The 107,495-nt window shown below is 36.9% G+C and overlaps 1 protein-coding gene and 1 long non-coding RNA gene across 13 annotated transcripts; one reads left to right on the top strand and one right to left on the bottom strand.

Moving 5' to 3' along the window:
• Positions 1 to 15,211: 15,211 nt before the first annotated feature.
• LOC134375596 (uncharacterized) lies at positions 15,212 to 22,004 on the bottom strand. Its single transcript, XR_010023407.1, has 3 exons — positions 21,302 to 22,004; positions 20,920 to 21,041; positions 15,212 to 18,310 (listed from the first exon to the last, which is right to left on the bottom strand). It is a non-coding gene; the product is annotated as an uncharacterized LOC134375596 (long non-coding RNA).
• A 365-nt stretch (positions 22,005 to 22,369) lies between these two features.
• Positions 22,370 to 106,270, top strand: EMSY (EMSY transcriptional repressor, BRCA2 interacting). Of its 12 annotated transcripts, none has more exons than XM_063093995.1 (22): positions 22,370 to 22,463; positions 24,153 to 24,256; positions 29,525 to 29,624; positions 31,144 to 31,218; positions 32,599 to 32,640; positions 36,499 to 36,674; positions 38,404 to 38,556; positions 40,721 to 40,980; positions 49,350 to 49,626; positions 61,013 to 61,267; positions 70,974 to 71,123; positions 73,740 to 73,910; positions 79,898 to 80,034; positions 82,517 to 82,690; positions 84,334 to 84,532; positions 91,339 to 91,503; positions 93,265 to 93,420; positions 94,435 to 94,476; positions 96,630 to 96,781; positions 98,908 to 99,471; positions 100,441 to 100,941; positions 104,890 to 106,268. In XM_063093995.1, the coding sequence occupies exons 2-22, from the start codon at positions 24,187 to 24,189 to the stop codon at positions 105,082 to 105,084; spliced, it is 4,014 nt and encodes a 1,337-aa protein (XP_062950065.1). In that variant the 5' UTR covers positions 22,370 to 22,463; positions 24,153 to 24,186; the 3' UTR covers positions 105,085 to 106,268. The 12 variants fall into 12 exon arrangements, with proteins under 12 accessions (XP_062950065.1, XP_062950066.1, XP_062950064.1 ...); XM_063093996.1 differs by having other exon boundaries at positions 24,148 to 24,256; positions 38,407 to 38,556; XM_063093994.1 differs by having other exon boundaries at positions 24,148 to 24,256; positions 104,890 to 106,267.
• Positions 106,271 to 107,495: the final 1,225 nt, after the last annotated feature.

Raw genomic sequence — 107,495 nt, 5'->3', positions numbered from 1 at the left:
GGAGAGAGAAATAAAGGAGTAGGCATGGTCTCTGCCCTTGAAGAGCTAAACCCCTAGATGAGCAGGTAAATATGTCTGAGGGTAACAACTGGGGCCTAATGCAAATCCACCTCATCAGGGTTGAACCATGGGTTTCCTTCCTTCCTTCTGCAACCTTATCAAGGGGAAGGGTTTCCTGTGCCCTTGTCACTTCAGCAATCACAAGTATATTGGAGTCAACAGATCTGGGTTGGAGTCCCAGCCACACTTTGAGTTGATGTAATGTAGAGCAAATCACTTCATTTTTCTGAGCCTTGGTTTCCTCAGCTGTAAAAATGGAACAAGGCAAATGCTTCCCACCTAGCCTACTTCCTAGGCTAGAGTCCTCCTGAGACCCAACAGAGTTAATGGGTGTGGAAGTGTAAGAGTCTCTGCACATGTTTGTTGTTATTCATATTATTACCCCCTCTGGGGAGTACTGGCTGAAATCTCTGGAATATGGATCCACAGATAGCTTTAATTCTCTTCCTCTTCTTGCCTCTTTCAAAATGCACAGGAAAGAAACAGATGTAAAACCAATTGCTCATCTGCATATAATCTCAAAAACTTTCCCAGAGAGTCCATGACAAATAAAGGGGAAGAACTTAGCCATTATAATTTAGCGTCATTCCACACATTGATCGAGCACTTACCTTATACCAGATATTGGCCATGCTCTGTGGGGAATCAGAGTTGGATAAGACATGTTCCTTGGCCACCTTGAGAAGCTCCCCACTTCCCCCCACCTTCACTCATTTAGTGGGAGAAACAGACATGGACATAAATAACTATAATGTACTGCAGAAAAATACAATTGCCATAGGAAAGATACAAATCAAGTGCTTTGGGAGCCAGAGGAGGAAATGATTTATTCCCCAAAAGGAGATTGGGAAAAGGTTCATCAAGGAAGTGGTATTAAAGGATGGGCAGGGCTTAGCTCTGTCAGGAAGGACAAGAAGGGACACTCCAGACAGAGGGAACAGCACAAGCAAATGTATGGAATCTGGAAAGGAATGATGATTTAAAGGTCAGAATAAAATCAAGTAAGATATGGGGTATGAGCATGAACAACACAACAAAATGACCGTGCCCCAGTGTGAAACTCAGTCATGAATGTTGCTGTTCCACTCTTCTCTTTGCTGGCTGAGGTCACCTTGGCCTCTGTCCCTCAGTGAGAGAGAATTACATACTGGCTCTTCCTTCAGCAAGGCCAAATCCAAGCCCCAGCCAAGAGAGCCAACAACAAATGAACAGGAACAACCACCACCATCAGATGCAAAAGCTCCTGGGCTGAGAAGTGCTGGCTCACAGCCATACCTCCTCAGCCCAGGTAAGAGCTTCACGTTGGATGTAGCAATGACACCAAACCTGGAGCATGATGGCAGAGAACTGAAGCTCTTGGTGTGGGTCACGTACTACATTTTTCTCTTTCCATCCTTTGTCCAGAAGAAGCCAGTTTTTTCTTTATGAGTGTTGCTCTCAGAATGGCTTTGGAAGGCCTAGAGCTGCAGCTGGACTCAAGGCATGGCCATGGGCCACCCCAGGGGCTAATATTTTCTCTGTCTTTCCATCCTTCATTGTGAATTGGTTTTTATTGTGCAAGTAATACGGTGTTAGGAACGGAAACCCCAAAAATAAGAGAGAGGAAAGAGAGCACCCACTCACATGTTATCTGTTTCCATTTCTCCTTGCTCCTTCCTGCTATTGTCCGTGAGCATAATTTCTTTTGGCTACTTTTATCACTGATAACAACTACATATTCTATTTTTATTGCTCTGCATTGTACCATACACCTTTTGCTATTTTTCTACCTAAAGCCTGCCCCTGGTATCCACAGAGGCTTGATATTGTTCTCCTAAGACTGAAGAAAGATGCTAGGTGCTGTGTAAAAGGAATTGTTCACAGATACCATGATTGTCATTAACAATTGGCATCATGTGCAGAGCAAAAACACTGCCTGCTCTGCCATCACATGGGCTTGGGTTGGAATCTCAGCTCCTCAACTTTGAAGCTAGATGGCCCTGGGAAGATTGCTCCATCTCCTTGAGCACAGGTCCTCATCTATAAACTGGGGATGGCATTGGTACCACCCTCATGGTTTTGAAGTGAGAATTAAGTGAGATACCAAAAGGGAAATGCTAAATAAATGTTAACTCCTCTTCCCTCACCCTGGTGAGGGCTGACCTAAAAATCCTCTCTGCTTTTTCTTCGCTTGCTCACGTTTGACCATCTCCCTTCCCTGGGCCCACAGGCCTCCTGGGTGATCCCACTTAAATTCTGACAGGAATACCTGTCTGCATATTTATTATTCATCAGGTGAATGTGCCTCTTTTATCTAAGTATTCTCTTCTGATGGAAATTTCTATTGTTTTCCAATATTTCATTATTTACAATAAAAATGCAACAAATGTCTTAAGTATATACTGCTCACCCTATCCTTTAAAAAATATATTTCCTTAGGAACAATCCCCAGGAATAGGATCACTAGGACGGACCTTAGAAACTATTCTTTTTTTTAAGAGATTACCAATAAGGAGATCTCAACCCTTGACTTGGTGTTTTCAGCACCCCGCTCAACCAGTGAGCTAACCGGCCATCCCTATATAGGATCTGAACCCGTGGCCTTGGTGTTATCAGCACCACACTCTCCCGAGTGAGACACGGGCCAGCCCAGAAACACTTTAATAGCTTCTGACATCTATTTCCAAATTGTTTTTCAGAACTGCTGGCAGTTTGCGGGAGAGAACCACTTGGGCTACAATATAGGCCCTTGGGCTCTGGCCACAAGCTCCTGTTCCTGCCTTATTTTCCACTGTTTTCTCCCAACGTGCCTCCCGAACTCCCGTGCTACATGAGACAACTCACTGTTTCCCTCCAAAATGATGCTCCCATGCTTTTGTGCTTTTGTACTTCCAATTATTTTCCACCACCCTTGCCTAAGAACATCCTTCCCTTCAGACACCCTCTCACGTTAGAGTTCGACCTTTGTGGAACTGGGAACTTCTATATACTCTCTTCAAGACCCAGCTCAAATAACCCTCTCTCTGTGAACAAGTTTCAATTCTCCCAAGGAGGGTTAGTCACTCTTGCTATATGTGGTACCTGGTGGGACCCTTGGCATCCAAGCACTCACCAAGAGATGGTCACCCCCTAACCTCAGCTACATGCCCCAATCTGCAAGTTTCTCTCCTCTCCCCCTTCCTCCCTCTCTGCACCAGGCAATCACCAGGTTATACCAATTCATCTCCTAAATATTGTTGGATCCACTTAGCTCTGTCTTATTGCCATCACCATTGGTCATCACCTCTCATCAAGATTCCTGCAATGGTCTTATAAAAACAAAAGTAATATGTACATGGTTCAGAAGTCAAAATGTTCTCTAAGGCTTATAATAAAAAAGAGTAGATTCCTTCCCCACCCCTCTCCACCCCAAGCCCTGATCCTCAGAGACAACTAGCCACTTTCAACTCTTTCAGCTGTTTCCTTTGGTGTTTACTTCCATTTTTCAAATAAGACACCTACACTACTGTTTCTTGATTTTTTTTCCTTTTTTTGGGGGGGTGGTGGTGGTGGCAGCTGGCCAGTGTGGGGATCTGAACCATTAATTGCTTCTTGATTTTTAATTTCAGAGATTATCTGCTGACTTTGAATAGGAAAGATTTCTCTAATACCCCTTCCCTACCCCATCCTCCAATATAATTATATCACAATTTTTGGTTAAATCATTATGCAATATTTACGTATTATGATCAGAAGTACTATTAAAAATATTTGCCTTCTTAGATGCCAGAATCCCTTCTGGCACTGCTGTCCCTCCTGGTGAGATCTGAGCCTGTTGGGGGCAGGCGGAACACTCAGGGGCAGGGGTTGATGTGTGGTAGGTAAGTCAGGCTGGCTATCAACTGGCAGTCTGGTGGGCACCAGAACAGTCTCTGTGTGGTTCCCATGCAGGGCTCCCTGAGCTAGGTAGGTATAGCAAGCAAGGCAGAGGTAAGCCTTCTGGGGGAGCCAAAGGTAGTGCTCAAGAGGGACAGGGAGCTGTTGATTGGCAAAGGCATTGACTGATTTGAACAGATGCTGGCTTCTCAAGCAGGGTTCTGGAGTTCCTGATTGTCCCAAGTATTGTCTCTTTAGTTGCTGGATCCTGGGAAGTTCTAGGAAGCTATAAGATGGTGGGGTGGGGGTGAGTGTGGGGAGCAGTAGCAGCAGGATACTCAGGGTGCCTGGGGGAGCTACTAGTTACTAACCAGCATAAAAATATTTCAACACTTTAACAACTCATACAAGTAATTACAGTTGTTCTAAGCATACAATGGAAAAAGTGTAGGTTCTCTGGGAACACATAGCAGAAATACTTCACCCAGCTAGGGAGATAGGAACGATTTCAGACCTGAAAGATGGATGGAAACTGTTGGTTCAGACAATGTATATTTATTCAGTGCCTCTTACATGCCAGGCCCTGTACTAAATACTGAGAACACAACATTGAACAACACAGACAGGACCCCTGCCTTCCTGGAACTTACATTCTAGTGAGTGGAGACAGAACAGAAACACAAAAGATAATTTTCAACAGAAACAAGAACTATGAAATAAAGAGTGGCATATTTGGGAATGGCTGGAGTGGAAGGTTGGGGGCAAGGATGAGGCAGGTTGGCAAGGTCATGGAAGGTCTCTTTGAAGAGGTGACATCTGACTTGATATCTGAAGTATGAGACTAGCCAGCCATGTGAAGAGAGATGGAACAAGATATGCAAGATCTGTGGAGAAGAAAGATCAGAAAGTGTTAGAGCAGAATTGAAAGCAATTCAGTATGGCCAGAACATAAAGGGCAGGAGCATTGCTAGAGCTAAGGGAATGGATGTAAGATATAGGTTGGGAGTCTTGGCACCTTTCCCCCATTCTAATAATATTGTTATTGTTAAAAGTCCTACTCTGCAGTTATATGTTTGTTGTAAGATGCATTCTCATCCTCTTTGCCCTCTTTAGTATGGCAAGAAGTATAGAAACTTGCAAATTACCTTTTTTCAGATGCCCTTGCCAGTTGAAATGTGTTGGCAGGAGATTGAAAGGCCCATAAAGGGAAGAGGTCCTTGTTTTGTCCTTCTTTTTGGTGCTGACTCCAACAGCAGCAAGTGCAGCTCCTGGTTTCCTCCTTAGCTGCTGTCCCTACTCAGCAGTAGCACCCCTGTTAGACCAGTACCTACTGTGGGCCAGCTTCCCCAAGGGAGGCAGCACTTTCCTGATCTCTCTTTATCTCTTCTTACCTTTCTAAGCCCTTTCTTCCTTGGGCTACTCCCATGTGCCCACCATCTTTGTAAACACTTTCCTGCATTAAATCTCTTTCTGCTTGAAATAATCTAGAGCATCATTGGCCGATAGAATGTTCTGGGATGATATTAATATCCTAACTTTGTTGACCAATACAGTATCTAGCCATATGCAGCTATTGAGCTCTTGAAATGTGACTAGTGTCACTGAGGAACTGAATTGTCAATTTTGTTTAATAATTTAAATGTAAATATGTATGTGGTTAATGGCTACCACATTGGCCAGCACAGATCTAGAATGATTTGTTTTCCTGATGGGACATTCACCGATACAGTACTTGGTATGGAAAGTGGTCATGGGAAACTGAACTTCAAAGATGGGAATTTGGGATTGTAGTATGACCCGAGTGGGCCTGAATTCCATGATGACTTCATTGACAGTGGAAAGTAGGACACTGTGTCAGGGAAGAACTCCAACCCCACAGAAGACAGCAAGGAGTAACAGGACTCCAAATTGGCTTGCCACAACTCCATAGATGCTGAAAGTAGACAAGCCTCCGTCAATCACAAAAAGACAGTTTATTACTTAGCACAGCAAACAGCAGGGCCAACAGCATGGTAGAGCTGGTTTCCCTGCCCTCAAGTCCCATGGGGCAATACAATAGTCAAGATGGCAGCTACACGTACTCGTATAATGGGGCTGTGCTGTTGCTGAGGAACCCTGGGCCGAGGGCTTAGAACCTTTTATAGCAGCAGTCAATAAGCCAGTCTCCTTCCTCTGGGGAGTGAATAGTTGTACGGTAGTCACACTGTGGTCACCTTAACCAACCTAATTGCCTTTGTGATTAAGTAAAGAAATGACTCAGGGTCTGAGAATACTTAGTCTTTGCAATCTGGAACACTCAACAAGGATGGACAGGGACAGGAATCTTTTTTTTTTTTTTTGGTGGCTGGCCAATACGGGGATCTGAACCCTTGACATTGGTGTAAGCTCAGGGTTCTAAACTCTCAGTTTGGGGGATGTTCAGAGAACCACAGAGCTTCTGTTATGGCGCTAAAATAATTTCATTTACCTATTATAGCTGCAGGACTAATATAATTGAAAATCAGATCCAAACCTTGATCCTGTGGGTGCCCCAGATTTCTTACATGAAAGTTAGGGCATTGAATGGTAAGGAATGGGACCCTGAGATTTGGAATGGAGACATTTAGTTCAACTAAGACAAATATGAGAATCTGGAATGCTTAAATCCTGAGCTCCAGAAAATTAGAAAAGAAGCTTAAGGGCCTCTTTTCTGTCCAATTTCTTAGGGAAGCATGGGAGTGTGATCATGTTTTTTAAAAAAAAAATCAGTCTCTGCATATGGAACAGAGAGAGAGGGAGAGGGAGAGGGAGAGGGAGAGGGAGTGTGTGTGTGTGTGTGTGTGTGTGTGTGTGTGTGTGTGTGTGTGTGTGTGTTGTGAGAGAGGAAGAAAGAGAGAGAGTGAGAGCACACATGTCCATGAAGGTACCTGTATCCCTCCTAAGACTGTTCAGGACCCCTATGTTCAAAGACGGAATGTAAAAATTCAAAGCTCTTTCCAAGTTAAATGAATTTAGGTGTCCTAACTCCTCCAAATCATTTTGGCTCTATGTCCTGCCCTGCCTGTTATTATTGTACTGGAGGCAGGCAAGGTCCCTGTGGAAACACAAAGTTCCCAATCATAAATACATCAGCTAGATGTATTCACAGCCTCTTGCCAAGTCTGATTCCAATCCTCCTCTTGGGAGCTTACATTTCCCTCCCATTTGTCCCATATTTTTATTATTTGTTTATTGAAATGCTCCACTTGCTGGGATATTCTCCCAAGAAAGTATGTCATCGTGCTATCTTGTTGTGGTTGGGATTCAGGGAGTGAAGAAGAGTCTGGCAAATTAATACACAGAATCACATTATAGAACATTAAGTATGAACTGTTTCTAATGCTCATGCTTTTGAGCTTTTCAGGCTGAGGCCAACCCCAGGAATCTTTGTTAGAGACTTCAGCCTGCTGCCCAAGTACTCCAGAATAATTATATACAACTATAATAATTAGCTATCATTTACTAAGCACCAAAGACTTCAAATATATGTCATCTCACTTAATTTTATAACCATAAATACAGTTAGCTAACAATATACTTAAATAGCTAACAAATATTTAAAGCTTACCCATAAGCCAGATTCCATGCTGTAACAGACAGTGTTGCCTACCCAACAGCCATCCTACCCCTTCTCTACTAACAGAATTCTAATTTTATTTAGATATTCATCCCTCAGGAGAAGGGACTGTATCTCCAGCTTAACTGGCCAAGCCAGTCATGGTGATCCTACTCCCCTTTGTCAGTGACTGGACTAAAGGCAGGCTTGTTACCCAGCTCTGGCCAAAGCTGTGAGAGAGCATCAGTGAAGAGTTTCTGGGAAAGGTTTTTCACTCTTAGAAAGACACAAAAGAAAGAGATGACCCTCTTCTGCTGTTGCATATTGTAGTGTTTGGATGTGATGCCTGGAACTGTGGCAACCATCTTACAACTATAAGGGAAGCCAGCCTAGAAAAGCCTACATACTGAGGTTGGAAGAGCATAAAGATGGAAAGAAACTGGGTCCTTGATGAACTAACCAATTCTGAAACTTCTGTACTTCGAGATTTCTTGTTACATTAGATAATAAATTTTCCTTATTGTTTCAGCCATTTTGAATTTTTCTTTGTTACTTGGAGCTGATGACATCCTAGCTGATACACATGTATTTTCTCATTTAATTGTCACCAAAAATTGGTGAGGATAGTATTATTGTCCCTGTTTGACATATTAGAAAATGAAGGCTCAGAGAAGTTGGGTAATTTGTCCAAGGTCACAGAGACAGGAAATAGCAGAATAAATAGCATTTGAACCTAGTTCTGCTTGACTCCAGAGTCCTTAGCCACATCATACTAAGAAAGACAATGAAAATTGAACCTGGTCTGGCTGACTCCAAAGACTATGTTCTTTTTCTTCCATATTTCATTGCCTCCCAATTTCTGGGATGAAATTCCCAGAAACTTGAAACTATGATGTATGGTATTTAAAATATGATACCCCCACCCCCAGAGAATAAGAAGAGACAGCCAGTGGATGCAAGGCAGGATGGTTGCAAGTGACACACAAGTTGGCTTGGCCTCAGTCCCTCATTACCAGCAGACTGGGCTTTTCTTGCTACTGGGGCTTGAGAACATCTGATGAAAAGGACAGCCTGGCTCCAGTGAGATACAACTGGACTAACTCTGGTGCCTTTGAGCATGAAATGCCTCTCTTGTCCCTGGTATTTAGTTTAGTCCCACCTGGATGAGCCTAACCACTTTTCTAACTGCCCTACTAGGAAATTACTTGGCATCATCCCTTGGTAGGGATGTCAGGAAGAGATTTCTATCAACAAATGCAGAATTGGATAAAATGAGTTGAGAGCCATTCCTTTACTGAAGAGTCTAGAATGATATGAGAGGTACCAGATAGTTTTGTTTTTTTTTTTTTCAATTCTACTGAAAAAATATGGCAGGAAAGAGGAACACAATCAATTCAAATATTTTGGAGCATCTTGCAGTTACCAGGCCCTGTCCAGGAAATGGTGATACAAGACTGAACAATACAAGATGAACAATACGAGACTAAGCTCAGTCTAAGCTCCGTCTAGCAAAAAGGCTAGGGCATGTGGCCATGTACTTAAAATAAGTAGACTATATTCAGGATTTAACAAGTAAAACATAATGTGTGGCACATACCTCAAGCAAGAAGAGGTGATATGTGACTGGAGCCATTGAGGACATTGACAGGTGACATTGAGATGAGATTTGTACAATGGGTAGGCTTTGGACAGCTAGAAATGGGAAAGCAGGACGGAAAAGAAGAACCAAGGCAAGAAATCTCCATGTCTGCAGAGAATGTGTCATTCTCATTCTGGCTGGAGCATTTGTTACTTTATTATTTTTTTAACTGAAATATAATTGATTATACATATTTGTGGGGTACAGAGTTGAACAGCAATATCTATGTATAATATGTGATGATGAAATCAGGATAATTAGTATATTCATTATTACAAAACATAATCACTCTTTGTGACCATTTACCAATTTCTCGCCAACCCCCTTCCCACTTCGCACCTCTAGTAATCTCAGATGCTCTCTTCTTTGAAAGTTCAACGTATTACTGTAATTGTTGTATCTTCCTTTCTTTCTTTTTTTTAGCTTCCACTTACAAGTGAGGACATGTGGTATTTCTCTTTCTGTGCCTGGCTTATTTCACTTAACATAATTTTCTCAACATTTGTTATTTATAGTGGGAGACAAGCCTAGAAAAAGCATTTTAGGTCATCCTAGGAAAGGTCCAACATGCCAGGGCAGATAACTTGGTATGAATCTGGTGGGAAATGAGCCACGGAAGGCTTTAGATCAGAAACATGACATACTTAGCATTATACTTTAATGTATGTTAATTCCACATGTACAAACAGAATTCATGTGGGAAAAGATGAGGAGTAGGGAGATCAATATACAGACTTAGGAGATCCCTTCTCCCTGACCCCCTAGTGAAAGCATGGTTTCTAGTGGAGCCTTAGCAGAAAGACAGCTTCAGCATCTGGGAGGAAACTCGCAACTCACTCTGAGGTTTCCCACCCAGCTGGGGGCTCACACATGTCATAGTGTACACAGCAGAGGTGCTGACAGAACCAGAGGGCTGGGATCAGTTACACAGAGCTGAGCTGCAGAGAATCATCAATGAAGACAGGAAGCCCCTGAGGATCCCAAGGCAGCCTCCTCTCACCAGCTGCGCAGAGCTCAGAAGCAAGAGTTCAAGGTTCTGGGATGTCTGGAGGGCTTAGATACTTGGAATGGTAGTGTCATCCCAGGATGTGAGGATGGGGCTGCAGGGGGTGGAGTGGGATGTCTGAAATATCCAGTAACCCTCTTACTAAGAAGTTGGGCCAGTTCTGCATGATTTCCGGGAGCAGCTCAGTGTTTTGACCCCAGATCTGGGAGTCGGGGGCTGAACTGCATTTCCTCTGTACTGTTACTGGCTGCAGACAACGCCTGCCATAACCTGCCTTTGGGCCCTGGACAAGCCCTTTTCTGTGTCCTCTGGATTTCTTTCTATTCGATTCATCACCTATTTGAGGCTCTGAGAATCAGTGTTGGCCTCTCCTTGACAAGCTCCAGCCAGACACGTACATGTCTCCTGCACCTTCTTTAAGACCAGCACACTCGGCACATTCCTTCTTGATGGTCTGTGAGCAATGCAGAGTTTTATGAAAGTAAGGTGGCCCCATGAAGTCATCACTCTTTACATAGCAAACCCTGCAGGTAACATAAACAAGTGAAGGGAACTGGATTAAGAGAATGTTACAGTCTTCTGATGGATATACTTTGTTTCTGTATCTCTGCAGAGAAACATGCTGTTCCCCATTTCCTGAAATTCCTGGCTCTTGTGGCCTACTAAGCTCCATCTCCCTACTTTTCACAGAGACACTGGTACTAAGAAATATTTCTCCCCTTAAAAAAAACAAGAGTGCAAGTATGACAAAAGGGTGTGGTGGAGACTAGCAAGTTACAAAACATGTATGGCATCTAGGAAGGACGAACAATGCTCAGCTCATGTGGGAATGAATGGCAGCTTGGCCAGATCTGATTTTTTACAGAAGTTGGAGATTCAGAATTTTAAGTGAAATCTCCCAGTTTAAAAATGTTGGCAACACAAATTTTAAAAAAAATTTTGCGTGGGAAAACAAAGTATATCCCTGGGCTAAATCATCCTGATAATTTACAACCTCTGTCCCACAGGGTCAGGTCTAAGCTCCTTAGCTTGGAACTCAAGCCATTCCTGACCTGACATTTTCTCATTTCCTTCCACTTCCCAACTGTGCTTTCACACTCTTCCCACCACACCAACCCACTGGTGGCCTCCAAACCCTGACCCCTCCTGCCTTCACAGGTCTCTGTCTGCAATGCACGTACTCCCTTTCTCTGCCTGGGAATTTCCTGTGCAATTTCTCAAGGCACAGATCAAACTACATGTTCTTCTGACAGATACCCTTCTTTTTGTAATGTATTCTTTTCAAGCAGACCTTTGGCCACACTGTCTTGGATTTGCTGGTTTCCTTTTCTGTTGTTCCAGCCAGAGAAGTCCCCGAGGGCAGGGACTTTCATAGTCTCTGCCCTCAGAACCTAGGATAGGGGATGAGAAATAGGCCAAGAGAGTAAAACAGTTTAATCAGAGCAGAAAATGAAAATTCAAACAAGATAAGAGAGCCAGAGTCAGGAATTGAGATGATTGAAATAGGATGGGAAGGAGGATGCAGTGAATGGTATTAAGACACAAGCTGTGTATGAGGTAAGGGTGTCTGAAGCCTGTTTTTACAGGGTGCTGAGAGTGTGATAGGCAGAGAGATGGTTTCACTGCATTAATGTCTTAGTACTGGGTTCTGCTACCAGCTTTATGGTCTGATGAGCTTCTCTTCTTCACTTCAAGGACTCATTCTCTCAGCAAACATCTATTGGGCATCTACTCTGTGCCAGACACTGTTGGGCACCATAAATATAGAGAGGAATCAGATATGACCCTTGTGCTTGAGCTTATTATCTAGTGGAGGAAATGAACACATAAATAGATAACGACAAGAAAATGAAATAAATGCTGCAATGGAGAGTAGCGCAGTGGCTATGGTAGCACAGACGAAGGGCTCCTGATTCATTAAGGGCCAGAAATGGTAATTTACCTGAGGTCATACAGCTAGAGAGGAGCATAATCAGGATTAAAACACTGGCTCTGGTTGGCCAGTTATCTCAGTTGGTTGGAGTGCAGCCTTTAACACCAAGGTCACGAGTTTGGATCCTCCAGCCACTAAAAAAAATTAAATACAGGAAAAAAATAAAACCCCAGCTTGTTAGACTTAAAAGTCCAATATTTTTCCACTGTAGTAAATTGAGAGAAGACAGAAGTGACTTTATGGTTAAGGAGGAAATTTTTGTGTGTCAGCTTGGTTAAGGTGCAACTGTATGGTTCTAGGTTAAAGCTGGTTAAAACGATTGTTGCTTGAGACTTGGGAAGTGGAAGTGAATAAGCAGCCATTCTGAAGGTCATGGGAGTTCCTTACAGCAACAGCAGATGAAGAGGTGCCAGCAGGTTCCAGCTTCTCTTCACTCTCCTGCACTCCACATACAGGTCTCCACGACTACTGATCCTGCTGATCAATAGTATCTCCAAGCCCACCACCAGACATTTGGCTATGAACCCACAGATTTCTCCTGTAGATGTCTCCATCAGCTCTTCCTTTGCAGCCCCTCTACAGCAGCTGGGTGTGCTTGGCTTCTTCTGGGATTGACTGGTTGGTGATTCTACTTATTACCGCTTCCTCCCACTTTCAGAGCAGCACTTCCCCAGCTAATCACACAATTGTGTAAGTTCACATTCCTATAATAAATCACTTACTCCTTAACTCATAGTAGTTCTGCTTCCTTAGTTGAACACTGACTGAAACATTGTGTTTTTCCCAAGGAAGAAAATAACTGAATGAATAGATTAAGGTTAGAGGTCTAACTTCACCAGTATCTCCATAACTCCAGTGCCCTGCACTTACTAGTTCAGAAAATATTTGTTGAATTGGATTGAATTTTTAGCTTGCTCCCAGTTCTTCATTGGTATGATATCACTGCAAAGAACAGTTTCTGGGAAAGCTTTCTTTCCTTTTCTTTTTTGTTTTTTGGGTTTTCTTGCTTCTGTTTCTTTTCCTAAGATCAATTCAAAGGTATAGAGTCCTTCATGGTTCAAGCTCTGGAGTCTTGACCCAGGACAATATCTGTTATGTTGGCTATATATGTTCTTCATCTGCTGAGGTACAATAGATTTTCCTCTCACTTTAATTTTCCTCTCTCACCCTCACCTTCTGTCCCTTGCAAAAGCAGAGAAAAACCTCACTCTTGTACATTTTCTCCAAAGAAAGTATTTCACACTCTAATCAAATCAGCAAAAAAAGAGATATATTGAGTTACTCTTATGGGACTGTTCCTCTGACCTGGCTAGGCTGGAAGTGGGAGAAACAAAGACATCTGGAAGTTGAGGCTCTGCTTACTTGGGCTGGACAGACAGCAATCAACTGTGAACCACTTAATTCCAGGGGAATTTCCTTCTTGCTACTTAGACCATTCAGCACTTATTGGGAGAAGACATGCTCACTTTGCCTCCTGGAAGCCTGGATTAAATGTTATTTCAATTAGACAACCATTTATGGAATGTCTGTCTTAACCTAGGCCCTGTGCTAGCAGCTGAAGATACTGCCCTTAAGATACTACAGCCTATGGGGGAGAGAAACACAATGAGTTATAGCACAAGTCAGCCTATAGTAAGTGCTAGAAAAGAGGCATAAACAAGGAACTATGGAACAGAGGATGAGGCACTTATATCTGATAAAGGAGTGGTAGAGTGGGGCAAAGAAACCTAAGAGAGGTGTTAAAGAATGTGCAAGCATGGGGAGCTAACATTTATTAAGCGCTGAGCTGGGTTTCACAGAGGAAGGTGAATGAGGCTTACAGTTACTCATTGATAATCTATCCTGTGCCAATCACTGAGTTAGGTGCTTTAAATATTTTATCACATTAAATCTTCCCAAAAACCAATCTGGAGGAAATGGAAGCACAAAGAAGTGATGTAACTTGTTCAAGGACTTGAAAGCTGTAGAATTGGGATTCAAATCCAGTTCTGACTTCGAAGAACATTCCCTGCTCTCATTTGTGCTTAAGAGAGTTATTTTCAAAAAATAGTGTGATGGACTATAAAGAATGAGAAGGATTTTGACAGATTTAGAAAGGCAAGGAGGTGGAAGAAAGGATGGGATAAAGGCATTGTGGGCAGAGGAAGAAGGGAAGGGGTACAGCCACCGGGCAGGGTGTGAAGGTTTGAAGCCTGTTTGAGGAACCTTAGGCAGTCTGTTATGACTGGGGGAAGACATTGCCACATGCCCATATCACTATCTTCTTGGATTCAACATGCCATTCATTAATTTAACACTTCTGGGGATTCAGAACTCAAAAAGCCTCAGTCCTTGCTCTCAAGGAGTCTCCAATCTAATTATAATCTGGTAAGATAACTACTATCACCACTGATTGCCTTGCATGCTTCAGTGCAGGATGTATGTGTGTTGTGTGTGTATGTGTACATACTCATACAAGCACAATCAGTTCTCAACACATATACTCTCTGGGCTCTCCAGAAGTGTGTGTTCCTTTATTACCTCTGCCTTTAACAAGGCTCGGATTTGAATTGCTGACCTTGAAGTGATAAGTTTAAATCCCATAGCATCTCAACAAATGTCCTTTCAACCCAAGAGGGACCTGACCTGATCTTCCACTAGCTCACTTAGAAAATAACGGTCAGCTCCAGGGTTGCAAGGAAAAAATCTTAATTGGAACTGACAAGAAAGTGGAAATGTTCTACCATTTCTCTGCAGGCTCCACAAGTGCTCAACACTTCTTGAAAGAGAATACGGCTCCAAGCTTTCATTCAGCTGGCTGGAGCAGAGTTTTAAAAAATGCATTTCATCTCTGGCAAATCACAGCAGAACGTCATAAACAGCTGGAAACTCTCTGAGGTGAAGACAAGTTGAATATTATGTTTGGATTTATAGCCCCCTCTGCCATGACAGCTAATTTCTATTTCTGACAGGGTTATTATTTCCATCTTTATGAAATATATTGGCTCTCACCTTGGATGATTACTGATTACCATCAGCTTCTTACCTGAGGCAACTTAGCACTCGGGTGAACCTAAAAAAAAGTGCCCTTTTTACAAAAAAAATAAATAAAATAAAATAAACTAGTGAAAACTCAATGTGTGAGACTATGTCTTTATTTCTATTTTCATTTGCAATTCCCTTTGGCTTTTGAATGATCAAGCCATTCATCAGTGTCAAATCACTGTCCAGAGCACATTTTTTTGCCACTTCAGTTCCAAAATGGATTAAATGGCAGTAACTTGTGTTAAATCTGGTGCTCTCTCGTGAGATACTGTGGTAATCACAAACCCAGAAACTTTTAGGGCATAGACAAGACCTCAGTAGCCATACAGGGTCTAAGGCTTTTATCCAAAGGTAAACACCACAATCTTCTGAAACTTAATAGAGTTCCCCAAGTTATTCTGGCAAGCACTCCTGATAGAGGACCATTAAGAGTCTAACATCCCTCATTTTGCTTTTTGAGGTGGACATTCCATATGTCCTTTTATTTCTCCATGCCTTTGCTTCTCCTTTTTCCTCTGCCTTGATATTGTTGATATTCTCTCTTCACATCTCTGCCCAGTAAAATTCTGTTGACCTTCTGAGGCCCATCCCAGATGCTACTTCTGCTATGAAGCCTTCTGTGATGGAAAGAATCCTTCTTTTCTTCTTCTCTCCATAGCATTTTTTAAGTACCTTTATAAATGTCTTGTGTTATCACCTTCTCTTATGGTTTATAGAACTATCTGCATGTCTGTCTTCCCCTCTCAACTGTGAACTCCAAGAGGATAAAGGTTGTACCTTATTCATTTTTATATCTCCAGGCAGGGCCTGGCATGGGGCCTGGCAGTCATTCACTGAATGAATGAGGAAGCTGATACCCAAAGAAGTAAAGAGACTTTACATTGGTCTGCTTAATTTAGCCAGATCTGAGCTTCCTCTGCATTTATTCAATAAATTGCTTGTAAAGAAAAGATGTGCAAGAATGTGAAGGGGAAGAACCTAAATGCCACTATATTTTTAATACTTTTTGAAAACATCACTTCTCCAACAAAAGTGATAGCAGCTGGTTTAATCTGAATTAGTAATGGAAGAATGGATGTCAACTTGAACTTGAGGATGTGTTTTCATTAAAGCAGACAATCCCACAAAATTCCAAATCTTAATTGATTGGTTCAGTGTAAGGTATGTTAGCCTGAGAATCAGAAGACCTGCCCCCTGGTTCCTGTATGACTTTGTATAAGTTATTTTACCTCTCTGGGTTTGACTCTTCTTCTGTAAAATGAGGGGATTAAACTGGTTTATCTCTGAGGTTTCTTCTAGCTCTGAGGTTCTATGACCTTAGCCCAAATCATTAGTCAACTAATATAGCAGTTTCTTAATTTTGGCCTACTCCATACTTAGGAGAATGAAGAATTCTAATATGGTAAGTTTTAAAAAATACATTATTAAATAATAATACCATAAGTACTTAAAAGGAAACTTGGAAAACAGAGAAAAAAGAATCAACCATAGCTGTACCACCCTAATGTGTTAATGTTTGTACATATTTTCTTCCATTATTTTTGATATTCACATGTATATACTTTTTCCACTTACTAAGCATTTTCCTTGATGTTATTTGTAATTGTCATTTTAAATGACTACATATTGAGTAGGTGTGTGGGATATGTTAATATTTTCTATTGTGAGATAATTATGTTGTCTTCAAGTTTTTGATGGCACTGAAATTTAAATCTCTGTAAACATAACTTCACTCATATTTTGGATTATTCCCACACATGGGAATCCTAGATCAAAAGTATAGGGGAGGAAATATATCTTTTCCTTCTACCCTTCTAAGTTCTTGGCTGGTAACAAAAGACAGATTAACAAAAGCATTCACATTTATTTAATTTAAGTTTTACATGACATAGGAGCCTTCATAAGAAAATGAAGGCCCAAAGAAATGGTTAAACCTCAGCATTTTTATGCTAGGTTTGATGAAGGGTAGAAAAGCATGGAAAAATACGATAGGACAAAGGGGATATGAGCTAAGTGTAATAAACTGGGGGAAACTTAACAAGGCCTGTTTGTTCAGATTGCTCTTGGTGTCCCTCCATCTTGGAGATAAGGATGTTTCTTTCCTCTGGGTATAGGGATACCTCTCACAAGAGGGTCTTATGACCTGTTTTAGGGGAGAAGGGCAAGGGTAGGTCAGGGAGATCTTCTTGCATCTGCCATATTCTCTAATTCCTTCAGCTTAAAATATTCAATATGCCAAGGTGCCATATATTGGTAGGGTGTTCTAAATCCCATCGAAGGGTATGGACATTTTAATCACTATTATTACACATTACCATGGTTTATTTTAGTGAGCATCTGTGATTTTGCTCCTTTTATCATCCTCTGAAACCAAGCCCACCCTCACGCCCACTCCATATGCTCTGGGAATAACTGACTTTACCCACACTCTTTAATTGTTCTATATCTTGATTGTGATGGTGGTTACAAAATCTATGTATGTGTTAAAATTTATGGAACTGTACTCCAGAAACAGGTTTCTGTACTGTATTTTAATTAAAATTTTACTGTATGGTAATTTAACTATTCTATACCATAAAAAAGTATATTATGTTGTATGTAATATTTTAGAATTGTTTTCATTTATATTGCTAAGAGTCATCCATATTGTTGCATGTTGCTGTACTTCATTCATTTTAACTGTTGTTTTTCCATTGTGTGAATATATCACAATTTTTTCACCCATTCTTCCGCTGATGATCATTTGGGTTGTTTCTGATCATGTAAACAGTTTGTTGTCAATATTCTTGTTCATGTCTCCTATTGAAATATATGAATTTCTCTAAGATATTTAGATACGAATGAAATTGTTGGGTCATTCTTTCTCCTGAAGTTGAACATGTGAATCTTCAGCTTTAGGAGAAAATGCCATTCCATTTTGAGATATTAGACATAATATTTGAAGCTGTGAAAATGAAGATAAAAGTGTAAAAGAAAAAGTGGAGGAATGGAAACCAAGCTTTGAGAAGTTGCTGTAGCACTCTGCTATTCATCCAAGAGACTTTGCCCAAATTTCTCCCTAAAAAGAAGCCTTCCCTCCTCACACACCAGCCAGTCAGAGGCTTCTTCCTCTAGGTTCCCAAGGCACCTGTTTCATGCCACACTTTAGGTAACTATCTGACTGCATTGAGATAACTGTTCCTTCTACTAGGTACTGAGCTGCTTGAGGGCAGAGGCCCAGTATCTTTGTATTCCATGTGCCTAGGACACAAAAGAGAAATCAATAAATATTTCAGTAAATGAATGTTTTCTAATAAATCTACCTCCACTTTCCCAGTATAACAAACATAATTTATTGTTTCCTTAATAATGTAGAATATAGGGCTGGCCGTTTAGCTCAGTTGGTTAGAGCCTAGTGCTGATAATACCAAGGTAAACAGGGTTCATTCCCTATACCAGCTGCAAAAAAAAATGTAGAATATAAATACTGTTTCCATGGTAGTTGGGTTGTATCCTTACTTGGAATATAAGTTCTTCATGAGATAAGTGTTTTGTAAGTATTTTTCTCCCAGGCTGTAGCCAACCTTTTCATTCTTATAACAATGTCTTTCACAGATCATTGCCTTTACATCTTTGTAAAAAATCAATTGACCTGACACTTCCACTTATAGAAAGATGGAGTATATTTACTTTTCCCTATCCCTCCTGCTTGGTACAGCTAAAAACCCTGGATATTATATATAAAACATTATACATAAAACATACACAAAAAAATCCTGAAAGGTAGGGAGAAGGCAGACCAGTTAAGGACCTAGGACCCAAGGAATACATGGTGGTAAGTTCCCTGGGTTTTCTTTCTGTCTTATATATCCCAGGTTGGGTACTGGAGAAGCTGGCAACCCAGAAATTTTTTTTTGAAAAGCCCCATGAAAAGTTTGCTTTCTCTAGTCAAAGGACCAGGAAAGCAGCAGCCTCGCAAGACAGAAAACTTTCAGACAATAATGCTCTACTACAGCCAAATACCACTGAAAAACCACAGCCCTACCCCTGACCCCCACCAGCAAAGGCCAAGTGGAGAGCTTAGACTTCCACCCAACTCCTTCTTCCACCTCCTGGGTTCAAGTCAGAGAAGACAGAGTGGAGAGCTTGCACTTTCATTCTCAATGGGGAGTAACAAGGCCTCTCCTAATACTTCGCCCTTCCCCTCATCAGCAGATACCACATGCGGAACATGTAATTCCACCTGCACCTGGTGATGATGAGATACCAGACAAGGCCTAGTGGAGAGTCAGGACTTTCACCTCCAATCAGTGGTAATAAGGCCATCCTGTCCCCCCACCTAGCTAAACTGAAATGCATGCATTTCCCCAAATTCCAATGTTTATGCCTATGAGTTTGCCACTACTGTTTCTTTCTCTGCTTTGAACACCCTTTCCTCCTTTGTCTTTTGAACTTCTTTCTTTTAAGCCCCTGCCTAAATATTGTCTTCTTGGTGACCTTTCCTTACTAGCTTCCAGGAAGAGTTAATGGTTCCTTAATGCTTTTCTCACAACTTCATAATACCATCGACACCGTATTATATGGCAATTATCTGTCTATGTGTCTGTCTCCCCAACTAAATTATGAGTTTTGAAGGGCAGTGATCATGTTTATTCATGTTTCTCCAGACCCTGGCATAGGGCTTCAGCCACAGTGAGTACTCAATAATGAATAAACTTTATTATATCTAAGTTCTTTAATGTTTAACTAAAATCATTTTTAGAAGGACAGAAAAGACATATCTAACCTTTAGAATTACTCTAATGCTATACAACATAAATTTTTTTACAGTGATCACCCAGATCTACTTTTACCATAATGTTAGCATGGAGCTAGTATGCTGCTCCATGTAGTTTGCTTTTAGATTGACCATTTTCCCTTTTAATTCTTCATTTGTACACAGATCATTTTGGTTTTCAAATTTAATATTCATCCAAGAAAGACAGAATGATACAGTGGGAGAAGTATGGGCTTTGGAGCCAGACCTAAATTTAAATATTGGTTTGACTCTGTTGCAGTATTTTCCAAAAATGGCCAGTGTCCCTGCCAACCTGGGCTCAAATTGCAGATTCATGAATGAAAACAAGTATTGTTGTTCTGGGCCAGTTTTGCAGTAATGTTATTTAGCAATGATAACCAGATCAAACTTTGGTACTGGAACTGGGATGCTATGAGGGTGGTTCAAAAAGTTGGTGGAAAAATAGAATTTAAAGATAATATGAATCTTTTCCATGAACTTTTTCAAGTACTCTTGTACAGGATCTAGGCCCTACCCCAGACCTACACAATCAAAATTTGCACTTTACCAAGATCTGTAGGTGGTTCCTATTGAACATTAAGGTTTGAGAACCACTGGTCTAGACCATAGGCTCTGAGGCCAAACTGCTTAGGTTTAAATCCTGGCTTTACCATTTACTTATATGTGACTTTAGGCAAACTATTTAACCTCCTTCCTATGCCTCAGTTGCCTCATTTGTAATTAAGGATAATTATAGTTTCTACCACATAAAGTAGTTGTAAGGACTGAGTTATTACGTAAAATGCTTAGAACAGTACTTGGCATCTAGTAAGCACAAAGATTAGTTAAAATAATTCATCACTAATGTCACTTCTTATGATCAGGGTCAGTTTTATAAGACCCTTGTCTTTCCATTTCTACTCCATTACCTGTCATTTTGACATTCCTTGTAGAGGAAAGGACACTTGGAGGTCAGAAGACCTTGGGTTATAAAGCCCAGCTCTCTTCAATTCCTAGCTGTGTGTAAGTGGGTGAGTTCTTGAACATCTGTGTTTTTCTCATTCATGACATGGGGGACTTTAATTATACCTACCTCACTGAGATATTGCGAAGCTCAAATCAAAGAAGGTATATAAAATTACAAAATCTTCTATTAACATTTCATTTACCATCTTTCCAAGAGTTCTTAAGCAATTGGCCTCAAAACAGGACGCCCTGCAAGATCAGAGAGAGAGTGAAGGGAGGGCCACAAGATTAATCTGTCCCACTTCACCATTTTCTGAAGGTGCAGGCTTGGGTTTCAACAATAACAATAATTTTCTTAGACGTCGGAGAGTATTTTTAGCTAATGGGCAAGTAGTAGTAGGAAATTTAAACGCTGTTACTTATTTTCTCTTCCTAATTCTGCTTCATTCACGAACATGAACAGTCACACACATTTGCATAGTGGTTCACAATTTATAAAGAATTCTTACCTACATTGTGTATCACAACATCCCCATAGGGTAGTATTAACCCCATTTTTCAAGAAAGAAACTATGTTAATAGGAGAACGCACATTAAAAACTCCTTTTGACTCGAGCATTTCTACCGGATCCGATGTTGTCAAAAGCACAAAACTTAAAGAGGGAAGGCAACCACAAAACTTGATTGGATCTTCAACAGTACCAGGCACTGGCTTCGATTTTGTGGCCGCAAGTAACTATAAATTGGACCCCTTTTCTCAGGTAAAATCGAGGCGACAAGACCTTCTCCACAAAATTGTCGTGTGATTAAGAACAAAGTCTGAGGGTGAACCTACCACGTCGTAGGACCTCAAATAAATCCCTTTTCCTTCTTGCCTTTGACAGATATACCACGAGATATCAGTATCATTCTCACTTCACACGTGGAGGAACCCGAAGTCGAGAACGCTTGGGTTCCCCTTCTCTACTTGCGACTCTGTAACTCCAGATCGGGTACGGGAAACAGCGATGTCCCCTGCGTCAGTTCTCGTAGCGTGGATTATCTCTCTTCGAGCTGCCGTATGAGGTACTAAAGGCCGTTGATAACTGCCTCCATGATTCTGAGAAATCCGATTCTAATCCTCAATGGGGCTTCAGGGACAAAGCTGCCTTCCTACCTCCCTAACCTGGCTAAAGGTCGCCGCAAAGCCGCAGCTCCAGCTGCCGACGCCATCTTTGCTGCTACGTGTGACGCTACACGTAGCGGAGCGCGCAGCCGATTGGCTGGGAGACAGCACCGGAGGAGAGGCGCGCGAAGCCAGAGAGAGGGGGGTATGTAGTTTCTCCAAGGAAACTACAACCCCAGACTTCCTTGCGCGTGCTACGGCAAACCTGAAGCGAAAGAGGATGGACCGTGTCTTAGGACCACAACTCCCAGCACCCTCCGCGATGTCTGTTCCTTTCATAAAGCGGTGGAAAAGAGGGACAGGATAAATGGAGGCCTTTTGGTGTCCGTTCTCCGAAGGGCGGGAAGGGCGAACTACACCTCCCGGCTGGCTGCGCGCCGCTGCGCCTGCGCCCTCATACCTGTCGCCATCTTGCCCCTTCTGAGGCACTGCAAACAAACCCAATTCCTGGTGTCCCTTAGTCTTGGCGGAGGAGCCTTTTAGATGAGCCGCGAAAGGCCGGGCAGGTGGGTGACTCTCAGGCAGGGTCCTGGGAAGAGCTGGCAGGCCAACCAGGCTAGAGGAGCGCCGGGCCAAGCATTCGGAGCACGGCTTTGGGTACCCAGCGCCATCCTCCGTTGTTTCCTAACGGGATCGTGGGGCTCCCTGAGATGGACTGAGGGGGACTATGGCAGGCCTGGTGCTGGGACCCCGGGGTCCAGTTCTGGGAGCTTCCGGGTGAGTCCAGGTCGTCTGGCTGGCTGTCCGCGCACCTCCTCTCTCTCCGTTGTCCTCTCGGTGGAGGAGGGAACGAGGCGCGGATGCCGGCGGGGGCCCCTGACACCAGCTACGGGCCCCAAGGGGCTTGGGTCGTGGGCTTGACATTGGGATCGGCGCTGAGAGGCACGGGTGAGAAGCCTGGGCTGGCTGCTCTTGTAGTGGTGCTGCGAGAGTGCGTGTTTGGAGAGGGGGCGGGGCGGGCTTGCCTTCTGACACTTGAGTGGGGGAAGGATTATACGAGATCTCGGTTCCCCGAGCAGGCTCCAACTACTGCCCAGGTCCGATGCGATGCGGCCCCGCGGTGGTGTCTACCGGCGGGGACAAGTCAGGATGCCGTGACGTGGTGCTTGATTCGGGCGGTTGCCGGCCGCCTCTAAGATCCTGTCGGGAGGCGGGGACTGACTTGTGGAGGGAGCGGATTCCTTGACTCTGCCCCTTCTTCCTCTTCCCCACCCCTTTTCTTTATGTCATCCTGCCGTCTGGGGCGCGCAGTCCAGTTCTCCTTGGTTTTGAGTTGAGAGGACTATGGGAAGTAGGGGGAGGGGGCTCAACTCAGGGCGTAGAGTTGGAGTTAGCAGCCTCGGCTCCTAGAACTGGATATAGCAGTTTTTTCGGTTCGGTGTCTTACTGCTAGGCTAGGCAGTGAGCCCGTTCATTCATTCATTCATTCATTTTACTCACTCCCGTCAGCCGTTCATTTATCCATTTAACAAATATTTACAGCTGGTCTACCGTGTGCTAAGCAGGTATTGTGTAAGCCCCCAATCCTGTCTTTTGTCCTTTAGACGAGGGAATTCCCAGTACGAAGTTGGTTCCTGGTATCTAAACTTTTGGTAAATGGTTATCTAATGACTACAGGTTCTAAATTCATAGTTCATTGTTAAGACTTGAGAAAGTTCTTTGTTAAGTTCCATGAACCCAAATAATGTGCTAGGAGCTTTACATATTCTCATGTAACTCTTAAGTGTGGAATCCGACAGAAGTCAAGTAACTTGCCCAAGGTTACACAGGTTGTAGTGCCTGTTTACTAAATTACATGCCAGACACCACGAAAGAACGTTACATACAGTGTGCTTTAATACTCATAACAAACTGGGTGGTATTACCTCTGTTTTATAGATGTGTAAAACTTAGGCTCAGAGAGAACGATTTACCCAGGATCACACAACCAGTAAGATGAAAAGCTGGAACTAGAACGTAGAGGTGTCTCACTCTAAAGCCTTTGACTCTTTTCACTGTGGTAGGCTGGAATGGTAAGCTCTCAAATGGTTGTTTAATTCTTCATTTGTCAGAAGTTGGAAAGTGTGCTGATGAAAAAGGATTGTGAGGTATCTTACTGTTTTTACTTCTTATCCGGTGGATGGATAACTGGGTGAGTAGCCATTTGAATGTATTTTGGTAATTTGATATTTTGGTTTTTTGTTCTGGTAGGGAAGACAAGCTCTTTGGGGCTACTAAACAGAAGCAGCAATGCCTGTTGTGTGGCCAACCCTTTTGGATCTCAGCAGAGATGAATGCAAAAGGATTCTTCGAAAATTGGGTATGATTTTCATTTTTGATGTTTTATATCTCTCTATGATACTTTTCCCTTCTGTTTGTGTCATGGCTGTCTGCATGGATGTCATATTTCTTGCTACATTAGAAATTCTTTGGAAGTATAGTCCCCATCTTACTCATTGTTGTTTTTCCAGTGCCTAGCATAGTGCTTTGTATGTAGTAGGTACATGAATCACAACAATAATAGTATCTAAGAGTTACAGAGGGCTACTTGGCTATTCTGAGTCCCTTACATTCAACATCTCATTTAATTCTCACTCAAACCTAAAAGGTAAGGGTTTCTTCCCCCCCACTTCGGCCTCCATTTTACCAGATGAAGCTTAGAACCCAGGGTAATGCTGATAGTAAGTCATGGAGTCAGTATTTGAACTCAGGGAATATGCTTTCAGTCTCACTAGCATACTCTTAACCTTTATAAATTTATGGGTAAATTACATACTGTTTCTTAATTCTACGTTAATATAAGCTGTGCTCACTTTTCCAAATTATATTTTATTATCAATAATAAAACACACTTTACACTTATAATTTATTTTTTAGTGCTTTTTCCCTTTATTGTTGTTTTTCTCAACCAGCATTTAGGGAGAGAATTAAGCGCTTAATGCCAAGGCATCCATTGTATGTAGTGAATTAACTTCTCCTATGCATCTAGAATGGTATTAGGTATGTACCATCCTTGGGAAAATTGAGAAAGAGTTACTCAAATCATTTTCTGTGTTCTGTGATTCAAATGAGGATCCTTGGTTGAGAAATTCTTAGACTATAAGGAACATATTGTCTCATTTACCACTGCAGCCTCGGGCTAGCACAATAATTGAAGTAAATGAAAAAATAATTTGAAAAAGAACAATAAACGTATTGGCAGTGGATATGAATTATTTAAATAGCTATGATTTTGAAGGGGAAAGTGTGGGTCTTGAATTCATACATACCTCGGGTCTTGGTCCTATTACTAACGACCCCTGTGACGGAGAACAAGTTATTTAATCTCCTTAAATTTGTTGATACTTGTAAACGAATGGTAATAATATCTGCCTCATTAGCTTGTTATATGTATTAACAGTATATATAAAGGGCTTTACACAGTTCCTGAAGTGTGAGTATATAGTGTTTAAAGCAGATGCTTTCAGACATTTATTTATTTGCAGCTGAATTTCTAATTCCAAGGGAAACCTTTGCTGTGAAGTCCTGTATGTAAATCAGAATCATAGCTGCTCTGGCTCTGCCTGCTAATAACTCTTGCCTTTTTTATTTCCACTCAGACCTCTATGAGTATTTCAAACTGTTTCTTAGCATTGTATTTTACCAAGTCAAAAAGAGTTGGTTTTTTTTTGGGGGGGGGTGAGTTATGGCTGGGGTGTCAAACATTCCTTTATATATTTTTTTAACCGTGTATCCAGACTTTTAGCACTTATTTGAAGATAGTTTTCCACACACTTACATGCAGTTAATATAACTTGCTAGCTGCAGATTGTAAAGTTTGACTCGTATTTATTTCATAGCAAAAATAATTGCAGAGGAACAGATCACAAAGGCAGTAGATTGGATTGGATTTCTTGGTTTTGGGGACCTTTAAACAAGAGATTGTGTTTAAATATAAAAATGGTAACCTTTAAGTCTAAATTTATCTCTGATTTTAGTCAGAGCTGTGTGGGTAATGCTACTAGAGATTTTCTTCTATGTGAAAGAAAACAGCCACCCTACATGGTAATGTTATCTTCAATGAACTTTTCACTTTGGCAGGTGAGCCCTGACAGTGATTTACCAAAAGACTTCCTCCCCACAGGTTCGTTCATTATCATAACAATGAAACTTTGAATTGCCGGCAAGTATAGCTGTAGGCCCGAAGTTTAGGGAAAGTACTGTCTTTAAGAATTAACTTAAAATATTTTAAAAATTAGTTTTTTCCTTTTAAAAATAGTTATAAATCATTTTAATGTAAGTTGTTAAGCACTTAGATTTTACATAATTAAGTATAAAGAAATTGGCATGGAGAATTTCTTTATGGTATACCGAACGTACCAGTGATAAATGCTTCCTTCCTTCTGGCCTGCCTCTCCCTTGCTCTATTTTTATGACCATTCCTGAGCTGTAACTCTAACATGGGGCTTTATGGACAATAATATAATTGAATGTCTGAATAGTTTAAATGGAACGAGTTGAGGGCTTTATAAAAACATTTTGGCAAATCTTTTGTTTTCTAGTTTTTCCTATTTGTTTATTATTTCATTATACTCATGTGTTATTCAAATTAACACTGCCATAGAATGGAACCAAAAATACTATCAGAAATTCGACTGTGTTTGAGATATGTCAGGATCTGAGAATAACCATCAAAATGGACATCAACAAATGTGAAGGAGGTTGGGAAGCTAATAAGGGTTTTTTTTTTTTTTGCAACGAGTGAATTTCTGGAGAAAGAAAGTGCCTGGGATTGTATAGCTGTGATAACTGAGTCCCAGTTTTGTGCATGTGAGATTGCTACCTCTTAATTTCCTTCCTGGGCTTTGTGATTAGACTTGAAATGAGACTTGGAATATCAGAAATATTTGTCAAATTTCTTTAGTTAATTTTGTTTTCTTTGAAATAATGTCTTGATCACCATAAATTCCACAGGTCAAAGGTAAACTTCTTTTTCTTTTTGCTCAAACCACTTTCTCTCTTTGGCATCTCCATTTCTTTTCATGGCATTGCCATTCTCTTAAACATTTTGCAAATTGCAAAACATGACTCCTTCATTCTGCCATTACTTCCACAATCAATCAGTTATTTAGTCCTATCAAATAAAAAATTTTTAGAGTGGAATTAGACGCTTTTCTCATCTGGCCACAAACTAGTTTTCTTTTTCTTTTTCTTTTTTTTTTTAAAAGATGACCGGTAAGGGGATCCCAACCCTTGACTTGGTGTTGTCAGCACCATGCTCTTCTAAGTGAGCTAACCGGCCATCCTTATATAGGGTTCTGAACCCGTGGCCTTGGTGTTATCAGCACCAACTCTCCCAAGTGAGCCACAGGCAGGCCCTAGTTTTCCATTTTTATCTTTCTCTATTCTCATATGTGAACTAAAATCTTTATAATAGTGATTTGTTTATATTTCTTAGGTCCTTTGTTGGATTTTAACCATCTTGAAGATAGGGGCTTTGTTTTTTTCCAATAAATATTCTCCATGGTACCTTGTAGTAGTAATGTTCAATTAGTAGTTTGGTTTAAAATAGTTACTATCCAAGTATAGACATATTTTTACTACCCTTAGTATAAAACTCTCAAACATAGTCACACTGTTACTAGAATAATATGAACCATTATCTCCTCTTTTACTGTTTCTTCCTTTTACACATTTCCATTCTTGCCCTTGCCCTGCCTGAAACATAGTTCTCTGTCTGATTAAAGCTTATGTATGCTTCCAGACTAGAGGATGTGTTTCTCCTTTGTGCCTTTCCCACTGAATGTAAACTGTATCATAATTGTCTGATGACTTGTTTCACTGTAGCTCTATTCTAGAGTTAACTCCTTGTGGGCAGGACTTAGCACACTATAACGGTGTATATAATAGGACTCAATATTGATTTGTTAAATAAAATATTCCGTAAATGGGGGCATAAACTTTTAGTGAATTATTAGTTGGTTATCTCCAGTGCCTTTCTGAGCCCTATTCTGGGTCTGATAAAACCTGAAATACGTTTTTTGGAACTAACTATTTCCTTTACTACTCCAGAGTAGCAGAGCTTTATCCCTGAAGAGAGATCCCATGAAATGTCTACACAGTATCCAGTACAGATTGAACATGCAGGACGTTTATACTTAGGGTAATTCAGGTGGATCAAACATTTCTATTTAATGTAGTCAGCCCACTCTCCTATATAAAGCTTCCTTTTGACAGTTAGAACTGTGAATAATTTGTACTGAATGAGACTATTAGTTTATTATTGGTGTAGTACCCAGTCTGCCGGCATGCATATATTCATTATTTGGCTCACATTTATTGTTGTGTGTCAGGCATTGGCAAATAGAAAATACTTGTAGCAACTTGAGTATAAAGATAACTCTAGTTTGGACGTTTAGTCCCACCGTTCTGTTTTGCTCATATATACTGGTTTCATAGTGTTAATGGTTTAAAACAACAACTATTTTTATCATTTCTCGCCATCTTTTGGTTGCTGGCTTTGTCTGAGCTCTCTTGTGGCTGTATTGAGCTAGTAGCTTAGCTGGGGACTAGGCTCAGCTGAGATGGCTTGGCCTCTCTTTTCATGTGGCCTTTCATTCCAGGTTCCTTCACAACTTCATGATCTCAAAGTTCCGAGAGAGCAAGGACCCTTGTGCAAGTGCTGAGCAAGCGTCTATTTGCATCGTGTTTGCTGATGTTCTGTTGGCCAAAGCAAGCCACATGCCAAGACTACAGTTAGTGTGGGAGAGGACTATACAAAGAAAGTACACAAAGGCTACACTGGGAGGCATGCATGGTTCATTGGGGGCCCTTGAGGTTTTATATTTTAACCAGTTCTAGGGACTGACAGTTTCATTTCATAATGGTTTTCCTCTGTGGAAAGAGTGAAATGAAACTGTCTGATATTAGGATTCAGTATATAATGTCCTGGTTGCTGTAAGAACATTTCATGTCTCCTACTAGTCATTTTTAGTAGTTTTTATAGATGCAGAGGATCTTAGATCTACACAGTCCCTTCTAGATAAGGAAACAGGTTCAAAGATGAGAACGGACTTGCCCAAGATCACACACCTAGTAAGTGGCAGTGTTGGAGCCAGAATCTTCTGTTCCAGTATATTTTCAGTTGCATCGTACTTTTACATACACAGGAGGGAGTTGGAATACAGTTTGAATTCTCAGGCAGGCCTAAGGAATTATTTCAAGGGTTGATCAGTGAAGGTACCTTTTAATAATGCTAAAACTTTATTTTATCAGCCTTATTATATCACTTGGAGCTTGCTCCCAGTTGTTGATAATATCTGAGTTAAAATGTTCTTCAGTGATAATATATGACACAAAATATCTACTGTTAGGTTTTTCTACCTAAACATTTTACATACATAACTTCTGTGAGGCAATGAAAAACAAAATGATATAAAATTATGAAAGCCACATTTTAATCTGCTATGAGATAAAATTTTTGAAAAGAAAAATTAAAAACTCTTGATTTGATTGATTTTTAGGTTTCTTGGCCTGAATTTTCACTATACATAGCCATGGTTTAAAAATATTAAAGGTGTATCTTGATAAAGTAATTTTCTTCTTTTAGAATTGGAGGCATATGCTGGAGTTATCAGTGCACTTCGGGCACAGGGAGATCTCACCAAGGAAAAGAAAGATCTTCTTGGAGAACTCTCAAAAGTTCTTAGGTAAACTATCATAAAAGTTTGTGAGATGTAACTCTAGAAATTTCATTTTGAGGGGTTTCATTACTTTTCACTCTCGAATTAAGTTCTTTAGTTGAAGAACAGAGGTGTTCAAATTGTGTGCTTTATTACAGAAAATTGTGTAATTTATTTACCATTTATTGTGTAATCAATCAGAAAGGGTAGGGCAGGTTATTTTTGTTTTGGGCCACCTGGGAAGGGGAGGTACTTTTGACATAGGTGAAGGAAAGAAGAGCTGGCAGCAACTGGAATTCATTAGAGGGAAGAAGAGGATGCAAGGAAAATACCTTAATTTATGTAAGTGGGTGATTATGTAGTCATAGCCTTAAGCATCATCTGTCCCTTCAGCTTCCTGCTATAGTGACCCTTGAATTCAATAAACAGTTCTAGTGAAGGGGTTCCTTAAAGTTTCCTTGATCCATTCTAATATCTTGAGCTTTTTCAGAAAATGTCCTGTTTTAACTTTCTACATTTAAAACCATTTGTCCTATTCTTTTTTTAAGTGAAAATATGTAAAGAGCTCTTCCTATTATTTAATTAACATTAATATAGGGATGTTATTAAGCCAAATTCTCAGTCTTATTGTTTTCATGGTTAACAATTTATATTTTTTGTTTGTTGTTTTTATTTCCTCATAAATTCCACTTTCTGGCCCCTTAAATGTTTTGGTCCATGCTATAGATTTAGCCTTAGTAGTAAAGCATATAATTGGAAGAGTGGTATTCATTTTATTAAGTATTTATGAATGGAATGGGTGTAGTTTTTTTTGTTTTTGTTTTTAGTTGTTAGTATTATTAATTTTACATATGTTGAATCAGGAGTAATACAAGCACATTCTTACCATTGATAATACAACGTAGAAGGTACACAGCTGAAGTGTTGAGTAATAAAGAAGTGTTACGCTGGTGTCAGGTTTCATAGCATATAGCCACAGGAAACATTATCTTGCCACTCTCATTTCTTTATTATATTCACTGAACATAAAATTATAGACTCTTAAGCTTTAGAAGAAGAATTTCTTTTGAGTGCCAAAATCCTCTTCGCAGCAGTCATGATTAGGAGTTCATTCAGCATCTATTTGCAAATTTAGGTAACAGGAAGCACTGCTAATCTTGTCCATAGTCTGACATTTCTGAGATTTGGTAGTAATGCCTTATATCAGGCTGAATTTGTCTTCCTGTGATTTCTAATTTGCTACTAATTCTTTCTGCCTTTATACAGAATTAGTATGAATCCTTTTCTAAGACTTTAAAACATTTGAATATGTATACGAGGGTACTTCAAAAAGTTCATGCAGAGATTCATATTATCTTTTAGTTCTATTTTTCCACGAGCTTTTTGAAGTACGCTTGTATTAGGCTCCTGTCGATATCTTTTCAAAAAGCAATCTTGTCCCTCTCCCCCATCCCCATCAAACAAAATATTGACTTAAACATTAATAAAAGCATAGAAAAGAGCTGCCTGCTTGGCAGAGTTCTATAATGGCTATTTTTCTTCATAGCATCTCAACAGAACGCCACCGTGCTGAAGTTCGGAGAGCAGTAAACGATGAACGGTTAACAACAATTGCACATAAGTAAGCCATTAGTCATACCACCCCTCATTTTTTTATGACATAGTATGACGTAGTTTTGAAACAGTCTTCCCATTGTGTAGCAGATTCCTGAGTCTTTTATCTCAATAACAATATCTCTATTCTCAGGGATCCTGACCATAAGGGTAAAAGTGGTGTTAACTGTTTATTCAATTGATTATGGTTTTTGCATTTTGTCAGGCAAGCTTTAAGTATTCAGGTCAAGTCCTGTTAAAATGTAATCTCTGTATAACTGAAGACCTCCACAGTTTAACAGATGATTCACTTAACTGAAGCAAAATACAATAACAAGTAGTGTCCCTCCTAAAATTGACAGCCCCTTAGAGGTTCTTTGTAATGGCAGCTGATATGTGTATGGCTTTATAAATAGGCATTGTAACTTTTTTGATATCTGACTCTAATTATTTCATGTATTTTGAGATTCAGAAAAAAGACTGTAAAATATATATGATTATATCTTAAAGGTATATGAGATATAATATGAATATATCATATTATAAGAAATAAGGATATAACATATCTAAATTTACTTTGAAAAGCCAACAAAATAAAATGATAAAGAATTTTTATACAGTTCTTTTCAGATCATTATAACTATTTGACAGATGGGTGGAGGGAGATGGAGGATGAGGGCAGGGATCAAGAATTAGCTGAGTATGTATGGAGACAGTGCCTCCTAAAGAACAGAAAGGAACAGAAATTATCCTTTAAATGTTAGTACAAGACGATGGAAACATAACATGTTTTTTATTTTTATGTTTTAATGTGAAATAAAACTAAATGAAAAAATTTCGTGCATTTCTATAATGTGATAATTTGAATAGTGTATTTAAACCGATTGGCAGTATTTGAATTGACCCCAAAGATCTATTAGTTTCATGTTGTACTTCACTGTCCCTCATTTTACTTAACATATAAAATGGGGTGCTACCTTTTTAACAGCATACTTTGAAGATTTAACTGTTTATTTTGAAATTTTGAGATTCTTCAGTGGTAGGTATGCATTGTAGAAATTTTCCATTAGAGACATTTAGTGTTTAGTTGTCAGACTAACATGGTTGAAACATTCAAATATCAATGTATTCCTTCTTTAAGTTGCTCTAAATTTTTGAATGGGGATGTTCTAAAAATAATGATAACTGAGCCTAGATTCTAATTTGAGGATGGACAATAGGAAATTTATGTGCTAGATAGCAAAATAGTAAACAGTAGCTTGCATTCAGAGGCACTTAGAAACAAAAATTTGTACCTTAGAAGGACTGAAACAATATTGTGGGGCAACTAGTTGTACATTGATGCATCAGTTTCATACTTAAAGGATAACATTTATTTAGTCTCCTTTTCCTTTTTTCCCCTTTAAAGAATGAATTTATCCTTATATTTGGGTGAAAGACCAAGTTACAGGTATGCAAATAGGTTATTATTATTTCAGGCTTTTTCTTGTATTTATTTCCAAATTGAAGCTCTCAATTATTCAGGGGCACATTATTCCATTTATGAATTAACCAAGCCCCTTGCTTTTCCTTTTCTTCCCCTCCTCCCCCTCCTAATACTGCCCACCCACCCTTTAGCCATTTTGCTGCTTGGGAGTACCTCTAGTCAGAGGGTGGGAAGGGAGAGGAGGTGAAAATTTTAGTCATTTTACTGTTTGTTAGTTGTCCTGGAAAAGGTTTGGTGGAAGAATTTGCAAGTATTTGCCAAAATATTTTTGTATAATATATGGGTTTCTTTAATCTATTTGACCTCTCCCTTTCCCTCCTCTCTCCGTTAGCATGGATAATTGAGAGTTGGCTTTTATCTGCCTGTGTTTCTTTTTTTCTCTCCTTTCTGATTTCTTTAATACATGAATTTCATTTTTTGAAAAGTTTACTTCATTGTATAATTTTAAGCTTCTTAGGTCCTTCTGCACTCCTGTTTTAATATTTTTAATTATGGTTTTAGTTTGACCAGACGTTGTTTTTACTTGTTGAGCCCAAGCTTTAGTGAGTGGGGATTGATGAGGAAGGAATAGATTCCTCATTCTCTCCGTCTCCTCTGCCTTCTTCCTCTCAGAATTAGCAACAGAGCCTAGTTCCAAAGGTCATCTGTAGGAGGGCTTTATGCTCTGAGCCTGTAAAAACAACTAGAGGAATGCATCTGAATGGACTGCATTCCCTTTCTCCTCACCCTTCCCTCCCCCACTACAAATAGCAGTTTAGGCCAGAAGGAATGTGGTTGAAAGGTGATTGAGCACAAAGGATGGGGAAACAAAAGGAATAGGGTGTCTGGGATCAAAGAAAAGCTTGCTTGTGGCTTGAACTATTAACATGTGTTTATTGTTTGATACTAGGCCACTTATTCAGTTTGATACTCAAATTCACTTTTGAATTATGTCAGAATATTACAGAATTAAAGCCTTGGATGTCAAAGAGCTTCAGATTTTTTAGTGGAGCCACTCTTGCCCACACTGTCTCTACAGTTTGAAGAATTTCTCCTCTCTTAATCCTTTTCCCGTCAGTCAGATATTCACAGGATGCTGTGTGTGTTTCTGTGTGAGTATGAGGATTTGTTTACTGGTGCCCTGTACACCAAAGGATGTGAAAACCAAGGTAGTTGTGTTAGTATCATCTTAGATTTTCTCAGAAAAGGAACTGGAGAAACATTTTCATCCTCCCTTGCTATACTTAGTATAAATAGAGAGGCATTCTTTTTTTTTTTTTTTTTCATAAAAGATGACCGGTAAGGGGATCTTAACCCTTGACTTGGTGTTGTCAGCACCATGCTCTCTGAAGTGAGCTAACCAGCCATCCCTATATAGGGATCCGAACCCGTGGCCTTGGTGTTATCAGCATCACACTCTCCCAAGTGAGCCACAGGCTGGCCCTAATAGAGAGGCATTCTTACCTTGAAACTAAGGTATCCCAGTGAAGCCTTGCAGTAAGATGTTTAGTTTGTAAAATTCGGTTTAGATGACTTGTGTAAACTAATGCATATTTACACCCTTATACTCTGCAAATAGGAATTTTTGATCTGATTCTAACATATTTAATTTTTTACTCACTTAAAAGTAATTTGAGCATGTTTGCATGAGTGGAAATTTGGAAGATTTATAGATCTTTCTAAAAGTTGCAGTTGTTTCTTTTGCACTGCAAGTTTTGTCTTTTCAATAGCATATATTCATGTGCTTCACATTATTAATCTTCCATAATTTCTGCCACCATTTAAACAATGCACCAGGTAAGTGTAGACATCACTTTTTTGTGTAGTAAACTCTTACCAAGCAAGTTTATTAGTGGTATTCTAATAAAATGATAGCAAAATAGGAGTAAGCCAAGAAAGTGCTGAATAGCTTTTAGAATTTTTTTTTCTTTAATAATTAGCTATAGTCCCTTTCTGTCTTTCTTTCTTGTTTGTACCATTCTTTGTTTCAGAACTAGCATCCTCTTGGAGATTATATAGTAACAAATTTGTGAGAGTTATTGGGGTCTTAAGATCTCCTCTTTTCCTTATCTTAGGTACGACTGTGTTAAGCCATGAGGGAATTTACAGATTTTGCATAGTAACCTAATTGGATTCATCAGCTCCTTGAAATTCCTTTCTGAACAGAACTTAAACCCTTCTTAACTTGTAACTTATTCCATTCAGTGAAAGTTGGTAGTGTCTAATTATCTAAATTGATAATTTCAGTGCCCAATTGATGTAAATCAAAGGCAAAAGTTAGACATAAAATCCATTTGAAAAATTTTCTATTTTCTGTTTATGATGTGGCATGTAATTTCAGTAGCATGATATATCCTTGTTGAAGGAGATATGTATTAGTTGTGTGACCTTAGGCAAGTTATTTAACCTCTTTGTGACTCAGTTTCCCTATCTGTAATAATACTACCAACTTCATAGGATTGTTGAGAGAACTTTATGAATTAATACATGTAAAATGTTTAGAACAATGCCTGACATATAGTAAGTTCTCAATTGATGTTAACTATCATCATCATCATCATCATCATCATTATCATTATTCCAATGTCCACTAACAAGGGCTTTTGTGTACTCCATCTAAATCTAAAGAATCAGTGGATATACAGAGTCCTAAACTCTAGGTTGGGTTGTAGAATCTATGGTTTCAAAAAAAGTGTAGAAATATTTCTGATTTAGTGAAGAGATTGTTTCTGGGTGAATTTTAAAATTCGACACTAATTATTAGTCAGGGTCTTTCATGGAGCCATATCAAGAGAAGTGACACAGCTACCTTTTGATATTCCAACCTGTGGTTGGATTCCTGGGATAAAATTCACTTAAGAAATTTAGGATAGAGAAACTGCAAGTAGTGTCTGCTTAGAGATAGAGCTCAATTGCCTCAAATCTTTCTTAGAGTGAAGGGTGGTATAAATAAATAAAGTAGTGGCAGGTTTCTTCCAGTGTCCTCAGATCTAGTCTATTTTTTAACAGGAAGGATAATAATATAATACATTGTCAGTGACACATGCTGTTATATACAAGGGTACTTTAAAAAGTTTGTGGAAAAATAGAATTAAAAGGTAATATGAATCTTTCCATGAACTTTTTTTTTTTTTTTGACTGGTAAAGGGATTGCAACCCTCGGCACGGTGTGATCTGCACCATGCTCAGCCAGTGAGTGCACCGGCCATCCCTATATAGGATCCGAGCCCACGGCCTCAGTGCTACCAGCGCCGTACTCTCCCGAATGAGCCACAGGGCCGGCCCTTTCCATGAACTTTCTGAAGTACCTGCACGTACTTGTACAGCCCTCTTCTATTCTTCACTACTAGTCCCCCTTGTTTACTGCATCAGTTTCCTTTGTTTGAAAGCCTTAGAACCTCTGGCCATGCAGGCAGTTAGACAATTTTGCAAAGGTTCAGTGAATTCCATCCTCAATTATTAAGGAAAATCTGATTTTTAAAATTATGATTGCTTTTTACTTTATTGGTTTAATTACAAAATTAAGTTCTAAAAGTTAGTAGAAATACTAGTTTTCATTAGTGATACCAGATTTAAATTAATAAAACCAACATCAAAATGTATTTAGAAGGCATAGGAAAATTTTTTATAGTTTCACTTATATTCATTATAAGATTCAGATTATAGAATAAAATGTGTAAGAACCCAAGTGTGACATTCCTTGAATTGTGATTATTTATACCTTTGATCTTGCTTGCTTAAAATAAAACCTCTTCTGTTCACTTGACACTTTTTATAATTTAAAAAGTTTATTTGTTTTTAGTGATTGAGAACCCTTGTAGCAGCATTTTCTTTTTTGTTTAGTATGTCTGGACCTAATAGCTCTTCAGAATGGTCCATTGAAGGTCGTCGATTGGTACCATTGATGCCCCGGCTTGTTCCCCAAACTGCCTTCACTGTAACAGCTAATGCTGTTGCCAATGCAGCTATTCAGCATAATGCATCTCTTCCAGTGCCTGCAGAAACAGGAAGCAAGGAAGGTGAGTAGAAAATATTTCTGCGTTAGGGATCACTTTTCTCAGAATCTTCAAGAAAAGTTGTTTATTTTTTATCTACTGTTATTCCAGTGGTAAAAAGTTATGAAACATAGTGGACAATTCCGATTCTGAAACTAGAAACAGCGAAAATTAAATCTTCCTTTTTTTTTTTTGTTTGGCGGCTAGCCAGTATGGGGACACCAACCCTTGACCTTGGTGTTATTAACACCGTGCTCTAACCAACTGAGCTAACTTTGCCAGCCCCTAAATCTTACTTTTGTTGAAAGTGTGAATTATGTTAATCCCAAAATTGCAAAAAAGCCTTCCTGAAGTGAAGTTTTGTCATCACTGTATCTTATTAGAAGTGAATAGAAGGCCTAATGTGTAACATTAGAAAATGAATAAAATGACAGGAGTCATTTATCTGCTGGAAAAGATGCTGAACTGATAGCTTTAGAAAATGAAGCTCTGTTTTTGTCTTTTGGAATCAATGGAATATGCTATTTCTCTGTTCTAATCAATGTGCTGAATCCATTACCTGGCAGACAGAAAGACTTTATAATTGTTATTTAATCTAGTAATTGACACATGCTTTAAAAATTATTGAATCCTCCTGAGGCTACCAAGAGTAATATTAAATTTGAGAGAGCATTTTGGATTGACTCCAGAACTTAGTTTGGTGTTGCATGACAGTGACCCTGAAAACAATGCATTTATCAGATTACTGTAGGGAATTATCTTTTCTTGCTGAGCAGTGGGCTGTGGAGCAGAGTGAGACACTCTTGTTATGCATGCCAGGGTCTGTTTTAGGCTGAAGGAAGCTATATTTGGAGGGAGACAGTTATCAGTGTGCAACTTGGCCTCCATTGAGTTTCTGTTTTCTTTGTTGTTGGAGAGGGTCTTTCCTCCCTTCCCACTTTTACCTTTTCCATCTAACTCTCTGGTAGAGTGTAGACTGTAGAATTTCCAATAGTCAAATCTATGTTCTAGTCTTAGTTTGCCATTTCCTAGCTATGTAACCTCCAGCAAGTCTTAGCTTCTGTGAGCCTTAGGGTCTTCATCTTTAAAATGAAGATGTGGTATTGTGAGAATTAATAATAATGTATGGAAAGGATTTAGCACAGTACACGGTACCCAATAAATGGTACCTATGAGCTATTCTTTCTGTTGTTGAGCTGTGTTCCTTCACTGAATGATAAGGGGGAAATATGATGTCATTATTTTAGTTGAATTATTGTTGTACCACTTGGATGGCAGATGACTAGTGAGTTGGTTTATAAAAAAGAACCTTACCTTAGTTCTTCCCTAGTAGCCACGTTGGCAATTGCTGTGGTTAGGGAAAAATTATCCATTACTCCATCATTGGTGCTGTTATTAGTATTAAAAGGGAATACAAGTATGTACCTATTGTCCAACTCCTGCCATAAATAAAAAGTAATTTTCATTTATCTCACTATAGTTTTAAGCTTGATTTCTTTGTAACTGTATTCTTCGCTGTTGGCAGTGTCACCTATAGACAGGCTGTCAAATACTTGGGGAAAACGCATTTAAGTTATGATTTTTCAGGAGAGGTTATTAATACCTTTTTACCTGTGGACCTAATACCTAGTATTGGCCTCTAATTTCTGATCACATGAAAATGTTAAAGTTGGCCTGCAATAATAATAATTTCTCTGTATGCCTGGACAGTTTTTGTGAAAGTTAACAGCAAACTTTTTTATCGTTCCTTCAGTAGTGGTTTGCTATTCCTACACAAGTACCACGTCAACCCCAACCTCTACCCCTGTTCCAAGTGGCAGCATAGCAACGGTTAAGTCTCCAAGACCTGCCAGTCCTGCCTCCAATGTAGTTGTCTTGCCAAGTGGAAGTACTGTTTATGTCAAAAGTAAGTGATATTCTCAGTGTTATCAGGGCCATCTTAGCTAAATGCTGCAGTATAGGCTCTGATTAGATCTGTCTTCCTACATTAAATCATCAGTTCACTAGCTATTAGCAGTGGTTAGTTTTTGAAGTTTCCAAAGAAATTCTTTCTTTACATGTGACTAGGTATATATTGCTTTTTAATCAGTTCTAGGGTTTGAGAAATGACTTCTTTTTTATTCTCTGTGGGCAGTCTGCCTTTGAACAGTGCTGTCCTTCAAGCATTCACTTGTTTTGATTGCCATGGAATATAAATGTTGTGAATAGAAACTGAAAGAATGTGTTTATGTGATTTATTCAATGTTTACTCCTATAGTGATAATCTTGGCAGTATTTTCTTAAATTATTTTATGTAACATATTATCTAATTTTAGGTTCAGTGATGCATTCTAGAGTTTCTCTTTAATATTTCTAGTTCACTGATTTTGATGTTTTTTTATTTGCAGTTTTAACTCCTTGATTCTACTCTATAAAGCAGCCTGATGTTTTAAATTTCATGTATGTCAGTGTTGCTTTTTATTTTATTTTTAAATTTAATTTAATTTTTTATTTTATTTTTTGCTTTCCTTTCTATATCAACCGGAGAACATTAATATTTGATTTTCATTTTTCTCAAAATAGTTATAAACTTGATTTCTTTGTAACTTTTGGGGGTGGAGTTTGTTGTTTCAGACAGTGATGATTCTAGGTCATTGTCAGTCCTGTTTAAATTAGAGTCTAAAAATTGAAGGTGTAAAGAATTATATTTTATTACCAATTCCATGAGTCATGCTTTATAATTTTTTATGTTTGCTCTGTAGAGGTTTCTTATGTAGGTTGCTGTTTTATGTTTCTCACTTGATTTTTAAAAAGTCTACAAAAAAGCTGAGTGCATAAAGAAAAACCTAAGAATCTGGTACCGTTAATTATGTTTATTTTTTATTTCTGTGGATTTAGCTAATGTCATTTTTAAGAAATAAATGTAAAGACCTATTTTTGGATCATTTTTTTAAACACTGAAAGTGAATCACAAACATGAGGAAAACATTTCACATAACATGTAGTTTTAAGTAACAGGAAGTTTATTGCTTTATACTCAGAAGTCACGCAAATAACATTAGTTTGGGATATAATTATTTATTCACCTTACTTTGTATGTGCAAAGCACTAAACTGAGGAAACAAATCAATGAGACTTGGTCATTGCCCTAAGAGAACCCCTTAATAATGGGATGTGTGCAGACAAACAATCATGTTGCCATGTGGTAGTGGTGAAAAAGAGAATGTACAAAGTACTTTATAAGCTCAGAGGAGACATGGGTTAGCTTTGCTTAAGGGAAAGCTTCACTGAGGAGGTAGCTTGCAGGATGATGAAGAAGTCATTGGTGGTAGGTGGTATTCCCCAAGGAACAGTAGGATATAGAGATGGATAGAATGTGGTAAGGTGGGGGCCGGCCCGTGGCTCACTCGGGAGAGTGCGGTGCTGATAACACCAAGGCCCCGGGTTCGGATCCCATATAGGGATGGCCGGTTCGCTCACTGGCTGAGCGTGGTGCTGACGACACCAAGTCAAGGGCTAAGATCCCCTTACCGGTCATCTTTTTTTAAAAAAAAAAAAAAAAAAATGTGGTAAGGTGGCTTTGGGGAATGGTGAACAGTTCAGTATGCCAAGATTATAGGGGTGCACAGGGTGGGTGCAACAGGGTATTGTGTTCTTGGAAAGATATGGGGCCTTGAATGATACAGTAATGATTTTGTGCATCTTCCTGTAGGGAGATAAAAACTACTAAAAGATTTTAGGCAGTGTATTGGTGTGATTAGATGTGAAATTTTGTAACTGGTAGTAGGGTGCAAGGTAGAATAAAAGTGGAAAGACTAGAAGTATGGACATCTTTTAGGAGGTTGTTTCTAAAACACAAGTATAGGCATGAAATAAGGACTGACATGGAGCAGTGGTTATAAGTTTAAAGAAAGGAAGGAAGGCATTCAAAGACCACTCTGAGGAAGGGTTGATAGGACTTACTGACTAATTAGGCATAAGGCAAAGGGAGACCTCAAGGATGACTTGATGACACAAAAGGTTTTAAAAATAAAGTGTAAAATACAAGGTTAGTTTTATATAAACATAGCTATATTGTCATTGCCTTTCAGGTGTTAGCTGTTCAGATGAAGATGAAAAACCCAGAAAACGAAGGCGAACAAACTCTTCTAGCTCCTCACCTGTTGTCCTAAAGGAAGTTCCAAAGGCTGTTGTTCCAGTTTCAAAGACGATCACTGTGCCTGTGAGTGGTAGTCCCAAGATGAGCAACATCATGCAGAGCATTGCCAACTCCTTACCACCCCACATGTCTCCTGTGAAAATAACCTTCACCAAACCATCAACACAGACGACAAACACAACAACACAGAAGGTATGTGGTAGAGGGAGACTCTGCTTGCCAATTATTGTTTCCAGTATGACAGTATGATTTATATTTAACAAACATGCACTGAGTGCTTACTATGTGCTTGGCATTATGCTGGGAATGCTCACATCTCTTACTTTATTTAATTCTGCACATAAAGCTTTGATAATATTATTATGTCACTTTTTGTAGATAAAGCTCAGAGATGCTAAATGACTTGCCTAAAGTGACACAGCTAGCAGATCTCCTACTTCTAAGACTTGTGCTCTATTTTATCATTGTAATGCCATTTGGGAAAAAATTAAAATAGAATAAACTTTTTAACCTATATTTGTATAACTTTGTCTTTAGGAACTCAGTTTTTACTTTGCCAAAGTAACAAAGTTGTCAGAGTTAGGTATTTGATAGAAGAAAGGAAGGATATAATTAAGTGAACAATTATCTTCTTTTTTTATTCTTTGTATGCTATCATTAATTCATTCCTGAACTGTTCTCTAAGTATGTGTAAGTCATCAGTATTCTATCAATTTCTTGTTATTAGAACCCTCTGTCTTCCCACACTAATCTGGACCCTGATGGTTCTCTTGGTTTATTGCACACCTCTATTTCTGGGATTTCCCTTTACCACTATTCTGGTCTTCTTTGTTAGTTGGTTTACTCATTTTGCTATAGCATATCCTCCTCCAGTAGCTTCCTGGTATGTGGGTGGATGGAGAGTAAATTTTTTGAGACCTTGCATGGTGGACTGCAAATTTCTTTATTCCATCCTCCCACTTTCTTGGTAGTTTAGCTAGGTAAAGTGTTCTAGGTTGGAAGTCATTTTCCCTGTGAATTTTGAAGATACTGCTTCATTGGCTTCTGGCTTCCTGTATTGCTTTTAGGAAGCCGAATGCCACTCTATCCTGTTTTTCTGTTTGAAAACTCTTAGTAACTTCCAGGATTCTGAAATTTTGTGGTAATGTTTCCTGGGGTGGGTCTTTATTTTATCCATTAGATGTATACTCAGTGGATCCTTTCATTCCAGACACTCATGTCCTTCTGGGAAATTTCTTGAGTTATTTCTTTGATTTTTCTCTTTGTGGATCACGTATTATTCAGGATGTTGAACTGCCTGGATTGGTCCTTTAATTTTTTTCTTTTCTCGTTCCACATCTGTTTTCTGGTTTTTACCCCCTTCTATAGTGTAGTGGCTAAAAGCCTGGATTTGAATCCTAGTCTTTGCCACTTACTAGCTATGTGACTGTGGAAAAGTTAAACACTGTACCTAAATTTTCTCATCTGTAAAATAAGAAAAACAATATATCTATTTTATAGGATTTTGGGGTGGAAATAAATGAGATAATATATGGGACTATTAGAATAGAGCCTAGCACATAGTAAATGCTCTGTAAGTATTATTATTTTCCTTATTCTTTAACTTTATCCTTCACTACTGCTATGGAATTTTTCATTTTTGCTATCATACTTTAAATTTCTAGTAACTCTTTCTTGTACTCTGAAAGTTCCTTTTTTTTAAAAAAAAAATAGCATCCTACACTTTCATGAAATCATTATATATTCTTACCTGATGATAGTCATGATAATTTTTTGAAGTTTTCTTCTTTCATGTTCTCTCTGTTACCCGTAAGTTCCTTTTATCTCTTTGTTTTGATATCTTTCATTCCAGAGTTTCCTTGAGTGTTTGACTATCTGCTTATATTTGAAAATAGGCACTAAAAAGATGACAGAGAACTCTTTGTATGGGTGGGACATGTTGACTAGTGACTTTCATTGTAGATTGACCTAGCAGGGCTGTTTTGTTGAGGAACACCCACTACCCCTTCACCTTTACCAGTTGTCACTATCTTTAGAGCTTTTTCTTGGACTGGTCAGATTCCTCAGAGAAATATCTTCCAGTCTCTTGCCTTTAGTAGCATAAGCCTGGCTGCCAGTGTTTGGGAGTAAATGGAGAGAGAGGACTGGGTGGCTTGGCCATTGATTATATAGACTTTACTTAACCACTCTGTTTTCAGTATAGCACCTGCCTCCTTCAGCTGCACCTGGTGTCAGTCACATTCCCTTAGATTCAGTCTGTCTCTCAAGAGAGGAGATTCCTAGCCTTTAGTGTCAGGGAGATTTAGCTGGGGATCTAGATGCTTCTTAAGCAGATTTTTCAACTAATTTTTCTCTCCTTAGTCCCACCTTTACCCCCACTTCAGAAGTCTCTGGTGCTCTCAATTCCTGAGACTTTTAGGGGTTCACTAATGCAAGTTGTTATTTTGTTGTTGTTCTGTTTGCTGCCTTAGGTTTCCACTTTCATGAGTATGCTTGATCTGTTACTACTTGTCTGTTTTCAAGTTTCCAAAATGTTATAGTTGTTGTCTCCTATTTGTTTTGACCTTACAGGTTTATGTGTCTTTTCCCCTTTAAAAAAGTCCCCTCATACTGTTTTGGGAAGGAGTAGAAGTGAATTCTGCATTCAATGCATGGTTTTTCACCTTTGATTCTTTCATTTAAAGAACCTCCTTGAGTTTCCTGGAAAGATAATATTACATAATATATAAAAATTATCATTATTTTCTTAATAACTAGAAGTGATAATGAGCTGATCAATGTGATGTAATACTATTTTCAAGCCAAGGATAAGGGATTATGATGTAGTATTAAAATTAAGCAAGAATTTTTGTAATTAGAGTCCTGGGTTTGAACCCTACCTCTTCCAGTATGACCTGAGGTAAATTAGTCTTTTTAAATTTGTTTATTCATCTGTGAGATGAGAATAATGCCAATCTTATGAGGTTATTGTGAGGATTAAGTGAGTTTGGATATTTAAAGTGCAACATAAGGTATGTATTCAAAAAAATGTTAGCTTCCTTCCCTTGCAGATATTTTATGGAAAGCAGTGTTTTGTATATCTACGCTATTGATAATGAGCTGTTCCAAATAAGTGAATTCAAGAGTTCACTGAAGCTTATCCCTTAATATTTAGATATTAACTATTTTGATGACTCCTTTAATGCTATACTAAACATAATTTTTAAATTTTTATTTAATGACTCCAAGATGATCTTCCTGGAAGTCACTTTTCATGTGGTATTATAGTTATTGCTTTCAGGGCTGGCCTTATATTACATGGCATCAGCCTGCTATGCTCTGAATTTTAAGTGTATTTACTGTAATGCTTTTACTGCCTTTGCTTTCATTGCTGGATATTATTTTTTCAGTAATTCTTCTCTCTTTCCCCAATCTGCTCTTTTAATCTGGTATTTGAGAATAGCAAAACTATAGCTAAAAGAGCACCTACCTCCTGTCCATATTCCCTTATTCACCTACCTCCCTTCTATTCCCTTACTCTGTTTTATTTTTATTCATTATATTTATATTCGTTATATTCATATTTTATTCATTATGTTCATTATATTTAGTTGACATTATATGGCAAACTTGTTTATTTTCTATTTCTCTCATAGACTATAAGTTGCTGAGGACAGAGACATTGTCCTATTCATCATTATATTCCCTAGTGTTTAGAACAGTGCCTGACATATAGTAGCTTATTAATATTTGTTGAATGAATTAATGAATTAATAAATGAATGAATAATAAATGAATAAATAGATCTGGTTCCAATACTAGCTTTGCCACATCTCTTGAGCCTCGCTTCCTTTATAAAACAAAGATAGTAGTATTTTCTGGAGTTACTGGGAGAATTAAATGAGATGATTCATGGAAAATACTTAACATAGTACTTATCATGAGTGCTCAATAAATATCACCTAACATCATTAACATTCCAATCTTTTTTGGTGGATTATGTAACAATACTTGTAATAGATGAGGGGTTGCCTATAAATGAAGTCTGTGAATTTTTTTTTTCAATTCACAGACTTCATATCTTTATTTTTTTTCAATTGAGAATAGATAGTTGAGGTTGTCAAACTTGTGATGCTTAGTAGAGGGCATAATTATCTCTGAAGTTACATATGAGTCATGTAATAGATTTTAGGCTCAGAACCATAGATTTGTCTTATTATGTTTAAAAAATAAACATTTAAAACAAATAAAAAATAAGACTCATTCATTCCACAAATATTTATTGAGCATCTACTATGTTCCAGATGTAAAACTGTACTCTTTTATTTCATGCGTACTCAATGCCATAAATGTTATTATTTTGTGGACAAGCTGAGTATGGGTAGGACTAAAAAATATTTTTGGGGTGTTTTGTTTTTTGTTTTCCTTTTGCTGGGTAATTAGATTTTAAAAAAAATCTATCTAAGGCTGTTGCCATTACTGCATTCACCTTGGATCTCTCACAAATCCTGTGTAAGGCAACTTAGGAATTATTTTAGGTACAGTGACTTTTATATTAAGTATAATTATTTATAAATTTGTGGACTTTATTCAAATTTGAATAGGTCATATATTTTCAGGGTAGACAAATTCCCATCTATGTTAGTGCGGTGCCTTCATTTTAAATATAACATTGTTACAGCACTTATATAAACAAAGCAACAAAATATAGCTTTATGCTTTCATGTGCTTGATTGATATTTTTCATTTTGTCCTTAGGGTGCAAGTCCCAGCACTCTTAAGGAGTTTTTGTGAGTGCTAGAAGGTCAGTAATTTGAATTATGGCCTGAATAAACACTGTTTGGTTCACTTGGTTTCAAAACCCCTATATTTCCCTTGTTGTAATAAGTAACTTTAAAGTACAAGTAGATTTTCTCTAACGTGGATCTCCAATTTTGGATAACCCCTTTTCATAGCAGAAATCATCTTACAGACTAAAATCTCAAAATATGTTTTATCATCTGTATCTGTAACCCAAAACATGGTCTTAAAGACTATAGATTTATTTTGCTGAAGTTTTGTTGTCTTAATGTTAGAAGCCTACATGCATACTCTAGTTCTGAGGTTGCAAATATTTGACACAAGTGTGAATGCTTCCCCTTCCTTGCCCATGACAGACATTGTTAATTAACTGTGACATACTTTCCTGCCAAACCTTGGCGAATCCTCATTTGTGCTGCAGAGTCCTTATAAGCATTGTGCTCTAGGAAGCTACTATAGTAGAAGCTAAATACAGTAGCTTCCTGGAGCGCTGTTAGTTCAGAACTAGCAAAGTAAAACTTAATTGGCATTACTACTCTGATTAGTTTGCCTGTGGTAGTAGCTATGAATTCTTTGGATTCTCAAGGGAATGAGAATTTGGGGAAAAGTTAAAGAAAATGTTTTTAATGAAACAAAAATAAAGTACATTGAAATACATTTCCAGATTGATTTGATCTATAATGGCTTTACTGATATCCTTTTAACATTTTATTATTTAGTAGTAGTAATCTACTAATAAGTATCATTTGTTGACTGCCAAATATTGACCACCTGCTATGTGCCTAGCACTATGTTAGATGCTTCACATCATTATGTCATTTAATACTTTTAATGATTTTGCAGAATAGGTATTATCCCCATTTTATAGATGGAAATTGGAGTCCAGAGATTTTAATATGTCCAGGGAACTGCCATTTGTAAGTGGCAGAGGTAGGATCTAAGCACAGGTTTATTTGACTCTTAATCTTGTGGTCTTTTTACAAATTGGTCTATTTCTCAGTTTGTATGATGGTTGGTTGTTGTTTTTCTAATAATTCTGTATAGATGTTTGCTGATCAAGTCTATATATTATGCTGGTCAACTCAATATAGGTGTTTGCTGGTCAAGACATATTTTTCTTAACTCTTCAAATAACCAGCAAACTCCTCAAAGTAATGAACAGGTGCTTATATCTTGTAATTCTCTGTAACATCGAAAATATATAATAACAATGTTTTGATCGAAGCTTCTTTTGAGATGTAGGTACTGAGTACAGACATACTCAGTAAATTTTGACTGATTTAACTTCAGGCCTTCTTTAGAAGTGATAAAAAAATGAAAAACTTTCTTGCTTAAATGCTTTTGATTTTTTAAAACAGTTTTTCTGTCTTAGGAAGGCACATAAAAAAAAATAATTTCAGTGAAAGAGGAAGGAGATACTCTGCTCTGTTTTGGTTATCACTATACCACCATTATACTTACCCCAGAATAAAACTGATACTACAGATTTAAATGATTTTTGTGTTCTCAACTGTAAAATGGGGATAATAATAGTATAGTCATAAGATTGTTGGGAGATTTAAGTAAGCCAATACATATTAGCTCTAGGAGCTGTTATCGATTCTCTTCTTTTCTTAACCTTGTCATTTCCATTCATCAAGTCCTATTCTCTTTACCTCTCAAAATAATCTGAATCTGATCGCTTCTCTTTATTTTCACTAACACTCCAGTCCAAGCAGCCTCTATCATTTCTCGCCTAGTCTACTGCAACAGCTTCTTAACTGGTTTCATTGCTTTCGCTCTTGTCTCTCACTGCATAACAGCTAGAGTGATCTTTTAAGATATAAATCAAATTTTCTTGTTTCCTTACTTAAAATCCTCCAATGGCTTCCCAATATACTTAGTATAAAATCTAAATTCTTTACTTTGGCTTACAAATTTGATCTGACCTCTGCTTACTTTTCCAATCTCTCCTTTCTCTATATGCTTTTGCTATACTGGCTTTCTTGCTGTTTTTAAATACATCAAGCTAATTCTGACCTTAGGTCATTTACTTCATACTGTTCTCTCTGTCTGAAATGTTTTGTCCCTAAATCATCTACAGTTTTTTTTAGCTCTACTAGCTAAATTTTGGTGTCTCTTTCCTGCCTCTCTTTTCATACATTCTCTGTGTCAACCTATGAGCAAATCCTGTTGGTTTTACTTTTAAACTATATTCAGAATCTGTTCACTTTTTACTGCTTTCACCAGACACGTTGGTCCCCCTCATCTCTGCTTGGTTTTTTACAGGAGTTTCCTAATTTGTCTCCCTATTTCTACCTTCCCTGCCTTACTTTACTTTTCACCTAGCAGATAGAATAATGCTTTTTTTAAAAAAAGAGACTTCATTTTTCAGAACTGTTTTATATTTACAGAAAAATTGAGAAGATAGTAGAGTCCTCTTATACCCTGTACCCAATTTCCTCTATTCTTAACATTTTACATTAGTATGATACATCTTTTATAATTAATGAACAATATAAATGCATTGATATTAACCGAAGTCCATGATTTATTCAGATTTCCTGGGTTTTTACCTCTTGTCTTTTTCTGGTCCAGGATCTCATTCAGGATACCACATTATATTTACTGTGCTTGTCATGTCTCCTTAGGCTCCTCCTGACTGGAAGTTTCTCTGACTTTCCTTGTTTTTGATTACCTTGACACTTTTTTTTTTTTGGTCCCTGGCCAGAACAGGGATCAAACACTGGACCTTGGTGTTATCAGCACCACGCTCCACCAACTGAGCTAGTCAGCCAGCCCCCTGCCCTGACACTTTTGAGGAGTACTAGTCAAGTATATTTTAGATGCCCTACTATTCATGTTTTTCTCATGATTAGACTAAGGTTTTGGGTTTTGGGGAGGAAGAACAAAGAGAGAATGTGCCATTTTCATCACATAATATCAGTGGCATACCTGCCTCCTTAGTGCAGTAGGTAGCACATCAGTCTCATATAAGGGACACATGTTATCAACATTAGTGTACATGATCTAGTTTTCTGTCACTTCTCTGCAGTTGTCTCCTACTACTCTCTACCTTATACATTCAAATCCCTTTCATTAGGTCCTTGAAATTTCTTGCTTCTGCCTGAATGTCCTTGTATTTGTTACTCCCTGTGCCATCTAGGTAGCAATATGGTTCACACCCCTACTTCCTTCTGAATTCTGTACAAATGTTACCTTACAGAGAGATCTTCATTGAATACTTAATAAAAAATCATCCAGCACTCTCATCATCCTTTATTCCCTTATCCTGCTTTATTGTCTCTTCCATTTGTCTGTACCTGAGTTTTATTTACTTTTTTATTTGTTTATTGTTTCTCTTTCCTTACTAGAATGTAAGCTCCATGAAAGTATGAATTTTGTCTGTTTCATTTGTTCTTCTATTCTCCAGCATCTAGAACTATGCCTGGCACATAGTAGATGCTCAATAAATATTTATAAGTGAAAGAATGTTCAAATTACTTTCTGGAAATATTGTGCCAATTTATACTCCCTAAGCAGTATATTGAAATGTTTACTTTGCTGAATCTTGCACAGCATTGAATATGTCTTTTAAAATTCTTGATTGGTAAAAATTGTTGCTTTTAAATACATTTTGATGATTACTATAAAGAAAAGCTCTCATATATTTTAGTTGTATATTCCTGTCTGTTGAATTGTTTTTTCATGTTTTATAAGCTATTTTGAATTGTATTTAACTGAGTCTAGATACATTAATAGTATAGTAGGTACATGAAAATAACTTATTTTCCCTTCCTTAGGTTATTATAGTGACCACATCACCAAGTTCAACCTTCGTGCCCAACATTCTCTCCAAATCCCATAACTATGCAGCAGTTACTAAGCTTGTACCAACGTCAGTCATTGCTTCCACAACCCAGAAGCCGCCAGTGGTTATAACTGCTTCACAAGCCTCTCTGGTCAGTAGTAGCAGCAGTGGCAGCAGCAGTTCTACACCATCACCTATTCCTAATACAGTTGCAGTAACAGCTGTGGTATCCTCTACACCATCTGTGGTCATGTCCACAGTAGCACAAGGTGAGTGATGATTTACCATTTAATTCTGTCCCTGTTGGTGTATGGGAATTTTGAAGAAAACTCTGGGTGTGTTCTTTGCTTTGGGTATGAAGGTCCCTACTGTTAGGTCAGAAATTACCACTCCCCTCCCCCAGTTTGAGAATGTCAAGATAGTGGGTTATTCAGTTTTTTATATTAATATGTTTACTCCAAAGTTTTTTTTCAAAAATGTGGAGTGCCTAATCACCTAGGCAATTAACATTCATAAAATGTAGGTTTAATCTTGTCACGGCAAATTCAAAGGACTATACAAATGTCTTTAATATAATGAAAATTTTTTATGAGAAACTTGAAATTATATTACTATATGTTTTTCAGAGGAAACATCAAATACACAACCAAAGTAAGTGAATAAGTCGTAGAGGAAAAGGATGGTTTCAGGGACATGCCACTTGTCTTTTCTTCAGTCTCCTAAATTTTTCTATATGGATAGGTGATGGAAGTATTAAGTGAGAGAGGAACTGAGAGCTGAACTCAAGGACAATTGTTCCTTCATAGCAGAGGAAAGATAATGTAGAAACCTCAGTTTCACTTTAGCTTAAATCAGTTTAGTTTTCCTCTATATCTTTATGTTCCTCCCATATGAAAGGCAAATAGCACACTGTCAGAAATTTTCTTTTTACAGTGTTGGTATGTCTTAAGACAGGGATCAGAGGGAAACGTTTTTTATACAGAATTCATACTCAACATTTACAGTCTATCACAGGGAGCATAGAAGCAATATAGTAGGGACCTTGGTATTTTTATTGAATTTTACTTGAGTATATAGCTTAAGATATACTGGGGCTTGGAAATATCCTAGTTTATGAACTAGTAGTGAATGTAAGCACTCAAATAAAAAAACACAGTGTCATGACTGCCTTAGTAATATATAGTGTGTTCTATATAACTGTGTTAGCAAGGAAGAAGTTACATAGTTAACAGTTGTAGTTGGTATTCTTTCACTCTACAGCCCTATGGTAGGATGTGAGAGCATCCGTCATTATTTTCTGGATCTGATACCTATTTAATGTCCCAATCAATGACAGGAAATATCAGGCTTCAAATTTTCTTTTATGTGTTACTGTGAGTAATTTTTAAAAACCATTCCAACCTATTTGTACAGCAATAAACTATAATATAGTATTATTAAATATAGAAATAATTTTAATGTAGAAAGTCTTTTAAAATGCTAGTTACATATTCTAAATTCACCATTTCAAAATTTGAAGGTGAGAGAGAGAAAGGCCACCTGATTTCCCATCTGACTGACCCCTATATGAAAATTAATGTAAATGATCATCTATTGATAGTTGTTTTTCACTTCTAGTACTGACCAAACAGTTTGGGTAAAGTTTTATTGTATTAGAAAGATTACTGTTCTTCCAAGGAAGATGCTATTAATTGAAATGAGAGGTAATTCTCTTGGTTACTAATGAAATATCTTCAAGCAAAAAGAATATTCAGTGTTTCTGATTTTCTCCAGGTATCCTCTGATTCTCTTGGGAACTTATGACTTCTCACATTTTCTTTTTTGCTTCTTAACATGCTACATTTCTTTGAGCCTTATGTAGTTACAGGGGAGCTGGACATGACTTCTCAGAGATTTCTCATAAAGTCACTGCAAGCTGACAGAGCATGAGGCATATGAAAGTCAACTATCTGAATGTAGATACTCAAGGAAACTATGTGATTATTTTGTTTCTGTCTGAGATATTTAATTTAGATATTGTATTATTCTGTTTCTGTTGCTTATGACAAAATACTTGGAACTGGGTAATTTGTAAGAAAACAAAATTTATTGCTTACAGTTTTGCAGACTGGGAAATCCAAAGTCCAGGGAACACATCTGGTGAGGGTCTTTGTTGGTGACTTTACAGCAACACAGGAGTCTTACATGGCGGAATGGTGGAGCAGAGAGATAGAAACTCTCATGTGCTGTCCTTTTAAAGCCCCCAGAACCACACCCATGACTACTATTATTATAATCCATTCATTAGGGCACAATCCTCAGAATCTAATCACCTCCCCAAAGGCCCCACCTTTCACTTACCATAATAGGACTTCCCACCCTCCTAACAGTCACAGTGGGGATCAAGCTTCTAATACATAGAATATTATAAAATAAGGACACAATTCAATCCTTATTAGATATTATTAGTGCTAAGAAATTAAGGCATTTTATTTTTTAAAAGGTGGATGTTAGCAGAAGTAGTAATACACAAACTGCACTTGTGATTCTGACTACAAGGCTTCTGTAGCAACTCCTGTGTGAGTAACTGAGGGACAAGGGCATTCAGTGTCTGCTTCTACTGTGGACTAGTGATAGACCGTTTTAGAGCTATATATCTCTGATTATTCTTGTAGGGGCAGCTGGTGGTAGAGGGGAAAGGGTTTAAGTCACACTGACCTGGTGGGAGACTCCATGTTTAAAGTGTAGACATGGTTATAAAAGTAGGGAGTTGCAGGGGATTGTGGATGATTGGCTCATGCTGTAGGAAGGGAAAGGAACTCCTTAATACTTGGAACATGGGAATTCTTAAAATTATATCAATTAGATAATTATAACTGATTATAATGCCATTATCACAGGAGGAATTATAATGCCCTCTCTCTTGTTCTTTACCCTTCTGCCATGGAATGACACAGCAAGAAGGCCCTCCCCAGATGTGATGTCTCAATCTTGGACTTCCCAACCTCCGGAGGCAAATAAATTTCTGTTCATTATAAATTTTTTAAAAAAATTAATAAGAAAAAATGTATTATACTTGAGATGTGATGCATAATTTACAAATAAATGTCAGGCCTACAAAAAAACATTATACCAGTTAGAATGGTTATTCTGAGTTGATCATCTGGAGGAAAGGATAATATATATATATTTTTTTATTATGGAAAATTTCAAACATGCAAAAGTAGAGAGAATAGTAAAATGAATCCCCGTGTGCCCATCACCTACCTTCAAGGATAATCAACACATGGTCAGTTTTGTTTCATCTGTATTTTGTATTTCCCTCCACATACCCCTGACCTGGAATTTTTTGAAGCAAATCCCAGCAATCATATAATTTCACCTATAAATACTTCAGTATGTATCTTTTAAAAAAAGATCACAACTCACAATATCACTATCACACCTAAATTTTTAAAAACAATTTCTTGATATAATAAACTATCCAGTTAGAATCTAAATTTCCTTGATTGTGTCATACTTTTTTTTTTAAAAAAAAGATGACTGGTAAGGGAATCTTAACCCTTGATTTGGTGTTGTCAGCACTATGCTCTGCCAAGTGAGCTAACCAGCCATCCCTATTTAGGGACCCAAAACCGTGGCCTTGGTGTTATCAGCAGCACACTCTCCCAAGTGAGCCACGGGCCGCCCCCCCCCTTTTTTTTAAGAAAATTAGGATACAAACGAGGTGCACACATTGAATTGATTGATATGGTTATGTCTTTCTTGACTTACAGGTCTCTTTTCTCTTTTTTGTCCCTTGCAGTTTATTTGTTGAAGAAATAAGTCATTTTTCCTGAGAGTTTCCCATAGTATAGATTTTGTTGATTTTATCCCTGTGGTGTGGTTTAACAAGTTCTCTTGTTCTGTTTACTTCCATAAAACTGGTAGTTATATTTAGAAACTTGATCAGATTCAAGTCTGATTGTTTTTGGAGACAGAGAAATGAACATTTTCTAAGTGGTATTGTGTACTTCCTGTTGCATGACTTTAGGAGGCATATGATGTCTGTTTTTTTTCTCTTTAATGATATTAACATTGACCAGTGGATACAAGTGTTATCCTTTTTTTTCCTTTTTTTTGGGCTGCTGGCTCATACAGGGATCTAACTCTAGGCCTTGGTGTTTGTTATCAACATCACACTCTAACCAATTGATCTAACTGGCTAGCCCACCAAATGGTTTTAATAGCTATTGATAATGTTTGCCTAGATCTATTATTTTATTGATTGTTGCAACATGGATTTTATCTTTATTTTCTTCGTATATGAGCTGGAATTCTTAAAGAAGAACCTTACCTTATTACCACTGCTTACCCTGAGATACAAATTCTTATAGGAAAAGCAGGATAAATGCCTGATTATTTCCTTTATTTATGTTTTTACATGAGTTGTTTCAGTGGCAAACAAGATTTTTACTCTCCATATCATTAAGATTTTTGATGTCTATCAATCCATTGCAGATATTCTCTTCATGCTGAAATTGTCCCATCCTTTTTAGTGGAAGCCTCTTCAAGTTGGCTCCTAAAGTCTCTTGACACAACTATGTTAGTCTTTAATGGTTTCCTTGTTTTGTGGTATGATGAGATGTTTCAAGTTCATCTTGTACATTTCCTGCCCCAGATTTGGAATTAGAAATTGGTTTCTTAGTGGAAAATGGTCTTTAGACGTCATAATCTGGGCACTGTGGAAGTGGTCATTGCTACTGGGTTGGTCATTGTTCCAATGTCTTTTTTTTTTTTTTGGAGGCTGGCTGGTACAATGATCTGAATCCTTGACATTGGTGTTAACACCGTGCTCTAACCAACTGAGCTAACTACCAGCCCTTGTTTCTACGTCTTTGTGTTGGACAGAGCTAGTAGAGTCCTTTATATTTTAAAGGAGGAAATACATCATCAGTTTATACTGCTATTACCAATTCCAATTTAGAATTATGAGTTTTTACTTTTTCTATTTCTATATTTGTATCTTCTTTCTTCTCTTATACTGAAAATCCTGGTTTCTAATGATTAATAAAATTGCATATTTGATTTATCCTATACTGTATAATAGTTTTAGAATAACAAAACTAATATGATTAACAATATAATTATTAAACAATTTAAGATTTTGTTATGATTCTTGGGTTTTTTAGGGTATTCTCACTAAAAATATACAGTAAAATTACAGATGGTCCCCAACTTAGTATGGTACAACTTATGATTTTTTGACTTTACGATGAGTTTATTGGGGTATTAAATGCATTTTTGACTTAAGTGGGTTTATTGGGAAGTAACCTCATCATAAGTTGAGGAGCGTCTGTATTTTTAAAGTCACTTGAACTAATTCTTTTCTCTGTAGTTGAGCATTAATTCTGTATTCAATTAGGTTAATTTGTTTCATTTCATTTCATTTTTTAGGAATTGCCATTGTAACATTTTTTGCTTAGTTTTATTTATAATTATGTAAAATAATTATGTAGTTCCAGAGTGAAATCCACAAAACAAGGTATGTTCTGGGACGTCTACCTTTTATCTATAACCTCTATTGACTTCCCTGATAGGTAGTCTTTTTTTCTTTCAATTAGTTTTTTATTTATCCTTCCATTTTTTAATATATAAGCAAAAATGTGTATATTATATTTTTCCTTTTTCTTAGATAAGAAGCAGCACATACTGTTGTGCACTTTAATATTTGGAAGTGATAGTTTTTAATTTGGTGGTTATAAGTCTGGTTCTGGTAACAGAGAAAAAGGTGAGAGTTGAATGCTCTGTGTGTGTATAAAAGGAAGTAGTTTCTTTTAGGTGACTGCTTTGTATTTGATTCTTCCCCCTTTTTCCCTCCAGATTGCATATTTATCAGATTAGAAGCTGTAATTAGCTTTTTAAAATCTCTCAAATCCATCTTCAAGTTTTCCATTAACCAAAGAATGGGCTATTGTTAATTATTTAGCTTGATTTTCACTTTTTATTCTGCCTGTTTGACAGATAAATCCTGTTGCCACTGTCTTTTCTCTTACTTTGGTAAGATGAATTTTCTTTCATCCCATTTTCTCCCTCATATTCTTTTGTGGACTTCATGCGTTATTTACCTAATACTGTGACAATCTTCTGCTGACCTTTTATTTTTCCTCCCTGACCCAAATTCAAACTAAATAAAATGTTGCTTGCAATTGCAAAGTACCGCTAATACTCTTGCTCTCTTCACTTAATTTTCTTTCGGCTGGTCCTGAATGCAGTTTGATTTTCATTCTTGTTTCATGAAATCTTGTCCTTGTGAAATCCCCCAATTCAAATATGGTCCCCATTTAGCATCTAATAGCATTTGAAAGCTTTTTAAAACCTGGAAGTATTAGTGAATTAAACCGCTTTAGAGAACAGTAGAGAACAGAAGCCCACCAGTAATCCCCATCACTGTACCACAATAGCACTTTACGTTTTATGTGCGAGTATTATTGGATTTTTATCCATGTGAATAATATTTTGTATATATTTGGAATAAAAAGTCCATATTCCATTTGGTAGCATTCTTTCTTATAACATTGCCTCATTAGCATTCTTTGATTTTTCTATAATTATCCTAATGATTTTTAGTGCTGTTTAATATTTCTATTACTGTTGGATAATTTATTAAATTATGCTCTTATTGTTGGATATTTAGTGTGTTTCCAGGTTATGATATTCTAGATTTAACTGTAGTGAACATTTTTGTGATACAATTGAGACTTCTATTTTCTTAAAACCAACACTCAGGAGCAGTATTGCCAAATGAAAGAGATGGAATTTTTTTGTAGAGTTTGCTACGTGCTATATTTTATCTCCCTGAATTATACCATCTTGGAATATTTCAGTAGTATCTGGCCACTATTAAGTCCTTATTCTTTTTGTTTAAAAAAAATGGGGTGGAGGGAATTATTTCTAGGATTAAAAAAAATTGAATGGCATACTTTTTAATGAATATATTGTTTTATACCTAATTTTTTTTCTTTAGTATCTATGGGAGTAAGACAAAACATGAGTAAAGTTCTTACATTTATGTATCATCTTTACCCTTCACATAAATGGTTTTGCTTTTTTATGTTTTTTTTTCGGCTTCATTCTTTCTCTAGGGCCCATGTTAAAAACTCTTGAGTATTTCATATTTATTCAAAATGACCAATGTAGCCTGAACCATAATTCCTCCAAACATGGACTAATATGTTTGCTTTAGGAATAGTCACAACAGACTGTATTCTTTTGGGCATTCAGATGTTTAATAAATTAATTGTTACAGAGCCCCTGAATTGTTACTATCCAAATTTACTTGCAAAATGTGGTAAGTGATTGAATGAATGACTTCACATAAATCTGCATTGACTGAGTGATTGGTTTTTCACAATAAGAAAATTTATTGCTGCACAAATCCAGAAGTCCGGAAGAAGGGAGGCAGTAGCTCATTGGAGCCATGAAGGAGTTTCTTCTCACCTTCTTTCTGTTTTCGTTGGTGTATGAGCTTTTTTCTCAGGTAACTCCCATTATGGGCAAGATGAGTGCATTTCAGGTGTCACATTCAGCTGTGAAAATGTCCAGAGAAAGGAGAGACATCCCCCTTCTGTGGGTCTCTCTTAGGAAAGAGAAAAACCTTTCCCAGAAGCCTCCCAGGAGAAGATTCCTCTCATGTTGGCCACAGCTTTGTTATATATCCTAGCCTAAAGTAGTCCCTGGCAAAAGTAATGGGGCCACCATGACTGGTTTAGATCAATTAAGAGTTGTCCTCTAGGACTGGCTTGAGGCCAGCCTCCCCAGAAGTGCATGCCAATTCCCAGGGAAGTCGAATCTTGGGGAGAGAAAACAGGGTTCTAATAGAAAGGAGGAAGAGCAGAGGGGAAATGAAATTAGGTAGGCAACCAAGAGTGTGTGCTGCATTAGATTATTCAATAAATGGTTTTAGAACAATTGACTTTTCATTTGGTCACGTGCATGTCCATGAGATTAAATTGGTTGATAGAATTGTTCAAATCCTCTTTGTTTTTACTTTTTTGATTTTCGGGCTTTTTTTTTCTTTTCTTTTTTTTTTTTTTTGTGGTCTGCTTGTGTCAGTTACTGAGAGAGAATAGCTGTAATTGTGGCTTTTACATTTCTCCCTTTAATGCTGTCAGTTTTTGTCTCATGTATTTCGAACTCTATTATTAGGTCCATAACACATTTAGAATTTTTGTATCTTCTTGATGAATTGACTCCCTCCTCATTATGAACTGTCCCTCTTTATCTGTGGTAACCCCTGGATGTTGCCATTGATTTTCTATGTTTGCCTATTTTGATGTTAATGTAGCTATTCCAACTTTCTTATGATTAGTGTTTGCTCAAAATGTATTTTTTTCATTCTTTCATTTTTATCCAGTCAGTGTAATTATCAATTTGATTGAATTTGCCTACCATCTTAACGATTGTTTTTATTTGTCTCATATGTTCTTTGTTCCTTTTGCTCTCTTTTCCATTCTTATTTTGGATTTATTTTGGGTTTTTTTTAATGATTCCTTTTTATCTTTTTATTGGCTTATTAGCTGCACTTTTTAAAAAATAGTTGCTCTAGAGTAAACCTTCACATTATTGACATTTTGGACCAGATAAGTCTTTGTTATGGGTGCCAACCTGTGCATTGTAGGATGTTTAGCAGCAACTCTGGCCTCTACCCACTAGATGCCAGTAGTATACCCTCTGTCATGACAATCAAAATGTCTCCAGAGATTGTCAGATATCCTTGGGCATTTGGGAGGGAGATGGCAAAATTGCCCTTGGTTGAGAACTCTGCTTTAGAGTTTACAATATGTATTTTTAATTTATAGCAGTCCACCTTCAAATAATATACCACTTGTATTGTGTTAAAATTTTTAAATTGTACATTTCCGTTTTCTCTCATCCATACTTGTGCTCTGGTTGTCATACATTTTAATTCTGTATATTTTATAAACCTCACATTCCATTGGTAATATTTTTGCTTCAAACAGGTGATTTTTTTTTGAAGAAATTATGAAAGAGGGGAAAAAAGAATCTTTTATATTTACCAAGCTCATCTTATACTTTTCCTGCTCCAGCTTTGGGATCAGCCATTTCTTCAAGGATCCCTGGTTCCTTTTAGTGGGAAGTGATACTTAGAAGCTAAGATCTGGATGGATGCTAGATATGCTCATTGCTAGGGAATGTGTGTGTGTGTGTATGTAAACAAATATTTACATCTAATATTTTGAAAACTGTGAGTTCATACTGATATATCAGTTTCATTCAAATACTACATGTTAATTCTAGTTTTCTCCCTTCCCTTCTTTGGCAGTGAAAAACCTAGCTTTCATTAATATTCTTAATTATTTTATCAGTCTCCTGGTATATAACCAATAATCTCTTGTTGTTGCTGCTGTTGCCCCCTCCACCTCTCCTCACCTCACTCAGGCTTTGACATTCTGCATACTCCTACCTTACCCCACCTGAGTTCTGACACCCTTCCCCTCAGCCAGCTCTTTGCATGGATGCCTATCTCACCCTGGTCAGCTCTGACACCTGTGCCAGGTGGCCTTCCCACCCAGAAGCTCTCACCCTGTTTGGACTCTGATATCCACCCTAACCATCCCTTTCTGTGGACACCCTGCCCAAGCTTTCAGACTTTCATGGTAGTTCACACTCATGGAAATCCTCTTCATCCTACCTGGGTTCTATCTTTACATGCTGAGCTGCCCCAGTGTGCATGCCCTCCTCATCCTACTTTGCCTCTCACTCCCCTGCTAGGCCAGGCACCACAGTGCACTCTGACACTCCATGCTAGGCCACTCTTCTGTTTAGCAGCCTAGCTGTCCATCTTGCTTTGTGCCACCTGATGGCTTTAGTACTAAGTTGTTTGGGAAGCTTAAGGGCAAAGGAACAGGAAGAGGACATTTTACTTGTTGAAACAAAAGAAACATTTATTGGTTTGTAATGATTTGTGTGATCATTTGATTGTCTTCTCTAAACTTTAACTGCCTGAAGGTAGGGACTGTTTCAGGGATACAAAATAGATTCCTCAGGATCTAGTGTAAAGTATGCGCTCAATAAGTTTTTATTGAATGAATAAATATCCAGACAGTTTAAATACTTTAATCAGGTCCCACAGCTATTATATGTTGAAGGCACAATTTAAATATAATTCTCTGATTTTAAAGTCTGCCTGAATGCTTTTACATCAGACACTTTTTCTATACAAAAGTATATGGAGATCATAGTTTAGTTAGGGAATTATTCATGTGCACAATTAACCTCAAGATTATACATTATAAGTGCAATATAATGATTAAAGCTTTTAATAGTTTAAAAATAATATCTTTCACTTGTATTGCACCTTTTACTCATTGAGTCATAAAATGTTGGTGCTGAAAGGGGCTACAGAGATAGTCTAGTTCAGCACAGCTATCGCTCTCTACTGCACTAGTATTCAGGGAAGGGTGGGTGGGGAACTGTGTAAGTAATGTGAGTAAGCCTTTTGTCTCCTCTCAAAGTGTTCTTTAATCTGTGGTTTTACTTGATCCATGCAGCAACTCTTAGAGACTTGTAGGGCAAGAAAAAATTCAACAAGTGACGAAGCTGAGGTCTGGAGAGTCAGAGTGACTTCTCAAGGTTTATCCTGCTCCATCTTCATCATTCTCTAAAGACATTTTACATAAAAATGTGATATTATATTAAAATTTTTTGGAATGCAATGTATTTGTCATGTGGTGGAGGAAGGTATGAAAATACAGCCTAAGGACTTGAGAATTAGGCAATTAAGTTAGTTTCTTTTCATTGTTTCAGTAGTGCTTAAAAAGTTAAGTGAATTACATTTCATGTTCTCTCTGTTAGGAATATTAATTCATTGACAGACAATAAATCCTGTTGAGTAGCTGATGAATTATAAGAAAATTACAGATGAAAAATCTGGGAGAGGGAAGAATTTCTCAAACTCATGTCTTTAGTGGTACTTTACTAGTACTTCTTAGCTATGAGTGCTTGCAGATATTAGTATCGCACTGAAAAGAACCTTCTATTATCAGAATTTTTTTGCTGTGGGTATATTGAGAATGCTCACTTGTAACTTTTCACATGATTATTTAGTGGCCCAATTAGAGTTCTTAAGAAATAACTTTAATTTATAGATTATTGAAAATGAGATGTAGAAAAGCTACTTTGCCTTGATAAATAATTCAAAAGATGAATGTTCATGTGAGTGATTTTATCTGATGTCATGTTTAAATTGGCTGATTAGAACCTGGAAAGTTGTATTTGAAAAATGTATTACTTATAAATTAGATTCAAAAAGTAATTATTTAGCTTTGTTCTTATTTATATTGAGAACCTAGTTTTTCTAACTGAAAGTCTATTGAGAGACCTAGGGTTGTGAACATCCTGTCTGATATTTTGTTTCTTTCATTCTAACTCTTTACCAAGAGAAAATCAGTTCATTTTTTGAGTCTGAGAGCAAAGATGCTTCTCTTGCCGAGTTTGAGGACTAGATATCAAATATGTAAAGCACCACACATTTTATCTGACATTTGCTAGGTGCACAGTAAATAACAATTTTTATTGATTTACCTAGTCTTTAAACTATTATCTACTATAATAGCCAAAATTAACTTTAATTTTGCTTTTCTATTAAATTCTCTGTTCCTTACTCTTCTACAGGTGTATCTACATCAGCAATCAAAATGGCATCAACCAGACTTCCTTCCCCCAAGAGCTTAGTAGGTGCCCCAACTCAGATTCTTGCACAGTTCCCTAAACAGCATCAACAGTCTCCTAAGCAGCAGTTACATCAAGTGCAACAACAGACACAGCAACAAGTGGCCCACCCTTCTCCAGTATCTCATCAGCAACAACTTCAGCAGTCTCCTTTGCCACCTGGTATCAAACCTACCATCCAAATCAAACAGGAGTCAGGTAACTGGAAATTATTTACAAGATGTAATTCTTTCCCAATCACCAGTTCTCTGAGTCTTCAAGTCCATGAACATGGTATGTCTCTCCATTTATTTAGGTCTTCTATGACTTCTTTCATCACTGCTTTACAATTTTCATCATACAGATCCTGTACATATTTTGTTAGATTTATACCTAAATATTTTATTTTCTTGGAGTGATTATAAATGGTATTGTGATTTTATTTTTAATTTCTACGTATGTTATTAGTATATAAAAGTAGTATTGATCTTGTATCCTTTGAACTTGCTGAACTAACTTAATATTAATTCTAGGAGTATTTATGTAGACTCCTTGGGATTTTCTTTGTACACAATTGTGTCATCTGTAAATAGGGACAGTTTTATTTCTTCCTTACTAATCGGTTTGCCTTTTATTCTTTTTTTTGTCTTATTCCACTGGCTAGAATTTCCAATACTATGTTGAATGAGTAGGAATATGGAGAGCAGACATCTTTGCCTTGTTTCTGATCTTAAGGAGAAAGCATTTAGTCTTTCTCCATTACGTATGATGCCAGCTGTTGGTTTTTTGTAGATGCTTTTTATTAGATTGAGGAAGTTTCCTCCCATTCCCAGTTTTCTGGGAGTTTTTATTGTGAATGGGAGTTGGATCCTGTCAAATGCTTTTTCTGTTCAATTGATATAATCATGTTTTTTCTTGTTTAGTCTATTGATACGCTGGATTATAGCTACTGATTTTTCTGTTGAACCAGCCTTGCATATCTGAAATAAATCACACTGGTTCATAGTGTGTAGTTCTTTTCATACATTGTGGAATTCAATTTATGTCTCCGTTCATGAGAGATATTGATCTGTACTTTTCTTATTTTGTACCATCTTTGTCTTGTTTTGGTATCAGGGTAATATTTGCCTCATAAAAATAGTTTGGAAGTGCTCTTTCCTTTTCTGTTTTCTGGAACAGACTGTGTAAGATTGATGTTAATTCTTATTTATTTATTTATTGCTGGCTGGCTGGCTGTGGCTGGTACAGGGCTCAAACTCTGGACCTTAGTATTATCAGCACCATGTTCTAACCTACTGAGCTAACCAGCCTGTCTAATTCTTTTTTAAATGTTTAGTAGAATTCTCGTATAAAGTCATCTGGGCCTGGAGATTTCTGTTGGGAGCTTTTAAATTATGAATATAATTTCTTTAATAGTTATAGGACTATTCAGATTATCTGTTTCATCTTGTTTATGTTTTGATATTTTGTGGTTTTTAAGGAATTGGCCCATTTCTTCTAAGTTGTCAAATTTATGAGTGTAAATTTGTTTGCAGTAGTTCCTTATTATCTATTTAATGATTATAGGATCTATATTAATGTCTCATGTTTTATTTCTCTTATTAGTGGTTTGTGTCTTCTCTCTTTTTCTTTGTCAGATTTGCTAGAGACATCAGTTTTATTGAGTTTTTTTAAGAACTAGATTTTTGTTTCATTGATCTTTTCCATCATTTTTCTGTTTTACATTCTATTATCTTTCTTTGGATTTATTTTACTCTTCTAGTTTCTTGAGGTTGGAACTTAGATTTTTGATTTAAGACATTTTCTCTTTTCTAAACATTTAACATTTCCCCCATACTGCCTAGCCTCAAAAAAAGCAAAAAACAAAAAGAAAACATTTAGCATTTATGTCTACATGTGTATAAATACATTTGTGATAACTTTCAGCACTGCTTTAGCAGCATCCCTATATATTTTGATATCTGTGTTTTCATTTTCATTCAATTTTATGTTTTTAAATTTCCTTTGAGACTTCCTCTTTAACTCATGGATTGTTTAGAATTATGTTGTTTAATTTCTAAATGTTTAGAGATTTTCCTGTGGTCTCTTTGCTATTGATTTCTAGTTTGATTCCATTATGGTCTGAGAACATACTCCGTATCATTTCAGTTCTTTTAAATTGCTGAGGTTTGTTTTTGTTCTCAGAATGTATTCTACCTTGGTGAATATTTTATGGTGCCTGAGAAAATATCTATCATGCTGATGTTGGGTGGAGTGTTCTATATATACATGAATTAGATTCTGTTGGTTGATTGTGCTGTTTAGTTCTATTTCCATGCTGAATTTTCTGTTTTTTTGTTTTAGAAACTACCATACTGTTTCCCAAAGTACCTGTACCATTTTACATTCATACCTGCAGTGTATGGGGTTCCAGTTTCACTACATTCTTGCCAACACTTGTTATTCTCTTACTTTTTGATTCTAGCCAGCCTTGTTTGTGTGAAGTGTTCTTTCATTGTGGTTTTGATTTGCACTCATCTAGTAATGAATGATGTTGAGCATCTTTTCATGTGCTTATTGGACCTTTTAAATATCTTCCTTGAAGAAATGTCTGTTCAGATTTTTTGCCCATTTGTAATTGGGTTATTTGTCTTTTATCATTTAGTTGTCAAAAATTATATATATATATATATATATTTTTTTTTTTTTATTAAACCACTACAAGATATACAATTTGCAAATATTATCTCCCATTCTCTGAGTCGTCTTTTCACTTTCTTGATGGTGTCCTTTGAAGCAAAAAATTTTTAATTTTGATGCCATTTAATTTATGTATTTTATCTTTGGTTGCCCATGCTTTTATTGTTATATCTAAGAATCCTTTACCAAATCAAAGATCATAAAGATTTACCCTTGTTTTTTTCTAAGAGTTTGATAGTTTTACCTCTTAAATGTAAGTCTTTGATCCATTTTGAGTTAATTTTGTATATGGTATGAGGTAAGGGTTCCACTTCATTCTTTTGCATATGCTGTTGTCCCAACACAATTGTCCCAATATAATTTGTTGAAAAGACTATTCTTTCCCCTTTGAATGGTGTTGGCACCCTTGTCAAAAATCAGTTGACCACAGATGTATATAGGTTTATTTCTGGACTCTTGGTTCTATTCCATTAATCTGTCTGTCAGTATGCCAGCACCATACTGTTTTGATTATTATTGGTTTTTAGTAAGTTTTGAAATCATGAAATGTGAGTCCTTTTGTTCTTTTTTAAAGATTATTTTGACTATTCTGTTTCTCTTGCAATTCCGTATTCATTTTGGAATTAGCTTGTCAATTTCTACAAGGGAGTCAGCTGAGATTCTGATAGGGATTGCACTGAATCTGAAGATTAATTTAAGGACTGTTGTAATTTTAACAATGTTAAGTATTCTAATTTGTGAACATGGTAGGTTTCCCCATTTATTTAGATCTTTAATTTCTTTCAACATTTTGTAGTTTTCAGACTATATGCTTCTTTTGTTAAATTTTTGCGCTTCTTTTGTTAAATTTCTTCCTAAATATTTTATCCTTTTGATGCAATTGTAAGTGGAATTGTTAGTTTCAATTTTTGGATTATTACTAATGTATTTGTATCCTGCAACCTTGCTGAACTCATTATTAGTTCTAATAGTTTTTTACTGGATTCTGTAGGCTTTTTAATATAAAAGATCATGTCATCTGCAAATAGAGGTAGTTTCTTCTATTCCAGTCTGGTTGCTTTTAATTTCTTTTTCTTGCCTAATTTTCCTGACTAGAACCTCTAGTACAATATTGAATATGTTACCCAGACCCTCAAAGGTCCATTTGCTCACCACTCAGTAGCCAAAAATTGAGAGACTAGTGTTGGTGTAATAAAAGGTAGCCTTTAATCAGGAAGCTGGCAGCCTGAGGAAATAATGGTGGACTTATGTCTCAAAGAACATCTTCACCTCTCCGAGGTTTGCCAAAGGGTTTTATAAGGGTCTGTGGTGGAAAGATGACTCATCATGACTAAGTGGGACGTGCAGACATGCTTGAGTGTTTCAGATAATTGTCCAGGAACTTCCTGGGTGAGAATTGACCACTGTCATAATTCATTCTCCATGGGTTCGGTTCCTGTTATTCACAAATAAGACCAGGTTCGTAAGTTAGTAAAGAATGGCTATCTGGGTCATTTGTATACAATGTGAGAGCAAGAGTCGTGTTGTGGCCATTAGCTGCAGGCTATGTGGTTTGGGTTACAGGAGAGAACAAGTTTTTAAAGTCAAAGGCTTAACAAAATGGAGTCACTTCTGTTCAGGCTGTTACAAATAGAGGTGGCAAGAGCAGACATCATTGTCTTGTTTCTTGTTCTTCCTTTTCATAGAATTTCCTTTAGTGTCTCTCATAAACTGGGTGTGCTCACAACACATTCTCTCACTTTTTGTTTATCTGGCAAAGACTTTATTTCACCTTCATTTTTGAAACCAGCACTGCTGGGTATAGGATTCTTGGTTGACAGTTTTTTTCTTTGAGCATTTTAAATAGGTTATCCTACTGCCTGCTGGCCTCCATTGTTTCCACTGAGAAGTCAGCTGTTAACCTTATTGCAGTTCCCTTGTAAGTGGTAAGTTGTTTTTCTCTTGCTGCTTTCAAGATTTTCTTCTTGTTTTTGAATTACAGCATTTTTCCTAAGATGTTTCTGTTTGTTGATCTCTTTGTGTTTAACTTACTTGGAGTTTGTTGAGCTTCCTGGATGTACGCATTATTGCTTTCAAATAAATTTGGAAAGTTTTTAGCCATTATTTCTTTGAATATATCTTATTTTCTCTCTCTTTCCTTCTCTGGTACTTTCATTAAATGTATGTAGGTGTGCTTCATGGTGTCCCACATTTTCTGGGGCTCATTTCTCTAAGGGTATTCATTCTTCTCCATTCTTCTTTCTCTTTATTCTTCAGCTTGTATAATCTATTGATTTGTTTTCAGATTCGCTAATTCTTTCTTCTGCCAGTTCACATGTACTCTTGAGCCCCATCTAGTGAATTGTTTATTTTAGTTATTGTAGTTTTAAACTCCACGTTTTCAATTTGCTCTTTTTTATACTTTTTATCTCTTTTATTAATATTCTTTATTTGATGTAATATTGTCATCATACCTTCTTTTACTTCTGTAATCATGCTTTCCTTTAGTTCAGTGAACATATTTATAGTGGCTACTTTGGAGTCTTTTTTTTTGTTAAATCTGACATCTGGTTATTCTCACAGACATTTCTGTTGCCTGCTTTTCTCCCCCAGTGTATGGGTCATATTTTCGTGTTTATTTGCATGCCTCTTTATGTTTTTGTTGGAAATTGAACATGTTAGATATTGTGTAGTAGCTAATACTGGCCTCCCTCCTAAAGATTTGTCATTGTTATTTGCTTGATTATTTGTTTAGTTACTGGACCAATTATTTTAGTGAAGTCTTTTTATTCCTTCTCTTCCACCCCCCTGCCCCCCACCCACCTACACAGTGTTAAGCCTCTGACATTAAGGGAAGGACACAGCTCTGGGTATGCCCAAGGTCACAGTGGTATTGGTATGGGCTCTCTTCCTCTCCATCCTTGACCACACCTAAATGTTAAACTCCACTAACTGCCAGGTCGATTACTCTATTGTTTTCAGCAATGCCCTGGAGCATAAATTGGTCTACAAACTAATTAAATTTTGGCTTCTTCAAAGGCATGATTTCTGGAGTTCATTTTTGATATTTGTTCTGACCCTAGGAAGTCTCTTCCCAGTTTTTTTATTCCCTACTTCTCTCCTACAAACTATCTAGCCTGTAGTTTAAACTGTATCTTCATTAAATCCATGAATCTTCTTCCATTTGTCTTTCACCACATTTTCCACTGTTCTGGAGAGTGCCCAAAGGCTTGAACTTCTCCATTCTCTGGTAACAATGAAGTCTGTTCCTTTGGGAAGAGATAAGGAGTTAATCTGTTTTATGATCTATTTCTATCTTTATCATCAGGCAAAGTCTCTGAGCTAGGGCTTTTCTCGGAGTGACATCCTGCTTTAGGTACTGAGTGCTTAGTGACATGGTGGTGAAGAGTAGGGCAGTAGCCTGAGGTCCTCTTGATTTGCCTTTCCTAGTGGTGGAGCCACTGCCTCACAAGTTGGGGCAAGGGCCACCAGTAGTACTCCAATATTCTCAGTTGTACCAGTGCTCAAGGTAGAGCCTTTGAATGGGCATGAATTGGGGCAGGGCAGAAAAAGGGGGCTCCCACCTCTCTACTCTACTCACCTGAAACTTAGCCTTAGCAACAGGTAGCAGAGGATTGGATGATGTAAGCTGACTTCCTACTTCTCCTGAAAGAAAGCCCTCTCACTGGGAGCAGGGAGGTGAACGAACCCTGTGTTCTTTTTTTAAAAAAATTTGATTATGAATATTCATGAGATACAAAGCTGATTGTCACCCCTCATGCCCATGATGTGAGGGCCAGATTCATACTGGCAGCATACCCATTACCACAAATTGCATTTGTACCCCATGTCCCCCACCCAGTTATCCCCAACCTCCCTCTCCCTGTGTTTTTCTTGCCTGCAGCAGTCTGGAGTAGAATCTCTACCTTGCTGAGCTGATGGGGGGAAGGAGGAAATGGTTTGGGTTCAAATACCACAGATCTTGGCTTTCTTACCAAATTTTTGTAGATTTTCTTTTTGTTGTTGTTTTTCTAAGTTGGAGAACCTCAGAATTTTTGTAGACTTTCTTGAGTAGATTTTTCTTCATTTGCTTTTGATCCTTGGAACCATTTCCAGAGCTTTCAATGTGATTTTATAATTTTAACCAGTTTCGCTGGGTTAGAGTGTTAGAAGAGCTCCTTATGCTGTCTGTCATGCCAGAAATGAATCTGTAGAATGGTTTTAAGTACATTGGAATTATCTTCTTTTTAAAGGACTTTAGAATTGTCTGGTGTGACTATCTGGACCTGCTACTTTCTGGCAGAGGAGCAGAGCTCTTAAAAATGTCTTGTATGGAAATTTGTCTATTTAGGTTTTCTCTCTTTTCTGGGGTCAATTCTCATAAATAATATTTTGCTAGAAAATTATCTATTTGATCCAGATTTTCTATTTATTTGCATGGGATTGAGCAAAGTAATCTCTTATTGTTCTGTTAATTTTGTCTGTATCTGTGGTTATTTCTTTAGGGGCTTCTTTTTATAATACTAGAAATCATTTTTCCCCCTACAAGCTCACTGTTTATGATTTATTATAATCAGAATTTTTCATTTTCACAATAATATTTATTGAATTCTTGCTATGTATTAGGCACTTTACAATTTTATTTATTTAACCTTCATGACAGCCCTATGAGGTATGTAGTAATAGTATCTTTATTTTATGGACGAGAAACTGAGTCACAGAGATTAAATTACTTGCTTAATTATGCCTAAATAGCATCATTTCAACTTCTTTGTTGGCTATAAGAAGTTCAAAATTATTTAAGGCTATTAAATAAATCTGCTTCCTAATGTCTCAACCTAAATCATAATCCAAAAAGTAATATAATTCTTAGTTGTCTATGGTAATATATTTTATCTCACAAATTATTTCACTAAAGGTAGTGGTAGAGAAAAACTGTTGCCAAAGTTTCAGTCCTTAGTTACCAATTATTAGTACTTACATTTGTAGTTAGCATTAGAAATTTTCTTTTAAATGAACATTTTTGCATTTGGAAACTCAATGTAACAAGTATAGCATGTAAGTAAAAATTTTGGAGATGTGGGGAAAATATTATAACATCACCACCCTAACATTTTCATTTTTGCATATTACCTTCAAGCTCTTGTCCACATGCCCATTTTGTGTAGGTGCATTAATAATGTGTCCTTTTTTATATTCTGTATCTGACAAAGTAACATATTAAAAACACTTTTTAAAAAAATAAATATTTTTTTTTCAGTCTGATGTTGTAGCAGAGCAGTTGGGAGGGAGGGAGAGAGGGGAAAGGTGAAGGAAATGTGATAGAAGAAGGAGGAAGGGGAAGGGGCAGGATTGAGGCCAGTGGCACCCCCCACATTCCCATGGAGGAGAGCCAGGGGGCTTCCAGCAGTGACTTGGTCATTGCTGGGCTGGGTGCAGATGTCAGGGGGGTGTGGCAAAAGCCCTTGCCTCCCACCTCCCCAACTCGGGAACCTGAGGCCCTTCTTGCTACAGCTTGGTAGTTGTTGCTGGGCAGGCTGTGGGTGTGGGGGTGTTGTGGCTGAGGCCTGAGGCCCCCCCACCATCCCAGCTCAGGGGAGCCCTGGGCACTTCCTGTGGTGGCTTGGTGGTCACTGCTAGGGTGGTTGCACTTGGGGGTGTGTGGCCGAGGCCTGAAGCCCCCACCCTTGGGACTTGTTGCGGGTGTTGGGGAGCATGGCTGTAGCCCCTAGCCCTCCCCCCTTTCTGGTTTGGTAGCCCAGGGGACTTCTGGTCCTTCTAGGTGTTATAGGTGTTCTTTGGTGAAATGAGACCCTTTACTAGTTAATATCAAGCTTTGTCTCCAGTTGTGGGTACTTTGTTTTTTCTTTCAGTTCTGTGTTGGATTATTTGCTGTTCCCACCACTTGAACTCTGCACTGGAACTAATTTGCTCTCTCCTTTGCTTACTTCTAAAATGGGGGAACTTCCTGTGAGGACCAGTACTTGACTTCTGTGGTTGAGCTAAATTGCTGCTTTGCTGCTGATTCCCTAGGGAAGGCTGTTTGTGCAGCGCATGTTTTAATGGTTGACTTTCAGGTACTTCCGGTTCTAGTGAAATCTGGTGCACCTGAGTTGTGTAGAAACACTGATCTGGGCCTGAGTCTTTTCATCAAATTGCACCCCATGTGGTTCTGTATTCCTGACCAGTCTCCTGAGTGGTCCTACACTGATTGGGGTGCAGATCAGCTGTCCTTGCTGTGCCCCAGTGTTCCCCCAGGGGTCATGTCTCCCTCACTGCCCCTGCTCCAGAGACTTCCCATGGGACAGCCGTGCTCTGGTCCCTTGCAATGATTCACCAGCCTCTGAGTGGCTCCTTTTTTTCAGTTGTTGTGGCTCTTTGGTCCTTTGTGTGTCCACAGGAACCCTATTAGTGGTATTGCTGGCCTGGGGCACACAACGCCCTCTTCTCCCCTGCTGCCTCCAAGCAACTTCATCTGAAAGGCACAGCTATGGCTTTTTGCTAGCTCCTGCTCTGTACACTCAGCAGCTCCAGCCTGGAAAGGGCCGGGATTCGAAATGGTCGGAGGGTTTTTTTCTTTCTCTCATCATGGCTTCTCCTACTTTTATGCACTCCCTTGGTCTCCCCTCCTCTTCCCCTGAGCTCTAGCAACCCCAGCTTGGCTGTTGTTGCTTTTTTATTGTTGTAAATTGGTTGATTTGTGGGAGAGAGTGATGCTAGGGACTGTCTCTTCCACCATCTTGCCTGGAAGCTAAAAATACTTTTAAAAGAAGGTAATTTAAAAATTCAAACAAAAATGTTCATGTTCTTTATAGTTTTCAGTAACATATATAATTTAAGGAGTTACGAGAAATCTTTCATGGTATTGGGAATATGTAAAAGCTACATTAACTTGTTTTTGACTTCTTATGCTAGTTAGTCCTTTTATCCCAAGTATTTGTATGGAATAGATTATTTATTTGCCTGTAAAAGTTCAGGTCCAATGGCTAACTTTGGTTTGAAAGCTTTTGTATAACACAATCATAGACAAAAGAAAAGGTTTGTTTTTCTTTAAGAACTTTGTTACTGTAATGTTTTAGTTGCATTCCTGAAATGTGAAAAACTAGGAAAGATAGGAATTTGAGGAATTAAAAGAGTACCATCAATATGACAAGCTTCTCTTCAGGCAATACAGAGTAAATGTATGTGACTACTGCCCTCTTGGGTTGGTATAAAGGACATGTTTTAAAAATAATTTGTACTGAGATTTATCTTTCTTTTTTCAAAGGTGTTAAAATCATCACACAACAGGTTCAACCAAGTAAAATCTTACCCAAACCAGTGACAGCAACTCTACCCACCAGTAGTAATTCTCCTATTATGGTGGTTAGCAGTAATGGTGCAATTATGACAACTAAACTGGTAACCACTCCTACTGGTAAGTTCTCTCAAGCATCAATTTATTCATTCATCTTATATTCATCAAGCAGTTTCTCTGTATCAGCAATATGCTTGACATTGCAGATGTAGAGATTAATGAGACAGTTCTTCAAAGAGGCTTTTCTTGATTCCCGTGCCTTTACCACCCTTAAATTAGCTTTCTTTTGTTATCCCTTCTCATGTCCCATTTTCTTTTCCTTTATAGCACTTATCACAATTTCTAATTACTTAGCTAGTTGTTTGTTGATTGGATTAATGTTGTTCTCTCTATTAGACCATAAGCTCCATGATGGTAAGAGACCATATCTATTTTATTCACTGTATATATGTAGAGCTGGGGGCTGGCCGGTTAGCTCATTTGGTTAGAGCATGGTGCCAATAACACCAAGGTCAAGGGTTTGGACCCCTGTACTGGCCAGCCACCAAAAATATATATGTATGTGTGTGTGTGCGTACACATACATACATATACGTATACGTATATGTATGTATGTATGTATGTATGTATGTATGTATGTATGTATGTATGTAGAGAGACCGAGATAGAAAGACAGATCTGTCTTGTAAGTAGGTGCTTAGTCAGGATTTGTTGAGTGAATGAAAACGGTCCCAGCTCACAAGAATCTCACTCTGATGAGGTTAAGAGTCCACACATTACAGTGTGGAAAGTGTACTGAGACTGACGGAAGCACAGGATGCCATTGTGCCCAGATAGGAGAGCAACCAGCCAGTGCTCAAGGAAGTGACGATGTAGAACAGTTTAAATAGTTCAACCCTTTGTGACCTTGAGCAGGTTATTTAATCTCTCTAAAGCTTTTTCCTCATCTGTTTAAATGGGATAATAATAGCTATGCCATAAGGTTGTTGTAAGTATTAAATGAAATCAGGTATGTAAAAAGTCCCCAGATAGTGTTCATTAGCTATTACTATTAGAATTAGCCATTACTGTTATTTTAAATGTATATGACTCTTAACCAGCCTTTTTGGTTTAGGTGACAGAATCTAACTTATGTAAAATGATACCTATCTCAAGTTTATTAGCTGTCATTTTTTTAGATTGTGGTAAAATATACATAATGTGAAATTTTCCATTTTCATGTTATAACAGTTCATTGGCATTAAGTACATTCAATTGTTGTGCAACTGTCAGTACCATCTATCTCCTGAACTTTTTCACCTTCTCATACTGAAACTCCACCTATTAAACAGTAACTTCCATTCCCCAGTCCCTGGCAACCACCGTTCTGCTTTCTGTCTCTATGCAAAGTCTGTATTTTTAAACACTGTTATTCTTGAAGTAAATTTATCATACTTCCCCCAAACTTTTCTCCATTTGGCACGAAGATAATAGTGTTACGTATATATGATTGCTTATGTTAGGAAAAGGTAGTAAAAAATAATACTGTATCTATGTTTATGTGTCTATATTATAATAAGTGTTTCCTTTTTTAAAACAAAAGCTTAAGTTGAAAATTTTTTTGTTATAATTCAACAGATTCAACCTGTGTATCCCTATAACTTATGTATTTACTTTCCACTAGATTTTTTTCTGATTCAGATATATGCTTGTAATCAGTTTAAAGTAATTCTACTCAATTTTTCTCCCCTCCCTTTTTTGAGTAGTGGCTGTATTTTTAAAACATGAAAACTTGCTAAAAGCATTTTTTTTTTCCTGAGAGGGGGATGGTTATTGAAAATGGCTATTACAGTGGCCTATGAATCTAACTGACATGAAAATTTTTTTTCCAGTTGAAGGAGGTATTATCATAGTCATTTTTTCATTTTTCCCAAGGCTAATAATTCTGAGTTTAGGAATAGTATTTTTGAGTTATTGAATTTGTAAGAAACTACAACAGGTTCATCTGGTTAGTTTTTAATTCCTGTCTGGGAAAAGAGAAAAGTTCTAGAAATAGTGGGAAAGAGTATAAAATCCTTTGAGAGACATGAAGAAAAATATTCCAACAGGTCACTTAAAGTTGAGGAAATATGTAAATAGAGAAAATTTTAGGCTAAAGAGAAATATTCCTGGCAACTCTTGGCAGCTTCAACTTTAATCTCTAGTAAAATGACGGAATAACCCTTTAAAAGATGGAAATATATTTAGAGGGTAGCAGAATACAGAACAGTAAAAGTTTATAAAATTTTAGGTGCACAATACTGCCTTACTTGCTGAGTGCTGACGTTGGGTTTGGCACTGAGACAGCATAAAAAAGACACAAAGACCTTAAACTATAACAGGAATATCTAAAATGCTTTTGCAGGAAAGATGATTAAATTTAAGTTTAATTTAAGATGATTAAATTTAAGGTTTTTTTGGAAGAAAGGTAGTGGAAGAAGGGAGCAAAACAAGCTCCACTTTTGCTCGGGTTAATAATTTGATGCAACACATCGCAAAATTTTATGTGTAAAGTGAATTTAAATTCAGTTGGCTATAGTTCTTGCTATGTGCATTGAAAACTGGCTGTAAAATTATAAATTAATGTCTTGACACCTTGAAATTCCATTTTCAAGTTAAAGCAATGTCCATTACATTGAATTATAGTTAAACTCTATGAATTATCATTTTTCTGTAGGTAATGACAAGATTTCTTTTTCGGCTTTTCCCTTTTTATAGGCACACAAGCAACCTATACCCGGCCAACAGTGAGTCCATCTATAGGTCGGATGGCTGCAACCCCTGGAGCTGCAACCTATGTGAAAACTACCAGTGGTAGCATCATTACTGTAGTACCGAAATCATTAGCTACCTTAGGGGGCAAGATAATTAGCAGTAATATAGTTTCTGGTAGGTATATCTGAAATATGTTAAAAGCATAGGTGACCTTCAGTCAGAGGAAAAAACATATTGCATTTTTGAAAGATTCTGTTTGATCTCAGTTTTCTGCTTAGAAATCTGAAGCATTGTTTTCAGTCCTTATGTTTAGTGATTAAGTATAGTTTTTAGTTTTAGTATTAAATATTCACACATAAAGCTTTTGATGGTTCTAAAATAAAAAGAATATTTAGTTCCTTTTAATCAGAATGGAAAGATTGTGGTTTATATTTGCATAGAGATTTTTCGTTTACGACGTATTCTTCTATTTGTCAACCCATTCAGACCTCATAACTACCCTGAGGTAGTTGGTATTGTGCTGAGTTTACAAATGAAGACCAATTTGGGTTTAGGGAGATCAAATTGACCTGTTCAAGTCCATACAAACTAGGTAGTGGAAGAAATAGTGTTTGTTATCTAAATATGTTTAAGGGAACAGATCATAATTTTAATTACTAATGTCACTTTAACTTATTAAAAATAAAATATTTGAATATATTTGCTTTTCACCATTTATATCAACTGTTTGCTTTTTAAAAATATTTTACTCAGATAGTGAAAGCTAACTAACCATCTGCCTTTTTATGGGTATATGGGAACCTTACCTGGTTTTTATTGGCTCATTAATCCCTGCTTTATTTGGGTTATAGACCCTGAAGTGGAATGTTAGCATAGCCTCTGTTTTCATTGATTATTATTTTTAATTAAAATGATGTAAATAATCTCTGATTAAGAAAGCCTTGTGGACTTTAACTGTCTACAGTTTTTTGTAGACCAGTCATATTTTGTGTGCCCCAGGTGAGTTGTTGTAACATTTCCAAGTCAGATTTAGGTTCCTGGCAGTAATTTGACGTTGCTGATAACTCAGGGAGTGAAAAAAAAAAAGCAAAGTGGGCATGGTATTGGCATAAAGTACTATATTTAAAGCTGTTAATTCTGGCTCTATTTTAAAGTGTAAATGAGAAAATCCAATGTTTGCCAAACTGAGGAGGGTGAAACCAGTAGGGAAAGAATCACCATACATCAGCTTGTAAGAGGATATTTTAAATAACACAGTTAAAACTCACATTATAATTTATTACTTGACACTATCTTTAAATAGTATAAAGTACTTATGCAATTAAACGTTTTTTAAAAAGTGATCATGTTTTTCATTGGTTGGTAGCTTTTTATGACCTTAAGGATTTTCTTATATATGAATTTATAGTACCATATAGCTTGAAGGAATGTCTAGACGTCATGAGGCCTCTTTTCAGACCTTCTTCATGATGTAGCTGCTTTGTACCAGGTTAGAGCAATACAAGCAAGCACTTTTTCCTAGAAGCAGAGATGTGATCTGAGATATACAGTGGGTCCTTTGGATCCATGGGTTCTGCATCTGTGGATCCAACCAACCATGGATCAAAAATATTTGGGGAAAAAAATTGTATCTGTACTGAACATGTATAGATTTTTTTTCTTGACATTATTCCCTAAACAATACTCTACACCAACTATTTACATAGCATTTACATTGTATTAGACATTATAAGTAATCTAGAGATGATTTAAAGTATATGGGAGGATGTGCATAGGTTATATGCAAATACCACGCCATTTTATATCAAGGACTTGAACATCCAAGGATTTTGGCATATAAGGGAGGTCCTGGAACCAAACCCCCACAGATACCGAGGGACAACTGTATGTTCTATTCATGTATAAACATGTATACATATTAACCACCTTTGTGTTTAAATATAAAACACTCATGGTTAGTTGCTATTTCAAGTGCATGGGTATTTGTGAGAAGACTTCTTAAGCTTTTCTAGCACTATAGGATATATTTGGCATATAGCTGAAACAACTTTACTCATTGCATGGAGCTCATTATGTTTCTGCCTCTGTTTCACTGTTTGACACTTTTATGCCAAAGAACTTCTCTCATTCCTGTTTGCTGTAAACTAATCCTTATGTTACATATCACTATAAAGACAGTTCTGTTATTTTATAATCCTGTTGGTCCCTGATATTGGGATTATAGGTTAGTTTATTAGTAGTTTTTTAATCCTTTATTGTCTATTCATAGTAAACTGGTAAGCCTGGTTGAATGATTTTATTTTATGTCTTTTTTCTTTCTTTCTTTTGTTCATTTTTATTTGGTTGAATGATTTTAGACAGTTTTCTGCCTTCTTCCATGAGCAGATGCTGAGTTCTAGGGTATCCTTTCTCCCAAACAAAAAACAAAATACTTTTCTTAAAGTATACTCAAACATCTAGCTGTAAGAATAGAAGGCTTTTTTTTTTTTTTTTTAAATGACAATTTCCTTCTCATTGTGGGAGAATTTGGAAAATACAGAAAAGTATAAAGAAAATTAAAAACATAATTTTTACCATTCATAGAAATGTGTTAAATTTAGGTATATTTCTTTTTATTCCTTTTTCTATTCATTTGTTTGTATAAATGTGTTTGTGTATATATATGTATATTTAAAAAATTAAATTGGTATCTAATATAGTTTTTATTTTTGTTTCATATAATAATGCTGATTATTTTCCCAGGCTAGTAAATGTATTTTGGCATCCCCTCAGTGGCTACATAACATTCCCTCATATGATGTACCATAGTTTAACCATTTTCTTTTTCTTTTTGTTGTAAATAATCCTGTGATGAACATAAATTATTTTGTGAAGTTCTTTTTTTTCCCCCTTTTTTATCTTGATTTTTTGGGTGGGGGAAGTTCTTACTTCCTTTGTTTAGTATCCTAAAAGGCAAGTTAATGCTTCCAAAGTATTTTCTAGCAAGATCAAGTTTTAAAAAAAAATTAGAATAAGCAATTAAATGGAAACCACGACTATCTTTACAGTTATTTAACTCATATCTTATAGAGCCAATTATTTATTTATATATGTTTATACGAGATAATGATCAGATTTGTGAGTTTTTTGTGAGCTTTGTTAAGGGTTGGTGGTTGAAGAATCATACCCATTTTATGCAGAATATTGGATCCTTCAGAGATAAACTCATTATCGTGATTCAAGGGCGTTATGAGAACCTGCGACAATGCCAAGACTTTAATTCTCTTGATCTTTAGTGCATTGTCCAGGCAAGTAGCTATTGTTTGTTTATACACTTTTTTATTCATTCATTCACTCATTCTTTGAGCAAAGCAGCATAAGCGTTACCCAAGAAGCAAAGATTGTCAGAGTGATTTAAGAATCTGTAGATAGTAAAGTTTGAGCCAATGAACTTGTTCTTTAAGTCTACCTATCGTAGTGCTCAAACTTTTACAGGCATCTTTTTTAAAAATAAAGAATCCCTGGAATGTATTAATATTGTAGCCTGTTATGAGCAAAATGTGATTCATGGTTATTTGCACCTATTGTGTCTTGACTTGATAAGTAAAGACTCTATATAGATTCTCTGATATGCTATGAGTCAGATACTATGCTAGGTATTGTGATACAGAGGCATGTACATGAGTTTCATTCTGTGCCCTAAAGAATGCTAAACAAATGAACTGGTGTACATTCTGTTGTAACATGAGAACTGTAGACTTACTTCTGTGAAAGCATGGACTCTTTTTTTTTTGAATGAGTAATACTTCTTTCTTCATACAACATAGGTATCCCTTCAGATATAGAAACACGCTCAGTGGAGTTTCAGACATTATAATTGATAATTCTAGGCATACATTATATTCTATTTTAATACAATGTTGTACTTGTTTTTCCTATGCTATTCTATTTTCCTCTATTGTCTAACATTCTTCCCTCCTTCTCCCCCAATTTGTTAAGCTACAGACTTGATTTGCAACTGTCTTATAAATTGATATGCCTCTGTAATGGAGGGGGTTAGACATTTTAGTAGATATAAATGTAATTCACTCGTTGAGGAAGTTTTGGCAGGAAGTGGTTCTTCTGTTTTGGTGTAGAGTTTGGTTTACATTTCCTTGAGACAGTTTTTAATTCTTACTTTCTAAAAACACTTTATTAATCAAATTTTTGGTGAGGTTGCAGTGTCAAAAGAGGTCTACACAGTCTATCATATATGAGGTATTGGAGTTAATTAAGAATTAAAGTTGGTATAAGTGAATATGGGCAGCTTGGTTTTTGTGGCCCTTAACAGTTCACACTATTCAGAATCTACAGGTGAAGGGAAAAACAGTTGTGAAGCTAATCCAAAAATAAAATTCTTTTTATGTAACCTCTGAGTATGTTACCTTGGACTGATGAGACATTGATACTGGCAAGTATATAAAGATATTTTTATAACAATATTGCCAAAATTATCATATAACTAGAATATTCTTATTCTTAGTGCAGTCTTATTTCTAAAACTCTAGTAAGGAATGCTAAGGTTTTCCAGTGGAAAATAAAATTTGTTTAATTTTTCATTTTGAGAATATATTAGTCATGTTTTTATTGAGTACCTACCTATTCTGTGCTTAGTAATTTGATAAATAATATATAGGCCTATAAATAAAGAACATGACAGAAGAAATTACAGGAGCAAAAGTAACATTGGAAGTGGTATGCTCAACAGCCAGTGAGGAAACCAACACACTGAAGGAGAGATGGTATGTTGGATAGTCCTGAAAATTAAAGTCTGACAGAACCTGGAAAGCTAGGCAGAGAAGTTTGGGCTTTGTGTTGTAGGTAATAAGAAGCCATAATGAAGAAGTTACTTATTAGACTAGAGTTTATGGTGTGTACTGTGGAGTAGGAGCTAATAAGATCAAATTGGTGGATTAGAATTTTGAAACACAAGAGGGGAAGTTGGAACTAGATACAATAAGGATTAGGGAGGTTTTTAACCAGTCTGACATGTTTTTCCAGGTTTTTGACATGATAAAATTAGTTTTTTTAGGATGTTTGATATGACAGGTAGCACTAGAGCTATTTGATGATAGAGAAATTTGAAATAGGGAGACTCTGGGAAGCCAAAGAAAATGAGGCTACTGAGATGGCATTGATAACATTTTGAAAGAAGATATATGTTGGTGACAAATTGTGTTCATTCACATGCTCACTGAACAACCTCAGTAGTTGCCATCCACTTTGCTAAGCACTGAGGAATCAGTGACATAAAAAAGGTACAGTGTGGAGCTCAAGGGACTTTCATTTTGTTGGGAGGAACAGGGAGTTAAGACAAGGCATTAATCAAAGATTTGCACCAGGATTTCCAAGTTGGACAATTAGAAGAGTGTGGAGCATAAATTTGATAGACAGGTAGATAGATTTGATAGGTAGAAGAAGAGCAGGTTATGGAAGGATGTGGGGGAAAGGTCATGATAATATTATGTTTGGATCAGTAGATATAGACGTATTAAGTAGAACTTAATAATTGAAAATATAAATTTACATATATAAATATATAAATTAGAATTTCATCCTCACATTCTCCAGAGTGCTGCAGAGTACAAAAGCACATATTGAATCTGTGACCTGGTCTGTGTGTCATTGTATACTTTGTCCTTTTTAATCACACAAAAATACATGGCTTATTTCTTTTCATAAATTTTTTCTAGAGTCTAGTGTTGTATGAATTTTGGTAAGTATTTACCTCTTTTTTTTTTCCCCCAAAGAGTTTTCCCATCACATTAGTCATATAGATGTAAAACTGGGTTTGAGGGAAATACAGTATATGTCATGGAAAAGAGGTTCTCACTTGTTTTATTTAACTAGTCAAGAAAGCAATGTTGGAGACATTGATAGTGATGTTTTTAAATTCTCAGTTTGGTGTGTAGGTCCTCAGATTCTAAAAAGATGACTGGATTTAAAGTCAATTCTTAATATTCTTTCATTCTGGGATAATTTATAACTTACTGTCTCAAATCTTCATTTTCATCCTCATGACAGCCTTCACGTCATCTAGGGATGACATTAACTACATGTATTAATTGTGTACAACATAAATAGAAATAACCAAATATTGCTAGTCCTTAACTCAGGCCTCCTTTTCTTCCCCCTTCTCTAAGGAACGACTACCAAAATCACTACAATCCCAATGACTTCCAAGCCCAATGTGATTGTTGTGCAAAAGACTACAGGAAAAGGAACGACCATTCAAGGCCTCCCAGGCAAAAATGTTGTCACAACATTGCTAAATGCTGGAGTAAGTAAGAGCTTGAACTTCAGACTCAGCAATCCATTGAGAATTTTAAAGACCAGCTATACAAATATTTGCCCAAGGACTTTAGAACCCCACGATGGCCAGAATGGCTTGATTTACCACTACTGTGATATAGTAACTGTTAAAGTACCACCAACTGATGTTATTTTTCACAGTAATTTCTAAAACATGTTGCTTATAGTTGCTTGTAACTAGATTGCTTATGACCATGACTTAGATGCTTCGTATGGTCCAGATGGAGAATTTCAGTGGTTTAACTGTAGGGGGATTTCTGTTGGAGCACAATTTTATTCCTGTTTATGGCTAATAGATATTGGTCTAGTATTTGGCCTAGGCTGGATAAAGAGAAATATTAGGGATTAAGACTAAATTAATTGATGGGGCTTTGTTACATTTGTTTGTTTGTTTTTCCTCTTTTAGCTAGCAAAAAAAATTAAATAAGTAACATTTATTTATAGTTCTGCAGGTAGTTGTGAAGAGGTTAAGAGATTCGGAGTTATACAAACCTGGGCTTTGTCTCTCAGTATTGTAGTTGTTTGACTTTGGGTGACTCATTCAAGCTCTGTAATCCTAATTTTTTCATTTGTGCATTGGGGATGATGATCTCTACCAGTGAGGTTGTTCAGTAACTGGTAGCTGTTTTGAAAATGCTTAGAACAGTGCCTGGCACATAGGAAGTCTGCAATCATTGTTTGTCTTCTTTTGTTATTGTTCTTGGTACTTAACTGCTTGGTGGTGGTGCCTTGCCTGACTTCACTAAAAAATGGAATGCCATACTTCATAAAAGCTTCTTAGGCAGTCTTTACAGTGTTGAGTCTTTCAACATGTGGAAAAACAGATTATTTCTAGCCCAAATTCACTTAGTAAGCCAAAAGTAAAGCTGGAACTAGCATTTAGATTTTCAGAACCCTTTATAGTGTGGTTTGCAATTTCATAGAACTTGACATGTAAGAGGGGATGCTGCCATATATTCTAGGTTCTATGGTCACTGAGATCTAAGAGTCATGTGTGAATCATAGCTGTTAGATATATCTGATAGCAACAATTTGACACACAGTGCTAGTAAAACAAGCAGATCAATGTATTCCTCACCACATAGGCACATGCACCTGTACTCATCACTTGCTCACTTGTGCATGCCCACAACACACACCAGAACTGTTTTAAAAAAACAGCCTGCTAGTTGTTTTTGTTTGGCTTTGAATGGGTCCTTATAAGTGGACGGGGCCCATCGAGCTATTTAATAGATAGCATGCGCACCTGCAAACTATTGGCTCTTGGCAAATAACTAAAGCTCTTTCCAGAAATGCTGCTGTGAAGGATATGTGTATGTTGAAATAAGTAATCACACAATTAGCAGACACTTCATGTTTTTCTTAGATAATTACAGCAGATAGTTAAACATACGATTTGTATAATCACATTTAGTTCTAAATTCACAGAGTGCTTTTTAGCCAGCTCACCTGGGTATTTCGTTTTTACTGCCTGCTAACTTTAGATGGCCACACATTTAATAATGATAGCTAAAAATTAAGAAAGACTTATGAAGTGAAAATTCTCAGATCCTTTCATTTCCTTTTTAATTTTATGGATTTTAATTTTTTAAATTTTAATTATTTAGTAAAATTTAATAATTTAGTATTTAAGCTTAATTTAAGTTCAAGTAAAAAGATGTTGAGTCCATGCATGACAAGAAAATGCTACTAAATAAAGCAGATGAAAATGCAGAAAATGGTGAAAAGTTAATGGGCTTAAGTTCTCTAGTTAATAGGCTAAAGTGATATTTGTAACATACTAATAGTAAACCATGGGAAATGCTCTGTTTTTCCTTTCTTTTTTCCTACATAACCTTAGAAAGAATATTAATATCCCTGTTGATTTCATTTCTTGCCCATATTTTTTCACATAGACGTTCTACTGTATATTCTTACAAATTCATATATGTGGAAGTTAGGGAGTTTATTGTATACATATACATTTACCTACTGATACATTGCACAGTAATTTTTTTTTGTTACATGAATATTCATTTCAGATAAATTAAAAATAAAGATGAATGTGGGAGGTGAGATTTGTAATCCCAACTCTCACAGATAACCATTGTTAACATTTTAGTATATATTCTGCCAAAATTTTCTGACTCTATTTTAGTATATGTATTCTATGAATGGGGCAGTGTAATAAGTATTTTTACATGAAGTAATTTTTTAAAATTCACTCATCAGGAAATCATTAATTCATTCTTTCTATAGAAGGTTGTTCAGATGACTTCTAAGATCATTTCAACTAAGATTGGGACTTTTGATCATCTAGAAACATTGTACTTTGTTATATAAAGTCATCTCGGTAAAATCTTTTTTCCGTCATCCCGGTAAAAACTTTCTATGATTTTTTTTAGTAAGAGAATGATTTTTATAATTTAAATACATATAAGTCTCTCATATAATCACTGACTTCAATTTAGGGAGAAAAGACTATTCAGACAGTGCCAACAGGAGCAAAGCCAGCTATCATCACTGCTACAAGACCCATCACCAAAATGATTGTAACTCAGCCAAAAGGAATAGGTTCCACAGTTCAACCAGCAGCTAAAATCATCCCAACAAAAATTGTTTATGGTCAGCAAGGGAAAACACAGGTATGCTATAAGATATGGTGATTTTTCTTGGCCCTTGTATATTTTAAATTCCTAAAATTTCCAAATAGAAATTTGAAGGAAAAGATCAATAATATTAAAAAAATAAGATTATTAAAAATTATGACTGAATGTGTATAATTATTCATCTGTTCTCAAAACCTGTTTTTTTCTCTTCATTACTTTTGTTAAATATTTAAATATTTATGTCATGCTGTGAACAAAGGTTGAGGGAAAGAATACCTGTGGAATAAATTTGCTGAAGGTGTATATTGTGATTCAAGGGGTGGATGGTTGAGGGAAGATGGTAGTTATTCAGAATCTCTCAGAGAAAAGTATTTACTTTTTATAAGTTAGCATGGCCTTCAAAAACACTCTTGTAAAATAAAATTTGCTGTACTTGAACCCAGCATAATGAAGAAGCTAGAGATCTGTTCATTTTTCAGTCAAGATAAGGGAACTTTTCTGAAAATTTGCCTAGGATTTTGAGGCTCAGAATTTAATCTTATGTTGCTAGACTACTGTGGGAACTAACTGCTTTTCCGGAAATCTCAAAGGAAACAGTATCAGCTTTGGCTGAGAAATGCTATCCTAGAAGCTGTGTGAAAGGTATTAATTTACCTGTAAATTAATAATTTTGCTTTTAGAATCTGTTCCCTCAGATTGTAAGCAGATAGTTTACATATATAGAAAAATAAGTTTTGCGATTTGTTTTGTGGTTAAATCCACATTGCCTATTGAGTTCAACCATAACTTCATTTGCTCCATCATCTAAGGCATAATATAAACCATATTTTCATTCTTGAACTCTTAGAAACGGGTGACTTAATAGAGTCTGAAAAGTTTTAGAATCTTATATATGGTAAAAATAAAAGTAATCGTGGTGAGTTTACATTTTTATTCCATGGACCCAATTGAAGTCAACTCCTAGAGTCCACATTTTAAAGCAGAATAAAGTCTAATTTGCAAATTTTCTCCCATTTCACTTTTTTCAATTGTCTGTGGTTTTGACTCTTGCTAGGAGTTGATCCATCACACATTCCATGTTGCTTTGATAGTTGTCTAAATTAGCATTCCTCTGGGAGTTTCTTCAAAGATTACTTAGGTCTCAAGCATATTTACTTTGTGTAGGTGTGTCAGGAATCTCATTTGGTTTCTAATAAAAAGAAATTTGAAGAACAGAGGCTTAAACAAATTAGGGTTTTATTTTATTATGTTAATAAAAGTTCAGAGGGAGGAAGTCCTGGACTGATATTGTGGCTCAAAATCTCTGTTGGGAATCTAGGCTCCTTTTATCTTTTTGTTTTGCCATTCTTAGCTTGTGACTATCGTACTACTACACAGCCTACAGGTTGTAAAATGACTCCTGAAGTCATTATAGGCAAGAAAAAACAGGTGCAAAGGCTCTTGTCAGAATCATGGATGTTGCAGTCTGGCATGTACTACTTAAAACATTATGCATGGCTTAACTGTAATTTGTCTGTAGATTGAATTAGTCTTGGATGAATAATGCTATGCCCAAAGCATAATAAATGTGCAGAATGCTGTTTTCCATATCAGGAAAGTATTAGTTGATGACCTAGAAGTTTAGCATTTGAAATAGTGCTCTAGAATTTCATCTGGATATATTTTTACTTTTCTTCTAGGTTCTTATTAAACCCAAACCAGTGACATTTCAAGCCACAGTTGTTAGCGAACAAACAAGACAGCTGGTAACAGAAACATTACAGCAAGCATCCAGGGTAGCAGAGGCTGGTAATTCATCTATTCAGGAAGGAAAAGATGAACCACAGAGTTATACAGATAGTAGTTCCTCTTCTACGGAGTCCTCCCAAAGTTCCCAAGGTACGATCTATTTTACTTCTGATTTATATAAGTACTGGTGACAGAGGGCCCTGGTTCCAAAATAGAAGTTGCTTCTAGGGATTTCAAAACAAACTTGGATGCTTTGATTTGTCAGTTTTTTAAAGTTTTATTTTCTTTTGTTTGATGTTTAATCAGTGAGCAGAAATTTTATTTTTGGTAAAGCTTATCATTCTTTTCTGTGTGGCATATGTTCATCAAATAATTGTTAAACTTTAGATGATGATTTTGTCAAGTATGTAATGTTAAACTGGATAAAACTGTGATTCCCAGATGATAATTTTAATATTTTTCCTGTTTGGTTTGCATAAGTGGGGGAAGAATTATACAAGGAAGTAAGCATACCTTTTGAAATGGTTGTTGATGAACCTTGAGAAAGAATCAAGGAGGCCAGAGATGGGCTATAAAGTAGGCTGCAAGTAGGATGACCATGCATTCTAGTTTGCATGGGACAAGTCCTAGTTTATGTCTGTTGTTCTGGCATAATTATTAATACCACTCCCTTTCACTCTCAGAAGTATTCCAGATGGTAATTATATGCTTTTTCTAATTATAAGGACTGGAGTATGAAGCTAGACTCCGCTGCAGGGAAGCTCTTTGTCCTCAGTGCTGTTTTAATTATGTTGTTTTTCTTCTAGGAAGCGTCTTGAAATAAACTCATGATCATAACCTTTGAGACCTTCTACAAATCTAGTACTCATGTCTCTCAGTTATCTTAACTGTCCTTATTGTCAGGTGGTATATTTATGCTTATGGGCTCTGATGAATCTAAGAAACGCTGTTTATCTTTCCTTATTTTTAAATCACTCCATTTCCTCTCCCTGCCTCCCCATTATTCTTTCTAGAGTGCTTTCTTAGCACCTTCACTTTTCTAATACACATTCTTCATATTGTGCAAACATTTTATTATTACTTTAACTCTTCAGTGGAGTCTTCCCAGATTAGTTTTACATGGTTCACATTGCTGATTATTCCATTAGTTCAATTTGACAGTTATTTATTAGTTTATACTATGTACTAAACATTGTGCTAGACCCTATATAGGTTCCACTCCAGGAACTTAAAATCTAGAATAAGGTATAAAAAAAAAAAATACACATACAATTCCAATAAAAGAATTTTATTAGTATTAAGCAAAAAAATGCCAAAGGCTGAAAGTTCACACTCCAGTGAGGAGAGGGTGAGAAAGCTTCATTAAGGAAGTAGCATTTGAAATGGTCTTTGAAAGCTCATCAATTAAAAATAAATGAAAACGTTGATTTTAATAAATAGAATGTGTCACGTTTTAGAAAGTGGATGGTTCTTCAGCAGAATTATTAATGATAGTAATATTTTCTGAATCAGTTTGCTAAGATTCACTTATTCTATATTGATTATAAACTAGTTTATGTGCTAGTTACAGTGGAATGATGCTTTTTTTCCCTGTGATTTCTTTTGGACTTACTCATTTGGTATTTACAGATTGCACTCTTTGTTCAACAGATTAGCTCAGCTGCTTTTTCCTCTTTTATTTTTAAGTTTGCAGTTCTTTGAGTAATACTAGCCTCTTTTTGTCTTCAAGTAATATTTTCATAGAGGGCAGGAGAAATATTTAGCTTATTTATGAGTTGGTGCTGAAAGGGGGACATGAGCAGTAGATGTCTGTATATACATGTCTCAGGTTACCCTTTGAAATCACTAGTCTTTTCCGAAGGGAGTTATGAGCCAATCAGTACTTCCCAAACATGCCATTTCATTAGTTGGATCTTCAGTTTTCGTTCTAAGAATGGGAAAAGAGTTTGGTTTCATCTATTTTTATTTATTCTGTATCTATCATTGTGTATTGCTTCTTTTTTTAATGTTCTGTAACAGAAAGTTTTCACAATTCAGAAGGCATATCTAACATAATTAACTATAAATCCAGTTTTTATAATCTGCATTTGTCCCTCCCCCCATTTCCTTGTATAGTTCCTCAGTACATTCTCACAAATACAAGGGCTGGGAATATATATGCTGTCATTTAAAGAGAAGTATTAAAGTTTCAGTCAGTCTAAGATAATACTTATTTTTAAAGTATATGAGGGCATACCTACTTGGAATATGAACGCTACATAGCTGTTCATTTTTTCATTGCATTGCTACTCGTTTTTAGCCATTTTATCCTTTTTCTTAGTAACTTTTACTTTCGATGTACAGTAATTTCAGGTTTACAGAAAAGTTGCAAGAATAGTAAAAAGAACTCCTGTGTATCCTTTTTACCAGGAGTTCACTAGTTTTACCTAGATCCACTTCTTGTTTTCATTTTTCCCTATTTGCTTTGTTGTTGATTCTCCCTCCCCCCACTTCCCGTTGGATGTGTGTATAATTTTTTAATTTCTTAACCATTTGAGAGTAAGATGTGGATATCATGTTCCTTTACCTCTAAATACTTACATTGGTAGGTCCATATTAAGGGTTATTCTCTTTATAATTAAGATACAATTATCAAAATCAAAAATTTAATGTTGTTATAATACTATTATTTATAATCCATATTCAAATATCATCAATTGTTCAGTAACGTTCTTTATAGTTTTTTCCCTTGTCCACCATCTAATTCAGGATCTAACATTGCATTTAGCTGCATTTAACTGTCGTGGTTCTTTATTCTCCTTTAACCTGGATTGGTCTCTCAGCCTTTCTTTGTTTTTCTTCACCTTAACATTTTTGAAGAGTATAGGTCAGTTACTTTGTACAGTATTCTTCAGTTGATTTTATCTGATGCTTCCTCATGATTAGATTCAGCAGGAATTCCACCAATGTGATGTTATATCCTCAGTTTTATCTTATCAGGAGACATATCATGTCATCAGTTTATCTCAATATTGATGATGTTTACGTTGATCAGTTGATTAAGATGATGTCTTCCAGTTTTCTCCTCTATAAAGTTAATATATTTCCCTTTGAAATTAATAGTAATTTGTGGGAAGTTACTTTGAGATTATGTAAATAAGTTCCTCATTAAACATTTATCCACTTGTTTTAGCATCCATAGATGACTTTCTAAAGTCCATTATTCTTTGTACATTTAATAGTTGTCATTCTACTCTAGGGAAGAATCAAATTTTTCTTGAATTCAGATCTTTTTTCTGGTGATTTCCCCTACACAAGTCATGGAATAAGGGTGTCTTATGCTAAGGGAATGCTTTGATTCCACTTGTGATTTCTAAACTTCGCCTACTATCCCCTACTCCCAAGGAGGAGAAGTTTAGGCCCCATGCTTTATCCCTGAACCGTCTCCTCACAGACTAGGATAGAGGCCTTCATCATCGCCCTGTTGTGAGACCTTCCTTGATCATCCTGGGAGGGTTCATCATTCCTTCTACATTATGCCTCCAATATTACTTTGTTCTACCAGCTATTAACATTGACCACTTTATTTTGTACTTTTTGTTTGTTCGTTTGTTTTTTTCTCTTTCTCACTTGGGAATGGGCTAGCCTTACTGGGTCCTAGATTTTTTTTTTTTAATTTGAAGCTTTCTTTATTGATATTTTGTCTTATTTCCAAAAGATTTTTAAGATGGTTTAAATACAAGATTATATCAAGTAAAATGGAGGAGAACAAGAATATAAAACCAAGGGTAGGGAGTTAAAATGGAGCAAGGCATGAGGCAAATACAAAAATGCATCATTAATATTGTTTTGAGTAGGTTACACCTCAGTTTCTGGAATGATTTTTCCTGAAGTTTCATGATCTTGGTAGGCCAGAGTGAGGATGGGGAATAAATCCAGGTTAAGCAAAACAAACTTATTGTAGAACTTTTCGAAGCTGTTATGTGCTAATATGTATTGTGAATGATGAAGAGTGGAATATGTAATGTAAAATTTTCCCCAACTTTTTTGACCCTGGAACCCTTCTTTTGTGGAACATCTTGAGGAACTAATGTTCTGTGGAACATTTGGAGTGGTGCTGTCTAGGCAATTAAATACTGTGAAGGCCTTGAGCTTTATGACAGTGCTTCAGAGGGAAGGTATATATTACATCATAGAAGGAATATAGGTTTAGTTTATAAGAGATGGTTTAGGTGAGTAAGGCATCTAGGAATCATTCTGTATGAAGTATGTTTGATAGAGACAGCATGTTTAGCATGAAGAAAAGAAGATGGGGTGGGTTAGGCTAGGGGGATATGGAAGCTGTTGTTAGTTATCTTAAGGACTGTGATGTGGAAGAGGGAAAAGAATTGGTCTTTATGAATAGATACATGGACAGACATTAGAACCATTGGGTAGAAGTCACAGGAAGACCTTTTCCTACTCAGTGTAAGAAAACTTTCTAATTGTCATAGCTGTGCAGAAATGGAAGGAAACTGTCTTAGAAAGTAGTGAATTCTCTGGGGTTATAGTTCCCAGACTGGTGGAGATATTGTTGTGAAGATTTTAGTGTAGGATTGATGATAGCATCATATGCACTTTAAGATCCCTTCTAATTGAGATGTCTTAAGGTTCTATGAAAGTGTGATGTAGGTCTTTTGTAATAAAGACATAGGAGATATTCTTTCATAGAGAGATGTCTGCGTCTGCTTTTGGATATAGTACTAAAGAATATATTTCTAGTACCTAACATGTAGTAGGTGTCCAATAAATATTTGTTCAATGACCTGTGGGGAAAGACATCTTAGGGGCAACAGGCCACCATCCTCAAGAGTGGTAAGGAAGTGTAGATGGATGCACACTGCATAAGCAGATGGTACTGATGAGATCAGTCTCCTGGTATCCCAGTCATTGTACTCTTTGACCCTAACATCAGACTCGATAGGCCGTAGATTTATCCAAGTCTAAGCATAAGCCAAAAGAAGCGGGGAGAATGATTCAAGGAATGGTTTTCACTTAGGTTCACACTCTTCATCTTGTGTCACAGCTGCTGGAGTTGCTGCAGTGATACTTTGTGATGGTCAGCTTCTCTTTCTCAGTAAGGACAGAAAGAGCAATCTATCTAATCCCTAGGGGTGATGTTGTTTGTGGTGGTAGTCTCTGATAGGTGCTCCTATGTGGAAATTTGTTTTCCTTTTCTTATCTCTTTCTACTTTATCTCTACAAACGCAATCCCTGCCTTCTTCTGGATATTTAATGTGTCTCATAGAGTTGGATTGCGAAGTTATTTTTTGCCTGTATCATCATGAGAATTTCTTGTTTGGGAGCTTAAGTTATATGACAGGAACAATTCCCTAATGTAATTAGTCCTCAGGTTTAAATTGTATGTACATATTTAACATGAGTAATGAAAACTGTTATATGCTTCACATGGCATTTGGTATTACAGGATAGTGTCCTTCAGTCTTCTGTATTTTGTGGGGAGGAAGTTTAATGGAAATGATACATCCCTAGTATGGCATAGAATATATGAGTAGAATATACCCAGTGTTTTGGGGGGGAAATATAGTTTGTTAATGGTATTTAAAATTTTTAAATCTATTGTGTATTGATTTTGTTTTCTTCAGGGAAACTGTTCTGTTTGAAAAGTTGCTCCCCTCACCCCAACATTTTCAGACAACTTCTTAACTTTCAAAAATAGAAGGTTCATAGAGGGTTGAACTTTAGTTATATTTATTCTTGTTTATTGGGCTACTTTAATTCTTTTCATTCTTCTGTGATACTTTTGTTGACCATCTCTATTTAAAGCAGTCTCTTATTTTCTATATATTTGTCTTATTTGCCTTAATCATGTGATATTTACCCCAAGATACAAAGCCATATATCTTTATTTTGTTTTCCCCATTATAATCTAAATTTAGGCATAGGGATCATGCCTTTAAATCCTCTGAAATCTCCTTCATGGTGTCTTGGATAAAGGAGTTTAGATCTAATCCAACCTGCTTATTTTATAGATGAAAAACTCAATAAATAATTTGTTGCTTGATATGATGCACACTTAGTATTTACATATGTACCTGTATAGCATGAATATAATAAGCCTTGAATTAGGCTATAATTTATTTTGAAATCAAGGAAGAGTCGTAGAAGTGAGAACTTCAAGGCCACAGCAACAATAATAATAGCATTTCTATTGTCCTTCAAAGTTTATAAAGCTCATTTACATATATCATTTTATTGTATCTTCAGAATCCTGTGAGATAGAGAGGTAATTTTATTGTTCCCATTTTAGAAATAGTGAAACTAAGACCCAAAGAATCAACTTGCAAATAATTGATGGAGGTGGGGCCGTAACCCAAGACTTTGAATTCCAAAAGTTAAACTTGTCCTATTAAATCATTGCTGCTTCTATATCATCTATCTTTTCTTGCTGTAGTGGACAGGATTTTCTTTCAGTAATTCAGCTGCCCATTAAGCATTGACTGAATGCTCAGGATGTAATACAGAACACATTTTCACATGCACTGGGGAAGAGAAGACTTCTACAGCATTTTGTTCTTACTATACACAAACAGGCATCCACCTACACAAATGCACACCTATTTATATAGTGATTATCACATTGAATTGTAATTTGTCTTTTTACATGTCCGTCTCCCCAACCAGATTGTGTGCTTCTTGATCGTTCTCTGATTATTCTGCAAGCTCCTTTATATCTTCAGTGCCAAATATAGCACCTGACACATGGGTGTCCAGTTTGTAAAATCAATGAATGAATTAATATGTAGATTCAGAATTGTAAGACATAATGCCCTCTGGGGGCTTACAGTCTTCTTGGGGAGATAAAGCATGAAGTTTACAGCAAATACAAAGATAAAACAAAAAAACAAATTGCTTTTTTTTTTTTAAAGAGAAACTTTGTTTATAGGGTTTGTTTTTTTTTAACTAATGTAAAACAGATTCCCAGCCTGTAGTTCATGTAATTGCTTCCCGGCGTCAGGATTGGTCAGAACATGAGATTGCAATGGAGACTAGCCCCACCATAATTTATCAGGATGTATCCAGTGAATCACAATCAGCTACTTCAACAATCAAAGCTCTATTAGAACTCCAACAGACAACAGGTATGAATTCACATGCTCAATTGAATGAAGCATGTTTTCTCTAGAGATGGGTTGTGCTAAAATACTACAACTGTTATATATTTTTTGCGATTATTTGAGCACATTTCCCCCCTCTGGACTTGTTTATAATCATTGGTATAGTCTGTTTACTTGTTAGTTCATTAAGATGTGCACAGGAGTACTGAAGCACAGATAGACTGCAGTCAGTAGAAAGGAGAAAAAAATGGCAGAGCTCTGTCTTATAATGGACAGTTCTGTTGCCTCTTGCCACCATACAGTAGTAGTCTTATTAAAGCATAAGGAGAGATGCAGCACAGTTGCCAATTGTATTCATGAATAGCAGGAGGCAGCCTGAAGGGCCCCTGCCGTCCTTGATATTGGTAGTACAGTTTTGTGGTCATAAAACACCATTTGTGGTCCTTGCTAACATTCTAATTTGTTTTAATTTTATTTTCAGGTGTATTTCTTTGATAACCAGAGATTTATTTCTTTTAAACAAAGATCTATTTCTTTGGTTAGCCACTTGAACTTCCGTGCAAAACTATCCTCATGTAATAAGATCCTGTCAGTATTTCTAGCTCCTAAATATCTCTGATAAACTCTAGGACAAACCTGTGTAGGTTACACTGACTTTTCTGTTAAAATAGGTGAAAGATTGTCAGTGTATTTAAGGGATCTTAGCTACGATATCTCATTCAAGCCTTTTATTTTATGGATAAGTAAATTGAGATCTAGAGAGGTTACCCAGTTGGTTAGTGGCAAAGTACGACTCCACATCTTTTGATTCCTAGTTCAATGTCCTCTCTACTTGTGGGGTAACTTTTGTATTCAGTTTGTTTTGTTTTGCTTTCTTTGTTTAAATGATTGTTTTGATGTTGTTACGTTATGTACTTGGTGTCATGATCATTCAGTGGACTTAGTTACTGGTTACTGTTTATTGTAACTTCCACTCTATGCTACACAGAGAATACTAGCATTTAATGTAAGTCTTTGGTTAATCCATCTATTGGTGTTATTTTTGGCCTTAGGAATTTCATTAGCTCCTTGTCTTTGACATGCTCAGCAGTTTCTGTTAATGCCTTATAGAAGTGCAAACTTTGAATGATAGATTTTGTAGAAAAAATGATAATAAGATAGAAAATAAGTCTATTCACAGAAACCATTATTGATTCCACACTGTTCAATCAGATATTTTTGCAGAAACAGAGAGGCCATTTTTTCCTAACAAAGAAAATTTTCATTTTAAAAGAGTCATTGAGGATATTGTAACATTTCTTTGAAGATATCTTGAATTTTTAATAGATCGAATTAAAATGGTCACTGTGTTGTGCTGTTCTGAGTAGATGTGCCCTAAAGAAAATAATGCTTTGTACTGCCTATTCATCCTTTGGTTTTAGGTTGGTGAACTCATGACTGCCAGGGACTACTTTGACAAAGGGTAAAGGAAATACCCTAAGGGGAGTGTATACAAGGAAAACACACAGTTATTTGGCCTAGAGATAATGGGGGGTTGGGAGGAGGGAGTGGATTTTAGTGTGATTGCATATAAATTCTTCTTACCAGGCTACTGGGTATGGTTACACAAGTTGTGCACTATACAGCCATACGGAGAAGTCTGCTTTTTTCTTTTCAACTCACTGTCTCCTTAGTCACTGCCAGTATGGCACCCCCAGAAGTTTGGTTCATTGTGCCCATGGACAACTGTGGTTTTGGTACTTGTTTGTAATAAAAGTTAACTTTTCCTCTGACTTTTTTATGCAGTAAAGGAAAAATTGGAATCTAAACCAAGACAACCCACTATTGACTTGAGTCAAATGGCAGTGCCTATTCAGATGACCCAGGAAAAGAGACATTCTCCTGAGAGCCCATCAATTGCTGTGGTAGAGTCAGAACTAGTTGCTGAATACATCACTACTGGTAGGTGTCCTCTTAAAATGTAGTATTAAGGATAGGAGAGCTACCTTTCTGGATTTCATGGGATGGTTGTTTGGGGGAGAATATATTCTTTATATTTGTAGCTCCCATCTGTTTGTTTTCAGAGCAAATTTACATCATCCTGTATTAAATGTCTAGGGAAAAAAAATTAATAGGATGTTTCAAAGTTTTCAAGTAATATAAAATTGCAAGTCAGTCAAAAGTAACAGCTGTGACTATAGGGCAACAGTTGTAGGGAGAGGATAAAATATCTTATATCTAAGAATAAGTATTTATTGTGCATCTGGATTTTTTAGTTTTGGGGAGGTGGGTTAAGGGAGAAAGAAGGTATAAAATGCAACCTTTTTTTTAATGTAAAAAAAAATTGGAAATCCTTAAAACTCTGAAAATTCATAGGAGTTCTGTTGGAGAGCAGATTATGTATTTGTTTAAAATGTGGCCTGGGAGCAAAACACTAATGAGATTTTTGGATGGCAGGTATGGAGAAGTAAAGCAGGAATGATAATAGATTCTTTCTCTCATGTTCTGGTGAGACCACACTTGGAATACTGCTTTCTGTTTTGGACACTTCATTACCTTGAGATTTGAAATAGTTCAGAGAGTAGTAATGTGAATAATTAAGGGGTTAGGAGAGATGACTTACAAGGCAATATGTAGGGAACTCCTGTCTTAAGTTTTCTTAAGCAGTGATTAAAGGAGAATGTAAAGTTACAAATATTTGAAGGATGTAAATACCATGGAGGAAAAGGAATTCTTTGGTATCATTTTAGGAGATATTGTTAAGACTAATGAGTTAAAATTGCCAAAAGAGAAAAATCCTGTTAAGATTATGGAAAGCCATCTAGAATCTTTCTTTGGAGATATTTAGCAGAAAGCTAATTAAAGCAAAGGCCAGTGTGTTGGGGAACCCAGTATTAACCTGTAGGGGTAGACTAGATTATCAAATGGTAAATAGATGAAAGACCTATGATTTCTTCCCTTACTTATCCTTTGCAGAACACACTGATGAGGGGACAGAGGTTGCTTTTCCCCTTCTAGGTAAGTGGTGTGCATCCATTTGTAGTATCACTGAAGGTAAAACATGATTGTTTTGGGGGAAGCCACTTAAATGGATGCGCTCTACTCTGATCTGGTAGAGGAAAGGTAAGCTCCACTTAGTTAAAGGGAGAGAGATTTTCCTTTTGCAGAATAGTGGGATTCTTTCTGAGAAGTGAGCAAATTTGACACTGGGGGGGAAAAAGAGTTGTTTAAAGAAGTAAAGGCCTGTTCTGTGGTGTTTATATGGCCCAGTTAAGGTTACTTCTGTTATTTTTGAAATTGTTCACTCTGTGACCTCCTTCCACAGTCTCCACCCATCGTACCCACAGCTATGTTGAGCATTTTCTTTGACTTCAAAGCCAGCTGCTTGGCCCTGGCCCCTTGTATTATTCTGAAGCAGGTGTTAGTTTTCTCTAACTTTCCTGAACTTTGAGGAATTACTGAAGAAATTTATAGTATCTTGAAGGAGGATTACTTTTAAATAGTTTTAGTTGATCTATTAAATCCATTTCATTTCTTAATTTAAAAACTTAATGTAATAATTTTGAAGATTAGTATGGGCAGCAGAAATGTTTCATATAATATGATAATTTCATCAGAAATTTTTTATTTTTCAAATGTCATTCATTTCTGATGATGTTTCCGTTGAAAAAACTTCATTAATTTGCTCGCTTAGTTTTAACATTACTATAATTTGTTTTTTCTCCTCCTCAATCATGTTATAAATGATTTCAGTGGCTGTTGTAATGTAAATCCTGACTTCTTTTTTTTCAGTTTGGTTGAGCACATATGGAAGATTTTATTAATTCATATAATTTAAAAAGTACATGTAAAGCATACTGTGAAATACAGTAAGTTACTGCAGTACATTTATAAAAGAATACTGGTGATGCTGCCTATAATATCATTTAATCTGTAGGCTTATGTATAGCAACAATAGCAATACTGCATTGTGATATGGATAGAATGTGTCTTAAAAAAGAAATAAAGCTAATTTATACTTCACTGGATAGTTTTAAAGTTCTGTCCTATAATACGTAAATGGCATTTTTACATTGATTTCTGTAGTGATCATCTTACTCTTGGACACCTCACTATGACTTTTCTAAGCATGGAACCAGTGCTACTTGAAATTGTAAATCAAGGTATATGAACATTAGAATTGTGGATTATTAAGAGAGTTTTTATAATTTCAGAATCTTTAGTTAATTTACAGATTGGTTTTACTCTATCTGTTCCTGATTCAAAGGGTTGGTTTCCCAGGAACTATAGCATTTTTAAAGTTCTGTAGATTTGGAAGTGGCAAATGTTTATACTGTTTAGTGTTTAAAAGTTGAAATTGAGGCTGGTAAAAGATGATAAATTGGCACCTATGTAGATGGATAGTTTTAGTCACTCCATGGGATCTTTGTAGCAAGAGAATAAGAAATGGGGATTTTTCCTACACTGCATTCTTACCTATTTGTGTCAGATGAAGTACATTTGACATTTGAGAACAGATTGTTGTATTCTTTTGTCAATCTTATATTTGTTTAGTACTTTACAGCTTAAGGACCATTTTTCAATCCATTACATCATTTGGTCCTCTTATAGGTAAAAACAGCAAGTTCTTATTATTCCATTAAAAAAAAAAAAAAAAACCTCTAAGTTTCAGAGGTTAATAGAGGGTAAGTGACCTCTTCAAATTTGCATAGTGGTTGGTGGCAGAGTGGGACAGAAACCAAGTGTGACTTTTGGTTCAATTCTCTTTCTGCAGTATCACCCTGACCCCTTACATTTTTAGGAACTGGTAGGCTGTGAGACAATGTCACTTTATATAAAGGAGTGACTGTTTCTAATGTTTGTATTACATTTGGAACTGGGACCAAGGGAATAAAGAACTGGTATTGCCTTACTTTCCTTAACATCTCTTCCTTATTATAGCTCTGTTATTCCCATTTTACAGATGAGGAAACAGAGTCTCAGAGAAGATAAGAAACTTCCTTAGAGTCACACAGCTGATAGACGGGCAGGCTCTGGTCTTCTACCTCCTAGTTCACAATACCACACTTTCTCTCTGTGATACAAGCACACAGGCATTTGTATAAAATGACTACTGGTTATAGATGCTGTGGTGATTTCTGAAGAAATATCATCACCTCCTCTATTTTCAGTCAGCCATCGCTCCCAGCCCCAACAACCCTCCCAGCCCCAGCGGACCCTGCTCCAACATGTAGCTCAGTCACAGACTGCAACACAGACTTCGGTGGTGGTGAAGTCCATCCCAGCATCTTCCCCTGGGGCAATCACCCACATTATGCAGCAGGTTGTATCTTTTCTTTTTCTTCCTATCTTTTGTAACTGCCTCATTCCTGAAATAAGGTTCAGTTTCATCTCCTATTTTAAGAGAAGAAATAACCGAGTCGTAGAGTGTTTGTATAATTCTTTCATCTGTAAGGAGCAGAGGAAATGAATTGAGGCTTTTAACACCAGAAAATAATTAAGAAACTATTCTTGAATATTCTGTGAACTCTTAGCATTTCAAAACAGTGGGGCTGTCTAGATGAATCTAATGACATCAAAATTGGTCACTGTTTCTGTGTATTTTATTGTTACGGAAAATTTTATGACAAGGTAAATAAGATTTTTGAATGAAATAGCATTTGGTTTATTTAGCTGTTTGCTGCTAGGTTTGTTTTATTTGTTTTGTTTTTTGCTTTTATAATGAATCTTCATGGGATCATTATGAATAACTAAGAAAATAAATACTTGACTTTTTTAACTCTACGTGACCAATTAAGAAAGAAGAGACTCAACAGGAAGGAGAATGATGAACTAATATAAAACAGAAACCTCTGGTATTAAGGATAATGAGGAAAAAGAAAAATATGTTGATATGTTGATTTTGTGTCAGATACTATGCTTTAAGTACATTAACTTGTTTGATTCTCACTGGGATCATCCTGCAAGGTGGGTGTATTATCCCTCTTTTACAAGTGAGGAAACTCATGCTCACAGAAGTTAAATAACTTGCCCCAGGTGGCAAAGCCAGGATTTAAACCCAAAGCGAACTGCCTCTGTTATACAGTTATATCATGAATATCAGATTTAAGCATAACTTATCATTAATAGTCACATAAAGCATCATCACTCAGCTGGTAGCAGTTGAACCTAATTGTAGGTAAACTACCTGAAAGGCAATGAAGAAATGTTGAATTAAAAACCTGTATGTATGAAGTCGTTATTATATGGAGGAGGGTATCAATTTAATTTCAAAGTTTTTTGGTTTTTTTTTTTTTTTTTTTTTTTTTTTTGTGTGACCGGCAAGGGGACCGGAACCCTTGGCTTGGTGTCACCCGCACCGCGCTCAGCCAGTGAGCGCACCGGCCATCCCTATATAGGATCCGAACCCACGGCCTCGGCGCTCCCAGCGCCGCTGCATTCCCAGTGCCGCACTCTCCCGAGTGAACCACAGGGTCGGCCCTAATTTCAAAGATTTAAAGTTTCAAGTGAGGTGTAGCGAGTGACAAAGCAGTAGGAAGGATGGGGATAGGGTGGATCTTATTGTGTCACTGAGGGAAGCCAGGTGGCCAGAGGTTTTTTTCCTTGGGAGTAAGTTTCAGCCTGGAGTCTGACCTTCACTTGGAGGTCCTGACATTGACCTTTCTCAGGACACCTAGAGATGTCAGACAGGCTGGCCCTAACCATGTCACTCAGGATGATGCCTCCTCCCGACACTACTATAACTGACACCAGGCAGTCTCCCTTTCCATGGACAGAAATGCTCTTGTCTCCTCCCCAGTCTCCTTCCATCCCAGCAGCCACATCTCTGGGAAGCTATGGCCTGGTATCTGGAATCTGAACAAAGGGGCAAGGAGGGCTAGTCGAGAGGTTGTTCACACAGACCTTGGTGAAGCCTGATGAAGGTCTACACCCCCCACCCCTACCCCAGCCCGCAGAGGGAGAGACTGGAATGGGCACTTCTCTCAGACAACATCCCTGACCTTTTGGACAGCATTGGGCATGCACATGGCTGAAGTGAGCTTCTCTGAGCTTTCGCTTTTGTCTGGACACCTCACTCCTTGGTTGCTGCATTCTTTTTTTAGACAGGTTAATGTCGCTAATGGCTGGAGGCTGGAGAGCTGTTTCCTGAGCCAGGGAATTTTTTTTTTTTTTTTTTGCTTTGTTGGGCTGTGCTTGTAGGGCCACCTTATTCCTCTAATCTGTGAGTTCTGGTCCCTCTAGGACTTTTCCTATAGTACTGAGTAGACCAGTTTTTGAAGTACTTAATGTCTGAGAGTTGAAATTATTAGAGTTTTGATATGAAGCCCCATTGAGGTTTCTTGGTCTTTTTAGAATGAATCTCATAACCAAGTCTTATCCAGTTTGAGGAAAATATAGCAATGTAGGTGTTTTTCTTATTTCATTCTTACTTTGTGCCTTTTTTACTAGGCATTAAGCAGTCACACTGCTTTTACCAAACACAGCGAGGAACTTGGAACTGAGGAGGGCGAGGTTGAAGAGATGGACACTTTAGACCCTCAGACAGGTCTGTTTTACCGATCTGCTCTGACTCAGTCACAGTCAGCTAAGCAGCAGAAACTTAGCCAGCCCCAGCTGGAACAGCCTCAGCTGCAAGTGAAAACTCTGCAGTGCTTCCAGACTAAACAGAAGCAGACCATCCACCTACAGGCAGACCAGCTCCAGCACAAACTCCCGCAAATGCCCCAGCTTTCCATCAGGCATCAAAAACTCACCCCTCTCCAGCAAGAACAAGCACAGCCTAAGCCAGATGTACAGCACACACAGCATCCCATGGTGGCCAAAGACAGGCAGCTTCCTACCTTAATGGCACAGCCCCCACAAACTGTAGTACAGGTGCTTGCAGTGAAAACCACGCAGCAGCTCCCTAAACTGCAGCAGGCTCCGAACCAACCAAAAATCTACGTGCAACCCCAAACCCCCCAGAGCCAAATGTCGCTCCCAGCCTCGTCAGAGAAACAGCCGGCAAGCCAGGTAACAGAATATTGATAGCATGAAAAGTTAAACTTCTCTGTTCAAGGAAAAAAATGAGAACATCACGACCCTATCATGATAGCAGTACTTTCTCCTGGCAAGAGGAAACCCAAAAACCTCATTACACTGGTATTACTTTGCCCCATCAGAAGGTTGAAATTAGGGAAGAAATTCACGTGCTAATATAGGAAATTTTAAAAAGCATAGCACTCAAAACTTGATTTTCCAGGCAGTTTTTAATGAAATCACTTTAGCATTGACCAGCAGTACATAGAAATGATGTTCCTAAATTATTTTTATTTTTTAGATATAAAATATTTATTTCCATGCCTATAAACTCTTATTTCTGTGGCAATAATGCTAAGTAAACTGCAGTCTTTTAAGAAACATTATTGAATATCTTCCTTTGTAGTTTATGTCATCGCCATTTCGTTAGTAGATTTATTCTTCTAAATTGCAGAGGAATTATCTGTGGATAACAGAAAGAAATTAGCAAAAAAACGGAAAAAAATCAGTGGCTATGGAGTGATATATGTGCATATGTATATTATAAATATATATATATAAAATACATTTTCATGAATGTATTTTGAAGCAAAAGATTGGAAAAAAACCCTTTCTTTAATTTAAAAAAACTGAAGATTATATGAAACAATTTGAGCCAGGTTAAAAGTGCACTGTTTAGGGATATAAATTCCAAAGGAAAACTAGGCTGCAGTGACGTTTTTTCCTTTATTGCTATAAAACTTGTCTGTCTGAACAAAGGTTCTTTCAACCCCTCCTCTTTCCTTAGATTCCTTAAAAGTAATCAGATCCTTCCCATCCAGCCCTCCTATTAAAACACCGAGCTTCAAAATGTCTTCCTAATATATAGCACGAATGTTTCTTTTGCCATATTGTCTTGGGTGTTTGATTAGGTTTTCTCAAAGAGATTTAGCTGTAACACACACAACCCCAATTTATTTTCAGGTGGAGCAGCCAATTATAACCCAAGGATCCACTGTTACAAAGATAACTTTTGAGGGGCGCCAACCTCCCACAGTTACAAAGATAACTGGTGGCAGTTCTGTGCCTAAGCTGACATCACCAGTTACAAGCATATCTCCCATTCAGGCCTCTGAGAAGACAGCAGTATCAGACATTTTGAAAATGTCTTTGATGGAAGCTCAGATTGATACAAATGTAGAGCATATGGTAGTGGATCCCCCAAAGAAGGCTCTTGCCACTAGTATGCTCACTGGTGATGCAGGATCATTACCTTCCACTCACATGGTGGTGGCAGGGATGACGAATTCCACTCCCCAGCAACAGAAATGTAGAGAGTCCTGTTCAAGTCCATCTGCTGTTGGCCCTCCCCTAACGACAAGGAAAATCGATGCACCAGGAGTGCCTACGGCAGGCCAGTTCATGCGTATTCAGAATGTAGGCCAAAAGAAAGTCGAAGAGAGCCCAGCAGAAATTATCATCCAGGTAAGAATTGGAAGGAAAATAAGAAATCTTGGGCACCATGGGGGTTGTGGGTTTTGTGTGTTTTGGGATGTTACAGGAAGAGTCGAGCCAAGATGGCAAGAAGACATAGAGATTATCTTTAAGATGGTGTTGGACAAATTTAGTTTAATACCTATTAGAAATATATAAAAATAAATGTATTTATTTTCTGGAAGAGAATCATAGGAAATTGATGTATATTCTCCCTCAGCACATCATACAGGCAATAAAGAGCCCGAGCCCGTGTATCACCTTGATTTTAGAAGATGCAAGCCATACTTGGCCAGTGTGTTAACTCACCAAGTCAACCGGGAGGATCAGCAGTCTCCTGGGTTCAAATTTTGGGCTCTCCAATCTTTGCTTAAAAAATCTTGGAATGTAACTGGATTGCACTTCTATTTCAAGTTAATTTTAGGGACCCTTTCTTTGGAAAAACCGTTCTTGTTCTTGATCCAAATTGGTTTTTAGGACAATAAATCCTCAATTAACTGGAATATCTGAAGAAACGTGTTCTAAGGGGCTATTTCTAAATAATTTTATATCTAATTTGGGATTAACTGTAAACTTTGCTTTTTATTTCAATTATTGTTTTAAAAATCTTATTATGGTACTGTTATTCCTTGGTAAGTACACACTAGTTAACATAATGGAATTACTTGTTGACAGTAGATCTTTCTATGCCTCACATTCCCTTCATTCTAAAAGTCATCTGTCATCATGCATAATAGATCAAGACTAAAGAATTACTGAGTCCAAGCTAGCCCTTAGAAGTTGTGTTTCATTTCCCTTTCTCCTATCAGTTTGTTTTCTTGACATTTGTAATTTTTTTGCTAAACTAATACATAGCTTTGAAGGTATCAGAGCAGCACATTTTAGTTAATTGAGAATTTGGATTTCTTGAAATGTGGATAGTCTAGTATTTGCCATAGATTCACTGTTGTATGACTTGGAATTTCTTGTAGTAAACTTTCCATTTGCCATGATACCAAGTTATGAGAGAATGCAAATTGACCAGTGTTAAACCAATTAAGATATAATTAAATATGGGGGAAATGCTTAAATGCGGGTAGAAGTGGCCATCGAATTATTCAAATAATTTGTTCCCCTTTGTAAAACCAAATATATGTGAATTAAATTATACTTGACAAAAGAATTTGTTGCAATTTTAAAATTTTTCCCCTGAAGAGGTAGGGTATGGTGGAGAAGGAATTGGTTTCCTGACTTTACCATTCACTATGACCTGGGCAAAGCTACTTAACCTCACTCTTCTTAGTTTCCTCATCAGTAAATAGGAATAAGTAATGCCTACTTTACAGGATTGATGTAAGGATTACACAAAATTAATCACCTAGCATAGTACCTGACTCATAGTGATTGTTCAACAGATAATAACTATTACTATTTTTACTTAAATTTACTGTGACTGTGGGAGGTTTAGATCGATATATTCACTAAATTGAAAATAATTTTGGATAGCTTATTTAGAAGTTACTTTTCTGTACTTCATGAACAGGAGTGAAAATGTAATTTGCTTCATGTAGCAAGGACGATGGCTGAGTAGGTTCTCTACAGAATTCTCAGCTAACTTTTTGCATTCCTATGTGCTAGGTATGCTGTGTCAGAGGGCAGGGCAGCAGGGTGATTAAGAACCAAGCTTTTAGAGCCAGAGATCCCTAGATTTGATTTTCACCTGTACTCATTATGTAACAGCACTGAGCAACTGAGTTAACCTCTGTACCTCAGTTTCTTTACCTATGAAATGGAAACAATAGTATCTACCTCACAGAGTTGTTTTGAGGATTCAATGAGAAAATGTATATAGTGCACCTGGTCAAATGTCTGATGTAGAGCAAATACATCAATAAAGATAGTGCCTGTTATTATAGTCATCATTACTATTTTGTTAGGACATTTTCAGTTTTTATTAGTTATGCTTAGCTTGACGTAAAGTATTGATTTTACTGATTCAGTAAAATACATTTGGGGATGAGTGAAGGAGGTCTGCGAAGTGCTTTGATTCCTTAAAGAATGCTCTGTAAAAATTGAACATGTTTGATATTAAATATTTTGAATGGAAACATTGTTCTTTATAGACAGACAATTTGTATTTCATTCAGCTCATTCATTCATTCATTCATTTATTCATTCCACATGTATTATTTAACCACTGTGTTCCAGGCACTGTGCTGAGTGCTAAGGATAGGGAAGTAAAAAACATAGATATATCTTCTGTCATGTAGGAGTCTATATATTGGAATTCATAGACTTTTAGAACTGCAAGGATCTTTAGAGCATATCTCCTCTATCTTGTTTTACACAAGATTAATCTAGGGCTCAGAGAAGTGGAGTGACTTACTTAGAGGCTCACAGCAAGTCAGAGCCAGAGCTGAACTAAATTCCAGGTCTCCTGACCCCATGTAATAATTTTTCACAATGATCCACTGTATGGAAGAGGAGGGGAGGGAGACAAACAAACAAAACTCTGCCACCTAGAATCAGTGCCTAGGCATCTTGCATCATTTTCTTGATAGTGTTAAAATTAAATTTACAGCTTCACCCAGTAAAAGGTTATTTTGGTCAGGTATATTTGCAAAGTGCCGATACTTGACTTTGCTCTGGGATTTTTAGTGTTAGAAATGTATTATTCATTTATCAAATGTTTATTGAACATCTAATATGTGCCAGGCCCTGTTCAAAGCTCTGGGCATCTGGCAATGAATAAAGGTAGTCAAGATCTGTACTGCTTATGCTGTCATGGAGCTTACATTCTAAGAGTGAGAAACAATTTAACAAACAGATTATAATGCAATGAAGAAAATGTAACAGAATGTTATTGATGTGGAGGGTGGGACCAACCTATTACTTTTTGGTTTGATGGTCATGGAAGGAAGACTTCTCTAAGCCTTTGACTCCTAAGCATGTGAGCTAAGATGCAGGTGACAGGATAGAACCAGCCATGCAAAGATTTAGAGGAAAAGTTTTCCAAGAAAAGGGAAGAATTAGTGCAAAAGCTCTCAGGTACAAGTGAGTTTGGCATGAGGCTGGAGCCATGGTAGGGAGGTGGATATATAGCAAGTACAATAGAAAACAAGTGTAGAGTTTTAAGCATGTTGATGACATGAACTGATACCCTTTTAAAAAGATGTCTAATAAAGATGAGGAAAAAACAATCTGACAAGACAATATGCCTATAATATTTACTTATTCAGAGGTCCACAGCAAGTGTTCATCTACTGGTACTCTTATTGTTTAAAAGGCAAGTTTTGGCCTCCCTTGTACTTGAATGCTTTCACTACTCTCATTTTCAGTAAAGATTTTTACTAACTTCCCCTTTGAACCACCAGAGAGGCTTGAAATATGTGGGGGTACTTCAGAAGTTTCGTGGACAAATAGAATTTAAAGATAATATGAATCTTTCCATGATCTTTTTGCAGTTCCCTCATATTATGGTATCAGCAAACTAATCATTCATCTTGCAGATAATAAAGAACAAAATTTGACTACATTTACATTTAGATTTGCTCAGTAATCAAATGGAAGTATTCTTCAGTCTGTCTCTTGAATTAGGCAGCAGACTTCATTCAGCCTCTGTTGTTAGAAGAGACACCGTAAAGGAGTGGAAAGATCACTTTGAGTTGTGCAAGACTTGGATTTGAATCCTGGCAGTAACTGTGACCAACTGTGTGACCTTGATTAAGTCACTTACCCACTCAGTTTCCTCATTTGTAAAATGGGAATAATAATTTCTTTATAGTGTTGTTACAGGGATTTCGTAGAATATCATTTTTGAAAGTACCTAGCACAGTGCCTGGCATGTATTACTTGTCCAATAAATGTCAGTTTTCTTTTTCCCTTCATTAGTGTTGTTGGGGAAATCCTTCTGTTACTTTTTCTTACCATAAAGATTCTCTCCTGTGTCTTCTCTTCCAGGCCATTCCCCAGTATGCTATTCCGTGTCACTCTGGCTCCAATGTGGTAGTGGAGCCCAGTGGGCTTCTTGAGCTAAACAACTTCACCAGTCAGCAGCTGGATGATGATGAGACAGCAATGGAGCAGGACGTAGACAGCAGCACGGAGGACGGAACTGAGCTGAGCCCCTCTCAAAGTTCTGCTGAACGGTCCTAATGTTTTGGACACAGTAGTGCACTTTAAAACCTGCTTGGTTACCAAGTGTCCAGGGAAACCCTTGTATTTTGATGTCTAAAAAGAGCACTTTGCCCATACTTAGGCTGTAGACCCCGAAACAGCAGTGTTTCAACAAGATATTGCTGCAGGAGCAGCATTTTAAAACAGGTTAAAACTCACAGGGGAATGTACTTTTTAAAAAAAAGGAAAAAAAAGGAAAAAGAAAAAGATGCCCATCTACAATGACTTATGACTTAAGACCTGATATTCTTTCTCTGTTGGACCATAGCTGATGGAAAAGTTTTGTCTTGCAGTAGAAAGAGAATTTTCCTGTGAATGTTCCTCAGCTGGTTTCTACTGAGCAAAGTACCATCTAAAAAGGAGAATGTGAATAGTTTGTATTTTGAAATGATGTGTCAGGAACAGTTTTTTTTAAATCTTGTATGTTTTTGCAAATCCTCAGAAGTGTTGAATTGGTTAACATTTTACATTTGCTCAGTTCATAATTAGTTTATAAATATCTAGAAAAATACTCGCATTAAAGAATCCTTGCTGGATGGTAGGAGTCAGATCCCTAACCAGTGGGAAGTGCTTTTGGGATGGCTTGTACATTCTCAGCAGTTGTTTGCTAATTTATTGTGTTGTTGTTCCTTTGTGCTTTGGGCAGCACACTTGCCTTCTATTTATTTAAGTGGAAACATTTCAAAGCAGGCCATATTCCTTCTTACAGATTTTCTTGTAAACCAGGATTGCCTACTCTTTCCACCTCCCTGTCCACGTCCACCACCCCCCCACCACCACCCCCACCCCCGCTTTAAGAAAACTTACTAGAAAATATTTCATTGTGAAGCAGAGGAAAAGAAACATTTTCTGGCCCAAAGGAAGTGTTCAGTTATGTTAAGGAAAACAAATTATTCTTTCATATGATGCTTTCTTAGCATTGAAATTGCACATTCATGTTGGACTGAAACTTTGAAAATAACTTTTACATACTTTTGTTTAAGCCACTTTGAAATGTACAAAAAAGTTCATTTACAGTTCTAAATGTAACATTTTTAAAGCATTCTACCTTTTTAGGACACAGTTTGTTTAAACAATATGTTTTGGTCTTGTGATCGCTGTCACAAGTGGAGTGAGGGTAAGAGGGTGGGAGGGTAAGAATCAGTTTTGGCAAGTTGTGGCAAAGGAAACTACTTTTCATTTTTAAAAAATGTAAATAGAAAAATTTTTAACGGTTTTATATAGATTTCACTATAAACAAGCATTTTAAGACTGACACATGTTGAACTGTACATACATATATCAGCATAACTGCCCAATTTTTTGGTGCTGAAGTACTGTAAGTAGAATTCATCAAGGCTCCTAATTTTTGCATCTACATCTGGAAAAAAATGCTGTGATACTATAATTAATAAATTCCCTCTAGAGTGACATTAAAGATTTAAACACAAGCATTCATAAGATACACTGATCTCTGGTGGTTGTCAATATTTCTACTAGTGAAAATGACTTACCCATAGATGGAGCTATTGGATATTATTTTATTGTACAAATTCATGTTTTAAAAAGCTTGGTGACTTTGTTTCTAGTTAAGTAATTTTTTAACCTCTCTTCGGTCATAGACTTCTTTGAAAATTTGATTAAACTATGAACTCTCTCACAAAAAGATATACATGCCAATATACATGTTCGACTTTGCATACAATTTTAGGGGTTCATGGGCCCCTAAGCCTCTCCATGTATTCCAGGCTAAGCCCTGTGTTATGGTCAATCTGTTACTGACAGACGTAAGTTTTTATAAAACGAAGTATCTTTTAAATATTCATGGGTCAGGTAATAGGAGCTAACTTGAATAAAGTTATGTTCTGCATATTCTGGCAGTATAGCATACCTATGTCCCTTTAAGAATTTAGCCTTAATATGTTTCATCAATTAGAATGGCAAATGAAACTGCCACTGTCTATGTTTTTGTTTTTGTTTCAAAAAAATATATTAACAAATTATCAAGTGAGAAATTTAATTTTCTTTTCTCTTAAAGGTACTAATTCCAATTAGAGCATAAATTCATTCATTTATTCAACAAATGTTAATTAAGCATCTTCTGTGTGCCAGGTAGTATTGTAAGCACTGGGGATACCATCGTGCACAGACATAAAATCCTACCCGTATGGAGTTTATAAACAGAGTTTCCTGCTGATGAAGTAGATACAAGGCATGAAGGAAGGAGAACACAGGAATGATTCTTAGGTTTCTTGGTTAAGTGGATAGATGTTGATGCAATATATAGATCTTCAGACATCCTTTTACTGAAGTCTTAGTATTATATCTGTTAGTATTTCATTTTTAGGTACTAAAATTAAAAGTCATTTTAAGTCGTCTCTGTGAAGCATATTCAGAGATTACAATGCAAG

The sequence above is a fragment of the Cynocephalus volans genome, chromosome 4 (genome assembly GCF_027409185.1).
Source record: "Cynocephalus volans isolate mCynVol1 chromosome 4, mCynVol1.pri, whole genome shotgun sequence".
NCBI classification, from domain to species: Eukaryota; Metazoa; Chordata; class Mammalia; order Dermoptera; family Cynocephalidae; genus Cynocephalus; species Cynocephalus volans.
This window is presented reverse-complemented; position numbering and strand designations above follow the sequence as displayed.

What these genes read in the sequence shown, in the direction of transcription:
- EMSY (XM_063093995.1), top strand. Translation starts at nt 24,187, where the DNA reads ATGCCTGTTGTGTGGCCAACCCTTTTGGATCTCAGCAGAGATGAATGC. An exon ending in TTAACAACAATTGCACATAA is followed by an intron (nt 31,219 to 32,598) that starts GTAAGCCATTAG and finishes TCCCCTTTAAAG; the next exon opens with AATGAATTTATCCTTATATT. An exon ending in CAACATTGCTAAATGCTGGA is followed by an intron (nt 80,035 to 82,516) that starts GTAAGTAAGAGC and finishes ACTTCAATTTAG; the next exon opens with GGAGAAAAGACTATTCAGAC.